The sequence below is a fragment of the Vicugna pacos genome, chromosome 9 (genome assembly GCF_048564905.1).
Source record: "Vicugna pacos chromosome 9, VicPac4, whole genome shotgun sequence".
NCBI lineage: Eukaryota > Metazoa > Chordata > Mammalia > Artiodactyla > Camelidae > Vicugna > Vicugna pacos.
The window spans coordinates 32,804,379-32,943,523 of record NC_132995.1 but is presented as its reverse complement, the minus strand read 5'-3'; the positions used below and the strand labels follow the sequence as shown (position 1 = coordinate 32,943,523).

At 42.1% G+C, this 139,145-nt stretch overlaps 4 protein-coding genes, 3 non-coding genes and 1 pseudogene across 19 annotated transcripts; 4 read left to right on the top strand and 4 right to left on the bottom strand.

The window, feature by feature from the left end:
* The first annotated feature begins 19,350 nt into the window (after positions 1–19,350).
* On the top strand, positions 19,351–19,433 carry TRNAL-CAG (transfer RNA leucine (anticodon CAG)). The gene has a single exon. It is a non-coding gene; the product is annotated as a tRNA-Leu (tRNA).
* A 273-nt stretch (positions 19,434–19,706) lies between these two features.
* On the bottom strand, positions 19,707–19,789 carry TRNAL-CAG (transfer RNA leucine (anticodon CAG)). The gene has a single exon. It is a non-coding gene; the product is annotated as a tRNA-Leu (tRNA).
* Positions 19,790–34,555: 14,766 nt separating this feature from the next.
* PLLP (plasmolipin) lies at positions 34,556–54,479 on the top strand. The gene is made up of 4 exons (XM_006214515.4): positions 34,556–34,832; positions 50,194–50,367; positions 52,308–52,430; positions 53,522–54,479. The coding sequence occupies exons 1-4, from the start codon at positions 34,698–34,700 to the stop codon at positions 53,636–53,638; spliced, it is 549 nt and encodes a 182-aa protein (XP_006214577.1). The 5' UTR covers positions 34,556–34,697; the 3' UTR covers positions 53,639–54,479.
* On the top strand, positions 42,378–42,449 carry TRNAA-AGC (transfer RNA alanine (anticodon AGC)). The gene has a single exon. It is a non-coding gene; the product is annotated as a tRNA-Ala (tRNA).
* A 2,774-nt stretch (positions 54,480–57,253) lies between the features above and the next one.
* ARL2BP (ARF like GTPase 2 binding protein) lies at positions 57,254–62,173 on the bottom strand. 2 transcript variants are annotated; one of them, XM_006214516.4, is made up of 6 exons: positions 61,838–62,173; positions 61,023–61,084; positions 59,455–59,561; positions 58,384–58,469; positions 58,065–58,161; positions 57,254–57,452 (listed from the first exon to the last, which is right to left on the bottom strand). In XM_006214516.4, the coding sequence occupies exons 1-6, from the start codon at positions 61,873–61,875 to the stop codon at positions 57,351–57,353; spliced, it is 492 nt and encodes a 163-aa protein (XP_006214578.1). In that variant the 5' UTR covers positions 61,876–62,173; the 3' UTR covers positions 57,254–57,350. The 2 variants fall into 2 exon arrangements, with proteins under 2 accessions (XP_006214578.1, XP_072823525.1); XM_072967424.1 differs by lacking the exon at positions 61,838–62,173 and adding an exon at positions 61,423–61,760.
* Positions 62,174–64,139: 1,966 nt separating this feature from the next.
* RSPRY1 (ring finger and SPRY domain containing 1) lies at positions 64,140–104,141 on the bottom strand. Of its 3 annotated transcripts, none has more exons than XM_031680626.2 (15): positions 104,003–104,141; positions 91,798–92,299; positions 87,570–87,622; positions 86,776–86,888; positions 85,580–85,706; positions 84,747–84,805; positions 82,790–82,856; positions 82,258–82,389; positions 81,238–81,353; positions 80,164–80,307; positions 75,767–75,878; positions 73,659–73,761; positions 73,136–73,288; positions 68,910–69,014; positions 64,140–65,510 (listed from the first exon to the last, which is right to left on the bottom strand). In XM_031680626.2, exons 2-15 carry the CDS (start codon positions 92,142–92,144, stop codon positions 65,414–65,416), a joined length of 1,728 nt encoding a protein of 575 aa, XP_031536486.2. In that variant the 5' UTR covers positions 92,145–92,299; positions 104,003–104,141; the 3' UTR covers positions 64,140–65,413. The 3 variants fall into 3 exon arrangements, with proteins under 3 accessions (XP_031536486.2, XP_072823513.1, XP_072823514.1); XM_072967412.1 differs by having other exon boundaries at positions 103,921–104,071; XM_072967413.1 differs by lacking the exon at positions 104,003–104,141 and adding an exon at positions 103,660–103,864.
* Positions 104,142–104,163: 22 nt separating this feature from the next.
* On the top strand, positions 104,164–135,171 carry PSME3IP1 (proteasome activator subunit 3 interacting protein 1). 10 transcript variants are annotated; one of them, XM_072967415.1, is made up of 8 exons: positions 104,164–104,384; positions 112,320–112,396; positions 115,155–115,292; positions 115,852–115,950; positions 116,363–116,485; positions 120,739–120,871; positions 128,351–128,415; positions 134,417–135,171. In XM_072967415.1, exons 3-8 carry the CDS (start codon positions 115,166–115,168, stop codon positions 134,632–134,634), a joined length of 765 nt encoding a protein of 254 aa, XP_072823516.1. In that variant the 5' UTR covers positions 104,164–104,384; positions 112,320–112,396; positions 115,155–115,165; the 3' UTR covers positions 134,635–135,171. The 10 variants fall into 10 exon arrangements, with proteins under 10 accessions (XP_072823516.1, XP_072823515.1, XP_072823522.1 ...); XM_072967414.1 differs by having other exon boundaries at positions 104,164–104,423; XM_072967418.1 differs by lacking the exon at positions 104,164–104,384 and adding an exon at positions 104,430–104,604.
* On the bottom strand, positions 125,294–125,728 carry LOC140698558 (ATP synthase F(0) complex subunit C2, mitochondrial pseudogene; annotated as a pseudogene).
* Positions 135,172–139,145: the final 3,974 nt, after the last annotated feature.

Sequence of the window (139,145 nt, the reverse complement as noted above, 5' to 3'; positions counted from 1 at the left end):
GCAGCATTATACACAATAGGCAAAAAGTGGAAACAACCCAAATGTCCATCAATGGATGAATGAACAAATAAAATTATACACACACAATGGAATACTATTCAGCTATAAAGAGGAATGAAGTGCTAATACATGTTAAAACATGGACAAGCGTCAAAAACATTATGCTAAGTGAAGTAGCCAGACATAAAGGGCCACACACTGGATGATTCCCTGTATGTGAGATGTCCAGAAAAGGCAAATCTATAGAGATAGTAAGTAATTTAGTAGTTGACTGGGGCTGGGGATGGGGAAAGGGGAGTGACTGCAAATGAGCATGAGGGATCTTTCTGGGGTAGTGGAATGTTCTAAAACTTAATTGTGGTGATGGTTGCACAACTCTGTACATTTGTTAAAAATTATTGAGTTGTACACTTTAAAATAAAAAGACCTGGCAAAAACAAAAACAATGAAAAAAGAATATACAATTTCTTCATCCATTCTACTGTTGATAAACATTTGGGTAGTTTCCAGGTTGGAGCTATTATAAATGCTGCTGCTATTGACATTCTTGTATATGTCATTTGGTGGGCATATGTACACATTTCTCTTAGGTATATATCTAAGAGTAGAATTTCCAAGTTATAGGATATGCATTTATTCTGCTTTAGTAAGTACTGCCACAGGATTTTCCCAGGTCTTCTACCAATTTACATCGTCATCATCAGTGTGTGAAATTTCTAGTTGCCTTGCTGACACTTGGCATTATCTGTCATTTCCTTTTCAGCCATTCTGATGGGTGAGTCGTGGTACCTCGTTATGGTTTTAATTTGCATACCCCTGGTGACTCATGAAATTGAACACCATTTAGAGTTTGTTTTGGTATTTTTGCCACTTGGAAATTTTCTTTGTGAAATGGCTGGTTCAAGAATTTTTACCCCTCTTCCCCTCAAAGTAGTCTGTCATTTTCTCATTGATTTTTGTGGGAGTTCTCTATATATTCTGGATAAGATGTGTTTTTTCAATACCGCTCTCTGACTCGACTTTTCACTTTCTTAACAGTGTCTTTTGATGAACACATTTTTGCTTTAACGTGGTCTAATTTACCCATTTTTCTTCTTATCATTAGTATTGTTTTATATTCCCAGTTAAGAGATCGTCTCCTATTTTTAGGTCATGAAGGTATTTTCTTGTTTTCTTCTAAAGTATTTATTGTTTTACCTTTCACATTTATATCAACAACCAAGCTGAAATTGATTTTATATATATATAGTTTGAGGTAATGGATCAATAGTCCTTATTTTTTTTCCCATTTGGATAATTGATTGATATGACACTTTATTTTGTTTTGTTTTTTTAAGCGCAGCAGCTTTATAGTAAGTCTTGAATCTGATGAGCATGTCTTCCAACTTTGCTTTTCTTCCTCAGAATTGCTTTGGCCATTCTTGGTCTCCTGTCTCTCCATTGAAATTTTAGAATCTGCTTGTAATAAAAGCCATCCTGAGGAGGGAACGTATAGCGCAGTGGGTTCAATCCCCAGTACCTCCATTAAAAATAAATAAATAAACCTAATTACCTCTGCCCAACAAATTTTTTTAAATAAAAAATAGAAATAAATTAAAGTATTTTTAAAATTTAAAAATCCTTTTTAAAAAAAGCCATCCTGGGAACAAACAATCCTAAAGTTTGTATGGAACAACAAAAGACCCCAAATAGCCAAAGCAATCTTGAGAAAGAGCAAAGCTGGAGGCATTATGATCTTTGATTTCAAACTACATTACAAAGCTATAGCTATATAGTAAATGAAATCTTGCCACTTGCAAACACTCTGATGGACCTTGAAGGCATTATGCTAAGTGAAATGTCAGACAGAGAAAGACAAATATATATGATGTCACCTATATGCAGAATTTAAAAAAAAAAAATCTTATACAGAGAACAGATTGGTGGTTGCCAGAGGCAGGGGGCGGGTGGACAAAAGGGTGAAGGGGGCAAAAAAGTTACAAACTTCCAGTTATAAAATTAATAAGTCATGGGGATCTAATAGTCAGCATGATGATGACTATAGTTAATAATATTACATTGCCTATTTGAAAGTTGCTAAGAGAGTCAACCTCAAAAGTTCTCATTACACACCCAAAAAAATTGTAGCTATGCATGGTGACAGATGTTAACTAGTTTTACTGTGGTGATCATCTCACAAAATATACAAATATTGAATCACTATGTTGTACACCTGAAACTAATATAATGTATCTCAATTATACCTCAATGAAATTTTATTAATTAAAAAATAAGTTTATTCTTAAATATGAAGAGAAGAAAATGTCTCAAGTGATTATGGAAAAACATTTTTCCAGTAACATTTAAAAATAATAATTTGCAAGTAAATTGTGAACATTGTGACACTCCATTTTAAAAAAATGTATAGTCAGTGAGTCACACATGTAGTGAATTGTGTAACAGACCTGGAGCACTAGTGTTTTAAAACCTACTTTGAAGCTGGGAAAAGCCTGGTTTTCAAACAGAGGCAGGATGTATCTTCCTTTATGTCTGCATGTAGAGACTTTTTCCCACATCAGATTTATAGAGATATTTCTTAAAAGCCATATGAAACAAATTTTAGGCAGTGTTCTCTCAGTGAATGGAAGTTGTACTCAGTGACGACACTCCATTCTTAAAAACTTCAAACACATAGCTTTCTTTCAAGAATAAAGACATTCTATATTTTTGAAAATATTTAGTGGGATTGCCTTAAATCTATAGATCAATTTGAAGAAATGAGAAGTAGACTCTTTATAATACTGAGTCTTTCAATCTATTTTCATGGTATATTCTACAATCCATTTACCTTTTCTTTATTTTTTTTTTCAAAACTACTTTGCAGTTTTCAGTGTTGAAGTCTTGCACAACTTTCGTTAGATACATTTCTACCTTTTAAGTTAGTTATGGTATTATATAACATTTTAAATTGCCAGTTAAAATTTTAAAATGGTCTCATCTTTAAGTATCTATTTACATGTTGCTCATTTATAGAAATAAAATCAGCTTTTGAATATTGACCTTGAGCGCAGCAACCATGCTAAATTTACTTATCGATTCCAATAGCTCATCTGTAAATTCTTTTGGAAACTTCTCTGTACCCAATCATGTCATATGAATAATGATAGCTTTATTTCTTCCTTTCTAATTCTTATGCCTTTTATTTCTTTTTCTTGACTTATTGCACTGGTTATCATTCTAGTACAATGTTAAAGAGAAGTGGTGAAAGTGACCTAAATCACTTATCCAGTATACTATCCTATTTGTAGGAAAAAGGGGTACTGGGGCTATATGAGCATATATGCTTAGAATCTTTGAATCTTTCTGGAAAGATATGCTTATTCCTGGTAACCTGTCACTAAGGCAGCAACTGATGGGACTAGAGTTTAAATCTAGAGCCAATGGCAACCACCCTAGTGGCCAATGTAATGGGTTGGTTGGAGAACTCAAACCAATAGGCATGCTCTGAAATGGAAGGAAAACCTATCTCATCAGACTTTAAAACCCAGAGAGCAGAATCACAGCCAAATTCTCACACCAGGAAAGAGAGGCCCAAATGGGATGCAGGAATGGGGGCTTGCACCATTATTTAGAAGGGAACATGGCCCAGAGAAAAGATTCTTCCCTCTAATTAGGTTTTCTGGGCATTTCATGGCTCTGCTTTCCTATTGCTTTCTCTTGGGACTTTTCATCCACATCTCAGAAACTCTCAAATCACAAATCACCATAAAAATTATTGTTGAAGATAGCAACAAGTTTATATTGTATAGCACAGGGAACTATATTCAGTATCTTGTAGTAACCTATGGTGAAAAAGAATATGAAAACTAATATATGTATGTTCCTGTATGACTGAAGTATTGTGCTGTACACTGGAACTTGACATTGTAAACTGACTACCCTTCAATAAAAATATATTGTTGAAGAAAATGGCAAGAGTAGTTACCTCTGGGAAATGTAACTGGGGGTCAGAAGACAGGGAGAGAGGTTTGGTTTTTACTGTTATATCATGCATACATGTTATGGACTGAATATCTGTATGCTTCCAAAATTCCTATGCTGAAATCTAATCCCCAATGTGATGTTGGAAGTGGGGCCTTTGAGAGGTACTTAGGTCCTGAGGGTGGAACACTCATGAATGGGATGAATGCCCTTATAAGAAGCTTGAAAGCTAGTTCACTCTGTCTTTCCTCCACGTGAGGATACAATGAGAAGTTGGCGGTCTATACCCTGAAAGAAGCTCCCCACCAGGACCTGACCCTGCTGGCATCATGAATGCGAATTTCCAGCCTCTAAAACAGTAAGAAATAAATTTTTCTGTTGTTGATAAGCCACTCAATTCACATTATTTTATCATAGCAGCTGAGCTAACATGTAATACTGATTCAAAACCAGATCTAGTATCTATTTATTTTATAATAATAAATAACTCAATTAGATGTTAAATGACCACTCAGTTGAAAAGACAGTTATGGGGAAAGCACCCCTCTCCGAGAGTGTGTGTGTCAGTCCATCTTCCCAAAACCCAATGTGCTTCTGACGTGGAGAAGAGTGTGGCACAGAAGCCAAGACCTTCTCTGGGAAAGGAGTGAGCAGGAGCTGCGCTCAATGAGGGATGTGAGGAAGGGGAGCCATGGCTGACCTATGGAGACTGCAGAAGCAGCAGCCACAGAGTAAGACACAGACCCAGAGAGAAGCTTGATCACAAAGACAGCAGGGTGCCGGCACAGGAAGTGGAGGACCCCCAGGGGATCCTTGGAGACGGTCCCATCTCCACAAGTCCCTATGACGTATCTCCACCCCAGAAGTCATGAGCATGTCCTGTTCCTCAAAGACACTGGCTCAGGTGAGACTCTTCCACTGACCCTCAAACCATCTTGTGAAGGCGGCTGCCTCTTCTGGCTCTAGAACCCCCTAGGCTGGTCAAGGTGGGCTAGTGACTCTGGAGGCCTCCTGCCTGCCGTGGACCAGAGTAGGGGGCTGAGCGGCTCAAGGAAGCCCCAGTGCTGCCCTGCCCTCCCCAACTCTTCCCCAGCCCAGTTGTTTCTGGGCATTCCTTGTCCCTGCCTGGGAGGCCAAGGCAAATTCTTGCTGTGTTTACAAATGGCCATAAATATGTGACCTCCCTCTCCAGCTGACCAGTCTTGTAAGAGTTTTCTGGAGCCATTAGGCAAGAGGGCCCCTGCCTGGGTTGGAGGAATGTCTTTCCGGTCCATTTGGAGCAGCCCCCCTTGCTAGATTCCCACCTTCCAGGAGACTCTCCTCCACTCTCTTGTCCTAACTCTTGCAGTTGGATCTCAGTCCTGCAGTTGGGACTTTCCAAAAGCCTCACTAGACCTATTCCCAGAATCTCCTCCTCTCCACGCCACCCATCAAGGAGCTGGAGCACTGCGTGAGGTAGGGAGGAGGTTTCTCAGAGCCCTGAAGAGTGAGAGGGAGCCAAGTGCAGAGGAAAGAACACTGGACCACCCTGAAATTCTCCCTGAACCCAGTTATGATGTTTATAATAACAGATGATCATATGTGCCTCACTCTTTTATGTGGATTAATTTATTTAATCCTCACAAAAATCCTCTCAAGTGGGTACTATGGTTTTCCCCGTGTTAAAGAGAAGGAAACAGGCACTGGGACGTTAGGAGGCTTGCCGAGGTCTACAGCTGTAAGTGATAAAGCCAGGGTGCAAACCTAGGTAGTGCGATTCCAAAATTTAGGCTTTCAACTCAGGCATTCTACCGCCTCTCACAGTCCCTGGGCGAGATCCCAGCGCAGAGCTTTTGGTCATGCTGCTTCCTCCTCCTGGAGTGCTCCTACTCCCTTCTCCACTGGCAAGATGCACCCTTCCATGCCTACCCAAGTACTTCCCCTCCCCCTTCCAGAGAGCACTGCATGGCATCCTTCTCTGGCCACCAGTCTGCCACGTCCTTCCACCATGTGGTAGACACGCCATGTAGTCTTTGCCCAGTCGTGACATCACTCCCCACTGGGCCATAAGCGTTTCTAGGCAGGCCCTGGGCCTTGTCCATCATGGTGTCGCCAGCCTCAAGTACACAGCAGGCCTCTCCAAGAGTTGTTCGAAGTTCCAGATGGGGCTGGCCTCAGCCTCTGACTTTCTGCAGAACTTAGGATAAATCCCTGCCCTTCTCTGGCCTCCAAGTTTCCTGGGAGTAAGATTTTTCTCTGTTCCTCGGCTGCTGAAAGCCTCATCTCTGCCTGCCGGGGAAATCACCTGAGGACCTTTTCTCCATGCTCTAAAGGAGAGAGACTGGGAGCTGCTAGTTGGGCCAGCCTGAGGTTCTGGGATTGGTCTTGGACTGTCTTGGAGGAAAGTCTGAGTCACCTTCCTGTCTGGGGATAGAGTTTAACTGCTCTCTCTTTGGTGATTAAGTGTCAGAAAAGGTCCTGACCCCTCTATCCAAAGCTCCACTCTCCTGCTCAGGCCCTGAGGAGGAGGGTCATTCAGCTACAACACCGGGTTGATATTATCTGTTATTAAATATCATATACTATACCCCTACCCATTCATCCAGAGTGCTGCACATTTGCAAACCAGGGAGGCAGAGAGTGGATGGTTAAGACAACAGGCCGGGGTCGAGCCAGAGCTCCGGCTCCAGGGCTGCTGTGCCTGCACCTCTTTGAGCCTCAGTTCCTCCATCTGTAAAATGGGACAAGTACCTTTCCTCGTGGGTCATTGTTGTGAAGAAAATACACGTAAGCCACACATTCCGGGAAATGCTCAATGCCTGGCTTAGACCGTTGTATAAATAAAAAGATCCGTGAGCAGCTTGGGAGCAAACAGCAGGTGTTCTGTTCACCTCCCTGCCCCCAGCAACCTCACACATGATAAATATCCAAAAGACCTAAGGAAATATTTCACTGTCAGCTCTGCCCCAGTGGCTGTGTGTCTTTGGGCAATCTGCTTTCCCTCTCTGGGCCCAGCCTCTTTGGGGGTTGATGTGAAGTTGCCTAAGCTTACACTTAATATCAATGCCCAAGGGAGTGGCAAGTAACATTAGGGACTCTGCGGTCAGCAGAACTGGCTGGTTTGATTTCCATCTCCTGCAATAACTAATTAACACAAAGTACTGTGACTCCTCTAAGCCTCAGTTTCCTGATCTGTAAAATGTGTCCAGTTTGTCCTTATTTCTCAGTATTATTTTGAAACTTGAAAGCATGAAGACTGCTTGGCACAAACTCAGAACATTGTTAAGTGCTGAATTAATTAAAGATTATCTAAGGGTGAAAGGAGAAAGTGGTGGGGATATGGAGAGGATGGTTGTAAATCACATGTGAACCCAGAAGAGGCAGCAAACAATTCTAGCTGGTGAGGCGTGGAGAGGGAAGGTGACTTCTCCTTGGAGAAGATGGGCCTGGAGGCCCAAAGAGGGAAGGCGACCTACCCAATGCCCCACAGCCATTGTGGCAGAGCGGAAGGGACTTAACAGCTCTGGCCCCAGTTTGGGCTGGGAGGCAGCGATCTGTTACAGGGTCAAGCAGGAGCTTACAGATGACCTCTGGGAAAGTCATGTGCTGTTCTTCATTGTGCACTCAGGAAGCTCCAATTTCTTCTCCTCTTTCTGAGAACAAAGGGGTCCTAAAACAAACGAATCTTGGTCTAAGCTCCCTTTCACTCAGTGAATGAATTGTTTAAAATTATATCTCAGAGCAAAGACAGTTTACCTCTGCCAATTTCACCCTCCAACCTGCGGGATGTGCCCTAGACTCTGAGGCAGGACTGGGTTCAAGACTGCTCTGGGCCTCAGTTTCCCCTTCTACAGGTATTCGTGTCCTCTTGCAAACCACCACCAAGATATATTATTAAATGGTGTAGGGTGGGAAGTGGGGAGGAACAGTGCTGTGTGTATAAAAGACTACAGCCTTAGGAGAGGAGGCAGGGGAATACCTGTAAGTATTTGCTTGAACATACAAAGATGTCCCAGAGGGCTGCATGAGGAACTGGTAGGAAAGGCTGCCCTGGGGGAAGGAAACCGGGGTCAAGATTGGAAGGAAAGTGTTTCACTTTTATTCTTTTGCACCTTTTGAAAGTCAAGTTATGTAAATATATATGTAAACTAATTTTAAAGGTTTGGAAGCCAGCATTTGTTTTTTAATTATCTAACAGTGACTGCAGTTTTGATTTCCTTTTCACACATTAAGGCTCAAAGAGGAAAATCCCAACAGGCAGGCTCTCTAGCCAGAGACTTCCTGATGTCAGTGGAAGAAGGCAGGAGGAAGAAAGGACAAATATGGTTCAACAAATTCAAAACTTACTTTGAAAAGTGCAGGAAGAAAAGTGAAATCATTCTCTTTCCCTCCCCAGGGATAACCTCTGACAATAGCTTTTTGTGATTCATTGTGGGGTAGAGGGGTGGGGACCTAAATAAATACAAACCAAAGGAAAGTAAAACAGACATTATGAACGGCAAGTTTCCATTTAACTTAACCCTTCTGTCTGGTAGGAGCTATGTCTACGGGTGATTTTGTCCTGTTTCTCTGTGCACCCGGCTGGGCTTAATTCTTGGACCAGAATGCAAGCCAAGAGGCTTCCTAGAAGCATCATTCCTGTCTTCTCAAAGTGAGGCAGTGACATCCCCAGCTGGCTCCTGGGGAGGGGGAGGCCACCCAGAGCCTGCCTGCCCAAGGGTCTGACCTTGGCAAATAACTTCATGCCTGGCTGTGCCCACTTGGTCATCCGTCACCAGAACCACAAGCACCTCCCCACCTGGACTGAGAAAGCTGGTAAAGATTTCCAGAACATAGATACCTCTTCCTAACATCTCCATGATAAAAATACTACATGTTCATGGAAAAACAAAATTCCAAGAGCACAGAGAACGGAAACTCTTTTCTCATTTCCTCTCCATAAAAGGAACTGATTTACCAACAAGATTTCTTGGCATCCTCCCAAAGTCATCTGTAGTTCAGCCCTGGGGCGGGAAGGGCAATGATGCCCATTCTATAGATGAAGAAACTGAGCCTTGGATAGAGGAAAAGACTGTTGAGGCCACCTGGCTGAAAGGTGGCTAAGTAGAGATTTGAACTTGACTCTCTTGCCTTCAAGTCTACAAATTTCCATGTCCACCATGGTGTCAGCTCTGAATGATTCCATCCCAGGTTTATAGTGCTTCTCTGCCCCATCCCTTATCCCACACATCCACACAAAACACTCACACTTGCACACAACACACACATGTGTGACTAACCCAGCCACGCAAAAATGCCCCCACCACATCACACACTGGCCCAGCCAGGTGCCCTCACCCCCGTAGACACACATCCATCTCTAAACCAACATACACACTTGCACACAACCACACATGATCAATCTGCATACTTCTGACAGACACACTTCAACACACCCATGGACACAGACACGGACACACGGCTCATCCCCACCCAACTCCCCGCAGATCCTTGGACAGGCCACATTTTCCTCTCAGCTGAGCTGTCCACAGAGGCTCTGCCTCTCTGCCCAGTGGAATTCCAGCTGCTCTCTTCTGGGCCAGCAGATGCCACCTGTCCCCAGCCACAGCTGGGCTCCCTACCTCTAGGCCCTTCCCCTCTAGGCCAAGATTCTAAGGCAGCAGAATTCTGAGGCTCCTGTCCTCACCCCTGCAACCCTGATATCTCATGAGTTTTGGTGAAGAACCAAACAGTTCACCACTCCCGCTTCCTGAGGTCAACGTGCCCAGATATCTTGAAGGGGACCTTGTCTGGAAGATAAAAATCCCAACCCTGAGATGGAAGCCCAGCCTTAACTCTCACTCCAGCCCCGGCGACCCTAATCTTCTCCAGTGGCTCCTACTTGTGGAATGTTCCCGAATCCCTTGCCTCCTTTCCCCCAAAAAGTCCTCAGAGTATGGAAGCATGCATGTTCAGTCTGACCCCAGGCTCTCCTATAAGTGTGGCTCCTGAACACACCAGAGACATGAGATGACCCTCCTGAAAACACACTCCTGCCCCCACACCTACTTGGGCTCCCCAGGCTGGCGCAGAGTGGACACACACCAGGTGGCTGAGTCGGATGGAAAGAGGAGCGTTCCTCTGTTCCGTAGCCTGATGTTAACCAGGAGAGACCTACTTCCCCCGAAATGCAATCTCGGGGATTAGTGCACAAGGGCTGAGGTCCTTAGTGGGGGTGCTGTAAATAACTGTGGGAAAGACTCTGAATTTAGGACTCATTTGTTTATTCTCTCAATTAACAATGTTTCCAGAGCGCCTACCTACGAGATGCCAGGTGCTGGGGATCAGTGGTGAATGGAGGGCCTAGGCAGGCCCTACTCACATGGAGTGTGGGGTCCAGTGGGGGTACATGTGGCCTAGGAATCACACACACACACACACACACACACACACACACACACACACACACACTCACACACCATGCCAAGGGTTCCGGTGCAGACGGGGAGCTGACCCAGGCTGGAGGCCAGCTTCCCCAGCAAGGGGGTGTCCAATGGACAGCCCAAATCTGTTAAGAGCGCTGAGGCCCTTCAGCATTGCTGAATCTTTTTCAGAGTACCTGACCTAGAAAAATTTTGCATCAGTCTGTCTCATTTTGGGGGGAGCTTGATAAACCAAGATTCTCGCTCTATATACGTGAGGAAACCTTTGGAGAACAAAGGAGACATCGGTAATGCTTTTTTTGCTTTTTGAATGAAAAGTAATTTTCATGGCTTTTTTTTTCTTTTGCATTGCAAAGCAGTGAATTTGGGGGACATGGCTCCCCCAGGATGTCTCTAGCTGGGAGAAGGGCACTCTGATTTTGTACTACTCAGTGACACCTTACTGGGACTCAGTGAGTCCACCTGGCGCTTGTCCCAACCCCTGCTGGCAAGTCCTCTGTTGACGTCCAAGGATGTAGGTATGTTTTCTAGGATCTGGATGCCAGCAGCCACAGAAAGGGACTGCAGGAAGCGGGCCTAGAGAAAACAGAAAGCATGAAGTCTATCAAAAGATCAGAGGGGAACTGGGAGCTATTTGAGGATGAGAGAATTTCCAAAGGAAATCCTGAAACTCTGAGTGGCTCTGTGCTGGTAGGAAAGTCCCACAGGTGCTGGTTCCTTTCCCTCCCCAGAACTGGGGGACCTTCTTGGTCTCCTTGGAATCCCCACTTTGATGGGCTTGGGCATCGAACATAGCCTGCAATGCTGGGTTTCAGCATTTCAGGGGCCCAGATCTGATTCTGGACAGCTGGGGAAATGGCCGCACTGGCCTAAGGCCCTCACGACACATACAGAAAATATGTGATGGCTGAAGGGAAAATGGAAAAGTTAACTCTTTGTATTGCATTCCCCCAAGATCCCTGGCTTCCCTGGAGAAATCAGTGGCCCATCTTAACCCCTGAGGCTCCTTTATTCTACCCTCTGTTCTCATCAGTCCCACTCTTAGACCTTTGCTCATGCTGTGCCCCCTACCTGGATGCCTTCCCCTTCCGCTCAATCCCTGCGGAGCGGACCCATCCTCCTGTGCCCCCCTGCTCCAGCAAGCCTCCTCCTCTGTGGCATCCTTGGAGTTCTTTTCCAGTGGGGCTGCATCACTTAATTGGGTAGGCTCCAATCCCTGCTCCTGATACTTTACAGGTGAGTCATCGAGGCCAGTACTTTCGAATAGAAACATAACACAAGCCACGTACCTAATTAAAATCTTCTAATAGCAACGCTGAAAAAGTAAACAGAAACAGATGACATTAATTCTAATAATACGTTTTATTTAATACAACATAGCCAAAGTATTATCACTTCAGCGTATCTGCACTAAAAATCAATAATCAAATAGAGTTGACCCTTGAATGACACTGAAGTTAGGGGTGCTGACCCTCCACACAGTCAAAAATCTGTGTATAACATCTAGTCTGCCCTGTGTCCATGACCCCTCCCTACCTGCTGCAGATCGCGTAGTACTGTAGTACTGACTCTTGAAGAAATCCCCGCATAAGCGGACCCACACAGCTCCAACCCAAGTCATTCAAGGATCAATTGTAGTTTACATCTTTATTTTCATACTTTCTTTGAAATATACTTTTAAAAACTTTTTTAACTGAGTTATAGTCATTTTACAATGTTATGTCAAATTCCAGTGTAGAGCACATTTTTTCAGTTATACATGAACATACATATATTCATTGTCACATTTTTTTTTCACTGTGAGCTACCACAAGATCTTGTACATATTTCCCTGTGCTATACAGTATAATCTTGTTTATCTATCCTGCATATGCATGTCAGTATCTACAAATTCTGAACTCCCAGTCTGTCCCTTCCCATCCCCTCCCCCTTGGCAACCACAAGTTTGTATTCTATGTCTATGAGTCTGTTTCTGTTTTGTATTTATGTTTTTTGTTTTTTTTAGATTCCACATATAAGTGATCTCATATGGTATTTTTCTTTCTCTTTCTGGCTTACTTCACTTAGAATGACATTCTCCAGGGACATCCGTGTTGCTGCAAATGGTGTTATGTTGTTGGTTTTTATGGCTGAATAGTATTCCATTGTATAAATATACCACTTCTTTAGCCAGTCATCTGTTGATTTAGTCTGTTTCCATGTCGTGGCTATTGTAAATAGTGTTGCTATGAACATTGGGGTACAGGTGTCTTTTTGAAGTAGGGTTTCTTCTGGATATATGCCCAGCAGCAGGATTACTGGGTCATATGGTAAGTCTATTCCTAGTCTTTTGAGGAATCTCCATACTGTTTTCCACAGTGACTTCACCAAACTGCATTCCCACCAGCAGTGTAGGAGGGTTCCCTTTTCTTCACAGCCTCTCCAGCATTTGTCATTTGTGGATTTTTGAATGATGGCCATTCTGACTGGTGTGAGGTGATACCTCATTGTAGTTTTGATTTGCATTTCTCTGATAATTAGTGATATTGAGCATTTTTTCATGTGCCTATTGATCATTTGTATTTCTTCCTTGGAGAATTGCTTGTTTAGGTCTTCTGCCCATTTTTGGATTGTGTTGTTTGTTTTTTTCTTATTAAGTCGTATGAGCTGCTTATATATTCTGGAGATCAAGCCTTTGTCGGTTTCATTTGCAAAAATTTTCTCCCATTCCATAGGTTGTCATTTTGTTTTCCTTATGGTTTCCTTTGCTGTGCAGAAGCTTGTAAGTTTCATTAGGTCCCATTTGTTTATTCTTGCTTTTATTTCTATTGCTTGGGTAGACTGCCCTAAGAGAACATTTTTGAGATGTATGTCAGATAATGTTTTGCCTGAAATATACTTCATATATTACATTTTGGATCCATCTCAATTCAGTGTAGCCACATTGCAAATGCTCAATAGCTAGCTTGTGGCTACCTGTTAGCCAGTATAGGTCTAGGCCATATTAGTCTTTGGGTTACCTGTGACAGAAGTCCATGCTAAACTGCTTTAAGTGGAAAAAGGCATTGGCTGATGAAACTGAAAAGACCAGGGATGGATGGTTTCAGGCACAGTTTGGTCCAGGTGTTCCAATAATATCAATGTCATCAGAGATCTGACTTCCTGTATTTTTCAGCTCTTCTTCTCAAGCTGGCTCTGAATGGCATAGCAAAGACAGCTACCACCAGCCTCAGATCTGCTCCTATCAGCTCAGCCACCTGACCCCCACATCCAGCTTCTCTTCTCCAAGAGTTTCTACTCTGCCAACCCCCCATTGGACCAACTGGAATCATGTGTTCATTTCTGAAGCAATCACTGTGTAGCTAGGCGAATAAAACTGACTGATTTGTCAGACCTGAGTCACATGCCCATTTCCCCCACATGGTAGGAGTATAACATCAGAGTCATATGGCCTGCCTGGACAGAGAGTAGGGGAGGGGTTGTTTCCCAAAGGATAATAGGGGAGGGGATGGGGAGAAGGAGGGGGAGGGATGAGTGGTGAGAGTGAGAGGTGGCCAAAGTAGGGGTAGGATTGAATCAAAAGGGGTTCCCAAAGAGTGCTTGAGTATCAGGTCAAACAGGAAGGCCATAAAATAGTCCTGAGGAAGTATTCAAAATCTTTAATGACTTGTATGGCACCTGCCAATGAGGACGGATAACATCCTTTGTACTAGAGCCAGCCAGCAGGGAGGTTGATGGACTTTGGGGAATCAGGAGTGGGAAGGGGCGGGGGGTGCAGATGAGGGGTGACTTAGGGCAGCTCTATTTACCAATTAGTACTTTAGTAGTTTATGCTGTAGACAGGACTACGGCCATAGGGAGAGAACCAGGAGAACATCCAGTGCCTAGACCTCAGACACCGCGTCCCCCTTCACCCCTGTGGTAAGCACTCAGCCCACCCTGGGAGAGAGCTTTGGGCTAGTGGCACCCTAGGCAGAACACAAAAACCTTTTAGCCAAAAGAAGCAGAGTAGATGGGACCTGTGAGAGGGTCTGGAGGTCCTTGAGGCTCAGAAGGGCAAAAGGAGCTGATATGTCAATACAGAGGGCTGGCACGTGAGTCAGAGCTAAAGGCTCAGAGGAAGGCAAGGGGTCATGAATGGCTTCACCGGGGGAGACTTCCTGAGCTCCACTTGAGAGGGACAGAAGACTGACTTGACGAGCCCAGGGAATTTATCCATCCATCCATCCATTTGTCTGGTCATCTACTCATGCAGTACTTATGTATCAAGTTCCTGCTATGTGATGGGCTTTGCACTATCTGCCAGGAACACCTGGTGAACAAGATGGCCAGGGTTCCTACCTTCACAGAGCACAGAGCCTTGTGGAAGAGAAATGTGATCATCAAATAAGCTAGCAAATAAGCACAGTGATTTTGCATCTGTCGGAAGGAGGCCAGGTTGGAAGCGAGTGGGAGGTGGGGTGAGGGCCATTTTAACCAGGATGCTGACACAGGAATGACAAAAGGAGCCAGCCCTGCGTGAGTTGGGTGGAGATGGCACCACACTGAGAAAACAGCAAGTTAAAAGCCCCCAGGAGGGAACATGCTTTGTATACTGGAGGAACAGAAAGGTGGGGGCAGGAGGCTGGGGGTGAGAAATGAGGTTGGGGAGGTGAGCAAGGCTGGCTCAGGACATTGTGGTTGCAGAGATGTCCCTAGGGACGCTGCTGCAAAGTCAGTGTGGCAGGTGGGAACATGCTCCACGATATTCACCAGGTGCAAGAAATGGAACATTGTTTTATTTTTCTGGGCTAACACTTAAAGCATTGATTCTATTGCACATACTCTAAATGTTCAGCATGCATTAACTCTTTGAAGCAGATACTATCCTTAAATCCATTTTACAGGCTGGGAAACTGAAGAACAGAAGAGAGAGGCTAAAGAACTCCCTATGTCCCCAGAACTAGCAGAAGCAGGATCTGAACTCAGATTGTTCCAGAATTTACATGCAGACATGCTCAGCCATGCTGCCTCAAGTTCAAATTGACTTTGTACCCCTTGCTTATTGAAATGGTTACCTACGGAGTGCCCCACCCCATTCCTGGGGTTCTCTTTCCAGGGTGACCAAAGGCTTTGGAGGCATGATAGGCAGTCCACAGAACTTGGAAGTGAACTCCTGGTGGTTGGTCCATTCTGGTCATCATTGTCCATATGATCCATTCAAAATCGGGAAACCAGGTTGCCCATCTCTCCACGCCAAGCGTGGACCTGGGGTCTTTGGCTCTGGCTCCAGAGGGACCAAGCACTTCCTATCCCATCAGAGATCCATACCTGCTTCATCCACTTCACCCTTGAGATCCCCGCTTGGTGAGCCAAGATACCCAGACTGGGCCTTGGCGGGGATTTACTACTGGCTACTGATGGCTTCTTCCCGCTCTTTGGCCAAGGAAACTAGAGCCTGAAGCACAAAAACTTGGCAACGCTACTTGGACTGGCTTTCTGGGAAAAGCCTACCATTTCTTTTATCTCCCTCAGTAAGTAATGAAAACAGGACTGAAAATAACGTCTCCAAGTCCAGCCTGCCACCTTAGTTGGAAAGACCTTGTGGCGTTTTTGTTTGTTTGCTTTTGAGATATAATGTGAAGGAAGCACCTATCACAGCTCTAGGCTCAGAATAGTTCTCAAGAAGGAATGTTAAGCCAGAAAAATCAGGCTCCACTTACCAGTTGTGTGACTCTGGGTAAGTTACTTGGCCTCTCTGAGTCTCATTTTCCTCATCTGTAAAATGGGGGTGGGGGTGGTAATGATAATCTGTGCGTGATATTATGAACACTAAGTGAAATAATGGATGCAAAGGAAATGTTCACTAAGACTCAGCTTCCTGCCACCTTTTTCCCATGCAGAGGCGGTGATGGGTGCCAAGATCACAGGAATGCTAGGATAAGGATTCCCCCTTTCATGGCCCTTGGTTGGCTGAGCACTAGGTCCCTACTTGGCCGTCTGACTCCATCTGTGTTTTAGGGCTAAGCAAAGCCATGCTGGGAATTCCCCAGTTGCTACCAGACTTTCCAGGCTGAGCTCAGTGGACTTTCCTCTCCCAACCTGGACAAATGCCCAAAGTGGATAAGAGTGAGGCCTGTCCATTGAGGATCCATCTTTGGTGTCCAGGTGCTAATAAGAAGAAATGAGATAGACAGAAATAGTGGCCCTTTCCCATTTTTGGTCTTGAGGGTATGAGGCTGGAATGGGGTCCTGAAATGGCTTTCCCCAGGCCAGGAATCAGGCACCTAAAAGGTGTTGGGGGAGGAAGGCTGACCATCCACCCAAATCCAGGAGGTAGAGTTGAGGGGGGCCCCAGCATTGACCCCCATCAAATGAGCATTTTCTCCCAGCCAGACCAGGAGGGCAGCAGGCAGAGCAGGGCTGGCTTGGGCTCCAGCTATGTTCTTGCCACTGTTTTCTCATCTTTAAAATGATGCCCACTCAGAAAGGTTGGTGGTATAAGGCATGAAGGGAGGGTTCCAGAGGTGGAGAGCCCAGGGCTTCTCCTTCAAAGAGGACCTTGGCAAATCACTCAGCCTGTGTGAGCCTGAGCTCCCTGGTCTGCAAAATGGGGCAGGACTAGGGAGCTAGCAGCTCCTGTCAAAGCACTGGCCTCAAAGGGAAATTGTAAACATCTGGTAACCTCTGTGGTCTTGGTGACTTTCCGTTGCAGCTCTGCATCCCCTCTCTCTACATTCGCACCCCCCCACACACACACACACTAGCCAGCCAGCAGGCTTGTCCATTTTACCTCCAAGACACATCTTGAATCTTGAACTCGACCACCTTTTGCAATCTCCACTTCCCTGATCCGGTCATCATCATCTCTCACCCTCCTTTCCATGGGCTTCTCCCTGGACTCTGATTTTTCTCTTGGCCTCTCACATCCATTCTCCATACAGCAACCAAAGGGATCAGTTTGAAAGGCGAACTGAATCATGTCACTCCCCTGCTTAAAACACTCCAGTGACTCCAACACACACAGAAGAAAATCCAAATCCTATCCCTGGCATCCCAGGCATGTGGGGTTCAGCCTCCTCCCACCCTTACCCTTGCCCCACTGGCCTTGCTGCCCCTCCAACAGACCACACCCCCCCCCCTCAGGACCTTTGCACTGGCTATGCATCCCACCTAGAACACTGCCACTCCCGGCTTTGACTGTGCTTGTCTCTCCCTTTTGAATTCAGTGTCACCTCCCCTGAGAGGAAATGCCCCCTGATCACCCTCCCAATGAGAGCTTCTAGTTACTCTTGACTACTGGAGACTTTTTTTAAGGTAAAATCATGATTCTCACATAAGTATAAAATGAACACAAGTTGAAGATTTCATTTAACTCAGTAATTTATGGAGAAACCAGTAAGATGTTACAGATGACTCAAAGGAGAATTCAGATACACACATATATTGGCGATAAGAAATGATAAAATGGATTTATCATATAGATGTAAAAATGGTCATTATCCACAGGACAATAATTAATTGCATTCCACTCCAACAAAATCCACTTGCATTTTCATGGACAGGAATCATTTTTATGTAGAAGTAATGAAAGGTGCAGGCCCTGGAGAATCAGATAGCCAGAATTGGTACCCCAGACAAGACACCTAGTTATCATTTTTGGCCTATTTCAAAGTGTCTTACAAGTTTCCTGACATCCTCTTTCTTGCACTTAGAAACAACTGAACTTTTTTTTTTTCCATTTTGTCTTTCACCTATTTCTTATCTTTCTCCTTTTGCCGCAGGCTTGAATGTATCTTGAGGACAGAAATTCTGTTTTGTACACGGCATCTAGAAGGGTGTCTGACATATAACAACACAGCAGGTGTTCAGTAAATGCCTGAGGGTGCCCTTTCCTGTGTCCAGGGCAATTTGTATTTTAGGAGAGGACACGAAAGAGGTCATTGATGAACCTAAAAGATATCGATTCTGACAGCCAGTGAGGAGGGGGCATTTGGGCAAGGAAACGGGGGAGGGTTCATCACTTGTCGAATAACCAGGATCTCTGCCTGTTCCAGGGCTTTCATCTGCTGTCTCCTCATCCTGTCTGCCTTTCTTTAGGAGTTTCACCTTCAATGGCGTCTGTTTCTAGGCCTAAGGAGTGAACGGGCCCCGAGCATAGGATGTATTTGTATGAAACTAATATCGGGACCTCCAGGAAGCCTGGGGATGGAGGCACCTGAGATCGCGAGAGGTTAGGGGTACCTTTGCCTCCCGGAAGTCCCTTGGAGGAAGATATCCCTCGTGACTTGAGGTCTTCTGGTCCCTGGACAGAGCGGGTGGGTGGGTAAGTCTGGGGTTAGGGAAGGAGATGGGCAGAAGGTGCTGCGGCATCAGACTCTGCGGGGGCCAGAGGAGGGAGGGGCGGGGGAGGAGACTTAAGTCACGAAATGACTGAATGAGGGAAGGAGACGAGGGTGGATCTGGCTGTGTTGCTGCAGGACTCCGTGTAACGTGTACATGGGTAAATGCGTTAAACACACATACAAATGTGAAATTGCGGTCTTGATGAATGTTCGGAAGGAGACGCGGTACGTGAGCCAAGAGAAGTTAAGATACCCGGGCTTCACTTGGTTCGAGGGCCGGCAGAGATCTATAAGCCAGTGTGGGTGTGCGGACTTGACTGTTAGGTGCGGAAAACGCACTTGGGCGTGTAGGCAGAAATGCTAGGGCACTTGCAGATATGCAAGAATCAAAGCTGATGTCGATAGTAAATTAATCCAAACAGAATGACTGCATGTCTGCGGCTCGAATGCACGCACATCAATGTAACAGTCCTCGGTCTCTCCGCCTTTGAGGAGTCTCCAATACACCGCGCGCGCCCTCTGCAGTAGCCCTGCCTGTCCCATCTCGTTCTGCCCCTTCCAGCCGACGCCTATATCTAGCTCCTCCCAACGCCGCACGGAGAACAAGCCAGAGTTCTGGCTGTTAGCCACGCATGCGCGCAGTAGAGAGCTTTCAAAGAGGTTTACTTTAGAATCACGCAACAGCAGTCAGGATGGCCGAGCGGTCTAAGGCGCTGCGTTCAGGTCGCAGTCTCCCCTGGAGGCGTGGGTTCGAATCCCACTTCTGACAAAGCCCTCGTTTTTTTTTTTTTCTTCCCCTTTTCACGAACAGCAGCATATCAAATAGGTGATACTGTGTATCTCTGAATGTTTTTTTCATCTTTTTACAAAAGGTATTTTCTTCTTAAAAGGTGTTTTCCTCCTAAAAATATTTATTTGACTTTGGAGTGTGAAAAGAAAGTTCTCCTCTGTACCGCGAAGACTGTCTTAATGTAAACTAAACAATCTTTTCAGCGCTTTGAAGGGGAAAGGGGGAAAGACGAAAAAACAAAAAACCAGAAGCTGTCAGAAGTGGGATTCGAACCCACGCCTCCAGGGGAGACTGCGACCTGAACGCAGCGCCTTAGACCGCTCGGCCATCCTGACTGCCTATACTCATTTCTCTAGGGTCTAATGTAGTTTGTTATACGGTGCGACAAGGCTCAGCAACCATACAATCAAATTTGAAGTCCCTTGCAGTTTATGTGCAGCCACACTGCCCCTCGTCATCCACAACCAAAACCCACTCGTGTTGTCAAGATTTACCGTTATCCTTAAACTAGTTCAGTCTTTTACGACTTAAACGTTTTAAATGGAAATTCTGTAGCCTGAACAGTAACGGAAAATTAGTTTCCCTTGCCAGCAATAGAAAATAACCATAAAAATAAACACAATGGAAACAACACTATATTGTTAAATTCTAACCACTTGCCAACGCTTGGAACCTGAAGTTCTGAAACTATTTTTAACGCCTAATACTGCCGAAAGGGTCTAGACTATTATTGGGCCCCTGGGGGAAGGGGGGAGGGGGTCTAGATGGTTCTTTTTAGAAGGAAGCATGCTCGGTGATGGACTTTGCCATGGACTACTTGGGATGGGAAGCCATGGGCAATGGGATCCCATTCCTCAAGTGTTTAGCTGAAGCCTCATCAAGAGAAATTTGGCTTTTATATCTTTTTAGTAAACTGAACAAGGGGAAAGTAGGAAGATGTTAAACTTGGAGAAGAGACAATTTATCTGTCTGCAAAAGCCTGATGTGTATAAGGGACTGGGATTGTGTTCGTCTATCCTTGCTCCAAGATCTGGGACTTGAGGTGGGTGTGCAATGGGTGGGTAGTTATCACAGAGGAAGTTTTCCACAGAAGAAAGAGCTTCCTGGAGAGAAAACAGGGTGCCTGTGTAGATAGTGATATCCCTGTCACTGGAGGCATCTAAGACAAGGCTGGACAGTCACCGACGGAAAAAATGGTGAAGGGGATTTGAGAAGCCCTATATTAGTTTCTTACTGCTGCTGTAACAAATTACTGCTAATTAACCACACCATTTATTATCTTATAGATCTGGAGGTCAGAACTGCGTTTCTTTTGGAGGCTAGGGGATAGCCATTTCCTTTCCTTTTCCAGCTTCTGGAGACCACACACATCACTCCACCTTCTGCTTCTGTCTTCACCATGCCTTCTATGACTCTGACTCTCCTGTCTAACCTTTTATTTTCACCTAACACAAGTTCTGTGCTCCACATACAGTGAGGCCATACAAACTGTATCATCAGACTGGAGCAGAGAACAATTTATTGCAAGGACCATGCAAAGACAATGAGTGGCTGGTGCTCAAAAGATCCAGACTCCAGGGTGGGTTTCAGGGAAGAAGGTTTTATAGGCAAAAACTGGGGGGAGGGCTGCAGAGTGTGTAACCCTCCTCTGATTGGTTGGTGGTGAGGTAACAGTGTGGTATTCTAGGCATCTCAGTTATCAGCCTCCTGGTTCCAACTAATCTGGGGTTCATGTGATCATGCTCATCCTGAAGTTACCATCCTCCACCTGGGTGGGGCCTTAGTTCCTGTGGAAGAACTCAGAGGTGTGTATCAGGTTGTTACACACATGCCCCCAGGAGGAACCAGACCCACGCCCTACACTGCACTGTTGTTTCTTTCTTGCATCCCCCTCACTCCTCTAATTGCTAACTGTTTGAATCTACCCTTTGGAACTCCGAGAAGGTCTTGGAGGCTGAAACCTTTTTTCTACAACAACAAATGGGAGGACACAGAAAGGCTTTTGTAAATGGGAGGGCCCTACAGGGTCCTGCATGGTTTCAATCCCCCCTTTTCTTTGATACTCTTCAATCTTAAGGGGAACAGGTATTGGATAGACAGGTCAACCATAAACTCGGCAGTAACTGACTATACTTCAATTTAAAAACAAAACAAAACATAAACTCGGCCTTAGGGGGTTCGATTTCATTATGAAAATCCTTGTGATTACATTGAACCCATCCTGATAATCCAAAGTAATGTCCGCTATCTCAAAATCCTTAATAGAGCCCTATCTGCAAAAATCCCCTTTAACTATTTAAAGTAATACAGTCACAGGCCCCAGGGATGAGAGGTAATTATCTTTGGTGAGGAAGCCTGTGTGTGTTTGAGGGAGGAAGAGGCAGGGTGAGAGGGAGAATTTTTAACTTGCGTGTTTACATTTTTGTATCACGTGCATGTATTACCTAGTTCAAAATAAATACAACTTCACCAGGTGATCAGGGTCAACGTCAACAGTGATAAGTCAGATTGATAGTGCTGTCAGATTGACTCGGTGTTCCCTTGAATTGCACTAGACCACTGTAGCCTTCCCCCGAAAAACACATTACTCCCATTCTAATCATGAGAGAAACATCAGACAAATCCTAATTTAAGAGCATTCTGCAAAATACCTGACCAGTGCTCCTCAAAACTAGCAAGGTCATCAAAAACAAGGAAGGTCTGAGAAATTGTCACAGCTAAGCCTAAGAGTAAACTAGTAAACATAATGTGGTACCCTGGATAGGATCCTGGAACAGAAAACGGACATTAGAGAAAAACTGAAGAAATCTGAATAAAGTATGGACTTTAATAATAATATATCAATATTGGCTCGTTATTTCTGATAAATATACCATACTAATATAAGATGTTAATAATAGAGGAAATGGGTATGGGGTATAAGTGAATCCCCTGTACTTTTCAGTAATTCTGTAAATCTGAAACAGTTCTAAATATTTTAAAACTCTTAAAAATAGTACAGTTTAGGGAGGGAGGGAGAGTGTAACTCAGTGGGAGAGTGAGTACTTAGCACGCATTAAGGTCCTGGGTTCAATCCCCAGTCAGTCCCCCCATTAAAAATAAATCAATAAATACATAAGCCTAATTATCTCCCCCTCAAAAAATAAAAAAAAAAATTAATTTAAATAAATAAATAAACCTAGTTACCTTCCCCCCAGAAAACATAAAGTAAGTAATAGTGATATAGCTTCATGGCTTATGTATTAATGAAATACATGAACTTTAGAGTATATAACCACATTGTTTATACATTTATATTGTATGTAAAATTATTTATTAAAAAATATATAACAAAATATATCTATTAAAGTCTCAGAGGCCATAGAAACATCAGGATCTGTGATTATCTCTGGGTGGTGACATTTATCATGATTTTTTTCTCATTGGTTACCTGCATTTGATATTGACATAATGAACATAAATTACTTGGGTAGTACTTTTTTAGTTAAAAAACTGTCAGAAAAAATTGGAAAAGACTTTGAAAAAGGCAAAAAGATTCCGGGATGTTCTTTTAGTGGAATATTAGGTGTTGTCTACAGCTATGCCATTTAACACAGTAGCCCGTAATCACATGTAGCTATCAAGCTGTTGAGATGTGACTGGTCAGAATTGAAATGTGCTGTGACCTTAGTACGAGAAAAAGAATGCAAAATACCTCAATAATAATGTTTGTAGCTCAGCAAATGGTGTTGGGAAAACTGGACAGCAGCATGTAAATCAGTGAAGCTAGAACACTCCCTTATACCATACACAAAAATAAACTCAAAATGGATCAAAGACTTAAACATAAGACAAGATACAATAAACCTCCTAGAAGACAATATAATAGCCAAGACATGGAAACAGCCTAAATGTCCATCAACAGATGACTGGATAAAGAAGATGTGCTATATTTATACAATGGAATACTATTCAGCCACAAAACTGACAACATAATGTCATTTACAGCAACATAGATGTTCCTGGAGAATGTCATTCTAAGTGAAGTAAGCCAGAAAGAGAAAGAAAAATACCATATGAGATGGCTCATGTGCGGAATCTAAAAAAACAAAACAAAACAAAAAAAACATAAACACAAAACAGAAACAGACTCATGGACATAGAATACAACTTGTGGTTACTGGGGGGACGGGGGGTGGAAAGGGACAGACTGGGATTTCAAAGTGTAGAATAGATAAACAAGGTTGTACTGTGTAGCACAGGGAAATATATACAGGCTCTTGTGGTAGCTCACAGAGAAAGAGAATGTGCCAATGTATGTATGTATGTTCATGTATAACTGAAAAATTGTGCTCTACACTGGAATTTGACACAACATTGTAAAATGACTATAACTCAATAAAAAAAGTTAAAAAATAATGTTTGTATCGATTACATGTTTAAATGATAATATTTTTAATATAGTGGGTTAAATAAGATATATTACTTTAAATTGTTTAAAATTCAGTTCATAAGTATGCCAACAAATCTTGTCTGGTAAGATGAAATTGTTTCCACCCTTGGTCGAGGCCAGTTTTGCATCTATTAGCAAATTCACTTCAGCATTCCTGATTGTGAGAGATATATACATGTATACATATGTATTACATATTCTCCTTTGAGCCAGGCTTTTTACATTTTTTAAATAAATATTTTGTTATTAAAATGTGCATAACACAAAGTGTAGCGTCTTCAGCATCTTTAAGTACTATACAGTTCATTTATATTGTTGTACAAACATCACCACCATGGATCTCCAGTACTCTTTTCATCTTGCAGAGACTCTATACTCATTAACTGAAAATTCTCTATTCCCTCCTCCCCCAGCCCCTGGCAACCACCATTCTACTTTCTGCCTTTATTAATATGACTACTCTAGGCACCTCATAGATGTGGAATCATATAATATTTGTCCTGTTGTGACTGGCCTGTTTCATTTAGGGTAATGTCGTCAAGATTCATCCATGTTATAGTATGTGTCAGAATTTCCTTCCTTTTTAAGGCTGAAGAATGTTCCATTTAACACATATACTACATTTTGCTTACCCAGTCATCTGTCGATAAACACTTGAGTTGCTTCCATGTTTCAGCTGTTGTGAATAATGCTGCTATGAACATGGGTGTACAAATATCTCTTCAAGATCTTGCTTTCAAATCTCTTGCATATAATATACCCAAAAATGGAATTGGTGGATCACATGGTAATTCTATTTTTATTTTTTTGAGGAGCTGCCATACTGCTTCCATGGTACAATTTTTTTTTTAATTTTACTTTAAAAACATATCCTTTATCAAAACCTACTCAACAACCAGGGGGAGAATAAAAGGATGGCTTATCTACCAATAGGAACTCAACTACAGCATCCATAGGACACTATATAATTAGCAGGTGCCAATTTCCTGCTGTGCAGAAGAGGGAGAAAAAGGAAAATCCTAGGGGTGATGGAGATGGTGAAGCTTAATATCCTGGAGATGAGGTCTCAGGAAGGGTCCTAGAACTGTGGGCATGGTTAGGAAGGGCCAAGGGAGGATGGAGCAGGAGGCAGCTCCCAGAAGCAGAGCTGTGGGACACAGCGGGGAAAGGGACTGTGTTGATGCCCCCATGGCTAGAGCTGGATCTTGCACCACTGGAAGACAGGCTGAGGAGATTGGTAGAGTTCCTTCTCTTGGTTGCTTCTTCAATGTCACCTCCTCCAGGAAGCCTTCCCTGATTCTTCCTTCCCTTGACGAGGGTTTTGGCTTCCTCTGCATTCCCACAAGCTCCTAGGCTGACCCCTCAAAGCACTGGAATCGAAGTGCCTATCTAGATGTGTGTCCCTTCCCTGTCCCCCAAACTGAGCTCTTCAAAAGGGCAGAGTTTGTGAAAATCTTATTTGCCACTGAATTCCCAGAGTCCAGGATACAAAAATGTGGAGAAGAAGCTAAGTGAGTACAGACTGAATAATGAATGAATGAGACAATAGGATTGGGAGGGCCAGGGGACAAGAAATCCAGGAAATGCCACCCCAGATAACCTCATGCAGCTGGCACCTGGACAGAATGGAGTCAGTCCACCCGAGCCCTGGCCTGACCACCTCTCTCAGGAACATACGCTGTGAATCCCTGAGTAAATAGTTAATCTTAATGTCCTCTCTCTGGAGCTCTGGATGTCCCATCCCAAACAACCTCTGTCCCAGTCCCAACAGGCAGAAGGGGCCAGGCAGGGAAAATGACCAAATGCTGTGTCTGACCTTTGCCTCATTATGGGCAAATCAGTAACCAACCCAGAGGCTAGCAGATTCATGCCACCACCCTGCCCGCTCCGTCCATACCTCGGCTGCACCTCTCAACACAGAGACTTGCCCATAGCAGCCATCAACCCACGCTCCTCTGTATCCTGACGCTCACCCTTTACTCTTGTATCATCCCCCTAGAACACCCCCTACTCAAAGGGCTCTTTTCAAGGCTCTGTTCCAATGGCATCTCGACCCTGAAGACCTCATATCTTCTCCTACCTTATGAGGTTCAGGCCTGGCAGAATTTGCCTAGAGTTAGTTGAGCACCCCAAAGCTGTTGGTTCTGTGATCTTCATGCACAGCCCAGTTCCATCCTGCTCCTTGGATGCACCCCCCAGAGTCATGTATAGTGGCAAGAGGAGCCACCTGGCCCCTGGTCATATTGGCTCACGTGCAGCTTGAACTAACTCCCATCTCTCTCTGAGACATTCCAGTGGTGACAGGAGGGCACTGGACAAGATCACTGTTTCCCAAACTTCAAGCATATATGACTCTATTTCCCCCTATCTACATATCACTGTGTGCTTAAAAATTTTTTTAATTGTGATAAAAATGCATATAATAAAATTAACCATTTATAAGTCTATGGTTCTTTGGTATTTGTTGTTATGCAACCATCACCACATTCCAGCTCCAGGATTTTTTCATCTTCTCCAACTGAAACTCTGTCCCCATTAAACATAAACTCCCCATTCCTCCCTTCCCGCAGCCCCTGGCAATCAACATTCCTCTTTCTGTTTCTATGGGTTTGACTGCTCTTGATACCCCATAGGAGTGGAATCAAACAACACTTGTCTCTTTGTGACTGGCTTATTTCAAAGGTCATGCTATAGCATGTGTCAGAATCTCATTCTCTTTTCCGGCTGAATAATATTCTATTGTACGTAAAGACCATATTTTGTTTATATATCCATCCATCAGTGGACTCTTGGGTTGCTTCCATTTTTCGACTATTGTGAATAATGCTGAATAATGCTGCTATGAGCATGGGTGTACAAAGATCTCTTAAAGACCCTGTTTTCAATTCTTTTGGATATATACCCAGAAGTGGAATTGCTGGATCATAAAGCAATTCTGTTTTTAATTTTTTGAAAAACCTCTACACTGTTTTCCACAACATCTGCTTCATTTTGGATTCCTACTGTCAGTGCACAATGGTTCTGATTTCTCCACATCTGCACAAATCCTTGCTGTTTGCTGGATTTTGTTTTATTTTATTTTATTTTATTTTTTTGATAGCAGTCATCCTACTAAACATAGGGTGGTATCTCATTGAGGTTTTGATTTGCATTTCCTTAATGATTACTGATGTTGAGCATCTTTTCGTATGTTTGTTGGCCATTTGTCTAACTTCTTTGGAGAAGTGTCTATTCAAGTCCTGTGCCCATTTTTTGGGGGGTGGGTAATTAGGTTTATTCATTCATTTATTTTTAAATGGAGGTACCGGGGACCTTGTGCATGCTGAGCACGCGCTCTACCACTTGAGCTATACCCTCCCCACCTTTGCCCATTTTTTAAGTCAGTTTGTTTATTGTTGTTGTTATTATTATAATTGAGTTGTCGGGGTTCTTCATGTATCCTGGAAGTTAGCCTCTTTTCAGATATATGATTGGCAAATACTTTCTCTGGTTCCACCTTTTTACTCTATTTAGCTGCGTCCTCTGCTACACAGTAGTTATCATTTTTATGTCATCCAATTCATCCATCTTCACTTTTGTTGCCTGTGCTCTTGGTGTCAAATCCTAGAAATCATTGCCAAGTCCAATGTCATGAGACTTTTTCCTCTGTGAGTTTTATAGTTTTAGGTCTTACATTTAGGTCTTTGATCCATTTTCAGTTAACTTTCATAATAGTGTAAAGTAAGGGTCTGACTTCATTTTCTGTGTGTGGCTATTCAGTTTTTCCAACACCATTTGGTAGAGGCTGTCTTTTTCCCAATGAATGGTCTTGACACGTTTGTCAAAAATCATTTGATTGATATGTGAGGAGCTTTATGCACTTTTTGAAAATTAAATATTTTCTTTAAAAGGACTCATTTTAACTGTATTAAATGTGGTTTAAAAAGAAACTTACACTATGACTGCATCAACCCATAAATAGAACATCATTGTCAAAATGAATACAATGGGAATAAACCACTGTCCTTAACTTCTAGCCAGAATCTTTGCTCATTGAGACAAGGTTAACAGAATTAGATGTTAAAGATAACTTGGCCCCAAAGAAGGCTTTCTCCTTGGCATAAACAGATTGAAAGTGAGGTTAAAAACAAAGTACTCCTAAGGAAGTATTTGAAGTTTTTGATGACTGCCCCGGACCATTAAAAATCATCTCACGTCCCACACAAAGGTCTTTTCCAAGGAGATGCACTGCCCTCAAATCCTAAAGGGGGTTCTTGTCAATAATTCCCATTCCCCAAGCTTCTCCCACCTCTGGTCGGTACATTCTGGGCTGGAATTGGGAGGATGAGGATCTGAAAGCTGCTCTGTCCTCAAAATCCTGCTGGGGCCGGACCAGGGAAGAGAAAGTAAGAAGGGACAGAAGCAGACAGGGAGACTGGAAATGGTAAGGAGATATTCAGGCAGGACCGCCTTTCTCAGGATCACTACTGGGCATGAGCAGATGTAGATTCCAGTTCTGCCAATGCCTCTAATTGAGTGGGGATGACCCTTAGGTAGTCGTTGTCCTTTTTCCAGCCTAGGTTTACTGATTTGTAAAACCAGTGGTGCACAGCCTCTTTGGAAAAATTGTACAGCCACTTTGGAAAACAGTTTTGCAAAGTCTCATAAAGCTAATGATACACATACCATATGATTCAGCAATTCTATTCCCAGGTACTTACCCAAGAGAAATGAAAACATATGTTCACACACAAGAAAACTGCATGTAAATGTTCATAGCAGTTTTATTCATAGCTGTCCAAACTGGAAAAAACCCAAATGTTAACCAACTAGTCAAAGGACAAAGAAATTGTGGTCTATCAATACAATGGAATACATTCCACAATAAAAAGAAACAATCTACCTATATGCTCAACAACATAGATGTGTCAACAAAAAAATTAATTGTCAACCTAAGAAAGAAATAGAAAATTTTATTCTAGCCAATCTGAGGATTATAAGCTGGAAGACAGCCTTTGAGAAAGTTCTGAGGACCGTTCTGCCTGTTAGAGGTCAAACCACAGTTACATACATTTTTGCAACAAAGAGTTATATATCAAATAACATATTGACAGTTTCCACAATCCAGATCTGCACATACAAAGTAAGCAGTGGGTCATTGTGATCCTTTCCAAGATGAAGAAGGAATGTTGTCTCCTAACGAGGTCTGGCTGATGCAGCACAATACACATTAAAAGGGAGGAAGGAGAAACAAAGTGAGAAAGAAAATGTTTATGTATTTTTCTTGTCTTGCTATAAAATATGAATTTTATTTCCTCGGATGAAGTTCAAAAACTTTATGTTACATAGAAGAGCTTTTCACAAAAGTCCACTATATTAGTTTCCTCTTGCTACTGTAACAAATGATCACAAATTCACTGGTCTAAAACCACACAAATTGGAGGGGATGGGTATAGCTCCCTGGTAGAGTGCATGCTTAGCATGTACAAGGTCCTGGGTTCAATCCCCATGCAGATTTGGAGTCCAAAAGGAGTCTTAAGGAACTAAATCAAAGTGTCAGCAGGGCTGGTTGCTTTCAGAGGTTCCAGGGAGACTGTGTTCCTTGCCTCTTCCACTTCCAAAGGCTGCTGGCATTCCTTGGCTCCTGTCTGCATCCTGTCAAGCTCTAGTTCCCTGCTCAAATTACTTCCTTCTCTACTGTCACCAAATCTCTCTCTTCCTCCCTCTTATAAGGACACCTGTGATTACATTTAGGGCCCACTCAGATAATCCAGGATAATCTCCTCATTTCAAAATCCTTAATCACATCTGCAAAAATCCCTATTGCCATAAAAGGTAACAATCCCAAGTTCCACGGTTTAAGGTGGAACATCTTGGTAGGAGGCATTGTTCGGCCTGCCACAACTATATCATGTAAGACTCCATTCATATGACATTTTGGAAAATACAAAACAAGAATGACAGAAAACAGATCAGTGGTTGCCTGGGGCCAGGGTGGAGGTCAGAAAGGAACATTTTGGGGTGGTCAAAATGTTCTACATTTTAATTTTGGTGGTGGTTACATGACTGTACACATTTATCAAAATGCCACAGAGTGGGAGAAAGATAGTAGGAGGAAACAATAGCAACATACAAAAGGGACGAGGTTGGGCGGAATCCAAAATATAAAAGGAACTCATAACATTAAAAAACCGCAAACTGGGCTGCAGCGCTGGAGAGAGCACAGGACTCCACAAGACCGCTGTTGCTTCTGACACAACTGCAGGGTTCATGGGGTTCCCCAAACCACCCTCAGGGTCAATAATTCATCAGCTAGAAGGCCTCACAGAATGTACGGCAAGCTGTTATACTCATGGTGACAGTTTGTTAAGGTAAGGAATACAGATTAATATCAGGCAAGGGAAGTGCACATCGGGTGATGGAAACGCTGTGGAATTAGATGGTGGTGATAGTTCATTATCGTGAATATACTAAGCCCACTGAATTGTGTACTTTTTAAAAGGGTGATGTTTAAGTTCCAAATGTGGAACTTCCATTGTCCTCTCCCCAGGGAGTCATGGACTTCACGCATTACTTCCCCAGCACTGATGTGTGACAATACACATGGAGCGCCGCCAACCAGATCGACTTTGCACCTTGGCGTCCAGAGCCTTTGCTGGGATTTCATCGTGAAGCCGTGGCTGACTGCTCACACAGTGCATCTGTTGCCAACTCCCCCAGGTGTAGCCACTTGAGCTGAGTGTCTCCACCCTAAACCACACTGCTAGACAATTCGGTATGGCCAGACCCCACCCTGAACAAAGACATTTCTATCAGGCCTGACATTCCAAGGGTTTAGGCATTATCTCCCAGAAGCTGAGGGAAAATGGCCAGATCACTCTTCGGGCAAATTTCGATTTTTCACAACACAAAAGCAAATGATTCCAACCTTAAATTCACCGGAAAGGAAATAAAAGGAAATATGGCTGATAGTATAATGATATTTTTATGTCAAGAGCTGGTGAGGTAGGATACAGTGAGTAAAGTAAGTTTTCATTTATCATGGTAAACTATTAAGAGAGAATATCTAATGCTGATAAATTAAAAGGCATATTTAGAGACTATAACCATTAACCACACTATGAATAATGCTGCTTATAAGTGAATTATTCTTGGGAACAGGACTAGAAACAGGCAGCCATAGGATGAATCCTATTTTCTTTGTATGTGTGTGTAACATTTTTAGTGATGTGACATATTATGTTAATTTTTTAAAATATTAAAAAGGGTATGATAATTTAAAAAAGGAAATATGGCGAATTTGCTTAAGGAGAAACTCAGCTCCACTAGCTAAGTATTAGGAAATACAAATGGAAACAATAAGTTTTTTTTTTTAATCTCACCACACTTATCTAAGGGGGGAGGCACATAGTTAAGCCCTACTCTTAGTGGGGGTGTCAACTAATATGGTCTTTTGGAGCAATTTGGCAGTATCTATTTTTTAAAAACCACGCAAATACCCTCAATCCAGTGGTTCTTCTTTGAAGCTGGATCCACACGTGTGCAAAGATGTGTAAATAAGAAGGCTTCTATAATATTCTTTGTAGTGAAGAACAACTAGAAATCTCTTAACTGTCTACCAACAAGGGAGGGATAATGTTACAGCCATTCTACCAAACATTATGTGACATGTAAAAAGAATCAGTTCAGTCTTCATGTGCTGTCATGGAGAAATTTCTAAGGCATGTTAAGTGAAAAAGTCATTTCTATGTATATAGTATTATCCCATTTTTTGGTAAAATTTTTAAAAAATTACACATAAAGCAAGTCTCTATAATTTTACGTATTATATGGTAAAAAAAAATAAAGAAGAAAGAAAAGATCTGATGGGATACTCCAAACTCTTCTCAGTGATGATCTAGAAGGAAGGGTGCAGGTTTGGAGATGTGTGTGTGATGTGCAATGAAATACATTCATGAATTAATTGTGCACTTTAAAATAAAGAAACCAAAACTAACCAACACCACAGCACCAAACATGGGGCCAACTGGAAAAGTGTTCAATCAATATTTGCTGATTATAATCAGCAGCCTCCTGAAGTTGGTTTCTGGAAGTTATTGGATGAATCCAAGGGGACTCTTTCTGTGAATTTTTAAAAATTGTAAATCAAATGGTGTAACTGCCCTCCAATGATCTGTTTTTTATAATAAAATCCACTCTATTACCAAGGGTTTAAGATCCAGGTGATCCAATCCCTGGCTGCCTCTCAAACTTATGTCTCCCCAACCCCTTCAGCTCAAAACTTTCTGTCTCCCCTCAGACTTCAAAGTCTTTCCTGCCTCAGGGCCTTTGCATGTATGGTGGTTTTCTCAGCCTAGAATACTCTTTTCTCTTTCTCTTTCTTCTTTTTCTTTCATCTCTTTTTGGCCGGGGGGGGGTAATTAGGTTTATTAATTTTGTTAATAGAGATACTGGGGACTGAACCCAGGACCTCATGCATGCTAAAGCACGTGCTGTACCCTCCCCCCGGAATGCTCTTTTCCTGTCTGGTTCTTATTCATCCTTCAAGTCTCTGATGAAATATTTAGACTTTCAGTGACCTAGCTATCTATGGCACCCCCAAATCTCAATTATTCTTTCCCATGGCATCTTGTTTTTCTTGTAGTAACATCATCACGAATGGCGATTATCTATTCATCTGTGGGTTTTTATATCTGGACTGTCTGTCTCCAACATCGGACTCCCAGAGGGTGGGTCTCTGCTTGGATGGCTCACAGCGCTATCCCCAGAGCACACTAAACATCTGCTGGGTGCCAGAATCCCTAAGGCCTCTCCAGCATACCCCAAGGGAGGGCAGGCCCAGCACACAGTAGGGGCGTGGCCAGAGTAGGGAGGCTTTGCAGAATTAAGGAGAACTGAGACCAGACTGGTGCTGCAGGTGATCTGTGTGGAGACAGCCTGCTCAGATGCCGCGGGGGGGGGGGGGGACTAGTCCTAGGACTTGACGGACCCTCTCCTCCTCATCCCCTGCTGGCTCTCTGTCCCACCCCTCCAACCTCCATCCCAAGAACCCAGGGCTTCCTTAGTGCCAGTGGAAGCTCTGGGTGGGCATCAAGTTCCAGCTTGGGGACAGGTTCCTTTCCACTCTTTCTGATTGGGGGCCAGTGAAGTTGGTTTGGAAGAAAAGGTCGAAGTCAAAAACAATAAAACAATACGGTGATTGAGCCTTGCTTGCTGCCATTTGAAAGGAATGAAAGTGGGATTAACCAAAAACACAAAATCCCAACCAAAACAAAAACAAAAACACTCTACTGTTTCAGAATCTGCCTCAGAAAACAATCATCTTATTGTCTTCTGTGTCATAGTAAAATTAAGGGTTTACCCAAAGCTTTGTTCTCACACAGCTTTTGGGCTCACACAGTCTGCAAAGAGGCTGGGCTCTGGGTAATGATTTTGCAGCTACCAAGAAGCACTCCTCATACCCTGGGTAGCTACCTTAGATGTCGGGTGGAAAGGAGGGTTCCAGTGCATTGCAGGGGTAGGGGGCAGGATGGCGGGGAGGTTGAATATCCAGTTGAATAAGTATCAAATGTCACCTTCTCTGAGATGACCACTCTGTCTAAAAGTTACCTCCTGGTCATCTCTGTCACATTCCCGGTTTTTTTGTTGTTTGTTTTTTTTGTTTTTTGTTTTCAGTTACAGCATTTGTCACTATGTGAAGTTATTTTTTTCTCTCCAGTTTATTACTTGTCACCCCAGTAGAAAGTGGGATCAAAGAAGGCCTCGTGTGGTTTGTTGTCTGTTGTATCCCCTGGGCCTGAGATAGGGTCTGACATATGATAGGGGCTCAGCAAACATTGGTTGATGGATAAACGAATGAGTGATCTGTTGGAGTCTCTCTGGCCTGAGGAGGGTGTGTGTGGGTGTGTGTTTGTGTGTGTGTGAGAGAGAGAGACGGAGGTGGGGGAAGAGTGTTTCAGGTTGCAGGGGGAGCAATAAAACCTTAACTCCAGCATTATCTCCTGTCTTCTGAGTTAAACCCCCACCCCCACCCATGGCCTGCCGGGAGCTTTCCGTGCAGTATTGCACTTACCCTGTGTTGTGAGGTCCATTTATATATTCCTGTATTGCAGTCCAGGAAACTGAGGCTCAGCGATCTTCTAAGTTACTGCTCAGTCTGTTCAAAAGAGAACACCGCATCAATTGAGTTGTAAAAGCACCGCCCCCTTCTACGTGCACTCCCAATTTACCCAGACCCTCCCCTCTTAGGTACTCGGTCCCCCAGGGATACCGATCCCGCTTTAAGCGGAGACTTCTGAGAGGAACAGGCGCTCGCCTGAGCGAGCGCACACAGCTTCCGAGAGTCATCCGGGAGGGAGCCAGTAGTGGTCTGCTCTGCGACCTGCCACCAGTTTATCTCGAGGCTCGGAAGCTACGAGCTAGGAGGCCGCGGAGGGGCGGTCAAAGTTGCCTCAAGTGTGGGGGGGATTGCCAGCAGGTGGCTTTCCCGGGGAGAGAAACGTGCTGCTATCTAGGCTGCTTCTGGCGGACCCATATCATTGGCCGCGGCCTCTGTTTCTCCGTCTGTAAAGGGATGGCAACTTCATGTGGCTCGAGGCTGGACCAGCCAGTGGGGAGCGAAGGGTTAAAGGGGCGGGGCCCGCGGCGAGGGCGGGGCCGGGATTCCGGCCGCACCTGGAGACTCTCTGCTTCGCTTCCAGAAGCCGCTCGTAGCGCCGAGATCCGCAGCGGGAGCCGGAACCCTGCGGGAGGAGCCGCGCAGGAGCCGGCACCCGCCGTGGGAGGGGCGGCGACGGCGGCCGGAGCAACCTCGGGAGGCAAACGGAGCCGCCATGGCCGAGTTCCCGTCTAAAGTGAGCACACGGACCAGCAGCCCCGCGCAGGGAGCCGGCGCCTCGGTCTCGGCGCTGCGCCCCGATCTGGGCTTCGTGCGCTCCAGCCTCGGTGCGCTCATGCTGCTGCAGTTGGTGAGCGCGCTTGTGGGGCCCGGGGCCGGTTGTGTTGGGGGGAATCCGAACCGGGCCTGGAGGGGTCGGGGACTCCGGAGATGCTCTTTTTCTTTGCTCCCCTTACATTCCCAACCCAAGCTCACATGCGCCCCGACGCACTTAGACTACCCCGGGGACGCCTCTAGGACCGACGCCCCCGAGATCACCCTGGAACCCTCTCACCCTGAGACATCCTAGTTGTCTCTGCGAGCGCACATACGGTGCACCCATGTTCAGAATGCACCCTCCAGCGCCCCACCATCCCCCCACTCACCACGGTGGTAGCCAAGAGGCCACCCACAGAAGCGCTCGCATAAGCCACAGTCACTGCGCACGACGTTCTCGCTGTCTCTCCTTTGGCCGGGACTATTCCCTCAGCCCTCCAGCATCTAGGCTGATACAAAGTCCACTCTCGGCTGACCCAATGCCGAATCCCCAGCGGTGGCTACAATCGAGACCACTCGTCTAATCCAAAGGGTACGTTTGGTCCAGCATACTTAGGCAGGGCCCTGTGAGGCCGGGCCCTTCTGGCTTCCACCGGGTAACGTGTTGGGTTCCGGCCGGTTAGGCTGATGGGGTGGGGCCGAGATACCGCGCCCAGCGCTGGGGGAATGACTTGTGGGACGCCAGAGGCAAGACTCCTCTGTCTCCCATACCTCTGTAAACCTCAGCTGAGGCCGACCCCTGGGAACACCCCTCTCCCCACACACGAGTCTCAGGCCTGAGGGTGTTAGCTTCCCGCACTTAGCACCCTCTGGGTGCGAGTCTAACTGTGTGGCTGCCCCAGTGGGAGGGGCCTGACCCATTTTCAGAGGACTAAGGGGGAACTGAAGGTGGGCTAGGATCCATTTTCCTTTAGGGTACCTCCCGCTCTCCCACTGCTGGGTGCTAGCAGGGCCACCCTGCTCAGGGCCAAAGGCAGGGTGGTCAGAGACCCAATCTCTGTCTTCCTTACCCTAGGTGAGCACCTGCCACCTCTTGGGCCAGTGCTATCTCCCTTTCAGAATTCCACAAGCCACTTCCTGTGGGCCCCCTCCCCCATCTCAGCCTCAGACTCTCATGGAGGGGTTTGTTTAGAATGTAGATCTTGGTCCCCACCCCCGCAAAAAATATGGCATCGGAATCTCTGGAACTGCAGCCCAGAAATCTACATTTTGAACTCTTCTCCCTGAGCAGTCTGGGAGATTCTCTGCAGAGGGGGAGGGGAGGGGGACGGTAAATCCCATCCTGGGACTAATTTAAATCTGCATAAAGAAAGAGCCTGTCTAGAGCGACACTGGGTGCTGGGCTCTGGTCAGGTTGTGAAGGGCACAGCAGCGAACAGGAAGGGAACTCAGTTCCAGGGGTGTGAAAGGGCAGAGGAGAGGGAGATCAATTCTGAGTCCAGGAAGGCTCATGGAGGACAGGTGGCTTTTGAGCAGGGACTTCACTGAAATCTGAGGCAGAGGTAGGGAAAGGTGTTCAGCGGACAGGGCACTGTGTGAGCTGAGGCTTGGGGCTGGGGAAATGGAAGTGGGCGGAGTAGCCAACAGGTTGGTGTAGCCTTGTAGGGGAGGAAGAAATTTCCCTCTACCCACCTAGTCCTTCTGGCTGTTCTGTGAATTAAATTGACATGAAAAAGATTAACAGAAGAAAATCCAACAAAGTTTAAACATGTACTTGTGGGAGAGACCCCCCCCTAAAACTGAGTAACTCAACAAAATGACCAAAGCCCTCAGCTTAAATCCATTCTCAGCCAAAGACCAAAGAGGATGTTGAGGGTGGGGAGTCAGTTATGGGAGGGGACCAGGAAAAGCACAGTAAAACTGGGTAAGGTTGTGATGCAGATTTCAGTCCTTGCTTTTTCCTTTGATATGTTTCTAGAGATTTGGTTGTCCTCCTCTTCTTGATAAAGTGAGGGAGGCAACCTTACAAATGTAAATGATGCTTACAAAAGGGTAACTGCTCCTTGGTTTCCAGAGTTGTTTTTCCCATGTCTGCTGTTTCTTAGAAAATGACCAGCTTAAATAATATGCCAAAGAGATGCATTTTGGGGTGATAGATTTTGCTCCTTCTGAGTGGCCAGAAGCCAAGGGCTTTGAATACTTCTGCGAGTGTTCTGTTTTCAGCCTTAGGGGGTTTTGGAACAGCAGAGGTGTCTCTGCTGGGCTGAGGACAATGAGGCAGCATAGTGTGTCCCAGGGTTAGCTCCTGGTGGACAGGACCTGAGCATCAGCTCCTTTTGCATTTGAACAATGAGACTTGGAATAAAGGGAACTAGAGGAGGGCCCTGCTGTGCCTCCAAGGACTGGGGTAGCTTGCGCTGGAGGAGGCTTGTGTCTTTGATTTGGGAGTCCCTGTTGGCTTAGCAGCCCAGTGCTGAGCATCTGGGTCATTCCCCTCAGACAGATGTAGATGCTGAGGTGTCCATAGACTGTAGGACTGGCCCAGAGACCTGTGGCAGAGCCTGGCACTTAGACTCCCAGGGTGTGAGTGGGGTGGCCTTCCTCTTTTCCCTCTCTGCAGTGATTTTGGGGCACCGGAGGTGGGTGGTTGAGGGTCTCCCATCAGAGTTCTGAAGACCTGCATCAATTGGCTTCCTCATTTGGCTTGTGCAAGAAGCTGCTTCCTGAACTGTTTCTCTGGCAACGGACAGTTCCATTGGGTCTGAGACTGGGGGGGTATACTCACCAGGCATCATATCTGCTGGGAAGCCATCCTAGCTCCCACCACTCAGGTGCAAAAAAGGCTCCAAGCCGTTTACCAAGAGCTTCGTATTCTCTTATTCTTCCCCACTTTATAGGTGAGGAAACAGGCTCAGAGGTCAGTTCTTTGCCCAGGAGCTCACAGTGATAGAGCTGGGATCTAAGCTGAGTGGTCGGACTTTTCTGGTCCGTGCTCTTAATTACTACTCTCAGCTGTACTCCTGCTAGGCACTGGGTGTGGTGCTGTTGAGGGTGTAATGGAGACCCTAGGCCCAGCACCTGCTCTCCAGAAGCTTTTGGTCTGTGAGAGAAGTGTCCAAAAGATGAGCTTCCTGTAGAGGGATCAGGGAAGGCTGCCTGGAGGAGGTAGTAGATGTGAAGATGAAAGCTAATTCTTCATCAGACCCCTTTGTTTCCTGGGATTTGGTGAAGAGTTCCAAATGTGGGAGGGGTAGGGTGGGGTGGGGGCTGGATAGAAAGGCCCTGGCTTCTTGAGAAGATGATCTGCTCTTTGTTTAGTATTAAATGTGTCCTGAAGAATCAACCTCAGTGTTCACTGATTTATCACTCCCCCCACCCCATCTAGCTCCAGAAAGAACATCAGATGGAATATGATATTGTCACGTATGACAGAAGAATTAAATTAATAATATTTTTAAGAGTTGGTAGTGTGTGTGGATGGGGATTGATTTTAAAAGAGCTGAAAAGAGATCTGGAATCCGTAGCAAGTTTAAGGCTGTTGATTCCTTATCAAGTTTCCTAGCAGCCTAGGCAAAAAGGGAAACTTGAATTTTTGCAAATAAATTCATGCAGATAAAAAGCATCTAAAAAAGGAAGTAGGCAAGTTTGATCCAGAGACAACTCTTGATCATGAAAACCTGGAGGCTTTGATGCTGCAAATCCTTGTGTGGCTAGGGGCTGGAGGAATGTGGAAGATGTGGTTAACTGTGTGTTTATGGCTGATCCCCAAAGTCTTTCTAGAGTAAGGAACGCTGTTAAGTGCACATATCTTTCTTATCTTTTTAAAAATCTTCCCCAAGCCCTGGGGAAAAAGGTGATCTACCTGGGTTTACTGATGAGGAAACAGACTCAGAGAGGTTGAGGAACTTGAACAAAGGCACACAGTGTAGAGCACCGAGCTGGTATTTGCTCACAGATCTGAGACTCTGAACTCTGACTCTAGCTTTGCTTCCTATTGTTTCGCTTTTGGTTATTTGGTGGGGGGTGGGGGTGCTTTGGAGGGAAGGAGAGACATTTCTGGAAGGGGAGACTCATGAGGGCTCAGGGCCACTTGAGAAGGCTTCTTGCCAGAAATGGGCCCTGAAGGGTTTAGTTATGTGGAAGCGGGTAGTAGGAGGGAGGTTCGGAGCAGATGAACCTTGGAATGTTTTGTCTAAAGGCCCAGCATTCAGAAGGCATCCTTGAGGCTCAGGACATAGAAACCATATGAATGGCCTGTGGCAGGAGGGCCATTTGTGTTTGGCACCTTCTGTCCTTCCTTCTTGCCCTACCTCCTGGGATTGGGGGTGGTCACACAGTTCCCAGTTGGCAAGTGGATAAACTGAGCAGAAGCCCCACCTGCCACTCACTCGGTCACAGTGATCTGAGGGTGGTGGTGAGTATTGGTGGGAGTACAAGCCTAGAAGCAGAGAGCCTTGGGTTCAAATCCTGCCCCTGCCCTTGTTACTGAACCAAACTTGGGTCTGCTCACAGGCACGCAGTAAATCTACTGACACTTGGTTGAGTGAAGGAAAATGCAACATCTGTTGTAAAGGCACCAATACAAGAAGGGTGAGTGGCTTGAGCTCTAAAACCCTGAACTCTCTGGCTTGGGTTTCAGCAAAGCTTTTTTAAAGGCCAGGTGAGGGAAGCTCTGTGATCAGCTCCTCCACAATTCTGATTGGTTGATGGTGAGGTAACAGGGTGGTTAACATGATCAGTCCTTAGGCCCCAGTAGATCCCGGAGCTCATGATCAAGTAGTTAATTTCTTCTATTTGGTGCGGGTTTTTGCATCTGTAAAACAACTCAGGAAGTGAGCATCAGTACCATTATCTAGGTCCCTCAGGAGCTACAGCAGAGGAGATGGGAGAGGGGTCTGTTCCAGGAATGCCCCATAGGGTCCTGCCCCATAGGTTCCTGTTCAGTTACACCCTTTCTTCTCCGTGTGATCTTGGGTAAGTTCCCTAATATCCCTAAGCCTCAGTTTCCTTGCCTGTGAAATGGTGATGGTGGGCTTGGGAGGAATATGGAAGATGATGCCTTAATGTGGTGTATGTTAGAATGAAGGGCAGTTAGGATCCACAGGGTCATAGAATCCTAGGGCTCTTATGCTTGCTCTCAAATGTCCCTCAGTGTGTCCTCAACAGAAGCCTGCATGTTTCCAGGGACAGGGAGCTCAGTCCCTCTAAAGGCTACCTGCTCCATCCTTGTGCACCTGGGGATGTTAGGAAGTTTTTCCTTTTGGTAATCCTGACTCTATCTCCAGCCCCAAAAGGCAGGTCAGCTTCTCTCCCGGCCGGGGGCAGGGCAGGGCCTGAGAGTAAGCTCTTTCCTCCAGAAAGAGGCTGGCTAGATGAAGTCATTGGGGTCTGAGAGGTGTGAGCAGAGGTTGGCCATACTGGGATCGCAGTGCTGGGGACTTCCAGGGCTTTCCTTACACTGAGTTTTGTGGGTTCAGTCTTCTTAGGCTGGCCCTGCATACTCACCACCTCCCACCCAACTACACTGTGCAGAGCAAACCAGTGCCTTGTATTGTTAGCTCTGCCTACACGCCCCACTTTGTGACTGAAAGGGTGTTGAATGTTTGGAATTCATTTATATGTATATATAACAAACATACAGACACATTCTTCTTGAAGAGCAAACACCTATTACAGGTAAGGCTAAAATTATTCTTGGATCACCTGCCTCTCCCCAAGAGGACCACCGTTTGGGGTGTTTTCAGTTCTTTTTCGTGTGCATTTTAAATAACATTGATGGTTTTATACTGTATCCTTTGTTCAGTTGCTTTTTTCTCGCTCAGTGCACCTGCATCTCTTCATGTTATACAGAGCTGCCTCCCTCCTTAACTGTTTCAGGCTATCCCAGGGCATCACTGCTAGGGCCCAAGCTCATTTAGCCATTTCTCTATTGATGGGCCCATTTTTTAAAAACGTTTTTATTCTTTGAAAAAACCTATACAGACATACAGCAAAACGTCCCAGCAGTACAGAGGGCTATTAATGAAAATGCAACCTCTCATCCCTGACACTGCGCCCCCCCCTCGCCCCCATCCCATCTGCAGCCCTCGCTTGAGGCAAGCACCATTGCCTGAGGCAAGCACCATTGCCGGTGTGGCATTCTTGGGGGAGTCAATGCATATTCCTACACGTAATCCCTATCAAAGCACAGCTAGGTGTGCCTTACCGTGCTTTCCCCCCTTGGCTATACACCTAGGGACGTTCTGTAATGTTGCAAATAAAGTTACATGTATCTTTCTTTTTTTTAATCCTTTATTTCCTTAATTTCTTTAATAGATAATATATTTACTGGTCCACAATAAAGTAGAATGGAACAGAGTATAGTGAAAAATCTCTGTCTCTTTTGGTTAGAGTTGACCACCCCCCAGGCCCTCTCTTCTCAGTTTCCCTGGTACGTTTTAGGCTTTAAGGACATACCCGCAAATGTGGCTATGGAGCCTCAGTACTCCAGGGCTGTAGTCTGTCCACATCCTTCTGCACTTTTCTTTTTTCACTTAAAAATGTGTCTCGGAGGTCTTTTCATCTCAGTGTGTGAAGCGTGATCGCTTCTCTTGGGGCTTCTGTAGCATCCTGTCCTGCAGCTGTGGTGTGAGTTGTGTGGCTGGTCCCTTTGTTGCAGACACTTGGGTTCCACTCTGTTATAGTGAATGATCTCGCCTAAGCCCCGGAGCACATCTGTACGGTCCATTTCTGGAAGTGGGAACCACTGGCTCAGGGTACGTGTGTTAGTGATTTTGGTAGAGATTGTCATTTGCCCTCCATAGGGGTCACCCTCACGCCCCACCAGCCAGCCTCACCAGCATGGTGAATTAACACAGGAGCATGTGCCCTGGTCTGACCGGCAGGTCAGGGTAGCTTTATTTTGTATTTATCTTATGAGTGAGGTTGACCTTTTAAAAAATATGTTTGAGTCATTTGCATTTCCCTGTGTGTTTGTATTCTTTCCCATTCTACTCAGTTACTGATCTTTGTGGTTTCAGTTCCTCAGGATGCTAGATGATTTGCAAATATTTTCTTCCCAGTTTGTTTTTCTGACTTTGCTTATGGTTGGGGTTTTTTTGTTTTGTTTTGTTTTTGGTGGGGATTTTGCCATACAGATTTTTAAGTTGCTAAATTTCTAATTTTCTTTCCTTTTCCTTTTTTTTTCTTTCTGGCTTCTGGAAATTGAGTCAGAGTTAGGACTTTCACTCTTAGAGGTAATAAAGAAATCCTCCTTTGTAGAACTTGGAAAGTGTCACGTCACCCATAGTCAATCATACTGCCGAAAGACTACTAAAGTGACAGCCTCATTTGAGTGCCAAAGTGTCTGTAATGCTTTCCCAACACTTCTTTTTAAAAGAGAGATCTCTTGATCTTGGGAAGACAACTGCTTCTGTTGAGGATGTATTAACGTTGTTACACTTTTGTTGTACTTAATTTTATAGTTAGCTTCTATTGTGGTAGATAATGCAAGTTTTCCATCTTTTAGTGATTTAGAAGTTTCTTTCTCAAATTCTTGTGTGATGAATACTATTCATCAATGAGGATTGGTTAAATAAATTATGATACATTTGTGCAGTGGCATAAGATGCAGTTAGTAAAAAGATAATGTCTTGGGAGTGGGGGTATGGCTTAGTGGTAGAGCGCATGCTTAGCATGCATGCGGTCCTGGGTTCAATTCCCAGTACCTCCATTAAAAAAACAAAAAGATAATGTCTTACCTCTCAAAGAAAACAATAAGGCAGCTCTATATGTAATGATGGACAATCTACAGGCTAAGTGGACAATCTACAGGCTAAGTGGTTAAGTGGAAAAAGTGAGGTGAAAAACTGTGTAGAATACTGTCATTTATATAAGAGAAATACACATAGGCTATGTAAATATACAGACACGCCTATCTGAAGTGTGTGTGTGTGTGTGTGTGTGTGCGCGCGCGTGCCTGCACCGGTAGTCTTTGGTGAGACTCTCAAGAAACCACTCTTTGTTGCCCCTGGGGAAGAAATTGAGTATCAGGGGAGGAGGGAGACATGCTAAAGACACCATTTCATTACCTATCATGTTAGCATATTGCATATTTCAAAAAATAAAATAACTTATCAAAAAATCTTTCAGATAAGTGAAAATAGTGAATTAAAAAAAATACAACGGATCATTTATGGGTGCGGCAAAAAGCTATGAAGATGACACTTGAAGGCCCTTCAGGCCCAGATAGGAGAAGGCGCTTTCTCAGGATCACACAGCAGCAAGCAATGGTCTTGAATTCAGTGTTACTGTCTGGGTGAACTTTTCTTAACCATCTGTAAGTGGAAAGAGGTGAAGGCTGCCAAGCCTTCCACGTGTGGTGGATGGTTGCTGTTTCTGTTTGGGTGGCAGGGCCAGGTGTTGGTCACTCCTTGTCAGCTGGTGAGTTGTGTGTGGTGGAATTCAGCGAGGACCAGGCCCCGAGTTCCTGCTCATAGATGGTCTGAGGGAGCTGCAGGGCATCCTTCCCTGGTCCCAGAGTACAGGATGGGTAAGCAGAAAGCAGCTTGAGCTTCATATTGGGAAGATTTTTCTAGAACCCTGAGAGAGACCCCAAAGGAACAGGGGTGGCCGTGGGCTTCTTGACATGCAGGCTGCATGCAGGCGCAGGAGTTTCCTCCTTAGCGAGCCTTGGGCCACAGGATACCTGTGCAGAAATCTCTTCCATCTCTAGTTCTTAGACTGGGGACTCAGGAACAGGAAATAATGTGAGGAAGTCTGCATTTGGAAAGCCCTGGAGGTGAACCAGGCCCAGAGCCTCTGTTCCATCCTCAGCCTCTCCCTGCCACAGCCCAGGCTGGGAGCTGCATGCACGTGGGTGGGGACCTTGGCTGCCCAGCCCTCCCAGGGCTTAGAACGGCGCCTGGCACAGAGCGGGCCCTCTGGAGAGTTTGTTTAATGACTGAAATTTGATTTGGTAGCTCACATGCCTGCTCTTCAGGTAACAAAAGGGAGGCTTGCCTGAGTTAAATACCACTCCAGACCCAGTCAGTTGGCTCAGGCTGGGTTCTGAATCTGCCTTCGCGCCTTCTGTAGAGCTGGTGTATGATGGCTCCAGGATTCTCAAGGGCTCAGAGTGTATAGCGTGGGAATTCCAAGGAGCCTTCCCCTCCAGCCGGCCCCCCTGCACAGGAGGAGGTGGTGTGTGGTGGTGTTGTGGCCACCCAGGCACCCGGAGCCTCTGTCCCCTGCGCCTTTGTCTCCTGTGACACAATGGGTGGCTTTTTGTCCCCATAAAGTCCCTTTCACTGTAGGGAGAAGGGCCAGGGTGGGGGTGGAGGCTGGGTCCTGCCAGGCCAAGTTCTGAGTGTCCTCAGCTGCCCAGATGTGTCCCTGTGAGGGGGAACCCCGGAAAAGCGTCATGTGGCCCCCGGGCCTCAGTGTTCTGGAGGGTGCAGTAGGGAGAAGGGAGACCTGGGGGCTTTTGGGCTAGTCCTGCCTTCAAATTGTTTCCAAAACATTTTGTTTTGTTGCCAACATTTAAAAAGCTGAAGATTTCACATAGAAATTCAGATTTCTAATGTCCCTTGAAAAATCCGAAGTTCTGCCTGCGTTCCCCTAGACACCAGCTGCTCTCAGCATCCCCGGACCCCACCTGGCCCACCTGAGTCATTTCTGTGACCTGCCTGCCTGCCTTGGCAGCTGCTGAATTTGTCAGCCTCCAGGCTCTGAGGTGTTGTCCCCCATCCAGGCGCCCTCACTATGTGGTTTACTCCCCAGAACCCCTCGGCTGTCTAATGGCCCTCCTAGCCACTCATGAACTTTACAACTGCTAACTTTTTCCTTTATGTTATTCTGCCTGCATGACATACACAGGAGGTGACCAGGGTAGGTGTCCTTGCCCAACTTCTCTCATGTCAGATGAAGAAACAGACTGGAAAGGTGTGGTGACTCTTCTAAGGCCACACAGCAAATCTACAAGGGTCTGACCCAGCCCAGGAAGTAGAGAGGATTAAAAGGAGAGTTGGGGTGACCATCTTTGGGCAATAGAGGAATTCAGCTGAGGGCTTATGGGATTGGTGACATCCCTCCAGCAAGTACAAGGAAGGGAAGGCTTTGGATCTTCCTGAAGGAGGCCTGTGTTGAGGAGTGTCAGGCCTCCGACTGAGGGGAGCCTTGGAGAACACCGAGCAGACCTCCCTACTCCCATTATACAGAGGGAAAGACTGAGGTCTGAAGGAGTGAAGGGTTCTGCCCAGGGACCCTGATGAGGAGTGAGGTAGTGTAGTGCAGGAGGTGTCCTAGAGCAAGGTGGGGCTGGATTCTGCGCCCCCCCCCCATTTGGATAAGCACAGCTGCCTTATCTGAAAGATGGGCAGGGCCCCACTGGCATAGGGCCCTTATCTGCCAGGCACTGTGCCTGGTGCTTCAGATTAGAAATAGTCCCCCAGGCCTCACACCCCTAGGAACTACACATGCTATTACTACCAGGCACAGAGAATGGATTGGAAAACTCATGTTGTAACCTTAGTGATAATTACGTTAGACCATGTACTGAGTGTTAAGACTATGTTGGGGGTTGGTCTAAGTCCCTTACATATATTACTTCATTTACATCTACCCTGTGAGGTAGGCACATTTTGAGGATGAGGCATAGAGAGATTCAGCAACTTGCCCGAGATCATACAGCTAGTAAGTTGGCAGGGTCAGAGCTTGAACCCAGGGTGTTAATAGGCCAACTTCCCATCAGAACTGATGCCAACATCCCACAGTTAAATCAGACCATAAAAGCCATTCGTAGAAACTCTAACAGTAGCTAAGAAAGATGTATTCGCTCCCTAGGGCTGCCATAGCAAAATACCACAAACTGGGTAGCTTAAAAAACAGAAATGTATTGTCTCACAATATTAGAAGTCCCAAATCAAGGTGTTGACAAGGTTGGTTCCTTCTGGAGTCTCTGAAGGAGAATCTATTCCATGCCTGTCTCCTAGCTTCTGGTGGTTGCTAGCAATCCTTTGTGTTCCTTGGCTTGGAGACACATCACTGTAATCTCTGCTTCCATCTTCATGTTGTGTTCTCCCTGTGTGTCTCTGTGTCCAGTTTCCCTCTTAAAAGAACAACCCCAGTCACTGGATTAGGGCCCACTCTGACAGAGGAATGCCTCTTGGTCCGGCATTTGTAACTAACCCCTCTCCTCTCTAGCCCTGCAGGTGTTTTAACAAAAATCTCTCTTATCTAGTAGTTGAGAATTTTTTTGCAGGTGCAAAGGTCCTGGGGCATATGTGAGTGTGACCTTTTTGACAGCTCTCATTTGAAGAGAAAATCCCTAGTCTGAAATCTTTAGGTTTTCAGGAAGAAAAGGGATTTTTTTTTTCCTTCAAGATTTCCAGACAGTTCTCTTTGTTTATCTGCAGTGTGTGCCTGAGGAGGCATTGCAGGGCCCTCAGAGAGTTTGGAAGGCCCAAGGGGAGGGGGTTTGATTCTGTGTGTGTGTGTGTGTGTGTGTGTGTGTGTGTGTGTGTGTGTCTATCTTTAAAAGTAAGATGCACAGGCATATGTATAGACACCTACAAAGAAATGCAGGAACAGATGAACATATAGGCAAGAGACATGGGCCCTCAGAAGTAACAGCACACAGTTCTGCTCTCCACATGTGGCTCCCTCCCTCCCCCTCTTGCACCCTCCTCCGCCTTTGCTCACATGTCCCCGTGAGATCTTTCTTGGCCTTTTTGTCCCTTCTCAGCTGGATTTTTCCCCCATAGCACTTACCCTGCACTTGCATTTCACTCACTATTGGGTTTTTATCTAGCTCCCTGGTAGAGTGGGAGCTCCAAGCTGGCAGGGCTTTTAGTGTTTCAGGTCACACAGTGGTCAGTGCTCAAGGAGTATTTGTTGAATGAATGAACCCAGAGGGATGCACATGGCAAGGCCTGTGCTCAGAGAGTATTGGAGTAGCCAGGTGACTGTCTCAGACAGAGGGGCCTGCGTGAAACCTTGCGGACAGGTGGCAGTCAGGGCCTTCAGCCTTGCTCTCTACCACCTGTCACTGTCTCCCTTTGAACAGTGGGGTTTACTGTTCTATACTGGACAATAAGACAAGTCCTCTGGCCCCTTCTTGAAATTCGACCATGGGTCCACAGCAGGAGGGAGGGGTCCAGTGGCTCGTGCAGCTTCTGGAGATGAGGCTGGGCCCAACCGCCTGTGCAGGGTCACCCAGGCTAGGAGAGGGTCAGCACATGTGGGGGTGCCCTGTCCTGGGCTGGGGGTGAAGGGATGGGAAAAACCAGTCTGTCTGGTTCAGATGGAAAAATGGGCCTTGTTCTAGGGCAGAAACCGAGGCAGCTCCCTGGGCACAGGGCCAGGGCAGCAAGGCCAGAAGGAACACCAGAAATTCCCACTGCTTATCCACAGCTTCATCTCCCAGAGGGTGTGCTTGCTCATCTGGAAACCTGGGCTAGGCAGAGACCAGGCAGTCTGGGTGCCTGCTGGGCCGGGGCCCTCAGAGCCAGCTGAAGTGACCTCATTTTTTATACATCACTAAGTAACTCTGTGTAGCCCAGGTTCCAGAGAAGCACAGATCTGGGTTCAAATCCTGCCCTGCTGTTTATCCACGGGTAACCATAGATGACCATGGGCACATTTCCCTCTGAGCTTCTGTTTGGAAAATGGGGATAATAAATAATACTGACTCATGAGGGGGTTATGGGGAAATCAATGCAATAAAAGGCCTGGCGTAGAGCCGGAGGGCATTATGTGGTTATTGTGACCAAGCCTATGAGTAATGATGCCAACAGTTGATAAGTGTACAGTAACATAAAAACAAATTTGTCCTTTCTTGATTTTCAGTCCATTGCATTTTCTAACTTCCTGTCATAGTTGGAACCAGGCGACACAATGGCATGGGAGCCCGTAAGGACCCTGCTTTAAGTGAAAAGAGAATTGTCTGTCCCTGACATGTGCAGTCCTCACCAGAGAGGGTCATGCGAGGTGCTGCTTCAGGACTGTTCTTAAGAACAGTGACCTCCCTCAGCTATGGGGGCTCTTGGCTCTGCTGATGTGTCTGTTTCAGGCAGGGTGTCCTAAGGATGGGTGGTAAAGGAGTGGGGGGATGTGGTCTGTGCTGAGACACCCTGAGCCTGGGTTGTCATGAGTAAGGGCTCTGCCTCCAGCCCTGTGACTGCCTGCGAGGCCCTGCTACCTGTCCCACCTTCCTCGCCTGCAGGGTGGGCCCCACTGTCCACCGCCAGCCTGTTCGTGGTTAGCACAGGTCGGGCAGTGTGGGATGGGCAGCCCTGGGGACTCACCCCCAGAGGGGAGAAACAAGCGCAAAGCTCTGGAGAGAAGGGGGAGTGGGTGCCTTCCTCAGGTCTCCCATTCCCGCCCTGGGTCGGGGGAGGCGGGGCCAGGAGCACATTCACGGATTCACACCTGCGTCCTCTCGTGACACACAGCACCTGTGCAGGGCGGGTTTCTGACCTCTTTCTTGGGTAAGGAAACTGAGACCAATTAGGCCCTGAGCACGTACTTATCCAGCAGGTGTTGTGTGCTCGGCCCTGCCAGGCACTGGAGATGCTGCAATGACCAAAATGGGATTCCTCGGGGCCCTGCGTTCTAGTGGGTGGCCTCGCGTTGCCCTGGTGAGGTGAGCCGCGCAGGGCGGGAAGGCACTGCCGGGCGCCCCACGGCACAGGCAGGATGAAAGCCCAGCTCCTGACTCCCGAACCCAGGGCTCCACCCCTCACTTCCTATTGGTGCTGCGGGAAGAGCAGTACCCACACCCTTTCCCAGGCTCTTGTCGGGGAGGAGCCCAAGGGAAGAACGGGACAGTTGTCATAGGGACCGCTGGACTCCCGGCCTCAGCTAGGGTCATTCCTGCCCTGACCCCATACATGTAGGAGGGATCGATACAGGCATTTCCCTTTTGGTCTTTGGCAGGGGCGCTCCCAGCTCTGGCTGCTCTGGGGTGAGCACCAGCTCTCCTGTGTCTGGTCTGGGAGTTTGCAGCCGGGGAGGGGGGCTTTTTGTCCCCCAAACCAGCAGCCAGAGGTAGGTTTTGCTCCTGAGCTGCTTCTCTGGGATCCAACTGATGGTTGGCTCATCCTCGGGTTGGTGGCAAGGTCACTGGGAGCCTTGGTGCCACATGCCTGGATGCTGTCCAGGGGAAGAGCAACAGCTCTCTGTGAGTCTTCATTACCAAAGGGCCTTTCTCCAAAGCCCGGTGGACCCTCCCTTCCTCAGCAGCCAAACTTGAGTCCTGCTACTGGCCAGGGATTCCAGAGAATGAATGCCCTGTTTGGAGAAGGGAGATGTCCCAGCCTACAAGGTCTCAGCCAGCAGGGAGGGGCCAGGATGGCCACACGTGAAGTGCCACCTGTAGGGCTCCCTCTCAGAGCAGACCGTTTGCTGGGTCCCAACCTGCCAAATTCCCCCGATTTTACTCCCCAAGGCAGGTCAGCCAACCTGCTCCCATAGAATTCCCTGCAGCACAGCATCCCCCGCTGCAAATAGTTCATTTATGTATATGAACCATGGGTCCTAATCTAGCCCTATGAGGTAGGTGTGCTCATTATACTCATTTGACAGATGACATGATCAGAGCACAGAGGGGTCGTGAGCTTGCCCAATGTCAGACAGCTGTAAGGGAAGAGGGTTTTAAATCAGGCAATCAGCTCCAGAATCCATCTGTTTAGCTGCTGCACACACTGCAGGGATACTGGGGCCCACCCTACCATGTGGGAATGGTGTGATAGGTCCTTTAGCCTCTCTGGGGCCCAGTTTTTCACCTGTAAGGCAAGGATGAGAACACTTACTTCGAGGGGCAATTAGGAGACTCAGAGAAGGTGGGGTGGAGAGGGCTTGGTGGGGTGCCAGGCAGAGGTCACCAGAGGCCCATGGGCTGTTCATTTTCCTATCCCTGGGACTCTGTGTCCCTCCCTCAGGAATGTGCCAGTCACTTCATCTTTCTTTCAGCAGCTTTTACTGAGCCCCTTGCTGAGCCCAGGTCCTGTACTGGGTGCTGGGATGCACCTATGAGGGAGACCATCGTCTTGCCCTTGGGAACTGGGCGAACCTGGGACACCACCCTCTCCTGGGCTGCAGGGGTCTCACCCTGGAGGCAGCGGGGTGGGTGTCACTGCTGCTGTAGCTTCCAGTCTGGGGAAGGAAACAGGATTATAGTCTTGGGTGGTGGGTACCTGGGGGGGCCATGTGAGCACAGAAGAGGGTTCTGGAATCTGGACTAGAAGGGCAGGGAAGGTGCCCTGGAGCACGTGACATTTCAGCTGAGATCTGAAAGAGGAGGAAGAGTTACAAGGCAAGGGCTTGGCATGCAGTAGGAGTCAAATATTTCTTGGGTAAATGAGAAATGTGTCCTGCAGAGGGCACCCCAAGGCAAAGGCTTGGAAGCTTCTGGTCTGTGGCCTCCAGCCTGAGTGCTGGGGGCTCTGGGAGACTCTGGCCTGTCTCACCCCCTCCAGGTGCTGGGGCTGCTGGTGTGGGCCCTGATTGCCGACACCCCATACCACCTGTACCCAGCCTACGGCTGGGTGATGTTCGTCGCTGTCTTCCTTTGGCTGGTGACAATCGTCTTCTTCATCCTCTACCTGTTTCAGCTGCACATGAAACTGTACATGGTGCCCTGGCCGCTGGTGGTGAGTCTGGGTAGGAACCCTGGGGGTGGTTCCAGGCTGACCTTTCTGCCTCTGGGTGTAGCTGTGACAATGTGACCTTCCCTAAATGAGAAGTGGTGGGTGGGAGTTGGCTGAAGTCCTCTCTGGTCTGTAGATCTGGGTGGGGGAAGGAGGACTGATGGATCCAGTGTCGTTTTTCTGAGCACTGAGAGCCATGACTCAAGGAAGATGCAGGCTTGACTTTCTGTGATCTTTCTTCTCTAGTGGGAGTAGAAGTGAGTGTTGACTGGAGAAACTAGAGGTAATTTGGGATCTTGAAAGTATTTTTCCTTTGGAGGGACAGTCGGGATTTGAACCTGTGTGGCAGTGGGTCTGTCAGACCCTGGCTGGGCCCAGGCTGGTGGCTCTGGGCCTAGAAGCTGAACCCCCACCAGGCTGGGCCCAGTGTGTGCAGGATGTGTTGGGGGCAGTGTGGCATCCACCCGCTACCTCCAGGGTGAGGCCCCTGCTGCCTGCAAGAGGGTGGTGTCCCGGGCTTGCCCAGGTCAGTCTCAGGACACAGAGCTGAGCGTCCACAGGAAGTACCCTGGCCAGACATAGAGAAAGCTGCTGGGGCTTTTTTTCTCCGACCCGGAAAACCCCTGCAGCTGGGGTCTGAGGCTTTCAGTGAGCAGAGAGGCGAGAGAGGCACATGATTGTAAGACAAGCAAGGCTGGGACTAGGCAGCATTGTTTAGAATTCAATGACTTTTGAAGCTGAGGAAACGTGAGTCATCCTCAAGACAGAACGGGTTTGTTAGATCTTGACATCACTGGCAGGAGCCAGGTGGTGTTTGCAGTGGGTGCTGGGCTTGGAGGGAAGGTCCTGGGATGAGGAGGGGGCAGCCCAACTTCCTGGCTAGGGTCCAGCCCCTGCCCTGTGTCCTAATAGCCTTGAAGAAAGATATCTCCAGAGATGGAGGGTTCTTGGTGTCTGTTAGCACAGATCTGGGGCTCTGGCCACAACTGTTGATGGCAAGAGGCTCCTTTCCCAGGCCATGATGGCAGGGCAGTGTCTCCTACGCTCCTAGCGAAGGCTGAATTAGGATTGACAAATTGGGCTTTCTGGGGAGGGGGCTACAAGCCCCCTTCAGGGCCCAGGCAAGAGGCAAGACAGAGGCAGGTCAGGAGGGGTTCCGGAGAACCTACCCCATCTGCCTGTAGGAAGCTGCCTCTACTTAGCTCTAACCGTTGTTGGTAGGAACACAGGTGTCAAACCTTGGTATTTTCAGACTGAAAGTTTCCATATGGAATCTATTTTTTCAATGTTGGTAATTCTTTAAAAAAAATTAATGGGATGAATCAAACATTCCTGAGGGCTACCAGTTTGCAGTCTTAGCAGAGGGTCAACTGGCTCCAGGGGCCGGGCGCTGGGGAAATGGGACTTGGGCCTGGTTGTCAGCCAAGGGCACTTTCTTGCCAGCCTGGCTTAGGGGTTCTCACTCTGGCATTTGACATGGGACCCTGAGCCTAGGATGTGGCTAAAAGGCAGGCACAGGTTCCTCCTACTAGGGGCAGAGAGGGATGTGAGGCACCTCTCCCAGGGCCAGCCTCAGAGCCAAGGCCTGCAGGGGTGACGGGGAGGGCGGAGTTCTTCAGCTGGAGCACTCAGAGGGGCTGGGTTCTGCTCCTTGCCATCAGGAATGGGTTTTGCCTCGTAGGACTGTTGCTGCCCCAACTTGGAGCCTTCCCATCTCTTAGCCTTCCATGGGAGTAAGCTCCCCGCTCACATGGCCTCCAGGCTGACCCCGTGTGCACAGCTGCCTCTTGAAGTTCCTTTAGTGAGAAAGACTCATGTGTCTCCATCCCCATCCTTGGGCCCCAACCCTTGTTCTGACTACTAAAGGGATGTGCCAGTAGGAACCAGGAGGTTCCAGTTACCGGTAGTCTCATGTCTTAAGCCTGCTCTCCCCTCCCCCACAGTTAATGATCTTTAACGTGGGCGCCACCGTTCTTTACATCACGGCCTTCATCGCCTGCTCTGCTGCGGTTGAACTGACATCCCTGAAGGGCACCCGGCCGTATAACCAGCGGGCAGCTGCCTCTGTGAGTATGGTTCCCTGGGACGCCCTGGGCAGTTACAGGGAAGATGGGCCAAAGCAAGGTCTGTGCCCCTGGACTCCACTGCTCCCCTGGCCCAAGACCAGGCACCTGCCACCTGCTGAGTCACCCTCCTCACTCTCATTGGACTCACAGTCTTCCATAATGACAAGTAAAACCCTGAGGAACCAGAATGCCTGGGAAATACTTCGGGGTGGTGAATGAAGTTTTGGGTTAACTGCTGAACTTTGATGAGTATGAATTGTGCCACACCCATTTATGGTCATATGTCCCCTTGGAGAATCCGTTAAAAACTCTATCCTCTCCCCTTGAAAAAAGCACATGCAAGAAACTTTTGGTTTAGGCCACGTAGGCGATTCTCAGGCTCTCCCATGCAGCCAAAACTTGGGCTCCACATCAGGCAGCTGGGGAAGTATCAGAACCCCCTCCATGCTTTCCACGCCTCACCCTACAAGGCCCTGCAGACACTTCTTCACAGGGACTGGCAGTCCTTTCAACAGACAAGGAAACTGAAGCTCAGAGAGGTGAAGTGACATGCCTAGACTGAGTCTCAGGTAGACCAGGACTTCGGTTTCCTCACTCTTCCTGGTGAGAATGGTTTTGAAATCTGTGATCTCAGTTACCAGGATAAAGACATGGAGCTTCTGAATATGGCCATAGGTAGTAGTGTAGGGTACTTAGTAACTGATTCCAGAAAATTCCTAGGGTAGCTTTTGAATGTTGCCTTTTAAAACTTAATCTCTGATGTGTTTGAAGTAGCTCTTTCCCCTTGGTCACTCATAGCACCTTGTCCAGTTGCCCTTCACAGTCTGACACACCTTGCCTGTGTGGGTAACGGCTTCCCCCACTAGAATATGTTGGCATCCCAGAACCTGGTACCCATCAGCCCCCAATAGTTGTTAAATGAGTGTACAGCTAAGTAGGAGTTGGTGTGGCTGCCACAGCAACCCATTCTGGTTGATTGAGGGGCCCCAGGTGTTGCTGTCTGTGCCTAGCTGCCTGGTGCCTGGGTCACTATCACAGCCCCCACCCCGTGTGCCACACTGCACACTCAGCTTTGCTGTCTTCTCTTTCAGTTCTTTTCGTGTTTAGTGATGATTGCCTACGGAGTGAGCTCTTTCTTCAGCTTCCAGGCCTGGCGAGGAGTAGGCAGCAATGCAGCCACCAGTCAGATGGCTGGTGGCTACGCCTAAACCCCCTGTGCCACGGGCCGTCTTGGGGATGAAGGCTGCAACCGGGTCCCCATGCAGGTGGCCCCTCAAGCCCGAAGCCTGAGCCTGGTGTGGAGTCAGCCCGGAAGGGACTACACTTGCTCTTCTGCTGATCAGACTCCTGGGGCTCACCCAACACTCCTAAGGAATCAGGATCCTTCCTCTGCAGGCGCATGGGCTGGGGAGAGGCCAGCAGCCAAGATCTCCTGTCCATCCCTCATATTCAGCAGAAGGTGATGAGGGTTATGGGACTCTCTCTGCTTTGTCTTTAGGACTCCGGTGTCCAAGGCTGGGACCTAGCCTTCTCACTGGCACTAAACACACTAACCATGACTCCAGACCTGCAACCCACCATAGAATAAGCCTAACAAACAGCATGTATTTATCTTTATCTTAGGTTTTGTTCTGGGATTGCTGAGCAAGCTCATGAAACTGTTCTGATTCCTTAAAACAATTCTGACCCCGCCTTCCACCAAGCCAACATGTCACTTGCAGGGATACATGTAGAAAGAGGGTTATGATTCTGATAGCACGGTCTTCCTTTCCTGCATTTCAAACATACCAGTTATTTAAAGCAAATCAGTTTTAAGCAATGTCTCAGTGATGAAAAACTTCAGGTTTCCCTCCCTCTTCTAAGCCCTTGTTTGTAATATCCCCTTTGGGAAAAGCTAACATCAGTACCTCCCTGACACTGCTGATAGCACCTGGGACGTGAAGGAGGGAGGGAGGGAGACCAAGACCTTGCTGGCGAGTTGTCCTGTGCTTGGTGGTGACTTTGTTGTTTTTGGTTTTTTTACAAAAATAAAAATGGAAGAACTTATTAGGAAAAGCTGTTCGGGAATTATGGTTATAGAAGCTTATAAACTTCAGGAAGCTGTGGTGTAAGTCACTACAGTTAAGAGACTTGAGCATCTGTGGATTTTGGTAGCGGTCCTAGAACCAGCCCCCTGCGGACACACAGGCTCCAAATGCCTATTAGAAGGCGGTTCTAGTCCTGGAGTCACTCAGCAGCACCAACCACTTCTTGGACCTGAGGTGGGAAGGCCAACTTCCTACCTCCTTTGCTGGGACTGTCTCATTTATGCTGTTCATCATGGCACAAATTTAATAGCACCTCCCGCCCCTTATTCTCAAGGGTCTCAGTTTAACACTAAATTATTTAGTCACCTTGCTGAACTTGAGATTGCTGTAATGTCACCTATCTTGGAAGTCTGTAAAGCTCACAGATCAGATAATCTAGGTGCTTGATGTGTGGAGCATCTACAGACAGTAGAGAGAGAGGGTGGCAGCAGAGAGGGGGGTCCTCCTGAGCTTATTTTCCTACTACCATAGAGCAACGTGCTCTGAATAACAAGCCACAGGCATTTCTGGGCATCATTGGTCCTGTTTTGAAAAACTGGGAACCCTTAAATATAACTAGATTCAACCAGTTGCAGATGAGCTACTCCGTTATGAGGGGGTGGGGGATTAAGTCGGAGACCCATGTCCCTATTTGGCCTGGGACAGGCCTAGTTTATGCCTATTGTCCTGGTATAACTATTAACAGCAGCCCTTTTTACTCTCCAGTGTCTCAGAGTTTGAATAATAAATTATAGTTATTCCAGGATCAAACCATAAAGAGTTTAGTTTTAAGTAAGATCAACCAATTTTCTTTTGAGGCTTAAGAGAAAAAAAAAATCCTACACAAGTCTGACCAGGTTTCTGACACCCTGAAATAGCCTATTTTGGTGGAGACGTTAACACGCTTTGTCAAATAACTACCTTTGGTGCAGGCCAGTGCCTCTCCCGGTCCTTAGCCCCTGCAGTTTGGATGAACACTGCTTCCCACGGGTGAGGAGGGCCTAAGCAGGAGAAGGAGGCAAGTGTGTCCTGAGGTTGGGGCTAAACATCGGGCCACGCCTGAGCCCCACTGAGGGTGGCACATGATGACATAAGTCCTGGTGTGGATGGAGAGAGAGTTCTAGTTTAAAAGAAATCAGGAAGATTGTTTTCTAATATGAAGCTACAACAGGCTTGCTTGCCTTTTCCTCTGAGTGGAAAAAAATGGAAAAAGAACCATTTACCTTGTTCGCTTTTTATACTTTCATCTTTGGATTTGTCCACTTGCCTTTTCACAACCAGACTGACCAGGGGGTCTTCAGCAAGTGCTTCCAACGTACTGGGCCTGCAATGGGCAGTCCCCTTTACAGAAAGAGCAAGAAGGGGAAGCGAGGCCAGCAGAGGCAGTGCTTGAAAGCCGCCTCTGAGCATGCCTTCAGCTTGAAAGACCCAAACATGGATAACCCAATGGTGGTGGCTCAGCTATCGTAAAGAAAGGGGATGAAGCATTTAGAGTGATGGTTTCTGTAAAACACCTGAAACTTTACTCACGTTACAAAAGCATTTAGCAAGTGCCATGTCAGGATAGAAAAACACATAGCCTGTAGCTCATCCTTTAAAACCACAACAGCCAAGTGAAAAGTCAGTACAGATTCTTATGTTTACTTGAAAAAAAATAAAAGCAAAAAAAATAAGGTACACTTCAGGAATTGAATTACTATGGGTTTTCTTTCTAGAGAGGTGACATCCACGTTTTCTGGCCAGCAATATTCTATTAGACATTGTATTAAACAAATATACTCAATCCAAGCAGACAGATGACCAGTCAAGCTGTCTGCTACCTCCTACTTGTGCTGAGCTAGACCCGGGGAACACCCTCTTGGGAGGATTATTCTGACAGCAAGAAGGAAGTGCAGAGCCCCTACCCCAACAGAAAGCCTAGGGAACTGACTTATACAGAAAGTGTTTTAAGGAAACCTGCACAAACACTAACATGCGACAGGAAAAGGATCCCTGTTAGACTACTGCACATGTTCACTGGTGCCCAGTAAAACAGGAACACCAACCAGAAAGCATTTTTGCTCTCACAGCGCTAACAACTAACAAGCACACAGCATATAATACTTTGATCTTGAAGTGGGTAATCATGGAAGTTCCAAGATTATATCCACTAGGTTAGCCTGAGTATTCATCTATAAAAATATTTTTTCAAAAGTGGGTAAACGAGAATTATACAAACAATGGGACTACATCAGGGCCAGCAGAAGACAGTGACAGAAGGACTGCAAATGTAAGACTAGGGATTGATGATCACATGTAGCTTTTAGGAAAAGGACATCTCTAAGTTGATTCCTACAGCCAAGACTGGCTATGATAGTAGGAGCTTCAGAAATCTTCACATGGGCAGCTTGCTTGAATAACACCTTAGTTGAAACACTCCCAGTTCAAAGCCCCAGTGACGCTCAGGACTGAAACTCTGACCCATATAAAAAGCTGTGAGTACACAAAAAGCCTGGTGGGACATGCAAGGCCTCCTGGGCCAAAAGAGGGTTGGTGACTGGGTTCTTCCAAATGTGGACATACCAACATGTATGCTGAGGAAGGGCCCCCAGGTGGAACGCTGGACTTAGAAGCCCCTGGGAAAGATACCTACTCAGGGAGGAGTACTAGGGTTACTGAAGAAAAGAAGGTGTTTCAGGAGACAAGAAAGTATCCCAGGAGGGTCAGGTAATTTTCTAGACCCATCAATACTTAACATTAATGAAGAATTGCAGAAAAGTCAGTCCAAGGTGTATTCTGTCATCATTAGCCACAGTCTCTCCCAGTCCATTGGGCTGGTGACGTCCAGAAAGAGCCCATTACCTGGAGGTGGGACCTAGGACCACAGATTGTTCTGGGAAGCTGGCATAGAAGATGATTTGCACAACGAAGTAACCACTAAACCGCTGCTTAAGTCCACTCCCCGGCCTTCTTTTTCCTACACAAGAAGGGAAACAACTTTAAGAGGCAAGAGATGGGGAAAAAAGTCCTTTCTAGCTCAGAACCCACTTCTGGCATGGAGGAGGAGATGGGAGGGTAGCCACCAGGGAGCACACAGGAAGGGCAAGGAGGTGATTTTGTATTTTTGTTCAGCACTGGCCCTGGTCACTTTTAGAAAATGCTCTCAAGGAGGGGAAAGTATAGCTCTGTGGTAGAATGTGTGCTTAGCATGCATGAGGTCCTGGGTTCAATCCCTAATTACATCCACCTGAAAACCAAAATGGAAAAAAAAGCACCTGTCTTCACTGAAAACCATTTGTTTTTCCTGCATTATAGGAAAGCCAAAGCAATTAGACCTGCTTTTTGGTTTTGTCATTTTGATTATTTAGGGACCCTGTTTTACCAAAACCATGAGCATGTAATTCCTCATTAAGGGATCCGGGCCCCGGCCAGAGAAGGACTGCAGCTCACTCTGCTGACACGTTTCTTGCTGCCAGGCTGATACTGGCCTGTCTTACAGGGAAAAGCACAGGGGTGTGGTTTGTGCTCGACAGGTCCACCTGGACTTTCTAAGTGGCTCACTGTGGCTGAACAGGCAAGAGGGACTTACTGCTCGATAGTCCAGAAACATTTCTTTAAAAGCCAGAAAATCCGTAAACGTGAGCAGCATGTCGAAAATGTCACCAGCCACTTCATCTTTATGGTGCCTGCAAAAGAAAAGGGTGGCTACTTCACAAATGAATGACGACACAGACCATCTCTGAGATTCCCTTCAAAGGTCTGGAGGGCCTCCCACCCACGACCTAACCACTTAGTGCTCTAAACCTTGATGTTCAAGCACTGGTGGGGGGTGGGGGAGGAAGGTCTTTTTTTCAGAGTGAAGAAGGAGAAGGGTGAGAAAAGGTAAATCAGAGTCAAGCTCAACTCACTGTAAAGTCGTAGTGAAAGCCGCCATGTTAAATCCAGGAATCCGCTCCAAGAGCTGTTCTTCAATATACTTTTCTACCAAAGAAATCTAACAGTGGAAAGAATCTTGGTCAGATCGTGCTTTAGGAAAACAAAACTTCTTTTCAGAAAGCCTGCCCTTCAGCCCTTTGCAAACACTTCCTAAGAGCCTCTTCTATGTGCCTAGCTTGGTGACACCAAAGAGAACCCAAACCCAGCTCCTGCCTTCACTGAGCACACGCCCAGTGCCTGGCCCACCACGGGAGAGAGGCGGCCACAGGCAGCTACACTGTAACAAGAGGAATGCTCCAAAGTAGGTCGGGACAGGGAGCAGCAAGGCTCTCACTCCTCATGGCAGGGAGTGAGGAATGAAGCAAGTGGGGCTTTTCTTCCTGGGTAGATGGAATCTGTGCAAAAAGAACAGACAAAAAGGCATAGTGTTGGAGGCAATCACAGGTTCCTTCTGAGCTGAGGCTTGGCTGAAGAAACCTTCACTGACTCTGCCATGCTTCTGTATTAAGGAAAGAAAGTCTTGGAGGCTCAAACCTCTTCTCAAACAGATGAGATCATTCTAGGAGGCTGCACAAGGCCTTGGCATAGTGCAAAGACCCAAGGGTCAAGAGTCGAGGTTCATGGGTCCTAGTCTTGGTTTTGCCACCAATTAGTTAATGATCCTGGTCTTGGTTTTCACTTTTAACTAACAGTCATGCATACCTGACTGGATTGTGTAGCAGGAAAAAAATGGTGTGTGAAAGCCAAAGGTCGAAATTATACAAATGCAAGGTGTACTGTACTGTAATTGAAAGCAGGATTATGATAAAGCCAAATATCTTTTAAAATAGAAGATAAAATCATTAAGTATTTCGAAAACCACCCCATGAACTGTGAAGGGGAAAACAACAGGAGATGTAAACTAAACCAGATTCTAACTAGAATTCCTGGCAGAGTGCTGGTGGCAGATTTTAAAAGTTGAGTAAATTTCAACATCATCTGACCCTAAATTCATATTTTAAAGAAACCCTAATCTCCAGTAGGAGAACTAGGAATCCACTTACATATTCGTTAAAAATAGGTGTGTAGGTGAGCTTATTCTCTTCTGTGTCTTCAAACTCCTGGTAGTACTTGTCCATGAAATTCCTCTGTAATAACTGGAACTCATCATCTGAACCACAATAGGAAAAATGTATTCTTTTTAATGGAGATTAGAAAACCATTCTGATTTACAAATAGGTAGGAATTATATGCCAGCCGAATTACTTTCTCAATGGCCAGTCTCTAGCATAAGGAAAGCCAAAGGTGTTAATGTGCAGCCTGGGCGCATGAAGAGTATTCACACTGTTGCACAACCACCACTGCCATCCTCTAGTCCATTTTAAACACACAGACATCCCAGGGTGGCTTGGGAACTCCCTCCCATTACTTCTCCACAAAGGAATGAAAAGGTTCTCATAAGGTAATTTCAGCAGCAGTGGTGGAAACAGTGTAGTGACTGAAGGGATGGGCTCTGACAGAGGCTAGACTGCCTCAGCCACTTGTAACTATGTGATCTTGGGCACGTTATAAATTTCTCTAAGCCCCAGTTTCTTCGACTGGAAAATGCAGATGATCAGGGTCCCTATCATATAAGATTGCCAGGTGGAATCTAGATGAGAATTTTCATGTAGAGAGATTAGTTCCTAGCAAACACTTACTAGGGATTAGGGAATTTTAACAACCAAAGAGAGTATTATTTCTAAAAATAAAAGGAAAGCTTACCAAATGACCTAGACTTTGGGATAAGTACCCTGGGCTTACAGAAGGCTCACTTCCCCCCACAGCACAGAAGCCAAAAGAACTCAAAGTACCCTCAGCAGTCCCCACAAATCCTCAGATCCACATGGGATCTTAATGCTTAATGGTGAAACAACTGTCTTTGGGGGTTAAGGACATGGATCTTTACAAGACCTGAAGGTACAGGTACAAAAACTTGGTCAGTGATTTTTTACTAACCAAGACCAACAAATACAGCTAGTAACATCAAATATAGTGTTCCTTTCCTCATTTTCAGAAAACTTAAGTCAGCAGACAAAACTTTCTCAAGTTTTTCTCTCCCACATATTTGTCTTAAATAGTTGGTGCCTGTTACTGCTTATTACTTAGCAGGGCTTATGGATGCCAAAATGAATCCACAAACAGGAACTCGGAACCTATGGAACTAGCTGAAGTATGATACCTTGTTCCTCATGGACATGTGTGCTATGGTTATAATATTACACTGCAGTTTATGTACCAAACATACTAAAACTCAAGACTAAAAAACAAAATTGCTCTTACTCTCTGAAATAAAGTAGGGTTAATATTTTCTAAAGTTTTGCCAAAAGCTCTGTAACTTCTAGGTGCCCCGTTACCTGTATAACTCCCTTCTGGGCACTGAATCTATGGTTATTAGTTGTTTTAAGGAGTATGGGGCTATATGCCTCTAAGACAAATCACAGTAAGGCTTACTTCGTATTATAGTATGCTACCTTACAAATTATATGCAGTTTGATGCTTTCTCTCTTTTTAAAATTAACTTTCCAAATTGATTTCAATGTCCTTAAAAGCAAGGGTCTAAAAACTAAAGAGCACAGGTAAGGAAGCTTACCCATGATAATGTCCTCTAAATATCCAACCACGGCATCAAATTCTGCATCAGAGGCGGAAGAGCTGAAAAAGAGGCCTGAATTAGGTTCTGTTGCAAATAATTCGCTTAAAAAAATGTATTATGGACATTTTCAAACATGCACAGAGGAAAAAAGAACAGCAAAAAACTTTCATCACCCAGCTTCAACAATTAAGAATGATTACCGTCTAATCTAGCAACTCTAAACAGAAGAAAACACACTTGACCCATCTGTAACATCAAAGTTGAATCATGTCATGGATCGACTTTCAGAAAACCTGACATGAAACAAGGAATTACAAAAGGGACAGATAAGAGGAGCAAAGACTCGCATAGGACATCTTAAGTCTCCTCCCATTTATTTCCTTCGGGATCTACTCACCGCATCTTCGTTATCACCCCACACCTATCTGCTTGTGGGCGGGCGTAAACCTGGTGCGGTCGAAGCTGGCCAAGGGAGGCAGTAAGATCGGGAGTCCCTGGGGGAGTGGGGGAGTAGGGTGGTGGTGGTGGGGTGGTCTGACCCTTGGTAGGGCTTCGGCAGCTCAAACCCGCCAGGTTTTGCTGACGACTAAGGACTGGAGCAGGGGTATTGTGATAGAGGCGTGTATCATCGCACGACAGCACGCTGTACTCCTGGCCTCCAGGCCTGAACTTGACGGTCGCAGCAGCGGAATCGACCGTGGAAACCGAGATGGAGCCTTGTTGGTCCCCACACCCACCTTAGACACCCATTTTACATCGCGGAGGCCGGTAGCCGGGCTTCCAGCCTCCCGGGCCCGGGCGGCGTCACTTACAAGGACATCGCGAAGCTCTCTTCCTCTAGGGCGTCCATCGCCGCCGCCGCTGCCGCAGCCGCCACATACACCGGGCGCGGGCGAGCGGGTGCAATGACGGCCTCCTACCCTGCCCGCGGGCAGGGCGCAGCCTCCTACCCAACCCGCATCCAGGAGGCCTCGCCGCCGAGGCCACGGCCGGCTCACGGCCCAGGGCGGGAGCGCCTACGCGTAAGGTCCCAGTCTCGAGCTCCCTGGCTACCGCCACGCGCCGGCCGGGCCTGCACGCCCGACCGGGCCTCTCTACGTGCGCCGCCGCAGCCGCAGGGTCCGGGCGTCCGTTATCGCGTCCCGCCTCCCGTCACCATGGACACCGCGACCTTTCCACCGCCTCGCGGCTCCCGGCAGCCAATCACAGGCGTGTGTTTCCGGACGCCAGGGGCGGGGCAAAAACAGGGAGAGGAAGTCAGGGAAACGGATGGAGGTCGCGAAGGGACGCTGGATGTTAGTGGGCACGTTTGGGGCGAGTAAATCTCACGTCGCCCCTATTTTGAAGCGGAAGGAATCGAACCCGAGAGCCTCGATTTCCTCACTTGCAATTTGGGAATGAATTACAAGATTTAAGAAGATTAAGTAATTTTAAAGCGGGTTTTAAGAACACTGTAAATTGAAAATAAGAGCCAATCACTTAGCTTTTGAACCAGATAATGCAGAGATTTGCGAGACAGTTACTCCCTCTCCTGGAAGAAAAGCCCCACTGCAGGAAGGGGATGCCTTGTAATTTACATCATAAATATAATATTCACCCCATAAAGATTATTTGGCACTGTCTTCCTGGGTAGTTAGGCAAGATAAAAGTTGACAGAACCACTTTGAGCAACACAATCAGGTGACTTTGCTCCACGAAAAGTCCCCTCCAAAACTGCCAAATTCTACGAAAGGATACTCTAGACCTGGTTTGTCCTGATTGGATCATTAGACATTGTGTCTCTATGCATTACATCCTTAAGCCGAATATATAGTACATGTCTAGAGGGATATTAGGTATGGCTTAGGTTTGATCTGGGGTCAAATGGCCAGTCTTAATGAACTGACAGACATCTTAATGGACATAAACTAGATGTCAGTGGAATGTGGAATTAAAAATGGTTACCATGACACAGTTGTATCCAGGGTGAAGTCAATTCTCAGAGGTACTACCTCTGCTTAGCACGAAGTAGAAGGCAGGCATCTAGAAAGGTTTGCTAAATAACTGGGCCGAGTTCTGTTTAAGTCAAACACTGGTCACACAGCTCAAGGCAAACTCAGCAAATTTTCTCGTGACCTACTTTCTCTATAAGCCACACTTCTGCTGGACTAAATAAACTTGCCCACACATTCTACTGCTAATACATATATGGGATCAGAGCGGTGGAGGAAACTTGATTTCGTCTGTTCTGGTTATCTAACACTGTTACAAGTTATCCAAAAACTTACTGGCTGAAAAAAATTATTTTGCTCACTAATCGGCAATTTGGTCAGGACTTTGTAGGGACACCTAGTCTCTGTTCCACTTGGCATCAGTTGGGGCAGCTGGAATGGGGCTAGAGAAGTCTCTTCTGAGAAGCTTACTCTTGTGGCTGGCAAATTAGTATTGGCTGTGGCAGCTCAGTTGTGGATGTTGGACAGAGGACTGTTGGGGGAAGTGGGAGTTCCTCTCCATATAGGTCTTCCCAGGGATGCTTGGGTTTTCTCACACCATGGCTGCTATGTCCAATATTTGAAGAGACAAGAAACAGAAGCTGCCAATCTCTCAAAGGCCTAGCTCTGGGAAACTGGCATAGCAACTGGTCAAGCAAACACAAAGCCAACTCAGATTTAAGGGGAGGGGGCATAAACTTCATTTATAGATGGGAAGAATGTCAAAGAATTTGTGGCCCTCTTTAATCCACTTCACCATCTCTGGTACTAAGAACAAATGGGAATAAAGATAATAGGTACCTACTTACTCAGGCATGTGCCAGATACTGCACTAAACATTTCAAAACACATCGTCTCAAAAATAAATAAATAAATAAATAAATAAATAAATAAATAAATAACACATTGTCTTCTTTTAAAATACTTGAAACCCTATGAGAAAGAAACAAATACCCAAAAGTTATGAAATCTTAATCAAAAAAGGCAACAATTGTTTTATTTCTTCAATGCAAATTACTGTATTCACCACAAGCTAAAGAAGAGAACATATATATATATATATTTATATATATTTTTGAATTTATGGAAGACTAAAGACATGGAAAAAAATCCAGCACCCCAACAAGTACAGCCAGGAAGGAAATCAGCTCTGTAATGGGACAGTTTAATGAACTACAAACGAGAAAGGGTGGGAAAGGAAGAAAATAATGTGCATTGAATTTAAGACACTGTAAAACTCAGAAGACATATTTACTATTCAAGTATAAACTCAGTAAGGACTTGGCATAAATTGAAAGGCAGCTGCTGAGGTACACCATTATAAAATAAGTTCTATGAATTTACAATTCTACCTTCCAATTTTCTGGGAGAAAAAACCAAACTCTTGAAGGTCTTCCTCAGAGACCCTGAGAGGGAATAACACTTTTGATGAAGATACAGTCAACAATCCATGATTGAATTTACTATTCAAAAACATGTATTTATTTTAAACAATAGGAATACGTGCTCTCAGACTGTCCTCTAAGAGTTTTTGAGACTAGTTCAAGAGTTGCAAAGTATATTACTTCCAAAAACAATACTGATTAAAAAAATTTCTTTAAACAAAAACCAAGAAACCTGATTTGATGGTACCTTAAAAAGACCCTAAATACCAAATTTTCTCCAGTCTAACATTGCAATTAATTTAGGAATTCCTCCTGCATTGTTAAAACATTTTTTTCTCACAAAATGTGGGTGCTGAAATTGGATAGAAACACCATGAATGTGAAAATACCACCAATTTTCTGTAGTTAAAAAAAACTAGAATGTTCTTTGGAATCACTGAAATACAAAAATTTGGGGTTTTTTTTCCCTACAGTCTGTGCACCTTCTTTCAGGCCCTCCATGTTGCTTGTAGTATTGACCTGTGTGATTCTAGTTTTACAGCTTCAAGTCTTGCAGTGCAATATCCATGCTTAACACAACCGGTGGCTCTCTGACCATCGGGAAGTTATGCTTACCCCAGAAACGCTGTCATTTACTTCTCTGTAATGACTTTTGCCCAAAATAAGAACTTTAGAATATGAGACAAAACATCCTGTGTTAAACAATCAAATGAACCCAACCTGGAGAATTCCGGTGTGGTTTCAGCACGCAGGAGGGCATGGTCTCCTATTGTTTTTCATGGAAGTACCACAGGCCTAGCTGTTAGCATTCAGCTTTCCTTGGCCTTAAGAGGAATTTCTCAGGGCTGGCAAGTTGGGTTAGATTCTAGGAGAATTTTGTCTTTGACAAACTACCATTTTTTAGCATAAAATCTGGCCATGGCTATAAGTTTCAATGTGCGTACAACTGATTAGAGATTTTTTTTCTTTGTTTTTCTTTTCAACATCGGCTGGAATAGAGTAGAAATAAGTCCATGATGCTTCTTCACATGTGTCATGAAATATGAGAAATCTGTCTGACTCTAGACACTATTTCTTTACGACACAATGGGCAGGTCTCCAGTTGCAAGGCACAATCCATGCACAGGTCACTGAGGAGAAAGACATAATAAATGCCAGTTAGGTCAATGCTTCAAAAGGTCAAACTGACGAACTGGTGACTCAACCTAAAATGTTAATAAGCATGTTAAATGAAAGGGTAATAATCACACGTGACCAAAACATAAAGTAAATAGATAAACAATAAGTCTCTCTCCAATTTCTGGTCCTCTATCTTCCTCTTCTGAAGAATAAGTTAAAAGTTCATGTGCATTCTTCCAGAAAGCCTGTATGTACACAGCCTATAACATACAGTAGTGTATGTAGGTAGGAGTGATACGCTGTTTTTTCCACTTATCCCAATATCATTTGCCAAATAGTCCATCTTTCACCACAGATATAACATAATGCCTTTATCATCTATTAAATTTTTATTTGTAATTAGTTCTGTTTCTGGGCTTCTATCCTGTTACATTCTTGTATCATTCTTTTCATATACTAGGACCAAACTATTAACATTTTTAAAAATTGAAGTATAGCTGATTTATAACATTATATTAGTTTCAGGTGTACAACGTAGTGATTCAAAATTTTTATAGTTTATACTCCAATTAAAGTTATTTATAAGATACTGGCTATATTCCCTGTGTGGTATAATACATCCTTACAGTGTATTTATTTTATACATAGTAGTTTGTATCCCTTCTTAATCCCCTGCTCCATCTTGTCCCCACCCCCTTCCCATTGGTAACTACTAGTTTGTTCTCTGTCGGTTTTTGTTTTGTTATATTTATTCGTTTGTTTTATTTTTTAGGTTCCACATGTAAGTGATAACATGTAGTATTTGTCTTTCTTTGTCTGACTTGTTTTACTAAGCATAATACCCCCCAGGTTCATCTATGTTGTTGCAAATTTAAGTTATTTTCGTGTATTTTAAGATGCAGTAGGTAGGGTTAGTCTTCTCCATAACTCTTCTTTTTTCAGAATTTTTTTTGCTTTCATAGCATTAACTTTTAAATTAGCATTTTGATTTCCAGGGGTGGGGGGATGTCATTTTTACCTGGACCAAACTTAGAGTTTAGGGGAAATTGTCACCTTTACAATACTTAGAGGTCTTCCTATCCAAGAACAGATCCATTGATTCAAATCTTTACATTCCTTGGTAGTTTAAAAGTTTTCTTCAGATAGGCACCACATATATCTTGGAGTGTACTCTGAGGCTTTTTTTTTTTTTTTTGACTACCGTAAAAGGGATCTTCAAATAATGTTCTAATTAGCTGCTATTTATACATAGAAAATCTATTGTTTTAAGTTATTTTTTATAACCAACTAGCTTATTCAATTGTCACACTGATTCTAATAAGCTTTCTTTCAGTCAATTCTCCTGGTATTCAGGTATGTAATCTGTCATCTCCAAATGATGATTTTGCTTCTTTTTCCAGTTTTAATCCCTTTTCTCTTTCTTGTCTAACTACCTTAGATCATACAATGCAAGTCATAGTGCTGACAGCAAGCATCGTTGTCTTGTCCCCAGCATCTCTTGAAATGCTTCCAGTGTGTCACCACTAAAAAGATGCCAGTGTTTGGCTGAGATATATATGTCTTTTATGTATTTTTTTAATGTCTTTTATATTGTTAAGGAAGTATCCATCCATTCTTATTTTATACTATTTTATTCCCTATATCCATTTGTTTTGTAGCATTCCATCCATTGGGATGGATACTGATTTTTAACAAATGCCTTTTCAGCATTTTTGGAGAAAGTGTTAATTCCTTACTCTCCTGTCCCTCGGCCTATTTGAGTAAATTATCTTTTTTTTTTTAGTAAATTCTCTTAATTTCCTATACTATGCTATCCTTTGCATTCCTGAAACAAGCACACCCTCTCCCCCTGTGGTTGTGTTGCTGGGTCCTATTTGCTAATAATTTATTTAGGATTTTTAGATTTATATTCATAAGTTTTCTTTTCTATGTGCGTTATCAGCTTTTCACATGATTATCATACAGGCTATGTGAAAAGAATATTGTGGTTTTCCTATTTTCTCTATGGTCTGGAGAAGTTTAGATAGCATCTATCTATTCTCTGAAAGTTTGGAAGCATTCACCTGTGAAGCCGTCTGGGCTTAGTGCTTTTACGGGAGAAGGCAAAGGTAAGCTGTGATAATCACCTCAATTTCCTCTATGGTAATAGAAATGCTTAGATTTTCAGTCTCTTCTAGGGCTTGACTTACATCATTCAGTTTAGCTAGATTTCCTTTCTCACCTCTACCCTTCTAGAATTGCTGTTGCTGAAAGTGGAGCTAAATTTTCTTCTCATTTTTTTAATTTCCTCTTGCCGCTCTGTTTTGGGTATCTCTAGGATGGAAACTGGTTATACTTAAGATACCTGGCTCTTAAGTTTTTAGATTTCAGCCCTCATTCATGAGCCCTTACTATGTGTAAAACCACCAACAAGGGCCAGAGAGCTCAAAGATTCTGATTCAGAGATCCAGACTTTGAGGAGTCCTGCGATGCAGAGTTGATACAGAGGAATAATCACAGCTCAGTCACTGTGCTTTTCTTTCAGAAGAGAGACTGGTATAGCTAAGGGTTAAACAGGCAAACTCACTGCTTGTATTTCCCTTACCAGCTGATTAGACAGCAACCCATTTCATGAGATGGCAAATGTATAGAGGCAGAGTCAGGGGCCCAGGCTGAGTCAGACCTGGGGGAGATAAACTGAGGCCCATCAGTCCAGGCTCTGATCTCCTAGGAGACCTGGTAGCTAAAGTTACGTCAAGAATAAGAGCAAGGCAGGCAATGGGATGTGATGAATTACAGGAGCTGGCCTACAACATCAACACAGGGACTGCTCACATACAGCCAGCACGCGTGCCTGGGCCAGGCCTGGGCCAGCACACTGCCCGACTCCTAGTCCCCTCACCAACCTTAGCTGAGATGGCCTTTTTTAGGGACTGTCTTCCCTGCTGCTCTTGCTGATGTTTGGACACTCTGTTATACAGGATCCAGGCTTCCCTTTGAGTTCATCTCACAAACTGAAATTTGGTGAGATGGCAGGAAGGCACTGCTTTCTCAATGGTTAGGATGGTAAGTAGTAAGTTAATGAGAAAGCTCTAAAACTAGAGGGGATTGCCCAAGAGGCTCATAAAGAGCATTAAACCTTTTACATTTTGTGAATGAAAACTGTATTAAAAATATAGTCCTGAGGAAACAAAATAAAACAAAACCATGGGCCTTTCATACCAAGCAGCTGTTTCTGTTTCCTGTACTTTCTGGAAGACGGCCCTGTACTACTTGGCCAACTCTAATGTCTCATTGGGCCCACTTTGGATATTACCAACCTCAATGAACAGCCTTGTAACTGGTAACACTGTAAAGGCAATTCAAGAACAGGGTGAAACTTTGTCTAATGGAATGTACAAGAGAGGAAATAACCACACAAACCCTCTTACCTGTGTCCACATGGCTTCAATTGTGTGTCTGCTACCTCATCGCAACACAGGGAGCAGCAGTTTTCCCGGATACTGACTTGCTTCAACAGAGCAAGACGCCTGTGCCTGCATAGAAAACACAGTTTGAACCTATTTTGTCAACAAATAAATGGGGCCTGTTAGCAGTGATGCATACGAAAGACCTGAAAAATACTCCTGTACATGTGTGTCTACTATTCCTTAAGCTTTGTTCAGGAAAGTTTTCACACAAGACATCTCATTTCAACCTTACGATGATTTTCTAAAATAGAGAATGAAGGAGGTATAGTCATTCCCATTTTACAAAGGAAAAGGACAATGATTTGCATAAAGTCACAGACAAAGAAATGATTTGCGTAGGTCACACACAATAAACAGATTCAGGAATTAAATTCAAATCTTTTGGTTCTAAGTCCAGTGCTCTTTTTAATTTATCAGCAAATTTTAACCTCTTAAGTCACACATCTCTAAGAGTGTGATGAAAAGCACAGAGCGTCTCCCCCCAAAAATGTACACACACAAATTTTCATACAATTTCAAGGTGTTTATGGTGGCCCGTCATAGTCACCCTCGAAGTCCAGACACCTCAGGTTAGAACCCTTGCATTATACCTTCACTCAGCTTGGAATGGAAAAGCAGACAGGCAGAAATGCTCTGCTGAAGGCATAGCCCTGATGGATGCGCAAGAGATACACGAAACTGTCATTCAATTCACAGAAGGCCTTACTACCTGCCAGGCACTGGTCCAAGCCTTGCAGATTTAGCGTGGAGAGGACTGAAAAAGTACCCTTGCCTCTGAAAAGAGCTTACACTCCAATGGGGGGAAACAGATTTGTTAATCAGATAAAAAAGATATTCAGAATTTTAAATGCTAATGAACAGTATGAAGAAAAATAAAGCAGGGAGGAAAATAAGGAGTGTGTATGTGCGAGGCAGGGAGTTATAACTTTAAATATGGCAGCCAGGGAAGGTCTCACTAAGATGACATTTAAGTAAAGACCAGAAGGGAGTGAGCCTTAAAGGTCTTCTAGTATGTTAATAAGGCGACTTTCAGAAAGCCCCCTAGGCACCTAAGGATGGGGCTGGGAACCAACCAGGTGATTAGAGGGTTGGAACTTTCAGTTCCCTCCTCCCTCTCCGGCCCCACCTCCCAAGAAGGGAGGGAGGGGGGCTGGAGATTGAGTTCAGTCATTAATGACCAGTGATTTAATGAACTAGGCCTACATAATGAAGCCTCCACAAAAGCCCCAAAGGACAAGGCTTGAAGAGCTTCAGGTTGGTGAACACGGGAGAGGCAGGAAGAGTGGCACACAGATAGCCTGCTTGCTCCTGAGTTGTATTCTTTTATAATAAATCAGTAAACTATTAAGAAGTAAACTGTTTTCCTGAGTTCTGTGGCAGTAGCTCTAGCCAATTAATTGAACCTAAGGAGGAGGTCATGGCAACCTCCAATTTATGGCCAGTTGGTTACAACCTGGACTTGCAATTGGCATCTAAAGTGGGAGAGGGGATGCAGGACTGAGCCTTCACCAGTGGGATCTGAGCTATCTCCAGGTAAAGAGTGTCAGAATTTAATTAACTGTCTGGTGGTGCTGGAAAACACATTGAGCCCTTCTAGAGGCAGGGATAATTCTAGCTGCAGAACATTCTAGTGCAAAGACCCTGAGGCTACAACAGTAGACTTGGTATATTCCAGGAGCAACAAGGAGGCCAGGATGGCTGATACAGCAGGTGCTTACAGAGCCTGGTAGGATTTAAGCTTTTACCTTATGTGAAATAGGAAGCCACTAGGTAAGAGTCTTGTGAGCAGAGACGTGCATGATCTAACTTATGTTGTAGCAAAGTCATTCCGGAGACTGTGCTGAAGAGACTGAAGGGGGTTAAGGCAGGAACAGGGAGACTAGTTCAAGGGCAGGACAAAAATAATCCAGATGGGAAATGATGGAGGCTTCTACTGTGGTGGTGGCAGTGAGAGGGACAAGAAGTAGCTGGATCGGGGATATGTTCTGAAGGCACAGCCTACAGGATTTGCTGAGGGATCTGATGTGGAAATGGAAGTAAGTCATACACTGCCATGTCAAGGCTACTCCAGAATTATGGCCAGGGAAACTGGAATGACATGGAGCTATTAATAGAGATGAGGGAAGACTGCAGGAGAAGCAGGTGGCTGTAAGTGGATGACTAGGTGAGTATATGGTGCTTCACTGTACTATTCCTTTTTTTTTTTCCTTTGTGGGTATTTAAAGTTTTCCATAATAAAAAGTTTAAGGAAAAAAAAAGGAATAAATGGAAAAACTACAGACAGAGAGTATATACAACATACAACAATTTACAAAATCCCCAGCAGACACAGGGCCACTGATCTACCTCAAAGCCAGAAAAGAATACTATTCTAATGAGTAAAAAGATACCCTTGAATATAAGCTTTTGGAACATGGGCTGAAAATATTAATGGCATAGAAAGCAATTTTAGGCATGTTCACACTTAATGCCTTAATTTGTAATTAATGCAACTGGAATGTTAAGGGGAGCAAGGTACCAGCAGGAGCTTGGCATTAAGGTGGCCACACAATTAGTCTCCGACAACTCCTCTCTTGGTGTCACTGTCAGACACAACGAAGTCTAATGCAGCATAGACGTGCCCTAGCTTGTAACTCTGCTGGTTCTTATCCAAGCAGACTGCACTGTGGGTGCCAAATTGATGTGGTACCATAAGAGTATGTAGAGGCTGTTCATAAAAGAAGACTTTCTGACAGTTGGTACCTATTGCCATCTGACTTTTGGACAGTTTACTTCTGTAGGGGCAGTTAACTAAATGCTAAAGCAGTCTTAACTAGGGCCAGCCTCCAGGGGAACTCTTAGATGGATTGGTTGTACCTTTCAGGGTGTGAGAAGGCAGACTTGTCTATGGGCCACATCCAAGGAGACAGGCTATGTGAAAACGTAACAGGGTATGACAAACAGAGGTGTTACTTCACACTTTCATCAAGAGGAATTTTAAGTCCAGAATCCCTGTCATGCACCAAGACAAGAAAAGTCGAAGGGAAGTTCAAAGACTAAACCTCTAACCCCTGAACTGGGATGTAAGTGGCCCTTCTGTTCCTGGGATATAAGGAGGCTCTGCTGCTGCAGGCAGGGCTGCCATCACTATGTGACATTTTCTAGTTCAACTGGAAACTGCAGAGCCATTCTCAAGCCTTGGGACACTGAGTCCAAGGTAAAGCACAGTCCAGAAGGGCTCTTTACAGACCTGCTTTTTGAGCCAGAACAGGACCTAGGATCACACACTATGTTATAGACACCTCTGAGGGCATAAGGGCCCAACACTGGCTATGCCAGGGCCAGTGTGGTCTCCTTGGCTGCTGAGAGAGACTCTGTCACTGACACAACACATGTGGCATTAGTAACAGGAACGTCCTTCCTCACAAAGGCCCAACAAGCTGCTCTATTAAAAAGTGATAAACTTTGGCTCATACTGTGAGACAAGCTTCAACTTGAAGTAATTACCAGGAAGCAGATGGAATCTTTCCCAGCTTAAGGAAAAGACTATGTTCATCTCATAAGGAAGAAGAACAGGCATTCATCCAAGGCGACAATTAATGCCAATCAGTCTTTGGCAAACAAGGGCTGTGAAATTTTATCCAAGATGGCATTCACTGTCCTAATGGTTGTAGAACAGTGTTGGCATCTTTGTCACACAATAAAACCCAACAATAAGTCTGTTTTAATAAATCCAAGTCTGTTAAAAGATGTACTTGGTTTCCTAATAGTCAAGATTTTTACACTTTATATTCAAGTGAAGCTAGTTTGTAGCTTTTTGTGTATGTGCATGGGTCATACTGTCTGATTTTTATACCAATGTTTTTTAGCTCATAAAACTTATTTAAAGTGCTCTTTCTTCCTGGGTTCTGTAACATTTTAAATAGCAATAAAATTATCTGTTATTTAAAGATTTGGTGAAACCACCTGGGTCTGGTGCTTTTGGGGGTATAGCTCTTAATTTTTTTCAATTTAATTTTACAGTAATAATTGGTTTGTTTATCTCTCTTCTGTGATCTGTTTTAGTAATTTATATTTCCTAAGAAGTCATCCATTTTACTTAGGTCTCCAAATTTTTTGTAAAAAGTTGAGAAAGTCTCTTAGAAATTGTTTTAATTTCTTATAAGATGCATGTGAAGGTCTGCAGATAGCCTAAGCAGATTCCTTACCTTGGCAAAATGATTTTCTCTTCAGCTGTTAGGAAGGCGTAGTCATTAAAAGTGCTAAATTTCATAGACGGTGGATATTTGAATGGTTTTGCTCCAAAATTGAACTCACATTGTTGATATGACATGAAACTAGCTGCAGCAAAAAATCCAGATCTACAAATAAAAATGAGGACAGCGGTCAAGAGAATTCATAAAAACAAAGTAAAGCTCATACATAAAGTGGTTTTCAGAAAGTCAGAGTGAAAGTCAGAATGAGTCATACTCTTGCAGAAAGGAAGGGTGACAGATTCTGTTTACTAACCTGGACAGGACTGTGAACCAGAGAACAGTCTGCTCTTATCTTCCTATATCAAACTCTAGGATGGTTTTAGGTACGACCAAATGGGTCCCCAGTTAACCCAGATAAAATGGTTTCTCATCACAACTGACTACATAAATGGACAAAGTTGTTATTTTTTTTTCCCCTTGAGAAAAGTACATTCCATGCATCTACTCACATTTTTGACTGAGAAAAGGAACTTACACAGTAGATGAGAAGACTTGCTTCTCAGGAGGCAGCTGGTTACCATTTAAAAAGAAGATCATCTGTTTTTCATTCAAGTCTAACAGAAATCCTACTGTGTCTCCTAGAAGATAAAGTGCAACACTGTTAGACATCCTAAAGGATTCTGCTGTCTCAAGGGTTTTAATGTCACTGCATTAAGCCTGCTTTTGTAGCCATGCATTCAACATGTTCATCTTTCTTGTTTCTTCTGCAACTGATACCCTTCATACCAATACTTTAATGTACCATTCAGAGGAAAATGCTGCCAGTTAATGTATGAAAAGCCGTCAATTGTAAGATGCATCCCAATTTCAAAGACGTTAAAATGGGGAGGAAATGTGCATTTTGGGACCAGAAAACATGGTAAGATCAAAATCACGGGCTTCTTTGCCTCTCTGGTGAGAGTTAGAACTCCGTGAGGTAAAAACTGCCTCCACACATTTTTTTTTTCCTAAGGCATTCATCTTCACTCAAAGTTCTTGTTTTTTAAATTGTCAAAGATAAACACATGAAATTACACCGTGATGACAAAAAAAAAAAAGAACACTAGTAGAAGAAAATCTGGCAGTATATAGTAAAAGCGTTAAAATTCTGTATCCCTCTCGCCAGCGAAGATTCACTTCACTTCTAAGGATTTATTCTGAGAAAATCCAGAATGGTTTATACTTTTTTAATAATAATAATTTTAAAAGGCAAAAATGTAACTGTCCAACTGTGAGGCATCGATTAATATAATACTATTATATAAGGGAATATTGAAAAGCTGTTAAAAATAATGTTATTTAAATAATCTGGAAAGCTGTTCAAGGCATAGTAAGTGTAATGACAAAAAATATATACACCGAATTGTGTTTTTTAAAAAAATCTCTGGATGGAGGAATTACAAGGGATTTTAGTTTCACTTTGGTTTTCAACCCTATTTTCCAAATTTTTATAATAAACTTCAATAATCCTTTTAAAAATTATTTAAGAAAAACAAACAAGGCAGTCTTTGCAGATAGTGCCTCTATCTCACACTCTGTTAAATGAAGAAGTTCTATGTTCCTTAAAGAACCTGCGAGTCATTAAAATTATGGCTTATGTAGGCTTTTCAGGTTTTTTACTTTCCCACACTGTCAATTAGTTAATTAAGAGGAGCTGGCCCCTCAGGGCAGTGGTCAAATTCTTGCTCTCTTAGCAAGCCTGAAAATTCAGTTTACATTTATAATGCTGACTGGGGCGGGAAACAGAGAGAGGGCAGCTTGGAGAAGGAGCCTGGCTATATCCCCTATCTAGCTCTAATGCTGGGAATGAAATTTTTCCAGAGGTTCCATCCCCTACTATATGACTCTTCGTCTTCAGAACAAGGCGGGGTCCCAGGAGGCCCAGTGCTATACCACCTGCCAGCAGGGAAGCCCTGTTTTCACTGTATGTTTATTTGAGGGTAAAAAGACTCAATAACCTTAATTAGACTAAGGCCTTGGATATTGCAAACTGCTTGGAACAAAAATTGAATGCGGCAAAAAAGATGCTGTTGATAAGATATATTCTTTTTTTTTTTTTTTTTTGGATAAGATATATTCTTGCTAAAATCCTAGAGTCATGATTGAGAGTCCTGGTAGCCTATGCCCTCTACAGCATCCCAACCTGACGCCTGGAGAACTGAGGCTGGGCAGAAGTGTCTGAGGCCAAAAATGCTTGAGTCCTTCTTAAAAGCTGCTCTAGTGGCATCCAGAATGTGTCCACTGAATAGTGCTGATTCTCTGAAAACAACCTCATTTATTGGCATTACAATTTCAATGTCCTCAATATCTCCATGGCTGCTTTGATTCAAGACACATATCCAGAGAGGAAAATAGAATGATAATTTTCCACTAAATTAAAAATAGTTTATAGTCTGAAATATTTTGCTAAAGGAAGGGCTTGACCAGAGGTGACTATCAGGAGGGTACTGTTCACGTCCATGGCAGGGGATACAGATGCCAATATCCCTTTTCACATTTAATCTTTTTCCAGTAAAACATTTTAAGGCCTAACAGAAGAGATGTCTCATCATAACCAGATGTCTTAACCTAGTTGATAAATTCATGATGGAGAGGAATGAATACCTTCTTTCCAACAGGGGTGTAGGTGAGGCTTACTTCTGGCATTATACCATATCAGCTGCCGGCAGCCATCATACGCACAGGAGTATTCGTCGTCCCCAATGCCGTAGCCTTCCTGGGGGGAGACAGGGCCCAGAAGATTAGCAAGGTTCTGCCTGCTGTGTTCTGGGAAAAAAGAGTGTGTCTTTTATAATCATTAACCTAGTGGCTGGAATTTCTAAGCTTTTTGGTTGAAGGGAGAGTCTACGGTTCTTGGAAAATACTACAAGTCTGATGTAGAGTCAAAATAGACAATGACTTCACCAACAAATACTTTCCAAGTTTATGTTCTGTGTTAAGAGGAAATAAAGGCTCACAGAAGTCAACCAGCTTGCGCAAAGACATATTACTAAAAAGTCAAGTTTGGATCTTGGAATTATCTGATTCCAAGGCTGGTGTGCTTTCTACTTCACAGTGGCTTGGCAAACATCTTTCCTGCATATAAAACTTCCACATGCTCAGAGATTTCAAAACTTGAAACAAAGGAAAGGTTACAGTGGATAATCAGCTAATAGGTATTCTGAGATCCGCTCAATTTGAATATCATACAGGTCCTTGGTAGCTTCTTTTATTACTTACTGCCTTTTAATCATTTCACAATTATTTTATTGTTAACATAAAAGGGTGGATGGGATCTTAAGAAATTATTTTGAGTACATATAAAAAAAATAGAAATAGATGAAGCATGCAGATCAGACAACTGCTATCTAAGAGTCAATGGTGAAAGATTCTAGTGAAGAAAGGCAATGAAAATACGGGCCAAATCCAAGTAAGATTTCAGATCCTGACGACAGTCTTCTCACTCTATGTGATAAACAATGAAATAAGGAGATAGACTGGAAAAAAGACTCCAACATATTCCTTGACGACTTGGACTACAACATACTGAATTCAGATGAGTGTTCTCCGAAGTGAGACTTCTTAATCAGCTGTTCTAACAGTCCTACTCAGACTACTCAAGAGCTAAATGAACTCACATAAGGATATGAAGAAATTCACCTGTCTGTTAGAAAGAACACCTGGCTAATCCCTTTCAAAGCCTGAACAAATAAGTAATAAACTTACTTTTTATTTTGTGGGTGTGGGGGCACAGGCAAAAGGCAAGCAATTCTTTTCTAGCTTCCCTTTCTAATGTCCTAGGAAGTCCTCCACAGAACACTTGAAATTCATAGAAGATTCCTAGTCACCAAGAATTGATTAACAGCAAACTTTACCATGCAATGTCTTCTGTGCCTGAATGAATTTCACAATGGAGTGGCACTGTGGGACAAAGGAAGAACTCTAATAACTTTAACCACAGGTCAACTTCTACAGGCTAAGAACTAGGGACCTCTGCTAAGTAGAGATCCCTTTAAAAATCCCTTTGAGCTTACATATCAAAGAGCAATCTAGATGTATTACACCCTCTTCCAACATGAAAACACTCCCAGCAGGACTAACTATGGCTTCCATCAGCTGAGACAGAGAAATGAGAGAACAGGGTAGTTATCCTGGCACTTGGGGTGCTAATTTTGATCTGCCGTTTCTGGTCATATATAATTTAGCAATGGAAACATTACTAAAAACAAACAAAAGGGTTTATCTATAGCATGTCATTTAAGGAATATTTTGATTCCTTTCCCATGGCGGTGGACACCATCCTTTTTTCTGCTCTCTAGCATCCTGACCCTTTCCTGTTACAGGGAGTGTAATGAAGATACAGTGTCCTGCCTTCTGCTCCGGAGGTAGAGGGGTAAGATGTGACCTAGGCTTAGCCAACTGGACCCGCCCATCAGACCCCCAGTGTGGTGTGAGTAGCCCCCCATGGAGGAATGGATGGGACTGATTTGTGGTGGCAGTGCTGACATCATGACCTCTAAAACACTGGCTGTTCTATTTCCTGTCTCTTGGCCTTCCGGTGTTGCCTCAGAGTCTGTCTAGTTCCCAAAGCCCTCAATGGTGTGGGATCTCCTGATAGGTTTACAGTCATTCTTTTTCTCTTTAAGATAACAGATTTATTTTCTCCAAGGCAAGAGGCTTCAACAGGGAAAGGAGCAGGGCTACCTTGATCAGGGTTTGAATTCTTCTCCAGTAGTTAGTTGGAGGCTAGGTGACTTTGGCAAAGTTTCTAAATTAATTTCTCTGAACTTCATTCTCTTCATCTTTAAATGGGAGAATAATACCTTCCCGGACTTCAAAATGATTAGAGATGGGTATGTGAAAGACCTATCACGTGGTAGAAGCTCACAAAACGATAAAAGATATATAAGTCAAAATGCACCCTTGGAGACTTGTTCCTGCCAACCCCCCTATAAAGATACACAGCTCAACACTCTGGTCATTCTTTCAAAACTGAAACCAAAGCAGTAAGAGTTAAAATAAGAAGCATTATGAATGGACTTCAAATCTTTGGAAACTGGGTGTATCCTAGGAATGACTTATTTCATAAAATCACACCCTGTCTGTACAGGCAAAAACATTCAGAATCACCAGAACAGTGTCCATTTGAAGCAAAGTTGTAAGTGTGGCAACATCATTAAAATCCTACATTTGGGAAAAGATACATCAGACTTCATCCATTTCTAACCAACCAGTACTTGGATCAAGGAAAAATGTTTTGTTTTTATTTTTTAAAGAAATTAACAGTCTATCAAGCAATCTGGAGTATAGGAAAACTATTTTAAACCTCTTAATTTGAGAAGCCAAAGTTTATGCAAATATATGGCAGAAATTAGTTTCATCCACCAGATAAAATTATTCAGCTTCACTGAATATTACAACATTCAGTCACAATGTGACTACACCTAGACCTGCAGTGTGTTTGCTGCCAAATCAGGAGAGACAAATTTTACACTGAATCGTCCTCTCTAGAGAAATCCACATTTCTTTTAGTTCTGGAACAATTTTTTACTTCCAAATGAGGAGGCTAGCGAATTCTCTGGGATTTGCCCCATTTTCAAATGCAAAGAACACAACTACTGTAGAATAGAAAGGGGACTGAATTCTAGTCCTAGTTCCTTTATGCTCCTCTCTCAGACTTAGTTTTCTAATCTATGAAATGGAAAATGTGACAGTAAAAATTGTGGGGATCGGATGATAGGCTCTAAAATGAAGGTGCTCTGGGAAGTAAGCTTTTTTTTTAAGTCCTGAAAAACTCATCCTGAGGACATCATTTGGGGCGGGCTGTCAGTGTAACTTACAGTATGTTCTTTAAATCGTCGCTCAAGTTCGGCACTAAAAGACTAACTGGCATTGTTCTTCAGACCCACTTACTTCTGACTACATGGTGCCACAAAAAAGCCTCATGTTTCCATGTTTCAATTAAGACCTAATTGACCAGGAGGCCTTGCATCAGGGAAGATTCCCACCAAAAGCAGTGGCAGACTGGGGTCTAGTTTTCCATGCTGGACAAGAATCCAGACCTGATCTCTCCACTGGCCCTCTTTCTTCAATTTGTCACTTTCCAGCAAGGAGTTTACTAAAATGCCATGAACAATTCCAAGATGCTGTATAGCTTTGCTGAAAGGGCCCTTTAGAAACTATCCTTCTGGCAGGCAAGTTTAGTTTAACTTTGTTGAATCACTTTAAAAACCCATCCCAGGCCCTTTTATATGGGATGGGAAGCTATTATTCAGATTAACAAAACAAAATCTGAGGGGCTTTTCTCAAAGGGTAAAAATTTTATGTCCACAAAATATTCCTGATCAAAACTGGATTAAATCCAAACGGCTTATAATGTGACTAACAGAAGAAAGCTCATTGGGCTGGGCATTAGAAGGGTATAAAGTATCAAGAAATCAACATCTGTAGGGAAGGGAGGGACCCCAACCTCTCACACTGAGGTAAAAGTAGCCCAATCCTGCTCCCTCTAGTGGATTTAATCTTCCCTTTCATGTTTCAGCTTTCAATAACAAAAGATAAATACTAAATATTGAAAAGAAATGTGCCTACTAATTACAAGGTAAAAGTAAAGTAAGAGGAGTCAAGCCAGCATTTAGTATCTATGAAAGTAGCAGAATTCTATGAAGTTCCTAAAGCTTAAATGCAAGGCAGAAACTATCAGTAATCCCAGTATAAAAACTGAGCCAAAGATGTGGCTGGATCCAGAGGAGAGCCTGCAAAGAAAAAGGACATATCCAAACTCTGGGTAGAAAATTAATGTGAACTTAAAACTCAAGGGGGAAAAAAAGGCTGAGGGACAATTTCACTTGTGTTTTCCTATTTCTGAAGCAGTTTAGAAAACCACTGTAGGGATCTAGCCCCAGATGCTTCAGCCCAAGGAACAATTATTGTGCAAACCTGTCTGAAAAATGAGAATCCTCCACCCATTCACCAAAAAAAATGCTGCAGCCCCCATCTGCACAGCTGTCCAAGGTACTCACATGATTGAGAAATTTGCTGTCTCGTGTAGCCCAGCCGATCTGCATGACGCCAGAAGTGACCACTGTTACTTCATAGTACCACACCCCAGCATCCACACAAAAGGTGCAACGCACACTTTCAAAAGAGGAGGCATCACAGCGAGCCTGGCAAAATCAAAGAGCATGACAGCCCACCATTAATGTCTGAAGACCACCAGAGATGACTGACTACTTAGAGATTGAATGTATTCTTCTCATTAAAGCTCCTGGTGGACTACTGTCTCCTTCTCTCTGCATTTGCAGTGACAAAAAGTAGAAAAGCAAATGAAGCACACTCTATTTTATAGTTTTATTTCCAGGGAGTTCCGGATTGGAAGAACTGGAAGACCTCAAAGTTAAGAATTAGTGAAGGCTACTGGCTTCACTTTTAAGTACTTACAGAGATTTGCTCTTATAGTAGAATCTTTTACAAATGCATAAACATTGCTTTGACCTGTACTTGTTAGGGAGGGAGACCGAGGGAAAGGATATTGAAGGGTATAAGATGGGGTACCTAAAAATAATCTACAGCTGAAAACTACATAAGGCATTTGGCAAGACGTAAGATCAAAGAGCTGTTTGCAGCCATTCTTCAAATAGCTCTTTAATCTTGACATGTCTAGTGCCTTATGGTACCTTCCTGTATATAGGCAGCTCTTTCATCAAGCTTTATCCCCAAATCAGCAACATTTCCAACATACAGGGAGAAGGTGAAGCTCTAGACTGAATATCACTGGTTATGCAGGGATTTTTAAAAGGGTGGGCCTCTTCTAAAAACACTAGTCTTTGTACTTTTAGCTGAGTAAAATGGCTGAGATTAAAATCAGACATTTAAACCAGTCAATAAACATTACAGTGCTTATGGGACCACATGAGATATGAAAGAGTAAGTAATATCCTAAACACCCTCTCTCCCGCCACTTCTACCTCTAACCACTCTTTGAGTATGTAATAAACTTCCATCTATTTTGCAAGAAATTGCTTTTGTTCAGAACCAGGGCATGAAAATGAGAACAAGATTTTCTCCTCAGAACGGTCCGTCTACGGAAACTTTACCTCCAAGCCATGGGGCGAGATCTTCAGGTACTCGCTGACATCGTTGCTATTCAGCATGGCCCTAATGCTGTTCAAGTCCACCTTCTCATAGGTCAGCTGCCTACCTTCTTTTAAAACTGCAAAGAAAAAGCAGGCATGTTTCTGAGGCAGGTTGTTGTGGGAGAAAAGCTACTGTCATTGCTAGCTGCCATTCCAGGTAAGAAGTGGAGGCGGTCATGAACGGCACAGCTGGCCGACTTACAACCCTGGCTTTGCTGCTACCCTGCCGTATGAAGATTAATTAAGTGAATGCTAGTAAACGCGGCACTGCTAGGTTTGTATTTTTGTTCCCTACTGTCATTATTTCGCATGCAACAAACTCCAAATGCTACTTTTTCAGAAATACCCTTTAACTGGCACTACACAGGCTGTGCACTGAGCAACTCCCCAGAGTGTCGCGGTAGGAGCGGGGGCTTATATGTCCAACTGTGCTTTAGCACAGTGCTACCCATGGAGCGAGGGTGAGGATACAGCAGTAGAATGGTTTTAGTTCTAGTAGCCCTTGGAGGAGAAAAAGAGAAAAGTTGGGAGGGAGCAACCTTTATGGTAACAGTAAGACACGACTTGAGTTTTGAGGAGCAAAGTTGGGATAGAGAAAAGAATAAAGAGAGGGAATTCTAAGTGAGGGGAACAGGCCCAGGGGTAGCAATGACTGGGACCTGCTTGTAGGACAGTGAGAAAAGAGTCTGTGTTGGGAAGAGTCGATTAGACAGTGCCATCTGATTAACAGCCTTGATGAAGCAGGAAATAGGGTACTAGTAAGAGTTTTTGAACAGAAGAGTGCTGCAGTTAGAAGCATTCCATCTAATTGTCCGAAGAGCCCCTGGAATCCTTTTCTGCTACTATACAGCCAACCTAGCAGTAGAGGACCTTATATAGAAAGACTCACTCATTATTACAAAGGAAAGACCAGTGATCCTATACAGGAAATGGATTTAGAAATGTAAACAAGCATTTTAGTAAAGGACAACTCCCACTTACAGAGATTGTCTAAGCTCCACTGGGCGCAGAAACCAACTTGACGTTTCAGGTAATCAGGATCATCAGCCCAGGACTCTAATGTGACAAGCCGGTTACTAATACTGGATTCAGATATAGTCAATTTATTTTCACCTGTTTGGGAAGACATAAACCTTACATTAACCATGAAAGAGTAGGATGATTTGCCGGGCAGATTAGTGGGGGGAAGGAGTGAGAAGAGGTAATTAGAGAATATGGAAACTATAATGACAAAGCCCAAGAGCTCTATTTTCTAGAAAGCAGCAGTATTATCACAATTTTTAGCTCTAAAAAAGTAGGTAATCACAGTCACCAAGTTCTGACTCTTAGGTGAGAAAACTCTTGTCTTTGCTACTGTTACATCTTACTGGCCTTGAGGTGTTTACCCAGACACATCAGAATGTATGCATGTTTGATGGGGTTCAAAAGCGTCAGCTCATCCAGTAACTAAGAAAAATAAGTTGTTTAACAAGTGATACAGAAGATCATCAGTGCAAGAAGTCACTATACCTACTTGTCTGTGCAAACTTTTCCAGAGCGATAAGTGCAAAAAGCATGACTGTGGGGTGGGACTGTAATTTCTGAAAGACAACAAAAGATAAGAAAACAAAAACATTATTCCCCTGCAGAGGCAGCAAGTTATCAATTTCCTTTTCTTATCCAATATGTGCTAGATTGTTTCCGGAGCTGTCAGAAGTTTTACTTATTCAAGTCCTTGATTATGCATTTGCTAATATTGTTAGTAACAAACAAGAGAGTCTCTTAAAACTTTACATTCTTTTCTTGAAGTTACAGGGTTCATTTATAGATATGGAACTTTCAAAAGTATCTTGTTAAATGCACTGTTATTTTATTTAGTAACAGTTATATTAAAGCTTTGTTAAATAAAATCATGCTGATTCTTATATTCATTTAAGCAAGCCAAACAGAAGCCTAGAAGTATAGCTAAAAATGGCTTTCTATTCAGAATCCTAGAACGAACTATTCATCATTAGTCCCCAAATTATTAATAATGATATTAACAACAAATGGTTTCATTTTCAATCTGTTCTCTGAAAGGAATTCCATAAATGCTGCTGGTAGGTGGAAGAGGGCAACAAGTGAGCTCTTTCAGTTATATTTAAGCTCATGTCACTCACATGTGTTCAGATTTAAAGAAGGTCTATCTGTTTAACATCACATCTCCTCAGATCCATCCTTTCCCATAGCTACATTAGGGGCCTGCAAAGGAGCTCTAGAGCATCAGATGATTTCCGCTCTCTCTTCTGGTGACCAGCTAGGTTCTGCAAAGCCCATATAACCACCATCCTCCCCTGCGGCAAAGCCTGTTTAGCACCCTGCTTCTCAACATATCCATCCTCCGTCCCTCTGTCTGGCTTTGCAGGCCCTGAGCCCTCCTGACCTGGCTATGCAATCTATGTCCTCCTGCCTCTCAACACTGTTTTCCCACCAGTCAGTTCTCTGTAATGTGCTGGGAACATGGCCATTTCTATCTCTGGGCTTCTGCTGGTGATGTGCCCTTAGCCAAGAAACCCAATTTTCCCCTTCTGTGTACACAATCAAATCCTAACCTTATGGCGTCACCCAACTGAGGTCCCACCTTCATCAGGAAGTCTGCCTCCCATGACTCCCAGCCCCTACCACTAATCCCTCCCACCCCCCAATCACCTTCTCAGGACTCTTGGCACTTAGTTTGAAGGAAGTGATTTCGTCCTTGATCATAGCCTGTCATAAAATGGAGGCTAATTATCTTGTCTGAGTAGTTTTGTTCCCTCAACTAGCCAGGAAACTTCTTGAGGGCAAAGGACTATTATGCCACTTCTGTATCCCTACAGTGCTTGCCTAGCATAGTGTTAAATACTTTAAGTACATCTCATATAGGTACCAAAAAATAAGGTCTTTCAGATTTTGAAAAAGGCCAATGCACACTAGGCCTGCAAAAATAACTTTTAAAAGTACAGACAAGTCAAGACTGCCGTCCAGCAATGTGAGAGATCCCACAGTACAGCCTCAGCCAACCACAAGCTTCACAGACAATGTATCAAATGCTCCATGACAATAATTTTAAGAGCAGTAGAGAGTGGGGAGGGATGGAGGAACAGAGATTTATATACACTGGGAATCTAACCTGACGGTTTCCTGGCTTAGAATGCCATGTAATTTTGTTTCCACTGGGGAGGTTCCTACTACATTTGGCAGACTCTAAGGACACACACAAAAAAGCCAATCGTAGCAGATATCTTATGACTAAATTTAAAACCAGACCAACTCAGCTGTTTTTGCTTGCAATAAATTCCTATCCTGTCCTTTTTTTTTTTTTTTTAACATAGGCGGGAATAAACACTCAGGAAACACCTGCAAATAAAATTTATAGCTGATTCCATTCTCTGTGCCAGTGGCTAAACTGGTAATTTTAGAAAAATGCACAATTCTAGATGATTAAGAATAACTAGCTCTGATGTCTCACTTACCAGACACTGTAGCAAATATTCCAGTATTCCTGGGCTAAGTAAACCTATACTTGCAGGACCTAGATGAATACAACAAACACTGGATATAATTAAACGTGCAATATGATTTTGAATTAGTAACTAATATTAATAAAATTGTTCATGTAGAACTCTTTTACAAGGTACTCAACAAATGTGTTATCTTATTCAAGTCTCCTGCTCTCAAGTAGGGAACAGTACTATCCCCATTTCACAGCTGAGCAACTGAGCCCACAGACTCAGTCCTGAAGTGACTTATTCCAGGGCACTGAGGGAGCACACAGCAGAGGCTGAACCAGACCCATGTGCTCTGATTTCTAACCCATTGTTTCTTCCACCATAAATGATGTAACTAGTTGAGCTTTGCTGTTAACTGTCCTAAAATGGATAGCACTCATAAACAAGTTAAAAATCTGCCTGTATTCTCAGGAATTGCTCCAATTCCTCTTCCTGTACCTAGTATTTCTTCATTATCTAGCTAAACTTTATAAAGTGTGTGTGTATACATATATTACATACATATACCTATATAATCATTATCATACTGAGTTTAGCCTTTTCTCTTATTTTTAAAGAAAATAAGAAAAACTTTTTATTTTAAATTCCCCCTGAAAGTCCTCAAAGCTAAATTAGCTTGCATTTACCTCTGTGGCCTCACGTAATTTTTTTCCAGTTAGACCCTGTCCCTCAATTTTTTTTTTTCTTTTGAGACACTTCTTTCCGGTAAAGCAGGTTTGATCAAAGACCTGCAGTGCAATCTTCCCTTTAACGTCAAACAACTTAAGGTCTTCCTTGGCGGAGCTTCCCAGAGTTACCTGCTAGTTTCTCAGCCAAGCAGCCTAGGACTGCAGATGTGTTCCTGTGTTTGGCAGGATGACCTGAGTCCTGGCAAGCTACTTCTCCATTTAAATTGAGAATTTCAGTCAATTTCTGGAGTGCATCCTAAAAACAAGAATATACAAGTGGACTTGACAAATATATTACTTAGGTTTCTTCCCCAAGGTACTTCTTTGACACAGAAGCTATAACCCGGTGTTAAATTAACTCAGAATGACCATACAAAAATAATATAATGTATCCAAATGATAACATATCCAAATGGTAACATTAGTGATGGGAAATATTTAATCAACCTGAAAATTTTCTCCCATGAATGGCTAAATACCATTTGATTTAAAATGCACCAGTTGTAGCAAATATATACTATTTACTCTTGAACTATTAAACAGACTAAATCCACCCGAATGCCAATATGATTGATAACCATAGGGCCTACTGATGTTGAAGCAAAAAGTAACTTAAAAAAAATTTTTTTTTTTTACCAATCAAGAACAAATATCACCAGAGTTTTTGAGGCAAATTATAACAGAAACCTCATATAAGCCCAGGCAAAGGTTAATTAATTCATCAGTGACTAAGCCAAAGACCTTTCCCTTTTGTCCATGTTTTCCATGTTGGGCCCAAATGTCTGAGGCTTAAACAAATGAAAGATGCCAGAATCCAAAAATTTTTTAAAGAGGATTCCATAGAACATATGGCGTAAGACCATGAAAGTTTGATACTTCTGTTCTACATAAGGGATAATCAAGGTTATACCAATCTTTAACATGTTTAAGACTCAAAAGTGCTTTCTGCATAATTGTTTTTTTCTCTTAATAGAAGCGTTTTAAAAACTTTTGTTATGAGGAAACTGTTCAGAGAGAGATAAGAAAATTGGCTCAGCAATTGAACATTCACTTCTATTTCAAAGATTGCCATTTCAGATATAAATGCTTCCATTTTTAACATTTTAAAAAATTTAAACTGAAGTTTAATAGTAAGCTATTATTAGAAAGAGGGATGTAGCAATTCATTAGTAATAAAGAACAAGCTTATATAATGAAATTAATATTAAATAAGAGTGACCCACAATATATAAAGAGGAAATGCATTATATCAAATGTTCTTTGTGATTATTCATCCTGTGTTTAAGCATAGATGTCAGTTTCACAAAAGATAAGCATTAACTTACTTTAGTGGGCAATGGACATTCATCTAGTAACAATGTTATGACAGCTGGTCCCAGTGGATCTTCCAATGGAATAACTCTAATTAAAGACTGGACAACGTCCAACCATCCTTCATCTAAGAGCAAATCAAGAAGATTGTATGATGGAGCCACTATTTTTAAAATGTGAAAATATTTAACTTGTAGCACAAGATGACTTCACATTAAAATAGAAACAGCTTGGCCTTCATCCTATAGCTTTTAAGCAGCTGATATTTGGCATGGACATAGTCATCGATTGCTAGTCATCACAGTAGAGACAAAGAATCCTAACTTACAGGAGTCTGGTGATTTGGGGCTATCTTTTATTTGGAGAAAATTCAACCTATGGTCCTAGGTTTCCCAATTATGATTAAAACAGTTTTTAGCATCTTATTTATGACCTAGGAGTTAACTGAGAAAATGAAGTATCTGAAACAATTGTCTCTATTTTCAGAATGACACTTAGGAAATTGAGGGACAAAAAATTACCCTCCCCATCCTAGAAGTCAAAGACCTGTCAATGCCAAAAATAAGTTTATTTTCATAATTTCCATGAGATAAAACCATTACTGAAAGATAGAGCATATATTTGGAACTAACTATACAGTACTTATTAATTACTGCACTTGTACAGGAAAATTTCCATGAACTGAGGGCTTTTCTCTTTGTCATGTGTTAAGCATTTTTGAAATCTTTTATTTAAAAAGAAAAAGTGGCTACATTTCTTCATAATCATTAATTAATTAGGAATTTTTTTTAAAAAACTTAAAAAATACCTGTTTCTGCCATTTCGTGCAGTGTAATCATTGAATAGGGAGGTTCCTGATCACTGAAAAACAAACATTCAAGACATGAAACTTGAAGAAGAAATGACAATTTCAAATAAAAATTCAAACTGGAAGTGTAGGTGTAGGAAAAAGAAGAAATGAACATGAGTGAATCTAAAGAAAGAGATGAAAGAGACAATCAGAGCTATAACCTAGAAGGACAAATCCACACCACATGTGCTCATTTCCAAGGTCACTGTCCATGATGGCCCACAAATAAAATGTGTAGAAGGGCACATGGAAGGACCACCATGTGGCCTGAAGTCAAAGCACAGGAGTAAAACTGGAGATGAGAGTCCACTTTCAGCTTTCCTCTAGAGGCCCAGTGCTAGTTGAGACAAGCCAGGGAGGTCCATATCATCTTCCTCGTACTTACCTTAAAGAAATGCCAGGGATGGAGATGACAATCCCAACTGAGGACTCATGGAAGCAAGGCCTACATAAACATTTTCATTTTTAAGTGTTCTTCTGGGAAATATCACTATATGCTTAAACTTCATAAGATGATGTTAGGAAAAAAAAACCCAAACTTAATCAAGCAGCTATTTAATAGTCTAGTCACTGCTCTACAATGGCATTTCCCCCTTATTTCAGTGGATTTTCAAACTGTGATCCCAGGAATCCTAAGGAGGTGCTTTAGGGGAACTTCACCAATGAATAAAATATTTTCCATCTAACAATGATAATCTAATTATTTAAGGAGTATATATCACCATTTATTTGTTTACATATTGTGGCTCTCTGTTTCACTATGAAAAATAAAGTAATAACTATTGTCTTCAATCATTTAATCCTCAGAATAACTTTGCAATATAGAAATTACTAAATTAACTTCAGGTACTCATTAGGTGCCAGTATTTGACACGTCCTATCAAGGGAAAATTCTTATTTAAAAGAATTGTTTTAAATGATATAATTAACTGATACAAACATTGCTTTGGGACAATCTGGCAATAATGAAATTAAGTATGCATATACTCAACAATGCTTTGAGTATAGAGATTATTACACAGGTGATAGATACATATGAGGCTATTTGCTGCAGTGCTATTTGTAGGAACAAAAATTTTTAAGTGGTTAACTAAATGACCTAAGTGACCATCACTGGATCATGGATAACAAAATACAGTACTTTCGCGCTTACAAAGGAATATTCCATAGTAGTCAGAAGCAGTTGTAGCTTTACATTCAGCAACATTACATTCAGGTCTCAAACATAATGCTGACAGAAGGTAAAACCAAAGAGACTTATCTGTTACGTAAATTAAAAAAAAAAAATCACACACAAAACACTGTAGGTAAACTTCCTTATACAGACATAAACAAACATACAGCAGGCAAGCTGGAAGAACACGCCTTAAATTCACTAGAATGGTAACCCACTGATACTTGGAGATGGTGGTAAAGAGGACAATGAGATTAGGGAAAAAGGGAAAAATAATTAAAATATGACAAGGTCAGTGACCTATAGGGAATATGAGCACCTGAATTCTATGCAGACACACTTAAAGGACACACATACCCCTACATTCAAAAAACAAGATAAAATTCTTTGTGGAACAGAAATGGAGCAGAAACTTTCAGTGGGAGGTGGAAGTTAAAGACATTAAGATTCCTGGACTCTGGGTCAGGAACTAGACAGAGGTGACCAGGAGCTTTATGCCTGCACAGTAGGTAATGGGACCAAAACCCTACCTGTGCAAGGGATGCGGGCAGACTCACCAAGTAAAGCTGGGACAGGGTTTCCCTCTCAGTAAAGGAGTTGAAAAAATTCTGAATGATAATCTGAGCGGAAACTGGTATAGAGCTACAAGTCTTCAGTGACAGAAAAAGGCAGAGAAAGCCATGCAGCAGGACCTGGGCTTCCTATAGCGGGATGGGAACTCAGAACCAGCACTTTAAGGTTCAGTCATAGACTGAGGGTCCCTGGGACCCAGATAGAGACAACAAAAGTGAAAGATAGGAAGGGAGAGAGAGACAGGGAGAACATACACACAGTGAAGGGAAAAAAACCTTCTATCAGGAGGAATCTGCAAACTAAAATCCCAAAGCACATGACAATAACTAATACCATTATTGATCTGAGGATAAAGTCACTACCAAAAAAAAAATGCAAATAATCAACCTTCAAAATGATTTTAAAATAAGTGTATTTCAAGTGTTCTTTCCTATAGCAACTCTCTCACAATGGCATTAGGAATGTGCTGTCTTCTCAAATCAAGGTCATCCTCTCCAAAGTAACAAGTAGAGAGAGAACATTAAACACAGATCATTTTATAACTGCAATATCTACATACATCCTTTTATATATATTCTTACTAAGCTCATCTGTCCTAATTGCCTTTCATGTTTTGTTTTAACAGTCTTATAAACTTTACAGACTAAGAAATTCTTGCCTTTAACAGTTTCTAAAAAACACAAGCTATATAAATACGTTTACAAACTGTCTGAACCCCGTTTTGCCATTATATTCTCCAACATGCCCCTTCACATTTGCTCTGCATCTGCCTTATTTTTCCATTCTCAGAAGAGTTTTAACTATAATTCAGTACAAATAGATTTATGGTAAAAGTTGCCATATTATTCCAATGTACACTACTTGCCTCATGTAAGTGGATTATGTACTTTATCAACAAATTCACTTATAATTTGTAATGTTTTCCTGAAGCTTGGAAATAAAGCTCTTTCTTGCCCTCACACCTGTTAATCACCCTTTTTAAAAATACAAAGTCTATTGTATACCTGTTTTTCCTTAAATAACACTGCTGTGGCTTACTTTCTTATTTGAGAAGGACAACTTTTCATTACAATTTCACAGTACGTTTTAAAAGTCACCATGAAGAAACTTTATATAACTTATATATAATATTACATACCCCAAACTTGCTTGAGTTTGGGGGATGTAAATGGCATAGATTTGTATTCAATAGATATTTCCTATAGACATATCAAGATTAAATTAATTCAGATACCAGAACTACTCAAAAGCTGGTTTTAATAAACTTAGGAAGGCCTTTTTGAGCTGGTTATGGAGAGTATCTGTAAGAATTACCTTTTCCCAGCATGTTCATAGTGGACAGAAAAAAATGTGCAAAATAAATTTACTTCTGTGAGGAAAAAAAAGAATACCTCATAATAATATGCACAGGTATACCCTGCTTTATGCTATAACTTTTGAGGAACTAAACAAAACTGGGTTTTTATAAATGTGATGATCAAATTTAGATACTTAAATTTACTAGCAAAGCCTGAAGCAAAAAACCAAAAAACAAAAACTCAGATACAACTTTAAAAAAATACTTTCATCTACTGAGCCATTGTTACATGCAAGGCCCCGTACTATATGCTTTATATACATTATTTCATAATAATCCTCGTAAGAAAGGCATTATTCCCTTCTTATAGATGAGGAATCTGAGGCTTAAAGAAGTGGTTTACCCAGTGTCATGTAGCTAGTTAAGGGGCTGGGGCAGAATTTGAACCCTGGTCCACCATAATTCTAAAACTTTTACTCCTAACTACTGTATAATAAGATTAAGTTAAAATATTTTTTCAACTGGAATAACGACCTTTAATTTCACTGTTATTCAATCTGGGATTTCATACTTAGACAAAGCAGGAGGAAACAACAAAACAGGTACAGGTGTGCCCTGCATTTTCTTTCAATTTACAAGCTTCCCAAATAGATCTAAGAGAGCCATCTAAGGGGTATAAAAGAGGGAGGAGGATGAAATTCGCCTTGACCTATGTCCTCCCATTGCCAACAGAAGTTATGTGCAGCCACGCTCTTGGTTAAACAACTGATCTTGCATCTCTGGTCAGTGGAGTAAATAGTCAAGCAAGATAAGAGTGAGTCTGTAAAACCATTTCCTACTGCAGTTTCAACACAAACTCACTCCATATTGACTACATTCTCTTAATAAGGTCATAGCTCTAATTAATGTTTTCTGCTACAGAAATGTTCAGATATTTCCAGGCAGGAGTAGATGCTGGCAAGTAAAAACAACAAATCTTATAATTTACTCTGCCATCAGAGGAGAAATAAAATATTCTCCCTTGGCCTGTGAGAAACAAGGCTTGGCAAATATATCCTAATGAACTGAAGGAGTCCAAAAGTTATGGTTCCTGGCAGAAGACTTTTCATTAGATAGGAGGTGGCTGTGAGTCAGATACTTACTTATCTACAAGAGTCCGTATGACTGCCAGTGTGTCCAGCACTAGCCCGTCTACATTTTGTTTCTTTCTCCTTGGCTCATGAGGTCCTCGGCCCCTCCTTGGTGGCCGAACAGGGTCCCGGGGATGGCTCCTCATGTCAGCAGCGGGCAATGCACTATTCTCGGCCTGTTGCCGCTGGGTGTCAACGCTGTCTTCTGCTCCACTGTCGTCTCGGCAGATACAGGAATTACCCATGGTAGCAGTCGCACCTCTAGTCCCCAGAAAGTGGGCTATGTGCTCAAGAGTCAACAGCAGACCCTGGCCAAGGCTTCTGCTCGCTAAGAACACGGCCCAACCAAAGACAATCATTTAGATAGTTATCAGTTTTCCAAGTACTGTTTTCATAATCGAGAGTGGAGGAACTTGCATCCTATTTGTTTTTAACAACTGAATGCTGAAGGAAGTTGCAGAGCTGATCTCCAACATTATCAGTTACAGAGAATCCTGGTCATCTAGTGGCAGTTCTAAAAGAGAAAAAAAAAAAAAAAAAAGGAAATGAATCAAAGGTCTTAGCTACTCACTCAAACTTTCCTAGTTTGATTTTATAGACATTAGGATTACAATGAAGAATCATCTTTGTTTATTTTTATAGGTTTCCAACACAAAGAGTGGTCTTTGCATAAGAGAATTAACAACCAGTAATTCCTTTTTATTATAGTATAAAGTTGATTGCTACACTTTATCTTTGCAAACCACAGGAGCTACCCTTTAAAAAAAAAAACGATGCTTTTATCTATACAGAATCACCTTAGAAGAATGCAATTGTTTTAAGGGCTCCTTTTGTGGAATAAAAAAAAGTAAATTGTCTTTCTTAATTTAAAGGTATGAGAAAATGTAATATGTTGCAAATAAAATATCTAATTTCAGATGTTTGTTGTTAGCACCCATTCGATAACAATAATAATAAAAGGATAGAATGTTCCATCTAAATAACACAAACAGCACAGATTTCCCATTTGGAAGCTCTCTTGAGAGTTTACAGAAATCATACCAGTAGTTTACAAAGTTTTCCTGCTATGTAAGCAAGAGTCTGTTTTGGGAAAGGTAAATATATATCCCAAGGTTACATTTTCACAATGATAAGTTTGTTGTACGTGTCTGCTACAAAATTAAGAATAGGGATGCACCAATGATCTTCGTTTGAAAATACTGAGTAAGCACCTCATACCAGGCCCGAGGTTGGCACCGGGTGAATAAAGATGAACAAGACACAGTCCCTGTCCTCCAGGAACTTGTTGCTGGCCATTCTTATTCCACACAGCATGTGTATCATCAAAAAACCTAATGACAGAACCAGCTCTTTATTAAACTGAGAAAATCTGATTAGGTCTGGAAAGAAGTCAAGACTTGGAAGCAGAAGACTAACATGCGGCTGGGTAGCAAAAAGTAAAAAACATATTGAGATCTGGAGACTAGGACCCATAAGGACTAGAGATTTGTGTGTAGTCCCTACTCAGCCCTTGGCTATTTACAATTAAATCCTCATATACTGATTAATGGATCAGGAATAACTAGCTCTACATAAAATAATTTAGTAGGATTAGAAGAGAAAAAATTTTATTTCCATTATTTTGGGCGGGCTTGCAGAAAATTCTTCTAAATACTTCCAGTTTACTGCTCGTAGGGGAAAAACTGAAGAAAAAAAAATAGATGGAGATAGGAAGTCTTATATACATATGTATATGTGTGTGTGTATACATATATATATATATATATATATATATATATATATATATATATATATATATATAGTATGTAATCTAATCTAACATGTAGAGAAGGGGAGGGAAATGGGAGGGGCAAGGATGGGAGGGGAGGAGAAAGGAGGTACAACAGACAGGCATTATCTCTCTCCAGACTACTGAGACAGCAATGACTGAGCCAAGTAATACCACAGACTTTGGTGGTTTCCTCAAAAGTCAGGCCATCTTCAAAATTTGGCAGTTGTACTTTAAAAGATGTGACTGAAATACAGCTAGGAACATGATGCAAGGACTCAGCTGGAAATAGTCTTTTAAAAGAGAACACATTCTAAACGAGCCAAGAGTGGAAGTAATACCATTCCCATCACTGCAGGGACCAGGGTATATAATCCCCTCCAGAGGGCAGATAACCAAGAGATTCCAATGATTAAAAGGACAGGAGACAGAACCCAGAAAAAAAAGTTTTTGTTTTGTTTTGTTTTTTTAAAAACATTTATTTATTTTGCAGGGGGAGGTAATTAGGTTTATTTATTTTGATTTATTTTTTAATGGAGTCACTGGGGATTAAACCTAGGACCTCGTGCATGCTAAGCACACATTCTACCACTGAGCTATAACCTCCCCCTAGAAAAAAAACTCTTTTAGAAGGTGCCTGTTATACATTTCTACTGATCTTATAAATTATACTGGTTTCTGAGGAAGACCAAAAAGCAACATGTAAGAAGTGATGCTTTGGCCCTTCTTACAGAAATTTCACAGAGAAGGCACTATTGGAACAATCTGGATGAAGGAGGTAAAGAATCCAAGTTTTTGTGGCAGGTCTGCCACTAGGCAGTAGCCTAGCTGATATGCAACTGGAGCACTTCCTTGAAATCTTAAAATTATTATTTAAAAATTTTCATTCAGTGATTTTTAAAAATAAAGTGAATACACATTTGTTTTAAGACCTAAATGCTGTAAAAGTCTTTTGCTGTTTTCTGAAAGGCTTTCTTTACAGCCCGTTCCCTTCCTAGAGATAACCCCTGCTAAAAGCTTCAAGAAACCTATTTCCACAACTATTATTATGTACTTACAAATTGGCATTAAAAAAAAAAAAACTAGGACACTGCCATGTTCTATGATTTGCTTTTCCCCACTTAACAACACATCTTTCTATACCAGTACATATATAAAACTACCCCATTCCATTAAGTCTGCATAGAAATCCATATTCTGGATTATCATAGTTTCTTAACCACTAATGCTATAAAAATCTGTGATTAAACCAGCTAATACTCTGCAGATGGCAGAGGGAGTGGTCCAGGATTTGCTACAAAGGAACTCTATTTGGGAATGAATGTTCTCTACTGGGGAAGTGCTCTCTCACTCCCAGTGTCAACGTTATCAGAACAGGAAGGAATTCCACTGACTTCTCTAAATCCTTTCCACACAATCAGTATAGAAGTTGGGATGGACATGATATGGAAGTAGTAGATTTAATCCAATCCAACACGTTAAATTGGGGAAGGCATACCTGAGGAAGGAAGACCAATCAGGTACGCTAAAACTGCTGGCAATGATTTGAGGACATCAAGGTGAATTTGAGTCCCAGAAAATAAAGTCTTGAAGGGGAGAGGACAGGGGGCCCTATAAAGTTAGTTTAATGCTAACACTTATAGAGCTATTTAGAGTAATTAACAGGAAACAATTAATGAGAGTGACTGTGAGAAAAGCAGTTGGGTTAAAAAGAAGTTTGCAGACAGTGAAAACCAGTGGAAAAGTGTGTTATTTGATAACCTGTGATGATACAACTGACTATCCATGGAGGGGAAATGAGAGTCCCATCACAAGCCATATTGGAAAATTTCAAATGGATAAATTTTTTTAGTTTAAAAATAAATAAATAAATACAGAAATACATAAGGAAAGAAAGAAAAAAGAAATCTGTTGGACTCCAAACTCTTAAACTTTATTCTATCCAAACAATTTTTGTCAAGGCTTAAATTGAATGTAGAATAATTAAATCTATGCAGATTTCCATTTAGCACATTTCAAAGCAAATGGAAGATATTCAATAATACAGGTATTTTTAAAAACCTGACTAAATTTGGAGCTGAGAAGAATTAAACTTTTTTTTTTTCCTATTTCTAAATTGAACTCAAGTATAGTTCACGTCAATTTCTTCCAAAAGAGTCATTTTCCTTAAATGACCCAGAAAATGATGTCAACCTCAAAATTTGAGAAGGAAATGGGGAGTAAAAAAATAAAAAGTTTTTCAATATTTTAAAACCAAAAACTTTCTTTTTTAAGAACTAGCTGAATAAGACCGTGTAAAGAAGTTAGCTAGGAGGGAGAAATCATGAGGTATTTCAAAGGAAAGACTATGAAACAAAAAAAGGAAAAAAAAAAGAGCTGTTATATTTAAAATTTTTTTTTTCTGAAGTGAGCATACAGAGTGCTCTTGAGGGTTAAAGCCAAAAGCAGGACAAATAAATGAACAAAGTGTATGATCTTTCAGATTAATTCAGCACTAAAAAATATGTACCTTTTCATCTTGAAATGGCTGTCACTCATGACACTTCTTAGAGAATAAATCGTGAACACTTGAAGCAAAAGACTGGGTGATGAAGCTAAACAATTACACTTTAGACAGCTTTGTTTCATCTCATTCCAAAAAGCATTATGTGGCCCACTTTCCAAGGACCATTGTTTTGAGACAGTAACACTCAGCCTACAGATTTTGTACAGGATGCCAGAGGCCACCTACAGTACAGGGCACCTGCTTTGCAGTCAGACAGTTTGGGCACAGGTCCCAGCCCTGCAATAGTTACAGACACACATTCTAATTACCCTGACTATTGACACACTTTAAAACATAAAGATAGTAATAGTTCTTACACCTCACAGTAGTACTGTGAGGATGAAATGGAATAGTAAGTGTAAAACACGTGGCACAGTGCCCAACACTTAAACTAGATCCAAAACTGCAAGATGTTATTATAAAATGAGCACATAGTTAATCAGAAGTAATTAAATAATCTAGGAGGTGAGGGCTCTGGAATAAGACTTGTCTTAATTAAGAGCACTAAGATAACTAGCAAATTTATCTTTTATAGAACTCATCTGCTCTATACTCAAATAACTTTTACTTATCTATACTTTCAAAGAGCCTTGGAAAAGACTGTAGCTTAATCAACCCCAAAGTGATGGGCATTAGAATCACCTAGGTACTTCTTAAAACACAAATTCCTGATTCTACTTCAATAGCCAGCATCAGAATTTCTAGGATGTGGCCCAAGCAAGTGCTTTCTTAAAAGCTCCCCAGGTGATGGTGGCCAGGTCTGGAATCACTGTGTTATAGAACCTGGCACAGTAGTCAGGACCTATTGACTGAATAAAGGGACAAATTGAAACACTAAAGGGTGATTCTTCTGGGGTCTAAAAAGTTAATCTCCTTTTCCAGAAAAATGAACTGAGACTATCTTTGAACCTGGTCTTTTGGAAAGGTCAGCCAAAATAACCATTAGAAAAGAGTTACATCCAATTTATGTACAGTACACTATCAACACAATGAATAAAAACAGCTCCCTATATTTCCCAGCAGATCCACCGTATGAAGCATCATCCTGAACCTAGATGGTACCCTGCTTATGGGCAATGTTATGCAAGGGCTGACAGACTGAATGGAATGGAAAACGAATAAATAAGACTAAAGATGATGTAAACGCAACATAACTATAATACCTATATACTTTACCTTAACTTTGAAGACTACTTAGCATTAGATTATCAAGTCAGTTTTGAAACCAGAAGAAAAAAAAAAAGAGCTAGTCACAGAATTCACATAATTTAAATATATACAGATCTACGGCTGTGGCAATCATCAACTGATTGGATGATAATGATACCACTGGATGCTAATGCTTAGTAGAAATACTTTTATTGCCATCTAAATGGTAATGCTTTTTAAAATCATTACACTGTTCACAGCTATTCTGCTGCAAGAGCATAATTATAATCAAACATTTCCTTTGCAAATTTATTTCTCTGAAGTGTGGTATTATTTATTTTGATCCCTTCCCTTTGAAAAAAGAAAGTAAATACTATTCTTTCCATTTCTATATCATTTATGATTTATTAATATATTTTATATGTTTTAAAGCTGCTCTGAGAGGGGGATAGAATCACACTTGGGCTTTCAGTAAGTTTAGTGTTAAAGCAGTGAGGTCTGGTACTCAAAACACAGACCTCTACCATCATAAACAGCTCATCACAGAGACATCTGCCAACTGGTCTAACCCTCTCTAACAAACAGTCCAGGAATCAATGATTCATCTCTTCAAATATTTGCTTGCATTCAATCATAATACAGTTCAGTGACATTAAGAACACTTTCTTTTCTTTGAAAATAAGACTTCAGGATTATGCTGTCAAGAAAGGAGAGACTGGTTAAATGAATGACCATAGGAAGAAAAAAATAAACTTTGAGCATGAAATTACTATTGCTGTCATCTTTACTTCATTGATCTAAAATAGTGTTACAGGATGCAGCACTTCTTTCCAATCCACTCCCCAACCCCCATAGGCTAAATCACAGAGCATGAACAATAACACGATATAATACTCTGGAATTTTAATCATTTTCTCTCCTTAGAAAATGTTTTAGATTTTTTCCTAAGGCAGTGACTGCATTACAAGCAATAGCTTCTAGTGTCATGTTTACCCTCTAACATTTTATTACGAAAAATTTCAAACATACAGCAAAGTTGAATTTTACAGGAACGCTTATATACCCACCACCCATTTGCATTTTACTGTATTTGCTTTATCACATTCTATACATCTCTACCTATCATCAATCCATCAATTTTTTTTACGCATTTTAAAGCAACAGTATACTTCCCCCTAAACAATTCAGCATGTATATCATTAACTGGACTTCAATACATTTTGAGGTTAAATTTATATATAATAAAATGTACAAATCTTAAGCATGTATGTGTTGAACTTTGTCTAATACATGCACCTGTATAACTGAAACTCTATTAAGACAGGGTACTTTACCCAGAACTATACTTGCTTTTAAAATATCCTGCAGGACACCCTAAAGACCACAATTTTCTTGTGTGTAAGTGGGGAAAGCTTGGTGGTCAAAAAGATTATTTGCTAGTACAGTAAGTAAATAAGAAGGCGTATTGTATATCAAGGGTACACTTGTCAGCTGAAACAGAAACCACCTAAAGATGTTTTAACAAGAACATTTTTGTCTCTAGACACTAACGTATCTGGTATTCAGGGAGAAGGGAAGGGGAAGATTGTGAAATATTTGTTTGGAACTTCACTTTTCCCCCAAAAGGAAAGGCAGCTCTGATAAGGCATTTTTACATGCCACCCAGGTGTCCTAAACTATCTGCAGTCACACTGGCCACCTGAGGTTTCTGTCACAATGGGTACTCTTATCCCCTGGACTGTAACCTTAAGGTGGTCTGGGAAAAGCACTGGATGATTCTGATGCTTCTCTTATGCACTGACATTGGTTTAAGACAGTACATCTTTGAGTGGACAGCAGGTCATCTTTCTGGTTGAACTGTTAGAGAAGAAATATCTAGAAAAGTCTCCCCTTAAATGTTGAAAGATTTTTAACCCAGGAGCAGTGGTGTCTGTGGGCAGGTGAGACTTACAGCAGAACAAATTATAGAATACAATCCTGACTTGAAACAGTACAAAGTAGAAAAGACAAATCCTTTTAGCATTCAGAAAATATATATTAAAAAAAATTTAGGGCTAGGATACAGTGACGAATTTCCAGAAGCAAATAACAGTAAAAAAAAAAAAAAAAAAAAAAAAGAAGTGAATAATCCCTGCCATTCTCAAAGGTTGAAAAATTTGCCTAGGACCCAAAAAGGAAATGCTAAGGAAGAACTGAGGTAAGTGCTAATGATGGCTGCAGTACAGAGGAGAAAAACACATGCAGTACTTCATGTTACTTGGGATTTTCTCCTCCAGGAGAACAAATAACAGGAAATCATATAGATGTGTCATTCAAATACACACATGATTCACAAATCTGAAGGAAAAGTTTTTTTTTCTGTTATAGAAAACTTTGCTATTAAGAAAAGCAAGCAAAATGTGTAAACAGCATGAACAGCAACTTTCCTTAAGGAGATCTACTTAAAATGGTGTCTGAAAACACTCAATTGCACACTCAACTGGATACCTACTAGAACCTAACAGGTATTTAGTAAGCACTATAAGTGAATTTATTCTAAAATCTTTAAAAATAGAAAACATTGATGATCACTTTGAAAAGCTGAGACATCACTCAATAAATATATGAATCCAATGCTTATACACCAGGCACAGAGCAAAGATGAAAAAAGGTCCCTCGAGCTCTTGGTAAAGGGCTGAAGGACAGTGACAGACAACACAGAGTACCCAACTCATAATAAAGTACATGCCATGAAGCCCATGCCTAAAGTGTCAGGTCCACTAGCAGACCTCTCACTCCAACATTTTTCCAGTGGAAAAGGAACTTAGTAACATTCAAGTATTGCTGTACAAGAAAGTTTTCAGGTGACTAAATACATGAGCATTAACAAAAGGGGAATGAAGGATTTACACTTGCGTTGTAACATTTTTGTGTCTTAAATGACAAGCCAAAATATTCTTGGTACAAATATCCCTGACCACACAACTGAAAGGTTAACCGAAAGCCCATAAATTAAATTGACAAAGATGAAGCTACTAGTAATTCTAATGGATGGGTAAATAAATAAATAAAAGCGGAAGCACAATGAAAAGCCAATTTGAGACAATACTGATGATGCATCCCAAACAAGCACCCTTCCTGAATATTGTAGGAATCCCCATTCTGCATATGACCTATAAGAAGCTTTGCATTGGTGCCAACTTTCCCAGGACAGAACTTTCTGGGAGAAAAAGGTATCAGAGACAACAGTAAACTACATTGTTGTGCTAGTTTTGGTTCATGAATACTGTGCTTTAGTAATCCTTAGCAATTCACTTGGTAGGTTATTAATAAGTAGCCTTTAGGCATAGGTAAGTATGAAGCAGTAAGAACTGAAAAAAGGAACTGTACTAACAAGAAGGAGTAGGGTAGGAACCATACTTTGAGAATTACTATATTAAATTGCACAGGAGAGAAAACTTGATTCTTCAGGAGGCAGAAGGAGTAAGAAAAAACTAATGCTGAAACATTAAACTGAGGTAATAATAAACTTGTCGAGTAAGGTATTTCAAAACCTTCTACTTGATATGTATAGGACCCATGAAATTATGCCTGGAAGCTATAATTTCAAGCAATAAGAAAGTTCTATGCAGGGTTCATTTTTTAATCAAGCTTAAGGGGTGCATCAATCCTTTGCTATCTCAAATGCATTCTTAGTTTTCAAAAGCTTAGAGAGGGAGAGAGGAGAATATTCTCTAAGAGTTCACTATTACTTATAACTTTACCTCATTTAGCCTTGTATATATCATAGTTATGTACAGTTAAACATGCTTTTACATATTTAACCAGCAAGCATTCCCTTTTGGAATGGACACTGAGAGTAATATATAACAAATGTATACTTTTTTTTTCTAATCGTAAAACTTTGCAAGAAAACTATTTCAAAAGTTGACTTACTGAACAGATAAACCAAAGGGAACATATTCACTCTTCTGCATTCCTAACAGTTGTGAAAGTCTCCTCCTAAAGGTTGTGGCCCAAGTTATGGTATTCACTACTTCATGACTTCAATTTTTTTCAATTTTCTAATTTGACTACCAGGAAAAAAACTATCCAAATTCAATTAGAAATGCCTTGAAAATCCCCAATTATTTTAAGAGAAGCTAAATAGTTTATTATGCTCCCTCCGTAACTTTGAAATAGATTTCTGACTGTGATGCCTAATGACTTTCCACTTACTTTTGTAATCTTGTGACTATCACATCCTACTTTTCAAGAATCCCACAAAATAGAAAATTTCAAATTTAAAGTAGTGTAACAGTGATTACTATCCTCAAGAATTCCTAATAATTTCTCAAACTATATAGATACTAGATTATCCAAGAGAGTTGGAATTTTAAAGAATGCCAAGTGGCTTCTCATTTCATTATAACAAATTACTTCATTACCAGGAAAAGTATAGGCAATTCCCAACAGACTGAATTAAGCTCAAGAGTTGAAACAGACTGTAGTAAATGCACTTTAAGGAACACACAATGATTTTTTTTTTTTTTGGTTATTCTCTTGCCAAAACATACTTCAGAGTTGTTTTTCCCTAGTCACTACAGAATAACACACTACTACACAAAATGCTATGTTTTTATTTCCCCTTGATTCTTGGCCAATTTACTAAGTGAGAAGTTATTTTGCTGACAAAGCAGAAAAAGTCCACATAGGCCATACTGGAACTCGTCCTATAATCAATAATGTAAAAATAATCATGGAGTACAGAAATAATGAAGGGTTTGTGAAAACAGCAAAAAGCAGGACACAGACATTAAGCAGTAGGTCAGGACAACATGTATCCTGGGAACCAGAACGCTCACAAAATCACCACAATGACTTAAAAAAAAAAAAAAAAGACTCACGGAATATAAGATTAGAAAAACAGGAAACACAAGTTCGCTTTTTGTTAAAAAAAAAACTTCAAAAATCACAAATTACTCAATATTTGTTAAACCAGCTCTGACAAATGCCACTTACCAAACATTAGGAAAATGTCATACATGGGCACAAGTATCTTTTAACCTCATAGAGGGACCTACAAAGCAAGATGTCATCCCAGGAAACACAAACTGGGATGGGGAATTTAAAAGAAATTGCTAATATGCCTCATAACCTATGGTTTGGGGCTACTACAGGAAGGCATAATATTCATGGAGAAAAAAAGGAATTCTCATTTACAAAATCACAACTGAGGGAGGAAACATATCCATCACCTGTAAACATCCAAAGGCCATGAATATATATATGGAAAAAAGGGAGGTGGTTTGCAATACTGAGATCAAATTACCTGGAGGAAAATCTCAGCCGTCAGAAAAAAAAAATTCCTGAAGAAGATTATATCATAGATTATCTTCCGCCAGTATCATCAGCAGTTCAAAGTAAATTCAAACTCTGGGAGCAAAACTAGAAATTCCTCCACCCCCATCTAAACAGAGGTTGAAACCATGGGTTTCAGTTACAATATGACCTAAAAGGCTGTAAACCTTGAAGCTTTCATTACAATATGGCTCCCATCACTCCATAGGTGATAAACACTGTATTAATGCTAATCCCTTATATCTACATGCTGCTCCACAATATAAAAAGTGCCTTCACTTTCACTCTTCAACAGCAACACCTTTGATGGTAGAATCACTGTTCTTTTCTTTCACACAGCTTGTACTCTGTATTTTCACACACTGCGCTATTTTACAGAAGACACTCAAGGAGGTTAAGGAGGAGGAGGTGGTAGGTAAGGGGCCTGGACAACCGCGGGACTCTATTCAATTAGATACTTCCAACCTTCAAAAGTACAAAGTATAACACTCCAGGGGGAGCAACCTCATTCAGGCAGCGAAACAGGATAGAACTGCGGAGTCTTAGTAGACCGTTTCTGCCTCAGTCTCGGTGCCAAAGACAGAGAAACTGAGGTAGCAGGTAGTAACAAAAGCCTGATGTGGAATCACGCAGGGAGTGCTGGTGGGACAGACTTCCCCTACTCCACCTGCACTATGCCCAGAGCGGCTGAATCCTGTGTTTGAGAAGAAAACCCTCGCCTTTCCCGCTCCCCTCTCACTATTCCCCACCCGGGGTCTTCCTATGGATGGTGGTCTCTTCTTCCCGGAACCGCGCAGCAATCCCCTCTCCCCAGGCCCTTACCCGTTTTTCACATCGGGCCTCCGAGATAGGAGAACCCAGTGGCTCTGCCTCCCAATTCCTAGCCTCCCTCTCTCTCTGAAGCGTCTCTTGACCTCAAGGCACGTCTAAGTCTCCCCAGGGATGGTCTGTCTCCCACTCGCGCCATCTAAACCTCAAACTCCACAAAAGGAAACCATCCCAGAGCGTCCTACCTTCTACACCTTCCGCCCTGGGCACCCCTGAAGAACATTCCTAAATATCGGGAGCCTCCCAGGAGCTACCTGCCTCTCACCTGGTTCCCTTTTGCTGCGGCCTCTTCAGAAGGGCGACCCTCCACAACCTCCTCCCGTTAAGAACCCCCTAAAGGGGAACACCCTCTTCCCTCTTCCAGGAACCTCTTCGGGTGCCTTCAGCACGGGCCTCGTTGGAGAACCTCCGAGCTGTTTCCTGGGCTCTGCCCAACGCCCACCCTTCCTAGGCTCCTTCTCGGAGCTCCCCCAGCCCCAGACCGGTCTCCCTGCCGCAGACTCGGGCGGCTGTTCCCCTCCCTCACCGACGTCCCCAGCCCTGGGACTCTCCCCGTTCTGCGTCCCCAGGGGCTTCCGAGAGTAGCGCGGCTGGGCTGCGGCACTGACTTTCTCCAGCTCCCGGGCCCATCCGACGGAGGGGGCGGCGGCAGCGGCGCGACTCCTTTGTGACAGGTCCGAGAGAGCGGTAAAGATGGACGCGAGGCCACAGCGCTGCCATTACGTGCGAGGCCCACCCCCGCTTCGTACCGCCCCGGCCCTCCCTCAGTCCCCTAGGAAACGCCCCTTCCTCGGTGGCAATCCCTCTTCTTGATAGCCAATCATCTTTCAGGAAAGGGGTCACGGGACGGCACGGCACGGCCCGCCCCCCCGGCAGGATCTGGCCAATCCCCTTGCCGAAGTGTGAATGGCCCAATCAAGTCTCTCCGGCTAAATTTCCAGGCACCGGATCTCCATCTGTCTCCTGGGGAGAAAAAGAAATGTGGATTGGGTGAGGCTGCCGGAAGCGGGGCGGAACTTTGTTGTGGCGGTGAGGAACAGGAAGCCCTGAAGGGTCAAAAGAAATATAAAAGCAAAGGCTATTTTTTTTTTCTCTCTTCTTTTTCTTCTTCCTTCTTTCTTTCTCTTTTTCCCAAAGAGTGAGCGGCCTTTGCGGTAGCGGTTTGGGGTGGGCGCCGCCGAGGTGAGGGGGTCTCGCCTCCCGTACGCTGGTAGGTGAGTGCGGCCTGGGCCCTAGCCAGGCAGCGAGACCTCGGCTCCAGCTTCCTCGCTGAGGAGATGGGGGGGGGGGGCTCCGTACGATGTGAGGTTTAGAGTCAGGCCTGTTCTCAGCCTGCGCCCTCGTCCAGTGTTGTGAGTCACCGGGGACAGGGTCTTGCGGGGTCCAGCCTGAAAAGCCGAGGGAGCCCACGGGAATGCCTCCAGGTCCTGTCGGGGAGAATCCCGACCCTTTCAAAGGGTCCTGGGACTTCAGGCCTCTTGCCGGCTGTCCTCTACTTTCCTGCCAGGTGGGGCCAGTGAGGCTCCGAGTGAGGAGTGGGCTCTATCCCAGAGGTGCTTGGAACGGCTGGCTGCAGGCTACTCAGGAGATGTGAGGGTGTCTGGTTGGAAATGACTGAATCGCAGATTTAGTGTAGGATGGGAAGCATTTATTATGTACCATGTACCGGTTGGTGTGCTCAGTACATTTTTTTTCCCTAATAGAAGAAAAACCGGCGTGCTCGTTTTGCAGAAAACTTAGGAAACTAAGACCAAGGGTTGAAGCATCTTGTTTGAGAGTTGCTGGCCCATGTGCACGGCGGGAAAAGGGGGAGACCTATTCGTTCGTAGCACTAGTTCTTAAACTAGTAGAAAACACGATCTTCTGCGGCCCTTTGAAAGTGCAGATCTCGGACCCCACCCCAGATAGTCAGACTCAGTAGGTCTGGAGTGGGACTCAGGAGGCCAAGGGAGAGCCTGGTGGTCAGAATTCCCAGTGACCTCAAATGTGTACCAGCTGTTACATAATATATGTTGATCCTTCAGCTGTTTGGCTCATTAATATGTTAGTAGGGACACCATAAAATGGTTTGGAGGGCATTGCTTCTAAAATCCTTGAGAGGAATTGGTGTGTAGTCTCCTTTTTTATATAAAGAATTGAACTGAGCCAGAAAGAGAAAGAAAAATGCCATATGATGTGGCTTATATGTGAAATCTAAAAAAAAGACAAATGAACTTATCTACCAAACAGAAAGAGACTCAGGCATAGAGAACAAACTGTTACCAGAGGGTTAAGGGAGTTGGAAGGGATAAATTGGGAATTCGAAAATTGTGCCTCTTGGGGAGTGATGGAAACGTTAGCTATCTTGATTATGGTAGTGGTTTCATTAGTATATACAGCTATCAAAATTCATCAAATTGTACATCTGAAATATGTGTAGTTTACTGTGCAGGAACCATACCACAGGTAAAGGTGTTTAAAAAAAAGAATTGAGCTAACACAGGTTTTATAGTCTTTAGAGTTTGAGAATAACAGATTGTAAGGGTCTGAAAGCAGAGGCTGCCCAATTATCTTTTTCACCTGAGGTCTTGTTGTCTTTGCCCCATGGGGGAATTCTTCGCTTTTGGAAGAAAGGAAGAATTATGTCAATATTATGTCAATCCCATTTACCTGGTTAGCAGTCTTACCTTGTACCTTCTACAAATCTTGATGTTTCGGTTAGAATCAGGCTACTGCTTCAGAAATTGAAAACTACTTATCTGGTAAATGAAGTAATTTAAGTGCATGGGTCAGCCATAGACTCAGTCATAGTGTATTTATGTCTTTGTGGCAGCTAAATAAGCAGTTACAGTGTGCTCACTATTGCTTACCTTTTGAACATGCTTTGTCTTCATTCTCAAATATGGTCTATTTCACTCTTTAGCATGTGATTTAAAGATTGTTCTGTCTTTGTCTTTGGGTTTCTGCATTTTCATTATAATGTATCCAACTGTGGACTTATTTCTGTTCAATTTGGTGTTTATTACAATTCGTGAATTTGTGAATTAGTGTCTCATTAATTCTGTAAATTTCTCAGCCATTTTATATTTATATATTTCTTCTGCCCCATTTATCTTCTTTACTGATTTAACACAGACCTTTTCACTCTATTCTTTACTCTTTATTTTTCTATACTACATTCTGGATAATTTCTTCTTTATTCTCATAAGTTATTTCTAATCTGTTAATAAACTCATCCATTGTAATCTTAAATTCTGTTATTGCATGTTTTAGTTACTGAAGTTCTATTTTTTCTTTTCAAATGTGCCATCCCACTGTCTTACAGTTTCTTATTCTCTGCTATTAATTTTGAGGCTTGGTTTTTATTTCTTTAAACATGGTAAGCATAGTTGTTTTATAATCTATATGTGTTAATTCCACTATCTGGATTTCCTTTGGGTCTGTTTCTGTTGCCCATTATTTCTGCTGTTTTTTCTTGCCAGTTCACCTTTACCTTGACGGTGTAGTTCTTTGGTGTACCCGATTAAGGTGGAAAAGGAGGTTGTTACCAGACTCCACACTCCCTGTGTGGGCTCTCCCTGCTTTGACTTTTGTTTCTGTTGCTTCACCAAAACAGCAGCTTTCAAGATCAGAGAAATCCTCAAGAGGAAAACCAGTTTGAATATTGGGCTTAATTTTTGGTTTTCACCTTGTCTTGGATTTTGGCCAAATTCTTTACTATCTTGTTAGCTTTTCTATTTGTTTAAGAAGTATTTAAAAAATTTCTTACAGTTTTACTTATCACAGAGGTAGAGATTGGTCTCAATTACCTAGCTCACTATTTCTGGAAATGAAAGCCCCCTTTGATTTTGATTTTAGAATGTGAAATTTGTGATTTCAGGCAGCCTTGAATTAAATATTATTTTTCTTTGTATACCTAAAACTTCCATCACTTCTCCCTGTGCGGTGTCATAGCTGCTATCCAAATTAAGCTTACCGTGACTTTTTTGTAATCTTCCTTTTCTGAACTACTTAGTGCTTAATTTCTATTCTCTTAGAGCATTTAAACCTCATTCTGCATTTCCTTAAATGGCTTATTTAACTAACCTTATCTTCTTTACTGAATGCAAGTTCTTCACTTGCTAAAAAGTAGAGTGCCAACTTAGTACCTAGCACGACTGTGCCTTGCACATAATAGGTATCCTGTAAAGATTAACTTCAAAAATACAACTGAATGAGTTAGTTGGCCTTATGTTTAGTGTGATGCAAAGCCTTTTTTTTTTTTTAATTTAGTCTTAGAAAGGAGTTACATAAAGCCTGGAAGGTAGGGGTGGAAGAGAGTATTAGTTAGTGTGGGTTAGGTTCCAAAGTCAGCCCAAATGGCAATCTAGTGTATAAGCAAAGCTGCCTTCAAAAGTCTTTTAGAGAGGCACCATGTTGAATGTAGGTATACCAGCACTGCACAGTCCCAACATGGCCAGGTTTTCCTCCAGCTTTGAAACAGATGCTTTTTGTTTTTCCTTTGAGCCTCAGATGAAGTTTGCGTTTGGTTTGCATTTAGGAGTCACAATGTATAGAAAAATACAACCAATATTAGAAATTATACATAGTGAGGGAAGTGTTTATACTCTGAGAGGCACATGTGAACTGGGTAGCTGAGGATCAGTTAAGGGGACCAATATTTGTTCTCTTTTCTTCCAGTGGATATAGGTGAATTCATGGTAAATGCACATATGATGAGACTCTGTTCTTGTGCTATGGAAAGACAAAAGTATATTTAGGTTTTTTTTTTTAACTTTCAATTGCATATATTTTTTAGATGCCTAGACAGCCAGGTTACTTCAGACTGCTCTTTATAGTAAGTATGCTAAATATGAGTTGCATTGCTTATGCTGTGCCCTCATTTTTAGATTGTTCTAGTCTCTTCTGTTAGTAGAATAGGTTAAATACGCCTTAGTGTTAGAAGAGACTGAGGATTTATAGTAAGTATTCTAAATATGAGTTGCATTGCTTATGCTGTGCCCTCATTTTTAGATTGTTCTAGTCTCTTCTGTTAGTAGAATAGGTTAAATATGCCTTAGTGTTAGAAGAGACTTTGTCTAGTAATAAATGCTGACAACACTCAGTGGTTATCATTCTCTGAAGCTTTATGATATAGGGAAAGTTGGCTTGATCTAAATTACTGTAGCTTGGTGGAAGTGCCTTCTGGCCAGAAAGCAGCCTTTATTTGGAATATATTTGAGTTTGCCAGGTGGCAAATTCCTCTTACTTGCTGTCTTGAATTTTGAAATCCTCTGTGACTTGAACATCAGGGTACAGATATTGGAAGAGCAGTACTTAAGTGTGTTTACTGACAAAAAGAAGGTGGACTGGCCTGTGGTTCTTGCTGCCTAAAGGGAAACCTTAGAATAGTGTCACACGGAACTCTGATCCCTCCTGGTGTGTTTTTACACATACAGTCTATCTAATGTTAGAATTAGGAGGGTATGGTGACCAGTGATGTAAACACTTATGTAGTCTGTCATCACAAAATTGAATCCCATAGGAAACCAGTTCTCACTAACTTGTATCATGTCATGAGCTAAATAAAATGATTTTTCAGGTCAGCAGTGGCAATTATTTTGGGGGCAGCAATGTAAGTTTTGTTTCTAAAAACTTGTATAGCATGCTCTGTAAGACACTGACCCTGTTCTATCCCACCAACCTGGAAGTTAAACGCCACAGTCTCTAGTAAAAACGCAGCAGTGTAGTGTTTAACATTTTCTTCAGCTTGAAATATAAGAACTGTTTCTTTGGCTGTCAAGAAAATTTGAAAACTTTTTTATTTCCGTCAGTTTGAAACTTTTAAGTTTGGACAAAGTGATCTTGGTATGGTTTTAGTTTTCCATGCATTCCTTATTTGAAGAACTTAAATAATCCTTTTTAAAGTAATGTAACGATTATTATCATAATTATTTATTATTGATAATTAAACTTGAGTCATGAAAAAAAGCTATATGAGTAAAGGAAAGTTGACAGCATTTATTCTAAAATTAAACACAGTAAAGGGGGGAGCGTATAGCTCAAGTGGTAGAGCACATACTTAGCATGCAAGAGGTCCTGGGTTCAATCCCCAGTACTTTAAAAATAAATAAACCTAATTACCTCCCTCTACCCTGCCAAAATAAAATAATTAAATAGTACAACAATGAGTAAATAAAATATTATTTAAAAGGCTAAAAATAAATAAATAAATAAATAAACAAACAAACAAACATATTAAGGACAAAATAAGCATTTCCAATATAAATTCTCTTCATTCCTACATGAATTTTTATAATTAGATCCCCAGGCCCCTGGGCTTTTGTTTGTTCATGTTTTGTTTTATTTTTAGTTATTCTGGCAAACAAAGGAAGAAAATAAGAGACATGAAAATTTAGGTAGGCTGTAGGAATTAGGAATAAGTTGCAGGTACTCATCACCTTCCTATTAACAGAATAGACAGTAGGTGAATATTGGACTCTTCGAAGAAAAATTCTTTGTGTGGGAAATAATTATTGCATAGTATACGAGAGACTTTTTTTTTCTTTTAGTCAGTTGAAATTACAGTAGCAAGAGTTATTCTTGAAGAAGACATCAATTACCTAGTACAGTAAAGTGATTTAATTTTTGGTCCTGTGTTTCCTATTGCACAAATTGTATAGTGCTTGAATAGAATTCCCTATGGGACATAGACACTTCAGCACATTCTTGCTTAATGTCTGCCATTCTGTATAATTTACATTGGACAATATCTCAGAATACTCATGTGAGAGTGTTAAATTCCTCCCTGCTTAAATTCTTCAAATCCTCTTCATGGTTGGTTTATTCAATAAATATTTATATACCCAGTATATGCCAGACACTGCTAATAAGCGCTATGGATACAAAGAGCTGTTGGAATAGTCATAAATGATACACTGGCTAAGTGCTGGAGGAGTTATAAAGAGCTGGACTGGGGACTAGAGGAGAAGCAACGAGGCTAATGGAATGCTCTTGCAGTAGTTTATGCAAGATGAGGCCCTGAAAAGAGATTAGAAAGCAAAGGACTTTTAGAAGATGGATTAAAAAGAGGTCTTTATGAGGTAGAAACAACAGAACTTGGTGACTGGTGGGATGTAAGGGAATAAGGAAAGAGGAATCCATGTCCAGGTTTTTTAGCCTGGGAAGCTGGATTGATCCATATTTGTGCCCTTCATGACTGCCTCAGGTTTACCTGTACTGTTCACTTTGGTAATTCAGTCTGGTGTTAACTAGTATGAGGATACTAACTCTTAAAGTTTATTTTCTTTATGCTTCCCATAGAATTTGGCACAGTGCTAGACACAGTTCAGCATTCAGCATAATGCTGAGTTTTTTTAAGACTGAATTACTAATACGTCGTAAAGCAGTAAAAGGGGAAATACAGAATTACCATATATATATGTGTGTAAGTTTTTCTCAGCTTGATGTGGTCTCCTTTCCACTTCAAATGTCATGGTTGTAACTTATGTCACATCGTTATTTCTCCATTCCTTGAGTGAAGACAGCATTTCTCTCACTTCTATAACTAGACCTTAGTGTAGTGCTTTGTAGTAATGGCAGACCTTTCGGAGCATTTTTAAGCAGGTGCCAAACATAGTGCTGAGTGCTTTCCCTGAATTATCTTGTTTCTCCTCATAAAAGCTTAATGTTGTACAGTACTATTTTAATCCTCATTAGCAAGTGCAGCCTCTGGATTAGGAAAAACTAAGGCTCAGAGGAGTTAACTGACTTGCCCAGAATCATACAACATATCAGTGGCCGAACCAAGGTCTCTTAATTTCAGAGTCTCGTTACCTGTGCTCTCTCGTAGGGAGACTGCTACAGAAGAATTCGTTATATATTGGTTGAATTAGATTAGATTGTAGTGAAAGGGGTTTGAAGTTAAGCTGACTTCTTGGTAGTATTTATTTATTTATTATTTTTAAAAAAATATTTGACCATGACAGTTTTTTAATTACTCATATAATTGTACATACGGTTTTTCAGAAAAACAAGATTTGTAGATTAAAAGGTTTACACCCAATGTCTGTAGTTCGTTTCCCTAAAGAAATGAAATGTAAAAATTACTACTTCAAAGATACATGCTGAGTTCAATTTCTAGTAATGAGAATTGCCACATCTACTCTGGCTGAGAAAACTATTGTATAGACTAAACTTCATCCAATTTTAATAGACTTTGAGTTGTGTTTTAATAGCAGGCCAGTTAACTGATGGGATTTATTAAAAATAAAAATATTGATAAAAGTCATTAACTTTATTAGCATATTAACACTTGTAAGATTTTTTTTCTGGTATTTTTCCAGAAGTATTATTTTATGGAGTTCCAGGAATTGTTGGCAGTATTTATGGATAGTGAAGTTTTGGCTCTTGAAAGACCTGAATATTCCTGGAGAAGGAATATTCTGAATATTACTCAGAATACTCAGGAGTATGATCACTTGTTCATGAACATTTTCTGTCCTTATCTTTGGCCTCTCATAACGTAGAAAGATGGTCAAATTAATTAGCCAGAGGGCCACTGGTGGCATTGAAGGCAACAAGTGTTGAAGTGCCAGAGAATGAGGACCCTGCAGAAGATATGCACATTGAAGAAAGAGATGGATAAAGCAGTCTCTGGTTTATCTTGTCCTTTTTTAAGTTCACAGAAATTTATTATAATTAGGTGTGGCCATCTACTTTGTTTTATTTTGGGAATTAGGGAATATCAAGATTATATTATTTTTGAAGAGTACACTTTTATAAGTGTTCACTAGTTTTGAGTGTGTAACTGTGTTTTCAGGGAAACAACCCATGGAAGGAAATAGAGTTTCTCTGTCAAACTCCAAAGCCATTATCTTTAAATTTCTTTTTTTTTAATGTGCTTCTCCCTTGTTTTCACTTTTACTAACCAACTGTGATTCTTGATTTTGTCCTTATGCATGAAAGCTGGAGAATAGCACAACTAAACTCTGGAGAGAAGCTGAATTCTAACACTTATGAGAAGAAGACCGGTGAAAAAGAGAGTAAGAGTGTCTTAGAATCCCATAAATTTGTCTCTTCCCAAAAGTGGTTGATAAATGTTGGGAAGATTCTTATTTCTCTAGAGTTCCTGTTTCAGATTCAAACCCTTGTTTACATGTATCCTAAAGGCTCTGTCCCTTGAGTTTCAGGGATCTTTGTTAAAGTTAAATGAAAGTAAGTTCTTTTCCCAAAAACTCAACAGGCTTTGAAAAGTAAATAAATGATTTTACACTCTTAATTTTGAGTTGTAAGAATAAATCTTAAGCATCTCTGAATTTTTATTTAGATGGAAGCATGTAAGACTCTAGGTTTTAATTTTGGCCTATTAGGAGAGTTCTTTCAGTATTAATATTATATTTCCATTTTTAAAAATATGTAACGAGAGTGAAGAGATGCATTTAATGGCATACTGGTGGCACTGCCATATCCTAATATTTATTTCCCAGGTTTAAATAATATGCAGTTTGATAAGTTCACTGCTTTGGAAGATTTTTTTCTCCATTTTATAGATTAAGGGAGCTAGAAATGTTTGACCCAGAAAAACACAAATTAGGAGGAACGTGAGAGTTGCCTTCAGACAGCTAAAGCATTGTTATGTTGAAAAAGGGATTTGGCTCTTTTGTGTAGTCCCAGTGGATTGAACCTGTGTGTGGAATTTATAGGGAGATAAATTTCAGTTCAGTTTAAGGAATAACTGTTCCACCAGTCAGATCTGTTTAGAGAGTCAGCTGCCTACGAGGGAGTGCAGTGGTCCATCTTGAAGTTTTAAGGTATGGATTGGATGAAAATCTCCTGGATATGGATGGTGGGTTCCGTTACCAGATGGAGAATTGTATTAGGTGGTTTATAAGGACTTGTCGCGTTCTGAATTATTTACCAGGAAATAAGGATGAGGGCAAGAAGCTAGAGAGCCAAAACAGGGTGAGAAAGGAGAACTACAGCCAAGAAAGGGGACATTGGGAGTCCAGTATGTCTCTCCATTCTATTAGAGTTCTATGTAGTTGACATTTTCTCTGCCAGAGATATTTAAGAAAATGTTGGCTCTTGTTCCATTATGGTTCCTTCTGCAGAACTTGAGGAATTTTTGGCATGGTTACAGAGAAACAGAACAGTTCTGTTTCTGTAATAGGCCTCTGGCTGGAGACATCGAGTAATGCTAAATCAGAAGTGTCCTGGTTGTGGGCTTTGGGTGGGAGCAACAGCTTCTTCAATTGATTTGGTTTTCTTTCTGGTAAATTTAAAAATCCTTTCTTAACTGTTGTAACATTGAACTAAACTTCAGCAACACTATTATTTAGGCTAAGACTGTTCTCTTGTTCTGCATGTTTGGATTTATTTTCTCAGCATCAATTTTCATCTTTACTAGAAAAAAATGTTGCATGAATACCCTTATTAGCACTGGAAACAGATATAGAAAGAAAGCTGAAATTGACAAGTCCTTTTTAAACAGGAGCCCTGGTTTCTGGGGAGGGGTTTGGTGAAGTGGGTAAGAGAATGAATTTTTGCTGTCAAGCCTGGATTTAATTCTCGGTTGCACTATTCACCACCTTTAATACCTTAGACAAGTGACCTAACTTCTCTGGGCTTCTATTTCTTCATCTGTAAAGAGATAGAATTTAGTGTCAACAATGAGTGTAAATGAGATACTGTTCATTAAAAGTATTTAGTACATGGTAGGAACTCAGTAAATGGTGGCTGCTTTGTTTTTGTGCTAGCAGCAGAGACTTCTGTTTTTTGTTACTAGGGGTGGTCCTGGATTGGACATTGAGCTGATGTGCTGGTAGTGCAGAATATGTGCTTTCTTGTTAGGGTGTAAGTCTGTGAATAATACATAGCGTGTCTGAGTAGAGTTAATTCCACAGTTCTTCAAAGCAAAGAAAAGCAGAAAGATTTAGTTTAAAAGGAATAATAATCACTCCTCTGTCTTTATTTCCTTCTCCCCTCCCTTCTGAAGGGAGGTTCAGGTAGAAGTGTACAGATTTGGGATTTGGGAATCCTCTGCATCAAGGTGTATGTAAAGTGGCTAAGGTCAGTGTGGGAATGAGAAAAGAGAATTGAGGATGGAATCATAAGTGGCACACTTGTGGAGTTTACAGGGAGGAAGTCCAGGAAGAGATGAAGGGGTCGGTTTAGTAGAGTGCAGAGTACATACATGGGACCTGAAGTGGGGAGATCTGGCTTCTTCTAGTCCCACTTTCTCCATTTTGTGGTTTGTGTGCCTCTAGGCATATCACTTCACTGCTAAACAGAGCAGACTCATCTCTGAGGCTCCTTGAATACCAGAGTTTCTCTTTTCTGAATCTACTTGGAAATAGGAACTGGTGAATTGGGGTAGTGTAATGTCCCTGAAACAGGAATTTCAAGAAGGAACAGTGTCAAATGTTCCAGATATAAAGGAGGATGAGAACTTGGGGAAAGGTAGGGTGCCCAGGAGGCCAATTTTTCTAAATGAGAGGGACAGAGAAAAATCTGGAATGTAAGATTTTTCTGTGGAATGGCATGTCATGAGAATTATTCCCGGTCCTCTCACTGACTTTGTAGATAAAACTGATGTTAATAAAACTACCTGATACATTAGGAAAATGAAATCCTGTGCTTTCATCAATGACCCATGAATTAAAACTACTAGAGGATTTCTTCAATTCAAGGTTGAAGGGAGTTTTGAGTAGTCTGTTGCTGGGGGAGACAGAGCTGAATCTTCTTTCTTTTTAGAATTTTAATTACAATTCTCACTTGAAAAGTTTTGTCTGTTTTTTGTAGATTGATCCATTATGGATGGAGGGGATGATGGTAACCTTGTCATCAAAAAGAGGTTTGTGTCTGAGGCAGAGCTAGATGAACGGCGCAAAAGGAGGCAAGAAGAATGGGAGAAAGTTCGGAAACCTGAAGATCCCGAAGGTATATAGGCTTATAGTTTGGCCTTCAACATAGTGATCTGTAATCCTCACTACCCTGCAAAGTGGGTATTAACGTCTTCACTTCATAGTAGAAGAACTGAGGCTTGTGGGGGTGAAGGGACCTATGTGAGGCTTCCATAGCTGGGAACAGAACCAGGATCCTCCCTCCTTGCCCTTCCACTCTACCACACTATGTTGCAGGAGATTCTGCTAGTCTGTTCCATCTCTACAGGTGGATCCAGGATCTGAACAGCTGAGAATGCTGCTGCTACCATGCTGGGTTTGGGCAGATCCCTCATCTAGTTAACTGTCTCAGGCCATGGGCCCTATTGACATTGATGGTTGGTGTTGAGAACTGCTGGCCCCTCTCTGAGATCTAAAAGGGAGCTGTGGACTTTGTACTATTTTCGTGTTATCTTTGCCCTCAGATCATGCAGAGACTTGACTTTATCTTTAAAATCCTTTGTGATTCCAAAATAATATGAAAGGATTCTAAAGTATGTATTTTTCCCCCACTCCCTTTCTCTCTCCCCACTTTTCTCTCTCCCTTTTTCTTTCAGAATGCCCAGAGGAGGTTTATGACCCTCGGTCTCTGTATGAAAGGCTACAGGAACAGAAAGACAGGAAGCAGCAGGAGTATGAGGAACAGTTCAAATTCAGTAAGCTTCAGAAAACAGCGTCCAAGGGACTCTTCAGGGCCTTTCTGGTGCACTTCTGGCTTGTACAACACTTTTTATAACCAGCCATGAAGTTGTCTTCATTATCTAGTCTCTAGATGCTCATTTTGGGAAAAGAAACAACTTTCTACCATCTAGACCATGTTGGACATTTTGTTTAAAATGGTAAAGATACCCATTTTAATTCTATGCTGATGTCTAGTAATAAGGGAGATGCCTTGATTTTATGCTATGTTATCTATCCAGAAGCCATGGTGTTTACAAATTCTTTCTTCTAATTCCCTGAAGGATCTGCTGTTTATTTAAAAAAAAAAAAGAAAGAAAAGGCAAAATCTTATTTGACTATATTTTCTCTTTAGCCTGCTAAGTGTTTCTTGTTTAATTATTTCCTCAGAAAACATGGTAAGAGGCTTAGATGAAGATGAGACCAACTTCCTTGATGAGGTCTCTCGGCAGCAGGAACTAATAGAAAAGCAGCGAAGAGAAGAAGAACTGAAAGAACTGAAGGAATACAGAATATCCTTTGTACTTTGAGAGGAATCAAAAAAGTGTCAGTTTTCTCATCAACATCTAGGAGTTTTGGTTTTTTCATAAGTAGAATGAAGGTCTTCGACTTGGTGATCTCTAAGTTTCCTTTCAACACTAATATTCCTGTGACTCTGAATAACTGGCAATGATATATAGAGTTATGTTGCATGCTAGAGTCTGTTCAATCAAAAGTCCAGATCCTTTAGGATTAACTAAAGGCCTAAATCCTAATTGTACCAGGGTATTCTTGCCTTGTGGGATTAGACTCTGAAACAGATGGGCGATGCAATAAACCTCATTCAGGGGAGAAATTGGCTTTTAAGTTTTAAAGGGAAATGTTTAGCAACTCTCCTGTATCCTTAGTAAAACCATCTTTTACAGATACAACCTGGTCTGTCCCCTTAGAGGGGTAGAAAAAGCATCCAGGATGACTTTGCTTTGACTCATTATTGCCTTTTTGGCATCCACTTGAGTGTCTGTTTTTTTTTTTAAAGGAGGTACTGGGGATAGAACCCAGTGCCTCGTGCATGCTAAGCATGCACTTTACCACTGAGCTATAACCACTCCCCTCCACTTGAATGTCTTACTAGGCATCCCAGGTATAACTTGGCTGAATCAAAATTCTCAGTTCCATGCTTCACAATTCCCACTCTCATCACATTGCCCTGCCCTGCCCATCTCTTTTTTTCTGGTCTTCCCAATCTCAGTAATGGTACTCCTATATCCCCCGGTGCCTGGGCCAAAAACTACCTCCAAAATGTAATCCAAATCTTAAAATTCTTGCTATCTCTAATGCCACTGCAGTAGTCATAGATGCTTCTCTGGACTACTATGACCATCTAATTGTCTCTGCTCTGCTCTCCTCCCCCACGATCCATACTCTAGACATTAGTCAAGGGGAACTTTTGAAAACAAGCATGGGATCATATCATTTTCCTGTTTGAAATACTTGTGGCTTCCTGTTGCATTTAACTTAAGTCTACATTCTTTACTAGGCCCTACAAGACTGCATGATTTAGGCCGACCTACCTCCCTGTTACATTTTGAACTACTCTTCCTTGTGTTTAATGTACTCCAGCTTTCTGGCCTTCTTTAAGTTCCTCTCATACTAAGCTTTGTGATTCCATCTCAGATTTTACAAGGCTGGCTTTTCATGATATTTGGGTCTCAGCCCTCTTCCTCATAGAGACCTTCCCTAAGCACCCCATCTAAAATTTCACCCACCTCCATCACTGAGTGTAATGTCATTTTTTAAATAGTCCGTAACACTACCAGAAAATCTTAATTTATTTGCTTAGTGGTTTGTTTGCCTCTTTACTGCTGGAATATGAAGTAAGCTCCATGAGAACAAGGAATTGGTCACCACTGATTTCCCCAGTGCTTGGTCTATAATAGGTTCTCAGTATATATGTGAATAAATTAATGAATGACTCATGGTAGAGGTTAAAAAGGCCACCTTAGCTTTTTCCTCCTATGAGAAAGCTTGTTTGAGTATTTCAGGCTTATGTGTTGAATAACCTCACTAGTGTGATTGAGCAGGCTTTACCTCTAAGATTGATAATAGGACTGCATGCATGTGCTTGTTGGTATTTTTTGTAGAGAGTGCTCAGTAGGTTCCATGAAAGGCTTATATGGGAGAAAATGTGGACAGATTCTCAGAGATTTGGTTTAAATTAAGGTGACTGATGGTGATTGAAATAAGGTGGCAGTGTAGTGCCACAAAACCTGCTCTGGTAGCAAAAGACCTGGCTTCCAGTCCCAGTTCTAACATTTAAGATAGTGATAGAAAGTCACACCTCAGTCCCAGCTGTAGAATTGAGGTTGATTCTTTGAGCTTCTCTCCCCTACTCTCTTCCATGGTGACCCCAGGGTAATACTGTTCATTGTTATTTGCAGAGATGGGCATATATATGTATTGCATTGTTTCAGGTAGCAGGACAGTGATAGTGACACCGGTGCAGACACAACCCTAAATGGGGAGAAACTGGACTCACATTAGGAAAAAAAAAAAAACAGACTTTTTCCTCTAAGGAAAAATACATTAATTACACTCACTTGAATTATGTCTTGACTTTATGTGCTTAATTTGGCAGACAAGCAAATAAGACAGAGAGCAATCTCCCAAAGCGGCATTCTAGAGAGTATTGTTGCTGTGGTACGAGTGTGAGAGGCCTGTCGGTTTTCAATTCAAAGGGAAGAATGAATAGGGCAGTAGTGAGGCAAAAGAAACGTTTCTGTCTTGATAACATTACAGCACAACATTGAAGCCAGGGGTATTCGCTTTTATTGGAAACTTGGAAAGTTCTGACTGTCTAGAAGATCTGAAGCAATGTATACTGATGCATAATGCACTAATCCCGAGCATGCATACAGCCAGAGACATGCTGAGATAGGACTTGTAGGATTAGGCATTTGTTTATTGAAGCTCTAAATCAGGATCTGGTTCTTGGCTTTGCTTGGTTGTTATAATGTGATGCATTTTATAATGTGATACTTGTGAATACAAATAAGCTGTGGTTTGTGCCAGTGTAAACAACAGAACTCTTGTTTGCGTTAGGCTGAAGCAGTATTTAGTAGTATTAAGTGTGTTTAAAAACTATGTGATTTTTTAAAATGCCTCATCTCATGCACTCCTTGAGATTTTTGAGATGTGTTTCTGTATTTAAAGCATTTTAGGGTGAGAGGGTCTTAAGGGGAAAAATTGCTTATGCTTTGAATGTGAATCAGAAATAATATTATTACCACCTCTCCTGCCCCCACAAAAAGAAAAGGTTGAGGGCTTTTCTTCACTTCAGAAGAATAAAAAGTTAAGTGCTGGTTTTTGTCTTTGTCTTGACATTATAAATGTGTGGTTTTGTGGTTTCTTATATCAATTTTTTCCATTTTTGTTTTCTTTTCAGTGTTTAATAATGAGAATTTTCTTTGAGAGTTTATCTATCCTTTAATGATGGAGTTGCAAGTAAAAATCTCAGCATGCTCTTGGTTTTTGGTATTTCGTACTAGAAAGATGAAATTTGTTTCTTTCATTTTTATTCCAAAAAAAATGAATGTTTAGGATTAACATATTATCAGTTTCCATGATGACCTTAAAAACATTCAGTTGATGAAACTTGGAATAATACTGAGCATTATGCATAATCGCCGTTGACTATTGAAAATGTTCAAAATAACTGATGCCCATAAGAATCAAGTTAGTACCTGAAGAGTGATCAGAATTAGAATTTCCTAATTTCTGGTAAACCCAGTTTCTCCATTGTTCAAAGATACATAAATAAACGGCTTAGACCATACACCCCCACCCCGACCCCTTTGGGCTGATAGTACGTACTTCTTAGCTGTCTTGGGCACTAGATGTCACTATTGTTCCAGTAAGGCACTACTGCATCTTAAGTAAGGAATTGCACCATGTTCCAGTGGTTACCTATTGACTAATAGGTTGTGAGAAATGATAAAAGGGAAGGAGGGGTGGGGGTTGATGGAGAGAACAAAAGAAAGTGACAAAACTTGAGAGCCAGAGATTGACATCAAGCATGGAAAAAGTGTGTTACAAGTGAACTGGTTATATTATGCTTTTAAAACAACTTTTTGGTCCTTGTACAATATATTCACAGGAGTTTCTCATTAAAATCACCTTGAGATAGTGTTTAAAACAGGTTTCTGGGCTTCTGGAGGTCCTCATTCAGTAGGTTTGGAACAGGGGAGGGGCTGTTTTTTTATTGAGCCTTAAAATGATTCTGATGTCCTGCACCAGCAGAGTAGGAGTTAGTCGTGCTAACACTGAATGCCATTGATAGTCATAGGACATTCTGCAGAATTTGATTTTACCCCTAGAGAGGGAAAAAAGCAAAAATTTTTTGTTTTCAGGGAAGCCACATTTTTTTCTGTTGCATTCTCCAAGACCTTTGTCTTCCCCAGCAAGGATGATATTGGCCATGTCTTTGGTAATAGTAGGTTTTCTGGTCACGCTCAGATTTTCATTGAAAATCAGAGAGAACGGTTTGCTTCTCTGTGTTATTTTTGAGCTTGATTTGCCATCTTCCTCCTGTTCAACTTCATTTCTTTTGAAATCAGCTGGATTTGACTGGAAGAGTAAAGAGGGGAGGGCATTTTTTTAATGAGTAGGCTGAACATTACATGGCAAAGCTGAAGTGCTAGTGGGTTCTTTCTGCCTTCTGTCTCTGCATTTACCATTGTCCTGCTTCCTTCTTTTTGCTTAGTTTGACCCTTAACCTGTAACTCACAGTAATCTCAACAAGGTTGGAATTTCTCCAGAAAACAAGAAAGAAGTGGAGAAGAAAGTGACTGTGAAACCCATAGAAACCAAGAACAAGTTCTCCCAGGCAAAGCTGTTGGCAGGAGCTGTGAAGCATAAGAGGTCAGCCCGCATTCACACCACTTAAATCTCCCTCTGTGTGCTCTGAAATGCCAGAGTAATGGTATCAGAGCAAAAGGTTACCCAAGCGTAAGTCCTGGTGAAGTTCCATTGATAGCCTAAGCTCTCTCTCTCTACCAGATTTGGTGTCTTCTATAGCCTCTGACCTTTGTCTCTCTGATTGTTCATTCATATAATAGCTACTCTTCATTGGATGCCTGCCATGTTCCAGGCGTTGTTAAGTGCTTTTCATGTATCTCTTACTCTTCTCAACAAGTCTATGAAGTACAAATTATTATAATCAGAGGAAGAGGCTGAGAATCTCAGAGTTTGAAGACCTTTGTCCGAGGTCACAAGGTAATAGGAGAGATGGAGTTCAGTACTTGAGCATCTGTGTTTCCAGGCAAACAAGGTGGTACGTTCTATGAAAGGATTTGTATAGGGTGTAATGAGAGTAGGGAGGAGGAAACACCTAACTCTTCCTGGAGCAGGTATGTGCTCTCATTTTGGGGAAGTCAGGGAAGGCATTAGAAGGGAGAGGTTGATTAGTTAGGACAGGTTGTCTAGGGCTTTGACAGGCATCCCAGGCAGGGGGAAGAGCTGCTGCAAAGACACCGTGGCCTGTAAGAATATGGCTACTGTGACTGGGTTCCACACCTGGCTTGGGGTTCTGCTTGATAGATGTGGAGTGGCAGCCCTGCCTAGAGATCTTGATAAATTGTTATGCTTGCTCCTCCCTTTCTAAATCTTAAAATGGCACCAAAATGATTAAATCTGGTCATTTCAGTTTGACCAACCCAGGGGCAAAATGATGTTAAGCTTAAGTGCAGTCTATTAGGAAAATCAATATGGTATGTTGGCAACCAGCCACATGTTTTGAAGGGAGTGCATTGATGCAGTTTTGTGGCTTGGCATACCATCCTTCTGCTGATCTTCCTAGGAACATTGTTGACATGTAAAAATATCGTCATGGTATAGCAGCAAAGAGGAGTATCAGTGGCCTGAAAAGGGCCAGTTACCCAAGCCATGAATTATTCCTTTCAAGTTTTTATAAAAGTGTGCTTGCCTGGCTCAGTGTCTTTCAGGATTTGGACTGGGTTAGTTTTACTGGACTATACCAAGAAAGGTCTCTCTAGATGGGCAATTAGCTACTACTCAGCGGTGTCTTGCTGCTAGCAAAATGGGTGTTATAAGTATCTCTCTTAATCCTTAGATCACCTTTATTAGTCATCCTTTATTGTTGTGTTGTGCAGCAAGGTAATAAATTCGTCTCCTGAGGCGGGACTTCCTAATCTACCCAGCCTTGAGTTTATTAGAATCACTTGGGAGTTTGTTAATTCTATGGCTTGCCTCACATGAATTCTGGCTCAGTAAGTTTAGAAGGAGATCCGGGAGTCTATTTTTTAGAGTTCCATGGATGATTCTGTTGCTTGGTGAAAGTCTGATGCCTGGTGTGTGTGGGGGTTATGAAGCATAATAATAAAACAAGCACCTGTGAACCCATCACCCAGCTTAAGACTTAGAGTGTTGTCAAAAATATTGAGTCTGCCTCTTGCTCCTCCCCATCGTCCCCCTGCCTTGCCATCCTCACACTACTTTTCCAAATCAAATTCTTTTGCCTTTTCTTTACTTTAATAGTTTTGGGGTTTTTTGGTTGCCTATATAAGTATTATATTATAGCTTGCTTGTTTTTGAACTTTATAAAAATAATTTCATTATATATATGATCTTCTGTGACTGATTTTTCCCTCAAATTGTTTCTATGATTGAAACAATTTTGTGTGTGTATGTGCATATACAGCTGTAATTCATTCTGAAAGTGAGTTCTGCTGTATAACAGGGCATTATTTGAGATACCAGAATTGTTCATCTCCTGTGAATGAATGTTTGGATTATGGCAAGTGGTGCTGATATGTCAAGGACATGCTATGTTACGTATGTGCATATGTTTCTCTAGAGCTGTGCGTCCAGTATGATAGCCCCTGGCCACCTGTGGCTATCTAAATTTAAACAAATTAAAACTAAGTGAAATTTAAAATCCAATTCCCTAGCCGCACTAGTCAAATTTTAAGTGTTGAATGCTAGTTGCTGCCCTACTGGATATAACAGATACAATGATACAGTGATTTATAAAACAGCATCTCCTTATGATCTTAACTTGCATTTCCCTGTTAACAAATGTAGTTGACATATTTCATATGTTGATTTGCCATTCATGTGCCCTATTGTGTGAAAAAGGTTTGTTCATTCATACTGCCATTTTTCTACTAGGTTATTTGTATTTTTCTTACTGATCTATAGGTTTTTTTTTTTTTAACATAGTCCTCATATTATTTTCCCCCGATTTATAGCTTATCTTTTTACTTTTATTAATTTTAATATTTAATTTTAAGGTGGTCAATTTTTAAAAATTGAGATATAATTGACATGTAACATTATATTAGTTTCAAGTGTGCAAAATGACTTGATATATATATATATATGTACATATATATAAAAAATGAAATGATTTATCACCACAGAAAGTCTAGTTAACATTCATCACCACACATGATGACATATTTTTTTCCTTGTGATGAGAACTTCTAAGATCTACTCTTTTGGCAACTTTCAAATATACAATACGGTATTATTAACTGTAGTCACCATGTTGTATGTTACATTCCCACAACATTTATTTTATAATTGGAAGTTTGTACCTTTTGAAGGTGGTCAATTTTAATGTGGTCAGATATATCAATATTTGCTTGTTGTTAGATCCTTTTATATTCAAGAAATTCCCTCTGCCCCAAGGTTGTAATACAGTTTTTCTTGTAAAGGTTTAAGAATTTTGTCTTTCACATGTTAGTCTTTAATCTATCTGGAATTGACTTTTGTGAAGGCAGGGATCACAATTCAGTTCTTTTCTTCAAATGAAAAGCCAATTTTCTAGCAACATTTACTAACTACTTCTGCCTTACCTCAAAGACCTTCAGTGTCACCTCTGTCTTAAAACAAGTTTCCATACATACGTGAGTTTGTCTGGGGATTCTGTTTTTCTGTTCCTAGGATCTGTTGGACCAGTATCACTCTGTAATTATTGTAGCTTTAAAACAGATCTTGATATCTGCTACGACAAGTACCCTTACATTCTTCTCAGGGATGTCCTATCTATTCTTGGCCACTTCGTTCTTCCATATAAATTTTAGATTTAAAGTTCTTTAACAATCCCTATTGGGATTTTTATTGGAATGTTACTAAATTGCTTGATAAATTTATGGAAAGAACAGATCTTTATGGATTTGACTCTTTCTCTATCCATGGCATATATCTACATTTATTTGTTTCCTTTAATGACATTTAGTAAATTCTTAATAGCTTTTTTTTTTCCAAAAAGGTTGTACATGTCTTTTGTTAGATTTAGTCCTGGGTATTATTTTTGTGTTGTTGCTGATATATAAAAGTGCAGTTGATTTTGGAATATTTATATCCAGTCACCCAACTCTTACTAACTTTAATAATAACTCTTCTTATTAACTTTAATAATTTATCAGTGGGTTCTTTTGTAATTTCTATGTAGAGAGTCACCATCTGTGAATAATGACAGTTTTATTCTCTTCCTTACACCTTTTAATTCCTTTTTCTTATTGCGCTGGCTGGGACTGCCAGTAAAATGTTAGAAAGAAACAATTACTGTGCATATCTTTGTTTTATCTCTAGTGTTAAATAGAATTTTTATAACTTTTCACCACTAAGAATAGTGTTTGTTGTTTTTTTCTTTTCAGATATCCTTTAGCAGGTTAAGGAAGTTCTGTTCCTAGTTTGGTAAGAGATTCTTTTGTAGCCTTGAGTTGTTAAATTTTGTCAGTTTTTTTGTGCTTTTAAATTGATAAAATAAACTTTTATTTTTAACTCTGTTACAGTAAAAAAAAAAGTTTTTTTTTCTAATGTTGCATTCCTGTGATAAACCCAGCTTGTAGTGATGTATTTTCTTTTTTTTTAATTGCTGGATTTGTTTTGCTAGTATTTTGTATAGATTGTTGCATCTATAATCATGAGTGAGACTGGCATGTATTTTTTCCCCCATTTTATCTGATTTTGATATGAGGATTAAACCTAGATTCATTTAGGGAGTATTCCTTCTTTTTCTGTTCTCTGGAGGAGTTTGTATAAGCTGGTAGTGTTCTTTTGTGAAAGTTTGGTAGAACTCTGTGAAATCACTTTGGGCCCTCTTTTTTTTAAATTTGTGATTATAGGACTTTTTATATTTTTCCATGTCTTTTTTGAGTCTTTTTTTTTTCTTACTAATACAGTATTTTTTTGTGTCCCTCTGTAAAACCCTGAGCCAACCACTTTCCCCAGGCTGCCTGGGGAATTACACGAAAAGGAACGTACAGTTCAGACAAGACATAGGAGAAAGAACTATAGGAGTTGGAGATCGCTCCTTCACGAGGGGAAGAGGATGAGAAAGGCCACCATCTGTCAAAAGAGCCTCATGGTCTCCAAGAGGTCAAAGCCCAGAACAGCACAGGAAAAGAGCTGTTGCTTCAGAGAAGGGTTCCTGGCATAACCAATGATGAGAATCCCAAACACACCTCCAGGTCCAGCCCTAGAGGTAGCCACCCCTGCTATGGCAGCCCCAGCTCCAGTGAACTTGGCTGCTCTGTCAGTGTCCTGTGAGAAGGCACTGGCTTAGAAGCTGCAACTAGGAATAAGTGAGGTGATTGGGACATGGGGCTGCCAAGCTGCTGTGGCTCTCATCTGTCAGTGTCTCCGTCTGGTCATTTCAGCATCACTGCAGACAGTGATCAGTCAGCTCAGTAGTGGAGAGGTTCTCCTGATCAAGGAGTGGGTGGAGACAAACTTGGCAAAAGGGTACATTTTCAGGGAATGAGGGGCTGTGGCAGGAGATCTGCTCCCAGAGCTGCAGAGAAGAGGGCTGAGTCAGTTTTATCATATTTTCTGGGAATTTGTCCATTTTGGTTTTTTCTCAAATACATGAGCTAAATTGTTAGTATTCTTTATTTTTCTGATTGCTGTTCTATCTGTAATTGTCCCCTTTATGTCCCAAATACTGATGAATTGTGCTTTTGTTCTTATCTTGACTGTTTTCATGAGAGGGTAGTGTCTGTTTTATTAGTCTTTTCAAAGATCTTTTGGATTTACTTTTCCCTGTTTTTTTCTATTTCATTAATTTTTGCTCTTTAATATCTCCTCCCTCCTTTCCTTAGAATATTCTTTACTTTCTTCAATATTATACTTTAATTATTTTTGTTATAAGTAACTGTCAGATACCAAGCTAATTAATTTTCAGCCCTTCTTTTTAGTTGTAGGCATCTAAAGCTATAGTTTTTCTTCAGCTTTCATTGTATACAATTTTGTATTTCCAACTAAGTTATTTTTTTTTCCTAATTGAAGTACAGTCAATTACAATATGTCAATCTCTGGTATGCAGCACAATGTCCCAGTCATGCATATACATACATATATTACCAACTAAATTTTTAAATATCCATTCTGATTTCTTCCTTGATTCATGAATTATAAGCATTTTTACAAACTTCCAAACATATTTAGTTAACTTAAACATTTTCATTTGTTCTAAGATGAGCTTTTTTCTGCCACATGTTAATACCTTACAATCAGTGATGTCTTAGACTCTGTGAAATACAATATATTTGTTTTTGTTATTGATTTCTACCCTAATTGTGTTGTGGTTTGTATATACTGGTTCTTTTGAAATTGCTTTAGACTTGCTTTATGACCTGTTCCTGAGGTTAATTTTTGAGAATGCTCCAAGTGAGCTTCAGGAGACTCTGTTTTGTAATTGTTTGTTTTGGGTTCTGTGTAGGTACAACAAAACGAACTTGTTAATTATATGGTTCAAATCTTGTGTCTTTACAGATTTGTCTACTTGTTCTGTTAGTACTTGAGGGGAGTATTTTGAAATCTCCCACTGTAGTAATGATTTCTTGATTTTCTTCAGAGTTCTGTTGAACATAGTATACTTTTAAGCTCTTTAATTAGAAGCATACATGTTCAGAACTGTTATTTCTTCATAGTGAATTAAACTTTGTTTCATTGTAAACTAACCTCCTTTATCCCGTGTAACACTTTTGATCTTAAAGTCTATTTTCTTAATATTAATATAGGTACCCTAGCCTTCTTTGGGTTAGTATTTGCTGCGGTAATTCTTTCTCCATTCCTTTGCTTCCAAACTTTCTGTTTGTTTATTTTGCTTTTGTTAAGTTTTCAGGTGTGTCTCATAAATAGCTGATTTAAAATTTAGTCTGTTAATCTCTTTATAGATTGAATTTATTAGAATTTTTTAATGTAGTTTCTACTATCATAATGTTATTTGGCTTTTTATTTAAAAGTATTTTTCCTTGTATCTTTTTTATAAAAATTGATTATGGTTTTAAAATATTTTGTTCATTTTATTTTCCATTCTACTAGTTTGGATTTATGTATTCTTCTGTTCTTTTGGTGGCTAACCTTGCACTTTATCAGGAATACTTAGCAAAGCCTAGAGTAAATTACTATCTTACCTCCCTACAAAATTATCCATGGACTCTAGAACTTTTAGCTACAGTCACCTTCTTCCTACTTCACATGCTACTAATGTTCAGTACTTCAGTATGGTCATATTTGACACTGCGAAGTAGATGTTTTTTTGTATAGACAATATTTGTTTAGATTTGTATTTGCCAGATTCTTTGCTCACCGTCCCTTCCATCTGGGGTCATTTCCTTCCTCTTTGAAGTACATGCTTTTTTTTTTTTTTTTTTTTTTTTTTTTTTTTTTTTTTTTTTTGACTACCCTAACTTGTTTATTGGCTAAGAATTTTACAAACCTTACTTACATTAGTAGTGATGGTTGAGCTGGGGAGCATTATACCTTCTCCAAGCTGCATGGTTCTTTTTTGTTGTTGTTTGTTTGTTTGTTTGTTTGTTTTTGGTCGGGGAAGTATTTAGGCTTACTTATTTATTTATTTTTAGAAGAGGTACTGGGGATTGAACCCAGGACCGTGTGTATGCTAAGGATGCCCTCTATCACTTGAGCTATACCCTCTCCCAGAAGTATGTGTTTTTAGTGAAGGTCTTCTGGGTGACTTTCAGAATCTTTAGCATGTCACTGAAGGTATTTTCTTCAATCTCTAATAACTACTAAATGTTTGTCATTTATAAACATGTCCAGACATTCTTGAAATCCATCTGTGGTTCTAACCAAGATGAATGATGACAAAGAATCTGATGTTTAGGTGATGCTTGAAGAGATAATGCTTCACCTCCTTGAATTGGTTAACGGTTTAAATTATCTTTATAACAACAATATAACTGGAAGGAGATTAAGAACCTGAAATGAAAATTTTTCATTTCAGATCATCCCAACTCCTTGAGGCTGCCTAAGCCCCATATAAGTGGTTATTGGAACTTCTGATTCCCAAAGCTTTGATCCCCAAGATTGGACATAGCTCAGATCACCATGTTTTTTTGTTTACAGCTCAGAGAGTGGCAACAGTGTGAAAAGACTGAAATCGGACCCTGACCCAGATGACAAGAATCAAGGTGGGTGGCAGCTTTCATTTCGTTCTTTACTTACAATACACATGAAATGTAGTAAAAGGCTGAAATGCATTTTATCTGTGGAGACATGTGCATATCTCTACGCAAACCTACCTAAACTTAACCTACCAAACCATTTTAGACCATGCAGGACTTACACCTAGCAGGGTGTCAGCTGCCCTGCAAAATAGTATGTTAGAAGCCAGTGGAACTGATAAATGACAATTATGCTTTCCCAGGAGTGCTTACAAAGCCAAAGTTCTGGTCATACCACCTCTGCTCACAAAGGGGTTTCTCTGTCTCCCTTAAATGTCAAGTTTCTTGATTTCACCTGGCTGGCTACCAGTGAGATAGAATGCCTGGCTCCTGCTGTTAGCTGGATTGGATTGAGCTTAGAAGCTCAATGCAGTTTCCAGGAGTACACTTTCTTTGGTAGTTACTTTTATACGATCAAATCTGGTACTGTATTAAGTGGCACAAAGTTATAAGTGAGGGTGAGTGTTACTGGGGATTGAATCAGGGATGAGAAATTCGAGTGTTTTCAGTTCTTCCATTCCTAACTCCCATTGGGATTGAGACTGTTAAGTTAAACTTAGACGGTCATCTATAAAACAGGGCTTACATTTATTTCTCTTTCAAAAAAAGGATATTTTAAAACATATCTACTGAACTCCAGGAATGGTGGGCTGTTGTTGATACCTTTTTGCTTTAGAATTTACTTTTAAAAAAGACAGTGAAGAGCTTTCTTTCTACCTCTATGTCCTCTTCTATCCCATTCTCCTTCCCAGAGGGAAACAGTTTTATATATTTCTTACATATATGTCTAGAGCTAGTCTGTGTATGTACAAGCAGTTACAAATATATTATTTTTTGGAAAGTGTTTTATTATAGAAAGCTTAAGACATATTCAAGTGTTGAGATAATAACTTGTTTAATGAATGTATAAATGAACCCCATAATGTAGCTTCAACAACTTTTAATACATCCAATCTTGTTTCATTTATGTTGCCCATATTTTGAAGCAAACTCCAGACATCAGATTGTTTCTCCCATAGTTACTCTGTATTTATCCCTAAAAAATGTTTTTTAACATAATTGTAATACCATTATCACACCTAGAATAATTAGAATAATTCCTAAATACTATCAAATACAAAATTAGTATTCATTTTTCCTCAGTTTTCTCATGAATTTTTTTTCCTGACAATTAAAAATCAGGATCAAAGCAAAGATTAGACATTTTATTTGGCTTATATGGCTTAAAAAAATTGGTGATAATTTACATATCATAAAATTCACCCTTTTAAGGGATTCAGTTCAGTGGTTTTTAATATGTTCAGAAGAATGTGTATTTATCACCACTATCTAATTCCAGAACTTTTTCATCACCCCAAAAAGAAGCCCCATGCCCATTAGCAGTTATTCTTCATTCTTCCCCTTTCTGCAGCCACTGGCAACCACAATCTGCTTTCTGTCTCTATGGATTTGCCTTTTCTGAACATTTTATATAAAGGAAATCATGTAATATATGGCCTTTTGTGTCTGGCTTTGTTTCACTTAACACAGTATTTTCAAAGTTCATTCATGTTGTGGCATGCACCAGTACTTTTTACAGCTGAGTAATATTCTGTCATATGATTTGCCACATTTTTGTTTACTCATCAGCTCACGAACATTTAGGTTGTTTCCCTTTTGAGCTATTATGAACCATGCTGCTATGAACATTCACGTTCAAGTTTTTGTGTGAGCAACTGTTTTCAGTTCCTTTGGGTTTAGATATATACCTAGGAATGGAATTGCTGAGTCATATAATAAATCTGTGTTTAACTTTTAAAGGAACTTGTTTTCCACAGCAGCTGCACCGTTATTACATTTTACCAGCAGTAAATGAAGGTTCACATCCTTATCAATACTTGTTGTCTTTCCCATAATGTACATCATTCTGGGTATGAAGTGATCTTCATTATGGTTCTGGTTGGGGTTTCTCTAATGACTAATGATGTTGGCATCACGTACTTATTGGGAATTTGTTTATCTTTTTTGGAGAAATATTATTCAAATCCTGAGCCTTTTTAAAAATTGGATTATTTGACTGTTTATTATTGCATTATAATAGTTCTTTGTATGTTCTGGATACTGGACACTTGTCAGGTGATTTACAAGTATCGTATCTCTGGGTTGTATTTTCACTTTCTTGATGATGTTCACTGGAGCACAAAAGTTTTCAGTTTTGATAACACCCATTTTTTTTTATTTGATTGCTTGAGCTTTAGGTGTCGTATTGCCTAATTAATGGTCAAGAAGATTTACACTTACATTTTTTTCTAAGAGTTTTATAGTTTTAGCTCTTACTTTTTGGTCTTTGACCCATTTTGAACTAATTTTTTTGACTCAAATTTGTTGAAAAGACTGTTCTTTTCCCCACTGAATTGTTATGACATTTTTGTTGAAAATCAGTTGAACAGCATGTGTGGGTTTATTTCTGGATTCTCTTTTCTCTTCCATTGATCTATATGTCTATCCTTATGCTATTACCACACAGTTTTGATCACTATAGCTTTATAGTAAGTTTTGAAACTGGGAAGTGTCAGTCTTCCAAGTTTGTTCTTTTTCAAGATCTTTTTGACTATTTGAGGTCTTTTGCATTTCAGTATGAATTTGGGGATCAACTTGTCACTTTCTACAAAAAAGGCAGCTGGGATTTTGGTAGGAATTGTCTGAATCTGTAGATCAGTTTGGGAATATTGCCATCTTACGGCATCTTAACAGTAAGCTAGTAGGTCTTTTAAGTCTCATTTAACCTATGAGTTCTTCCTCCTTTTTAAATTTATTTTTTGTTTCCTTTGGTGGTTTTTTTTGTTTGTTTGTTTTTGTGAAGAAACTGGGTCTTTGTCCTGTGGAGTTTCCCACACTCTGGATTTTGCTGATTGCATCCTCATGGTATTCCTTTCTATCCTGTTTCCTATAAAATGGTAGTTAGATCTTGAGCTTGGTCCATTCAAGTTGATTTTTTGGTAAGATTACTTTCTATGTTATTTTGCACTTTGTATCATCATTATCATTATTTTAATTAACATACTCTTCTGTTCATTGCTTAGTTACTTTGGGAATCATACTATATCTGCACATAAAGAATTTCATTCCTTTTTAAGGCTGTGTAGTAATCCATTGTATGGTTGTACTATAGTATATTTATTTCATTTTTATTGATGAACATTTAGATTGTTTCCATTCCTTCTCTTTTATGATGTTTCATTAAATAACCCTTACATGCATCATTTTTCACATTCAAAACATATTACATTAAATACTTAGAAGTAGAATTATTGAGTCAGATATGCATGTGTAATTTAGATAAATATTGCCAAATTGCCCTGCTAAGGAGTTATCCCAGTTCACATTCCCATCAGCAATGTAAGAGTTCCATTTCACTGGTATCTTTTTAATATATAAGGAACTTGCTGAACTGTAGCTGCTTAAATAGAGTAAGTATATCCTGTGTGCATACACACACATAAAACTTCATGGAAATCTAAAATATATTTCAGCTAGTTAACTAGTAACCCTGTATCTGGTGCTTATTCCCTGCTAGGAACTGTCTGCCTCAGTCAGTGGAAAGGAAGACTTGTGTGGTTTCTTTAAACTTTCTGTCAGATGCTTGTGTTTAAGAGCCATCTTTTCTGTAATTCTAAATCTCTTCTGTCTACCCTTTCATTCGTATGGGAGAAACTGGGCAAGAAATAATCCTCTTTTGCCAGGAGCTAAGGCCCCACGAGAAGACTATCCTGGAAGCTTCTTTTAGAGTCTTGTCTTCGGCAGTAGAAGCCTTTGCCCCTTTAGTCCCCCAGAAGATAGTTCTGTGGTCCTCATGGAGATTCAGGCTTCCCCCACTGGAGGCTCTGGCTTCAGCTCTGAGCAGAGCCACTGAATGCACAAGTTGGTCCTATCTAGTCTCAAGTCACACATCTGTCTGAATCTTGAGAACATTCTCCATTAGTAATTTTCGGTGTTAATTTGGTGTGACAATGTCCTGCAAATGCAGAAGTTGGTAGGAAACTTCACTAAATGGGTAAGATCAGAGGACACCATTTTGTTCTCTTTGGTCAGTTAACTGCTTTTGGAATGAAATTTGTCAGAGTGGTAGTCTCTTTTCTTTTTTGAAACATCTTAGATAATTGGGAGATTTGGTCTTTTTGCTTAAACTCTGCTGATTCCACCATGGTCCAGATTCCTGTGGCTACGTTTCTGTGGCTGGCTGCCATGCTTCCCTTAGGCCTGCCCTAGTCCTCCATAGGTGCTCTGACCTTGATCCTTCTTTTTTGTCTAAGATAGACCCTGAAATTCAGTTCACCCTTGAAATAATTAATAAGGTGACACATCTCACTGAACAGCTTCTCAAAAACTACTTTTCTGAGTAACTGATTCATACCCTTATGGTATCAAGGTGTTTTTTTTTTAAACAATCATTTTTCTGACAGAATACTGAAAGTATCACTGTATATGTCAACATAATAATACAACAAATGTTCAGGTAATGAATGGCATACAATGTGATGTTATGTCCTAAATTTTCAGATTCTTCTCATCCCCCGCACCTCTTCCCCCAATTCAGCCATTTGCAGTGAAACTCTATAACGCACTTCCCTGCATTAGTATGTGTTGTGAATGCTGGCCTGCTCTGTGCCCAGGGGATGGGATGGTGAGGAAGGAGTCCTTGCCCTCAAGACTTAGAGTCTGAGGAGAAGATACACAATAGGACTGTCATTCTTCTACAGCCTTCCTGAATGTAAGACAGGGATGCCCTTGGGGTTGCAGAGATAGAGGGGGCTGTTCCTTCCTACTTTAAGTGGCTTAGGATGCTCTTTGAATTTTTGCATTTGGCTTTCTTAAAACTTGTCTGAATAGGTAGTTAAATGCACATAATAAAAAATTTCAAAAGGGACAAAAGAGTGTGGAGTAAAAAGTTAAATCTCCCCTGGTCCTCAGCCACCTATATTTAAGTCATTTGTTTCTTTTTCTGTGAAGTGTTTGTGTCTTTTGTCTACTTTTCTATTCAATTGTTGGTTGGTTGTAAGTTTTGGAAGAACTTTTTATATGGCAAAGAAGCCAGCTTTTGTGATACTCTTAATATTTGCATCTGCTTTCTTGTGGCCTTGTTACCACCTCCTCTACATTCAGTATCAGCTCTCATGTCATTTTCTACATCTCCATGTTTTAGTATTATCCTTAGCAGCTTCCTTTCCGCTTTAATAGTAGTGCCTGTAAGATAAGCAAATGAACTACGTGTACTGGCTGTTTGAGATCTCTTTCTGCTTCTCAGTGGTATTTTTTATGTACTCCTGATTTCGTCTACTTGGAACCACGTATTCTTTTCACAGTTACATGAGGTGTTAGGGGTCTGTTAAGGCAAAACCCTCAAAGGTAATATATTTGTCAGCCTGAGACAATGCTTCTGAACTCCAGCCCTTACTCTACAGTGAGCTCTGGGATCATTTTAGTACATCAGCTTTTAACTCAGATTTAGTTTACCATTTTCTACTATTCTAAGTGGCCTTAACCTTAGCCAGGGCTTTGGACCTCCCTCATCAGTAAGATGGGGCATTCCTACACACCAGGCTGCTGTAGTGATTCAGGCAGGCTGGAAACAGGAAGGAAGAAGGGGTGGAGGAGAGTCCTTAACTTTTCCTCTAACCTTCAGTTCAAGTCCTGTGTTTTCTTGATTGAGGCTTTCTGTGCCAGAGGGCTACCATAAATATGGGTTTCCTGGGATGAAAAGAGCCCCAACTACTTGGTGACATTCTGCATGGTATGAAAATGTTCTCTGCTGTGGCTTTGGTTTTCTCAGTTATAAACAAGGAACACAACTCTAAGATGAGGATGATAGTAGTGTTGACTGTATCGGCTTGTTTTGAGACTTCCAACATAAAGCCCTCAATGCATGGAAAGCACGCCATCAACTTTGGAAGAGGGTGATGAAGTAACAGCCCTTCCTCCTTTTTTGCAGAAGCCCCATCCTGCGTGTCTCTTGGAAGCACATCCCTGAGCGGTCCCTCCATCCACTGCCCCTCCGCCGCTGTCTGCATCGGCATCCTCCCAGGCTTGGGTGCCTACTCTGGGAGCAGCGACTCTGAGTCCAGCTCAGACAGCGAGGGTACCATCAATGCCACTGGCAAGATCGTCTCCTCCATCTTCCGAACCAACACCTTCCTCGAGGCCCCCTAGCTCCTCTGTCCTTACTGCCAGGAGCTCCACCCCAAGAGTAGACCGGACAGTTTATTCTGCCTCCAGGCACTACTGCCCTCAGAAAACTCCTTTTCCTGCTCCCTGTGCACACCATGATGTTTTTAACCTCATCTAAAAATGTGCCAGAATCTACTTGTGGCCCAAATTGTTTGGTTTCTCTTTCCAACCTGTACAGAGGCCCAGACCTGTCCCATGGCCTCTGTCCTCACTGATGAAGTAGGGTGAGCAGAAATTCCCCTGAAAATGCTGTGGGAAGATAGGCACCAGCTGGCTTGGAAAGGGTTTAGTTTCGGTTGCTTGCTTTTTTGTTTTTTCTTTCCCAGCATCACAAAGAAGCAAGGGCAGTTACTGGACAGATATTATTTAAACTTTCTATTCTAGATGAACGCACCGTTTGGTTATACTGCGTTATAGAGCATGTGGTGGGAGAGATGGACCCAGGGGATGGAATGGCACGTTGCCCTGGAACTAACTGATTCTTGATGTTGTGTGACTAAGTAAAGATTCTAAACTACATCCTCAGGGAGTGTCACTTAACACTCATCATTCATTGTGAAGTTTTCCCTTACCCTTGGCTGTTCCTTCTCCTTCCTCCATCCAATCCCTTTGAAGACTAAACCTTAGAGAAACAAACATAGGCCTTAATGTTTCATCATAGCCGAAAATCAGAAGTGCTGGTAGGTATGTGGATGAGATAACTTATTTCTAGCAACTACTGGATTCTCAAAGTCCATGGGACCCACCTGCGTATTCCATCTGTAATCTGTTGAGGCCCCACTCTATTGGATACATTTATAGTTGTGGCTTTAACTATGGAAGTTATTTCTAGCCTAAAGGTGCTGCCCTCATCCTTTCCTCTTCTTTGATCTGTTTCCCCTCCTGCTCTTCCCTTCTCACACAGAGCAGCCAAGACCTAGGGGTGCTGCTCCACCTCTGTCTCATAAAGGGAGGGGCGCTCTTCCTTTGAGCAGGAGGGAAAGACAGAGGGGCGGGGAGACAAGGTATGGAGGCCTCGTGGACGGAGGATAAGCTGTGGGCTTAAAAATAAATTCTGTAGGCTTCCCTGTTTCAGAGGAATGAGCCTGCATGCTGCTTTCTTCCCCTGGGTTCCTACATCAATTGTTCCTACTTCCTTGGGTGTGAGACAGAGACACACACAGAATGTGTTGACACTGTGATGCTGGCAGGCAGAGAAGCTACTCAGTTTTAACGTGGGCAGAGAGGCCCCTGGATCTCCTCCAACCCACTCCTTTCCCCTCCCAATGCAGTGACACTCTGGTGCCCGCTGGCAGATGGTGACTTCCCTTCACCCGTAACCGATGCCTTGTGAATTCTTTTTCCTTTTCAGAGCTACTCTGTGCTAATTGTTCCTGACTGTCAGCACAGGCGCATCAGCTCCATCCTAACAAACGACGTTTAGGTAAAACTGTGTAGGCACCTTCTGCTTCTCCGCTTTGTTGTTTCTGCAATCGTGCTGTTGTTATTACAGCACGTACCCAGAGCAACCTCAGATCATTTCAGGAGGCAGACCGAGGAACCACAGTCACCCTCTTTATGTGGTTTGACTTTTAAGAAGCCATTACTATACCTCGTGGCTTCTGTTGATGTTGGAAGAAGTTGACAAAGGATTGCAGGGACTAAAAACCTCCCTTAATTTGAGAGCTGATAAGCCTGTCAGAGAACAAGATCTCGCTTTTCCTGTGCTGAGTCTTGTGCTTCCAGCTCCCTCCCCATCTACTGTTACAGCTGGACTGTGTCGAGGAGGTTGAGGCTCTTCAGACTGAGATTTCTGCTCTTGGTGTTTCACGAGAAATTGAGGTTCGCCGGTGATTGTTTCATCTTCCATCATACTTGGTGTAGAGCCCTGGGCCTGAGACACACATATTAGCAAAGCAGGGTCTTGTCTGCCCAGCAGAGGAAGCAGCCTAGTGTAGACTGAAGTTCAGACCCAAAGAAGAATAGAAAAAATAGCGATGGAAGAGGGTAAAATCAGGAATTAAATCATAAAATTCTGCACTGCTGCTTTAATAGATGACTTGGATTTTATAACTAGGTAATAAGGAATAAAAACAAGGCTTGAGGTGGTTTCTTAACACCTGCTTGCATTGGCCCGAGTGGTAGTGTTCTTAACAGCTGTTGATCCGTGTGAGGGACAAAGCTTGTCTCCGAGGAGTTCTGTTGCCAATTCTATCTGTGTTATCCAGCTGTCACACCAGGCCCTGTCTCTCAGCCACCTCCTGCCAGCATCTACCTCCAGCCCTGTCACCCACCTGAGTGAGGAGAAAGGGAGCGTGAAATTCAAAGCATCCATTTTTTTATCTATAAAAAGCAGGGAGGCCAATGGGACTGGACCCAAGAGCTCGTTGGCAACCTGTGTCTGCCTTCCTTGGTTCCAGACCCAGGAGGAGAGGAAGCTGGCTTCTCAAACCCAGAGTTGGAGGGCATTCTAGACTTTTTCAGGAGCATTCTGGGCTGAGAGTTGAGCCCCTAACTAGGAGTGGCTTAAGCTAGTCCCTTACATCCTCATTTCTTTCACCCTCCACCTCCAAAGGGTTCTTCCTTCTGGTTACCTCCTAGAGGACTCAACCTGGTTCTACCTTCCACGGATTCACCACAGTGGTTATGAGCTTGGAGCCAGACATTTACTAGCTGGGTCACTTGAGCAAGGTTCTTAACTCCCTGGGCCTCAGTTTCCTCCTCGGTAAATAGGAATAAGAACACTAACTTCTTGGGGTGAAAGATGATCTAGATTAGATCCTTGGTGTGGTATCTGGCACACGGTGCTCCGTAAATGGGAGCCATCCTCAGTACTATTATCCTCAGCCTCCCCCGTTTCTGGGTAGAGTGTCTAGAGCTTCTGTTGGTGATTTATGGCAGTTTTATTCATCCTACTGGCATTCTGCAGTTGCAGCTAGAACACTGACATGATGATGGGTCAGATCTGGTCGTCAAAGCTCCACCAGCTTCTGCTATGTGCTTCCCTCTTAGCTAAATGTTAATTGCTCAGGCACACCCCGTTCCTTGGCTCGGGTGTCCCAGCCGTGGGAATATGGCTCAGCTGTCGTCTTAAGCCCCTCCAGAAAAACAAAAAGGCGACAGAGCTTGGTGGCAGTGCACCATCATTTGGACTTGGATATTTCTTGATTTCCTGGCGTGCCTACTTAGACGTAGCAGTATGGAATGCAATTTCTGCTTGGTGGGAGGCTAGATCTTGGCAACACTTTCCTAGTCACAGGTTGAACACAAGAAGCCAGCCGCACATTCATGCCTTAGTGACGCTGGCAAGGGCTGGTATTTTGCTCCCTTACCTGCTAGAGCAACAGTTTAGGGAGAGCGGGAGCATCACAGCACTAACAGGCAGGAGGTGGCCCAGCGTCGGAGCTTCGCAGAGTGATGGGCAGTGCAACCCAGAGACGACCTCCGCTCTGAGCTTCAAGCCGCCAACTGGCCGTTTGCCTCACCGACTTACGTGCTTCATTATCCCTTCCGTAGATGTGTTCTCTTGGTCAGCATTTATTGAGGGCCTGTGATGGATAGGCCAGGCACTGTTTGGGATATCTGTAGACTGTATTGTCTTTCATCCTGGAAAAAATTTCCGTGAAGCAGCCCTTCTCTACATTTTATGGTGGAAACTGAAATTCCCAGTGGTTCAGTGCCTTGCCCAAGGTCACACAGGTATGTGTCAGAACCAGAATTTTAATTTGAGCCTTTAACTCTGAGTCTGGTTTCTGTGCTTTCAATGAGACTTTAAAATAAATGCCAATGCCCAGGCCTCAGGGGAGGTGATTCAAGGGTGAAGGAGTCTTATAGTCAGACTCCCAAGTTCACTTTTCATCCTGCTATCCACGTGCAGGAACCAACTAGCAGCACCAAGGCTTGGTTTGTTTGTTTTTATTGAAATATAATTGACATGTAACATTAGTTTCAGGTGTTCAACATAATTATTCAATATTTCAATTGACCCATCACTGTACATATTTACCAAAATATTTTTTGCTTCTGATGAAAGCTTTTGAGATCTACTCTTTTAGCAACTTTCAAATATATAGTATGGTTTTATTACTGTAGTCGCCATGCTGTACATTACATCCCCAGGACATACTTATCTTGGTTTGTTTTTTTTTTTAAGTGGTGATTTGCCTGGTCAGGAATTCAGGCACATTCCTTTCCCCGGTGAACTCAAGCCAGCTGGGAGTAGAGGGCTTGCTTGACTGATCCACCCAACTTCGGGCAGAGAAAGGGGAAGCAAGAGCAGAGATGGCTGGGTCTGCTCCCACGTGAAGCTGCACAGTGAGGGCTGTAGGCCCTGCACTGAGGTAGGTGGTCCATAGGAGCTGAAGTGTTTGGGACGGGCCCTGGTGCATGGCCCACTAGATGTCAGTCTCTGCAGTTTCACCCATGTGGTAAATTAGCCCCATGGGGAGGGGTAAGGGGGGTCTACATGAGGAGTGGTCACCCCAATATACCATCCCCTGGGGGCTAAGGAGGGG

Excerpts from the sequence above, each read along its gene's own strand:
- ARL2BP (XM_006214516.4), bottom strand. The coding sequence starts at position 61,875 with ATGGACGCCCTAGAGGAAGAGAGCTTCGCGATGTCCTT. Across the intron at positions 61,085-61,837 it reads GAGAGCTTCGCGATGTCCTT|CTCTTCCGCCTCTGATGCAG; the intron begins GTAAGTGACGCC and ends CCTCTTTTTCAG. Across the intron at positions 59,562-61,022 it reads TTTAGAGGACATTATCATGG|ATGATGAGTTCCAGTTATTA; the intron begins GTAAGCTTCCTT and ends ATTGTGGTTCAG.
- RSPRY1 (XM_031680626.2), bottom strand. The coding sequence starts at position 92,144 with ATGATTGTCTTTGGTTGGGCCGTGTTCTTAGCGAGCAGAAGCCTTGGC. Across the intron at positions 86,889-87,569 it reads GCACGAAATGGCAGAAACAG|ATGAAGGATGGTTGGACGTT; the intron begins GTATTTTTTAAG and ends ATTTGCTCTTAG. Across the intron at positions 80,308-81,237 it reads TCTCGCCCCATGGCTTGGAG|GCTCGCTGTGATGCCTCCTC; the intron begins GTAAAGTTTCCG and ends TGATTTTGCCAG.
- PSME3IP1 (XM_072967421.1), top strand. The coding sequence starts at position 115,166 with ATGGATGGAGGGGATGATGGTAACCTTGTCATCAAAAAGAGGTTTGTG. Across the intron at positions 120,872-128,350 it reads GGAGCTGTGAAGCATAAGAG|CTCAGAGAGTGGCAACAGTG; the intron begins GTCAGCCCGCAT and ends TTTTGTTTACAG. Across the intron at positions 128,416-134,416 it reads CCCAGATGACAAGAATCAAG|AAGCCCCATCCTGCGTGTCT; the intron begins GTGGGTGGCAGC and ends CCTTTTTTGCAG.
- PLLP (XM_006214515.4), top strand. The coding sequence starts at position 34,698 with ATGGCCGAGTTCCCGTCTAAAGTGAGCACACGGACCAGCAGCCCCGCG. Across the intron at positions 34,833-50,193 it reads CGCTCATGCTGCTGCAGTTG|GTGCTGGGGCTGCTGGTGTG; the intron begins GTGAGCGCGCTT and ends CACCCCCTCCAG. Across the intron at positions 50,368-52,307 it reads TGGTGCCCTGGCCGCTGGTG|TTAATGATCTTTAACGTGGG; the intron begins GTGAGTCTGGGT and ends CCTCCCCCACAG.